Below are 144,179 nucleotides of genomic sequence, written 5' to 3'. Positions count from 1 at the left end.
TCCCACTTCTTGAGAGATCCCTTATAACAAAAAAAAAATTAAGAAAAACATATAATACAAAGTCCTCAGAGTGTATGCTATATTCCATATCTGTAGCACATTCCCCTCTTCTGAAATTGTTTCCGAAAAAATAACAGAAATCGATTTTTTTCTTCCTCTAATTATTTATCTTATAGAAAAAGTAAAATAAAAAAAATCCTTTGTAACAAATATGCATAATCAAGAAAACACATTCCTTCATTGGCCACACACACACACACACACACAAAGAGAAGCAGGTAGATGGTCACAGTACTAGGCTTGGAGTCAAGAAGACTTATTTTCCTGGGTTCAGATGGTCTCAGACGTTTACTAGCTGTGTGACCCTACACAAGTCATTTAACCCTGTTTGCCTCAATTTCTTTATCCATAAAATGAACTGGAGAAGGGAATGGCAAACTGCTCTAAGTATCTTTGCCAAGAAAATCCCAAATAGGGTCATGAAGAGTTGGATGTGACTGAAACAACTGAATAACTATATATTTACATACATGCATACATACATACACACATATATTATATATGTCTTATCACTGTCAATTTATACTTCATTATCATTTCTTAAGATTCTTTATTTTACAAATATTGATGTTAGAGTATAAATTTTTTTAAACCCTTACCTTCCATCTTGGAGTCAAAGGCAGAAGAGTGGTAAGGGCTAGGCAATGGGGGTCAAGTGACTTGCCCAGGGTCACACAGCTGGGAAGTGTCTGAGGCCAGATTTGAACCTAGGACCTCCCATCTCTAGGCCTGGCTCTCAATCCACTGAGCTACCCAGGTGCCCCCATTGTTGCCCTGTCTCTGCTCACTTCTTGTCATGTCTCTTTCATATTATGATGATCCTATGTCCTTTTCCAATACCACCATGTATTCTCCTCATTCCCCTAACAAGTCTCTTTTTTCAATAAACAAATTTCTTTTTTGGAGTATACTTTATATCAACTGCAGTGCTTTCTGCTAAGTGTACAAAGATCAAAATGAAATAGTTCCTTTCCTCAAGGAGCTTACATTCTTTTCTTTTCTGGGTCCAATACACCCAATATTTGAAATCTCAGTATTTAAAGCTGGAAGGAACCATAATGGTTATCTATTTGAATTGTAACATTTTATAGAAGAAGAGCCTGAAGCACTGAATGGGGAAGTGTCTTACTCAAAGTCCCACAGCTAGTATAGCCCTCGGGTTGGGGCACCCTCAACTTGAAGAATATGATTTTTCAATGAATGATTGGCTCAGAATTAAGATGCTTTTTAGATCTACATCCCTTAATGTCATAGCTCATAAGTCCCTACCAATGTATTTACCTTTAATAGTTGACCAGAAGACACAGCTGAAAGCAAAGTTATTAAAAGAAATAAAAGTGAGAAAAATGTCTAGAAAACATTTACCCCATAAATATGGCAAATACTTTCTCAAATATCCATGACCTCAGAGGGAATAGTGTATACTAATGGGGAACACATGCGAAGAACACATGTGACTGGTGTATACATGGAGAAACACACATGTAGGGAACATGTGTGAAAAGGGTACATATATGGAGGAGCAGAGAGGTCAAACTCACACAGTCCATGGCTGATGTCTTCTAGTGGAATCATGTTGTTCTTGCTGGGCCTTCGGCCACCTGTTCTTATAATCTCTGCTAAACTCCATCAGATAAATTCTGATCTACTAGACTTATACACTCCAACCAGATGCTGCCCAGCTAGATGCTGTCATCTCTGAACGACTGTTCAATCACCGTCTTCAGTGGATGCTATTGCTTGCTCAACTAAAATCTTTAACTCTCTCTTCATTCAGAAATATCTGATGCTGTCATATGCGATAATTTCCCCACATTATTTCTCTCCCCTCACATTCCCTGCCACCCTCTCACATGCTTATTTAGAGAAAGCAGAAACTTTTGTCTGAGAACCAGTAAAAAGCCACCTTTCAGGTTCTCCTATCTTACTCCTTCAGAATTTTGGCTACTAAAGCCTCTTATCTTCCTAGCAGAAGTTTCTCAGTCCTAGGTGTCAAACTCTTTTTCTTTCTTTTTTTATTCTTTGTTACAAGGAATTGCTCACTGGGTAGAGGGAGGTGATGGATTTATTCAGAAATGAATGTGACAGAGAAAACCAAAGAAATACATTTTAAAACAAAAAAGAACAAAGAGCAACCCCCCCCCCCCCAAACAACAACAACAACAACAACAAATACCTGGCTAATTTCCTCAGTCTTAGACATTTTTTTTTCCTTCTCTGATTTTGCATCCTGGTCCAGGGTTTTGAGAGACCTCAGACTGTCAGAGACCTCATCTTAGTTTATTTTAAACATTTTATATATCTCCCAATTTTGAGTCTCTGCAGGATACATTATGAATGAGGCAAATTATATTATTTCCTACTAAATATTGTTGGGACTTAAGGTTCCCCAGTTTAAACCCTAATTCTCTTCCAGTCTTCCATGACAAGTGGGCAGAAAAAAGAAAAGACACAAGCTAAGGTCAATGCTTCTGTTTTATTCCTGTTCCACTTATATTCCTGCCTTTTTCACATGTAGAGAAAGCCAGCCTAGAGCTGAGGGGATTTGGGGTGTTCTCTAATATGAATGTATTAATTTATAGACAATTATAAGGGAAATGAATCTTTAGAGATGACTTATGCTAACATTCTCATTTTAAAGATGAGAAAATTAGGAACTAGAGAAAGTAAACAAGTTTCTCAAAGTCACATGGTCAACTGACACAACTGTATCAAAGTTGTGGACCTAGAATTTTGAACATACATCCCTCAACTCCAAGCTACCCTATTCCTAGCAAGATATAGTGCATCTTAAAATACTTAAAAAATATGGCTCTCAAACTCAGTATCTTCTAACCTGCTTCTGAACCTAAATTCACTCTTCTCCACATCATGTTGCCTCTCAAGAGAAAGAATAATATCTGCAACTAACCTTGTTTCCATTCCACTGTGACCACAGCTGGTCTACATGACCTCAAAAATTTCATTGTATTTTCTGTTTCCTTTAATTGGGCAATATCCAGGCAGAGGGTAAGATAAAGTCTCCCAAGTCTATTTACCAATCTCCATTTCCCCTTTCTGTAGATTGTATCTGATTCAGTTCCCTCTTTGTCATTATTTTTCAGGTCAGTAGACAGTTGAACTGGGAGAAGAAAGGAGTCTGGGGAAAAAGATGAACATTGAGAAAGGTTATAGAACTATATAGATATTGAATTGAAGAGGTTGAGTTGTCCTTATTATTCTTTTGTTTTCCATCTCTCCTCCATTGTTCCTTCTTGTCCATCCATCTGCTCTAGTATTCCTGCTGAAAGTAGCAAAAGCAGTTTCTACTTTCTCAAATTTGATGTTTCCTGTGTTAGATATATTTATAATTTTTCATGAGACTCATGAGTTGGATAGATTTCAGGGGTTGCAGTTCAAGGTAATAATAGCTACAATTTCCATATAATTCTAAGACTTACAAGGAACTATTTTCACAAGAGTGCTAAATAGTACAAAATTCAAAGATCTTTGTTCTACATAACAAATGAGGAAAGTGATACTCAATGAGGGCAAGTGTCTTGTCAATGGTCATATTTCTAGTCGAGCTCTCCATTACTGTTCAAGAATTTTCTCCTCAGTATCTCCCTCCTCAAAGTTTAAACACTTCAAACAATGGGAAATTTATTACTTCCTAGTCAGCCATTTTTCCTTTGGTCAATTCATTTGCTATACTGTCATGTACTCTGCTGAACTAGCCTCTTTTTATCCAGAATAATTTTTAGTTTAATTTTTTATAAGTAAAACAAGCTTAATCAAGCATATACAAAGGAAAAAGAGATTGTACATAAATGAAATTACAAATCTCTTATATGTTTAATTTATTTTTCTTCATGTCAGTATAATAAATATCATCTACAAGTGCCCCTACCCTCCCTGCTTCACAGAAAGTATCATCCAGGAGACTGACATGTTCATACAAATGAAATATTTCATGTTTTTGCCTTTCAGTTCACTCTCTGGTGGTACATTCATAATCTATTCTTCCAGTGCTAATTCTATAGCTGGGTATAATGTTCTCTTTGTTCTAATAATTTTACTGTTCATTATCCTATGTAGTGCATTCCATGTTTTTTTTTAATTAGCCTGCTCATTACTTCTTTTTTTTTAAATTTTTAATTTTATTTGGTCAATTTCAAACATTATTCCTTGGTTACAAAAATAATATTCTTTCCCTCCCTCCCTTTCCCCCACCCCTCCCATAGCCAATGCAAAATTCCACTGGGTATTACATGTGTCCTTGATCAGAAACCACTTCCATGCTGTTGGTGTTTGCATTAGGATGTTCATTTAGGGTCTACATATCCAGCCATATCCCCTTGACCCATGTATTCAAGGGATTGTTTTCTTCTCTGTTTCTTCTACTACCATCGTTTTTCCTCTGAATGTGGATAGTGTTCTTTCTCATAGATCTCTCCAAGATGTTCAGGAACACTGCATTGCCACTAATGGATAAATCCATTACATTTGATTGTACACAGTGTATCAGTCTCTATGTACAATGTTCTCCTAGTTCTGCTCCTTTCACTCTGCATCACTTCCTGGAGGTTGTTCCAGTTCCCATGGAATTCATCCACTTTATTATTCCTTTTAGCACAGTAGTATTCCATCACCAACATATACCACAATTTGTTCAGCCATTCCCCAATTGAAGGACATCCCCTCATTTTCCAATTTTTTTGCCACCACAAAGAGCATAGCTATCAATATTCTTATACATGTATTTTCTTTATTATCTCTTTGGGGAACAAACCAAGGAGAGCTATGGCTGGATCAAAGGGCAGACAGTCTTTTAGTGCCTTTTGGGCAAAGTTCCAAATTGCCCTCCAGAATGGTTGGATCAATTCACAACTCCACCAACAATGCATTAATGTCCCAACTTTGCCATATTCCCTCCAGCATTCATTACTTTCTGTTGCTGTCATGTTAGCCAATCTGCCAGATGTGAGGTGATATCTCAGAGTTGTTTTGATTTGCAACTCTCTGATTATCAGAGATTTAGAACACTTATTCATGAGCTTATTAATGGTTTTGATTTCTTTGACTGAAAATTGCCTATTCATGTCCCTTGTCCATTCATCAATTGGAGAATGGCTTGATTTTTTGTACAATTGATTTAGCTCTTTGTAAATTTGAGTAATTAGCCCTTTGTCAGAGGTTTTTGTTATGAAGATTGTTTCCCAATTTGTTGCTTCCCTTCTCATTTTGGTTGCATTTGTTTTGTTTGTACAGAAACTTTTTAATTTGATGTAGTCAAAATTATTGATTTTACATTTTGTGACTCTTTCTAAGTCTTGCTTGGTTTTAAAATCCTTCCTTTTCCAAAGGTCTGAAATGTATACTATTCTGTGTTCATCTAATTTACTTATGGTTTCCTTCTTTATATTTAAGTCAATTATCCATTCTGAGTTTATCCTCATGTAGGGTGTGAGGTGTTGATCCAAACCTAATTGCTCTGACATTGTCTTTCAATTTTCCCAGCATTTTTTGTCAAATCATGGATTTTTGTCCCCAAAGCTGGGATGTTTGGGCTTGTCATAGACTGTCTTGCTGAGGTCACTTGCTCCAAGTCTATTCCACTGATCCTCCTTTCTGTCTCTTAGCCAGTACCATACTGTTTTGATGACCACTGCTTTATAGTATAGTTTGAGATCTTGTACTGCAAGACCTCCTTCCTTTGCATTTTTTTTTTTCATTATTTCCCTGGATATCCTTGATCTTTTGTTTTTCCAAATGAACCTTGTTGTGATTTTTTCTAATTCAGTAAAAAAATAAGTTTTTTGGTAGTTCAATGGCACTAAATAAGTAAATAAGTTTGGATAGGATGGCCATTTTTATTATGTTAACTCATCCTACCCATCAGCAATAAATGTTTTTCCAACTGTTTAGATCTAGTTTTAATTGTGTTGAGAGCATTTTGTAGTTGTCTTCATATAGTTCCTGTGTTTGTCTTGGCAGATAGATTCCCAAGTATTTTATATTGTCTAGGGTGATTTTAAATGGAATTTCTCTTTTTAATTCTTGTTGTTGAGATGTGTTGGAGATATATAGAAATACTGATAGCTTATGTGGGTTTATTTTGTATCCTACAACTTTGCTAAAGTTGATGATTATTTACACAAGCTTTTTAGTTGATTCTCTAGGATTCTTTAAGTAGACCATCATATCATTCCCAAAGAGTGATAGCTTGGTCTCTTCAATGCCAATTTTAATACCTTCAATTTCTTTTTCTTCTCTAATTCCTACTACTAGTGTTTCTAGTAGAATGTTAAATAATAGCGGTGATAACGGGCATCCTTGTTTCACTCCTGATCTTATTATCCCCGTTGCAGATGATGTTGGCTGATGATTTTAGATAAATGTTGTTTATTATTTTTAGGAAAGGCCCTTCTATTCCTATACTTTCTAGTGTTTTCAATAGGAATGTGTGTTGTATTTTCTCAAAGGCTTTTTCTGCATCTATTGAGATACTCATGTGATTTTCGTTGGTTTGCTTGTTGATATGGTCAATTATGTGCATGGTTTTCCTAACATTGAACCATACTTGCATTCCTGGTATAAATTCTACCTGATCATAGTGAATAATACTCATGAAGGCTTGCTGGAGTCTTTTTGCAAGTTCCCTATTTAAGATTTTTGCATCTATGTTCATTAAGGAAATGGTCTGTAGTTTTCTTTCTCGATTTTTGACCTGCATGGCTTTGGTATCAGTACCATATTTGTGTCATAAAAGGAATTTGGTAGAACTACCTCTTTGCTTATTATATTAAATAGTTTGTAGAGTATTGAGTTTAGCTGTTCTTTGAATGTTTGATAGAATTCACTTCATCTATGATACTGTTAATTTGGTTTTCTTCTTTCCTTTTTTTTTATTAGATTGATCAGTATTTTGTCTATTTTGTTTGTTTTTTCAAAATACCAGCTTCTATTCTTATATATTAGTTCAATAGTTCTTTCACTTTCAATTTTATTAATTTCTCCCTTAATTTTTAGGGTCTCTAATTTAATTTTCTTCTGGGGAGTTTTAATTTGTTTGCTTTGAAATTTTTTGATTTGCATGTCCAATTCATTGACCTCTGCCCACCCTAATTTGTTAATATATGAATTCAAGGCTATAAATATTCCCTTGTGTACTGCTTTGGCGGCATCCCATAGATTTTGAAAGGATGTTACATCATTTTCATTTTCTTCAATGAATTATTAATTGTTTCTATGATTTGCTCTCTAACAGATTTTGGAGAATCATATTATTTAATTTCCAATTAATTTTTGATTTGGCTCTCCATGTACCCTCACTAATCATTATTTTTATTGTGTTATGATCTGAAAAGTTTGCATTTAGTATTTCTGCTTTTCTGCCTTTGTTTGCCATGTTTTATGACCTAGTACATGGTCAATTTTTGTGAATGTGCCATGTGCTATTGAAGAGGTGTATTACTTTTTGTCCCTATTTATTTTTCTCCATATTTTCTATTAACTCTAATTTTTCTAAAATTTCATTCACACCTCTTTTTCTTATTTATTTTTTTATTTGATTTATCTAAATTTGATAGTGGTTGGTTCAAGTCTCCCACTAATATGGTTTTACTATCTACTTCCTCCTTCAATTCTCCTAGTTTCTCCATTATAAATTTGGGTGCTATGCCATTTGGTGCATACATATTGATAAGTGATATTTCCTCATTGTCTACATTCCCTTTTATCAGGATGTATTTACCTTCTCTATCCCTTTTAATCAGATCGATTTTTACTTTGGCTTTGTCAGATATCATGGTTACAACTCCTGCCTTCTTTCTGTCAGTTGAGGCCCAATTGGTTTTTTCTAACCTTTAATTCTAAATGTGTGAGTATCTACCTGCCCCAGGTGTGTTTTTTGTAGACAACATATGGTAGGATTTTGGATTCTAATCCATTCTCTTATTTTTTTATGGGTCTGTTCATCCCATTTACAATCAAAGTTATGATGGTCACTTGTGTATTCCCTAGCATTTTTATATCCTCTCCTAGTTCTGTCCTTTCTTCTTTTGCTATATCCTTTTAAACCAGTGGTTTGCTTTTAATCAGTTCCCCCAATCCCCTCCCTTAATATTCTTTCCTTTATGGCCCCTCCCTTTTTGTTTTTTAGGGTCTATTAAGTTCCTTCCCTCCCCCTCTTTCCCTCCTTTTTTGTACTCCCTCCCCCCTCCCCCCATTACTTTTCCCTTCTCACTTACCCTGTAGGATAAGATAGAATTCAAGACTCCAATGGATCTGGATGCTCTTCCCTCTCAGAATTGATTTCACTGAGAGTAAGGTTTAAATACTATCTCTTAACACTCTCTTCCTCTCCTTCTTCTAAGATTATTCTACCCCTCCCCTTCCCATGTGTATCTTTGTGTGATAAAGATCATTCTATTTATTTTATTTCTTAAAGTATCTCTTGGTGCCATCTTTTATTCCTCCTCTCCTTTTTCTTTTTTTGCATATCATCTTATAGCCCTTAATGCCCCAATCTCTTCCTGTGAATGATTCTTTTAATTACTATAAAAATGATTACAATTTTTGAGAGTTACAAATAACATTTCACACACACACACATACATATATATATATATAATTTGATTTAGTTGTAGCTCTTAAAGAAGAGATTTTGAATAAAAAACATTTTTCACCTTTTCTCTCTTGTTCTTATTTACCTTTTCATGTTTCTCTTCATCTTTGTGTTTGGATATCAAACTTTCCACTTAGTCTTGGTCTTTTCTTTACTTGGAAAACTTCTATTTTGTTGAATGCCTATACTTTTGCCTGTAAGTATATTGTCAGTTTTGATGGATAGGTGATTCTTGGTTGAAGATCCAGTTCTTTTGCCTTTCTGAATATCATGTTCCAGGCCTTGTGGTCCTTTATTGTGGAAGCTTCCAGGTCTTGTGTGATACTGATTGGTGCTCCTTGGTATCTGAATTGTCTTTTTTTGGTTCTTATAGAATTTTCTCCTCACCATGAAAGCTCTGGAATTTGGCAATTACATTCCTGGGAGTTGTCTTTTGGGGATTTAGTGTAGAGGGTGTTTTATGAATTCTTTCAATGTATATTTTGCCCCCTTGTCCAACAACATCAGGGCGGTTTTCTTGGATGATTTCTTATAGTATGATGTCAAGATTTTTGTTTATTTCTGGCTTTTCAGGTATACCAATGATTCTCAAATTATCTTGTCATGATCTGTTTCTTGATCTGTCATCTTGTCAGTGAGATATTTTCTGTTTTTTTTTCTATTTTGTCAGTCTTTTGACTTTGCTTTATTGCAAGCTGTTTTGCAAGATCATTGGTTTCCAGTTGCTCAAATCTGGTCCTTAAATCCTGGTTTTCTGTTATAATCTTTTAGTTTTCTGCTTTAATCTTTTGATTTTCTGCTCTAATCTTTTGAATTTACTTTTTGGTTTGGTCTATCCTGCTTTTCATGGCTTCCAGCTGTTTCTCCAACTGGGAGTTCTTGTCCCTCAAACTGCTATTTTTTTTAACTATTTCTAATTTTTCTTGACAGAAGGCTTCCATCTTTTTGATAAGCTCCAATTTAAATTCTTCAAGAGCTTGTGGACAATTTCCAATTTTTTGAAGGTTTTGTCTTTGTCTCAATTTCCTCCTCTATTTCTTTTGTAGCCTGGGTTTTTCCTCCATAAAAATTTTTGAGGGTCAGTGCCTTTTTTTGTTTTTGTTTTTGTTTTTGCCTTTTTTTTTGGTGGTGGAGGGAGGTTGTGGTTCTTGGGCACAATTTGTCATCGCTGTGGAGGTTTTTCCTTCCCTTTTTAGTCAGAGATTTGAGTGAGATGGACAGGCTCTCTGTATATGGATTTAAGGAGCAAGGATTTTGCCTGAGGCAAGTTCTGGAATCTCCGCAGCTTCTGTTGTTTGCTGCCCTTCTCTGCACCTCCTTCCTGAGAGTGCCCATGGTCTGAGCTCCCCAGCCTGCCAGGGTTTCATGTGCAGCTTCTGTTGTTCACTGCCCTTCTCTGCGCCTCCTTCCCTAGAGTGCCCATGGTTTGCACTCCCCAACTCACTGGGGTTTCAGGTGTAGCTGCTCTCAGAGGTAGGTCCCCAGTGGTCTTAGTCAGCTCCCAAGGACCTAGAGGTGCCCCTCGCTCACTCGCTGATTCTGGTGCACACTGACTCTGATTCTGGCTCCATAGGTGGGGTGGAGTAGGGTAGATCATCTCACTTTTGGTTGGGAGCTTTTTCACCCCTTTATAGTGTTGAAATGTCCAAATGCCATGTACCTTCAATGCTGTGCCCTACTGTCGAGTCCCTTTGTTCTTATGAATTTGTTTTTTTTTTTTTTTGGTCTTTTGAGGTAGTCTATATCAATGGGTGCTGAAGAGAGGAAGAATTCTGCATCTAGACTGTTGCCATGCTTACTTGAAAGTCCCCTGCTCATTACTTGTTATGGTTCAATAGTATTCAATCAAAATTATATGCTACAATTTGTTTAGCCATTCCCCAATCGATGAGCATTGCCTCAATTTCCAAATCTTTGCCATCACAAAGAGATTGGCTATTAATATTTTGAATCATTTTTTTTCCTTTTCCCTTAATCTCTTTAGAAAACAAATCCTGAAATGATATTGCTCGGTCTGAAGGTAAATAAAGTTTTATTCTCTCTGGTTGTTATTCCAAATTGCTCTCCAAAATAGTTATATCAGTTCATAGCTCCACCAGCAATTTATTAGTGTCCCCATTTTCCCACACTCCCTCCAAAATTTTTCACTTTATACTTTTGCCAATTAAGACAGTCTGATGATTGAGATGACATCTCAGAATTGTTTTGATTTGGATGTTTCTAATCAGTAATGATTTAGAGCATTTTTTTAAATTTGTCTGTATATGACTGACTTTATTTAAAAATGATCTGTTGATATATTTGGCCCATTTATCAATTGAGGGATGACTTTTATTCTTATAAATTTGACAAAGTTCTCCATATTTTAGATATAAGACCTCTATCTTAGGGATTATTCATAATTTTTTCCACATTAATGTCTCAATATCCCCATTATTCCTTGTTTAACCCTCTGGGACAAAGGAAAATAACTTTAATCTTTCTTCCTCATGATAGCTCTTTAACTAATTACAGACAGGTAGTTAATATATATGTCTTTTGTGTATATATATGCATGCATGCATGTATGAATATTTTGCATGTAAATAAGAAGGGCCATATTTTCATTTTTCCTCTCTAACCAAAGTTAAATCCCTTGGTGACTTGCAAATGTTCCCTTATGTGGATGATAGAGCATCTCAGCAAAGAGCAGTGCTAACCCTGAGAAAATTGAAACATTCCTCACCTTGACATATTAGAAGAATTATTAAGAGATGAAAATTGTACTCAGTTTCAGTGACTAATGTTAGAAATCTTTGAGGTGCTATGGCATAAGTGAAAAGCTTTCTTTTCATCACTTGTGAGTCATCATTTGTGAATATCACTTGTGAGTATATGATTCAGAAGAACCAAAAGCAAAACAGAATGAGGTCTCTTGTTCTGACCCCTCTGATATTAACTGAATATCTATCCACAAATTAGAATTCTTAGTCTTGTAATGGACTGTTCTGAATCATTTTCTGAGATTATATGAGTGGAGTTTCATTCTAATGAATGGTAAACAGCCCCCTTATTGTGTCAAGTGCCTCCGCAGATGCTTCCTGCCAGAGATGAGTCACAACACCATCTATGAGTTTAGCATGCCTGCCTAGATGTAAAAGTCCAAGAGGTAAGTGATTATCTCATCCCACCAGTTTTGTGCTTCAGAAACTATGATGGTAAACTCAGAGAAATTGAAAGGGATATATGACAAGAAGGAAGCCAGGGTGCTTATACCAGACAGAGAATCTGGGATTTACTTATAAGGATGTGCCATTTACAGATGTAAATGTTGAAATAAGAAACATGAGATATGACATTCAAAGGAAAATGCTTCCGACTTGAACTATATATCTCTGGGGAGCATAAACACCAGCAAATTTGGGGAGCTGTTGTTCATAGACTCCTGATCTCTGGAAGGTCATAGGATCAAAAATATATTCCTGAAAAATATCTCAAAAGTTTTCTCATCTAACTCAGTTATTTTACAAATGAGAAAACTGAAGCCCAGTGAAGTTATGACTTTTCCACAATCATGGACTTAGTGAGTGATGGAGTCAGGAATTGAACTCATGTCCCATAACTCCAAGTACTCAGTGCTCTTTCTATTGCATTCCACAGCCTCAGAAATGTCCTTGGATAAACAGACAGCTTGACCAGGTCTACATAGGAAAACCCAATTTGGGAATCAGAAAACTTTCATGGTAGCCAAAATGATGCCATTGAGAAAGTAAGGAAGTACTTCTTTCTGTGTGGCTTCCCTGTTAGCCTCCATTGAGAATGAGCTAGTCAAGAAGGTAATAACCTTGGAAGGAATGAAAAAAATTAGAACTCTACCTTTTATCATCTAATAATGCTGTTTTTGGGTAAATTGATCTCCTAGTTTTGCTCATTTCACTTTACATCAATTCATAAAAGTCTTTCCAAGTCATCTGAAACCATCACCTTCGTTGTTTCTTAAAGCACAATAATGTTACATTAAATTCATATACCATAACTTGTTCAGTCATTCCCTAATTAATGAGTATTCCCTCAGTTTTCAATTCTGTCAACATACACAAAAGGTGATATATATATATATATATATATATATATATATATATATACACATAATATGCATATGTGTTATATGCATATAGACCTTTTGCTTTTTTCTTTTTATCTCTTTGGTGTATAGATACAGTAGTAGTATTTATAGGCAAAGGATATACTTTTGGGGGAAGAATTCCAAATTGCTTTTCAGAATGATTGGACTGGTTCACTCAGCTTCACTGGGATTTTATTATACCGATATTTCCACATTTCCTCTAGCACTTGCCATTACTGTCATTCTTGCCAATCTTTGGTACCTCGGAGTTATTTTAAATTGCCTTTCTCTACTTATTAGGGATTTTTAATATCACTAATGATATCTTCCCCTGAAAACTACCTGTTCATGTAATCTGACTATTTAGCAATGGAGAATTATTCTTTTTCTTATCCATTTGGCTTAATTTTCTATATGTTTATGAAATAAGATCTTTATCTGAGAAACTTGGTACAAACATTTCCTCCATTTTCCTGCTTTTTTAAAAAATTCAGCTTCATTGGTTTTCTTTATGAAAAAAAAAACACCTTTTCAGCTTTAAGCAAAATTATTCATTTATCTCCTATGAACCTTTCTATTTATTGTTTGGTCATGAATTCTTTCCCTATCCATATATCTAATAGACAGTAGCATTCACTAATTTGCTTATGATATGATATCACACTTGATGTCTAAATCATGTACTCATTTTGAGCTGATCTAGGTTTAGGCATGATGGACTATGCTGAATTTCTACCAGACTTCTTTCCAGTTTTCCCAGTAATGAGTTCTTGTCCAAATAGCTGGGAGATCTGTATCTTTTGAAGTCTTTCTCTTTCCTACCTGGAGTATCCTCTCTGTTCATTTCTCTCCCCAAACTATGTCTAATATCATCTCATTAGGTTCCTTATAAGACTATTAAGCATTAAGCTCAACATTGGATCTGAAAACCAGGAGCCATGCACTATTTCCTACCTCATTTGAGTGGGGATCAGGCTATGTTACAGACAGAAGCCAAGAGAAAGTAACTTGATGAGTAGTTACAAAAATAGTGAAGGCATATGACGGATTTGAAGTCAAGTTTGCTAGCTAAATCCAGGACTCTAACCACTATATCACATTGTCAAAGACAGTTGTATTTGAATTGGGCCAGAAGCCCAAGATTGGAACTGTAGGCCAGTGTATCTGTGTATACCAAGAGGGAAGGATTGATATTGAGTTGTTATAGAAGTTCCAGAACAATTTGATCATTATTTAGACTGGCAAATGCTGCTCCAGGTATAGGGGAAGTAATTGTGTGCATAACCAGATATTTCTAGATCTTTCTATCTATCTATCTATCTATCTATCTATCTATCTATCTATCTATCTATCTATCTATAATGTATACTTTGTAAGTAACCAAAGTATGTGCAGTTATGTATTACATATGATTTTTGCAATTTTGCAACATGATTGATTTTGACTGTATTGCCTATATAAGGTCTACATATTTGTCTTTTATTTTTTAAAGGCTATTCTGAATACCATTAACATAGATGATACCTTGGTGAAGTAACTACTATCAATGTAAGTGGATTTCTGATCTTCAATTTATAGCCTTAGAGAGAGAACCTGGTGTAAATTATAGGTTAGTGTCTCACCCATGGCTACAACCAATACTATATGCCAGGGACAGGATTTAAACGCAATTTTGAGTTCCCTGACTGAGGCTGGATACTACATACTACATACTACATCATGCTGCTGGTGAGGAGATCTTACATTGAATGGAGGATCAGATTAGGTATTCAAGTTGATTTCAGCTCCTATGGACAAATCACCTCTATGATGATGAGTCTCAAATGCACTTGTCCTGCTTATACATGGCTCTTTCCATGTATAACAAAATTGTTCTTTGATAGCCAGGGTATAATAATGACTAATTCAAATGACAGGGTTTATAACTAACAATAAGTTGGGAATCTGACCATTCCATTTCCTTTTTCCTTACTTTTCTAGTACTTAACATCAAGGATACACCTTTAAACATTTGGACAATAGAGTTACTATTGCTACTTTCCTCTATTATGATCTTCCTGACTCAATTAATGAGGTATAGGCAATAAAGGGGTAGGGACTGGATAATGTGGAATTCTTAAAACTCCTTGCTGAAACTCCATCCTCAAATTATACTCCTTGAGAATTCCTGGTCTAGCTTAAAACTTTGTTTTTATACATAAGGGAACTGGGACCCAGAGAAGGGACATAATGTGTCCGGCATCATATAGATATTGAGTGGAACCTATCAATCAATCAATCAGAAACCATTAAGTGACGACTTTGTTTCAGAAACATTTAGGTTTGTGAATTTCAAAACTACTCCACCCTAATCAGACCATTCTTTAGAAGATCTGATTTAGATATTTCCTGATCAATAACAATAGAGATAATTGGAATAACAGAATCAGGTCTTGGAAACTACATTTCTCCTCCCTTCTTAGTTTAACAAGATTAGGAAGGTCTGCATTACATTCAAGATTTAATTATCTGAGGAGATGGCCTTCAACAGACATGTGCAAAAAAGGAAAGACCTCTGGGTGGTCCTAAGTCAAGCTTGAGACACCATTGGCACATGTGAGATGCAGGAATTGAGGTAGAGAATAGCCTCTGGAGTTCTCATGATGTCCTGTGGAGAGGGCTAGAGTTCAGTTCAATCCTGGAGCTTGAGCTTGGAGGAGCCCTGCAGACAACTTTCTTTCAGACTGGTCATGTGAGTGATAAGGACTGACCCCTTTCTTTGCCTTGGCTTTCCAAGGCCTTAATGCCTGCTTTGGCTCAGCCTGAGCCAGAGTGGTTCTGAGTTAAACTCCTTTCCTTTTCTCCCTCTTTCCTTCTCTCCCTCCCTCTCTCTCTCCTTCTAATATTTTCTTCATCTTGTTGTAATTAAATCACCATAAAAATTTGCAGCTGACTTGGTTATTTTATTATTTGGGATTTCCCTTGGCAACCATTTAAATTTAGAATTTTTCAGTCTCAACCATAATATTCACCCTTTACAGTTTGGCTGACCATAACTTTCCTAAACTTTTTTCTACTGTGACTATTTTTAATAGCTTATTTTGATCAGCTATACAGGTAAGTAAATTTGGATTTTTTTCTTTTCTCCCTCTCTCCTTAAATTAGATAGAACACAGCTATTTTAAATCTTAGCAACAGGGCCCTAAGGTCCTGGCTGGGAGAGCTGTTTCTAAATCTCCTTCCCCTTAGGGAACAACTGCCTAGATTAGGAGTGTAAAAAACCTATAGAAAATTTTGGCTTTGTCCTGCTCCCCATGTGTTTTGTGAAGACCACTAGAAAAATAATTTATATACACACACACACACACACACACACACACACACACACACACACACACACACATATATATATATATATATATATGAATACTACATTCTTTGACATTTATATGTCAATTGAAGAATTAGGGACATTGAGGAATACAGCATACTTCCAATTTTTTATATTAATAGGTAATAGTCATTTTTGTACTCCTCAATACTGTGTTTATAGATGCTAAAATAAAAAAAATTAAAGATAAAATGCAAGCCCAATTAGAAGATCTAAAATGTTTCTTACAGGATCAATTGGCAAACATCCACTCTACCAGAAACAGATCTGTTTCTGAACCTTTGAATGAGGAAATTTCCTTCCCCGAAATAGAGATGGAAAACACTTTCCCTATAGCTCAGCTAACAGACTGGCTCTCTCATGGTCAGCAACTCTTGCCTGAATTTAATACCCCAAACCCTTTCCCTGCAATCCCAGTTTCTCCTGTTCCTTCTCCTACACAAAACCAAATTCCAGCCCAAAGAAGATCTTGTCCTCCTAGAGAAGCTCGTCCTACTTGAACTGACCCACAGGTACAAAATTCAATTAGAGGCCTGTTTCCTCTAAAAGAAGTACTTGAAATAGGATGGAACGGGAATGTGGTGACTTAAAGACACAGGATACCATTTACTCCCCAAGAAATAAATGAATTTATATGAAATATTCCCACATATGAACAAGATCCCTTTCTAGTAACAAAAAAGATGACAGACATATTTTTTCAATATAACCAGTCTTACAAGGACATTGAAAACTTGCTACAGGCTTTTTTAACTGAACATGAGAAAAATAAAATAATTTCTCATGTCAACAAAACCCAGGGGTTTAATGCACCACATTGGCCATCTCAGGATCCTGAATGGGACTATAACAACCCTGAGGATTATCTACAACTAAACCATTGTAGAGAGGCCATCATTACAGCAATGAGGGAATGTGCAGACAGTATAGATAAGTGGAAGGAACTTGAAAAAATTAAGCAAAATGAGGAAGAAACACCCTCCAGATTCATGGATAGAATAATCAAGTTTGAGGACAGAGACCTAGATTTTGACCTATCTAAAGAAAATACCTTAAGACAAATTAGAAGGATCTTTGTCAAGAACTCTTTCAAAGTGATTAAGGATTATTTTAGAACACATTGTCCAAGATGGCCAGAGATGGACCTTGAAGAATTGCAAAAAACAGCTATATATGTTTTACAGGGAAACAAAAAAAGGAGGAAGAAAATAATGATGCCATAGAGGAAATGAAGAAAGAAATGAGATGTTTAAAAGATAAGATAGCTAAAATAGAAAGTGGACATGATAATGAACCAATGGCAGATGCCCCTCTCCAGAAATCTAATTATCAATCCATTACCTGCCATTTCTGTGGAAAGAAGGGCCACAGAATGGTAGAGTGTAGAGCTTTCCTCAAGATAATCAGAAGGAATATGCAGTTTAATAACAACTACAGAAGTGACAATTATATAAATAACTATGACAATGGAAACCACAACTTTAGGAATGATGACTATAGGAATAGATATTGGGAAAATGATAACTCAAATCAAATGACTTCACAACAATATAACTTAAGTTCTTCTTGTCCAAAAAATACTCGAGGTTCTAATGCCCCTCAGGGGGTGCCCTTCAGGGGGGTGCCCAAGGAACTTCCCAAACATAATGAAGGTGTCCTGCAGGCTGGGGCACAGGAATAAGAGGATACAAACTTTGATTTTTCTGGACCCTGATGTCCTACTACCTGTTGTCCCTATCCACTACCCCCCCATATTCCCATACTAATGAACCCCATGCTACTTTAAAGGTGGGTAACACGTATTATGATTGTCTTTTAGACACTGGAGCTTCCTGGTCTGTATTAAAGAGAATACCTGATTTACATTGTTATTCTGTTGGCTCAGAGAATGTAATGGAAATATCAGGAATACCCCAAAGAGTTAAAAACTTCCCCCTAAAATGGTGTCTGTAGGACCCCTAGAGGTGCCACATTTCTTCCTTTTGATGCCTGACTCCCCTTTAAATTTGCTGGGGAGGGACCATCTATGCAAACTCAGATCCACAATAACTTGCTCCTCAGATGGTTTGTTATTATTGGAAGTACTTGAAGAATCTATAAATTTACTCCCTGTAATTCTCTCAGAGAGCCAGGAGGGAAAAGAGCCTCCCACCTTTGAAGTACCTGAAGATATACTGGAGTCTCTTTGGGGCACATCTTCTTCCAATGTAGGCTTACTTAAATTGGTTGTTCCTGTGCAGATAAAAATTAAATATAGCCCACCTCCTTCCATTCTTCAGTATCCCCTCTAAAAAGGGGCAATTGAGGGAATTACCCCAGTAGTTAATTCATTAATTGCACAGGGAATAATAATCCCTTGTAAATCTGAATACAACATGCCCATCCTGCCTGTTAAAAAATCAAAATGAGGGCCCGATGGCAAACACCTCTATAGATTTGTACAGGATTTGAGGGCTGTGAACAATCATGTTATAAAGAGACACTCTGACTTCCGGTCAAGATGGCAGCTTATAGAAAGCTAAAGTTCAGAGCTCCAGAAACCCTTCCTTACCGATCTCAAACTGAATGCTCCTAGGGCACCAAAATTCAAAACAAACAACAGAATAGACCCCGGGAACACTCCGCCTGGACCTGGATCAAAAGGTATGGCCCCCCAAAAGTCAGAACCCGAGATCACTTGGATCTAAGGGGTAGGCAAATAGGAAGGTCCCAGGACCCATCCCCCCCAACCCAGAGCACTGAATCTGAGGCAGCATCAGGAACCTCAGGGCAGGCAAAAGGGCCTCGGGAGCCGGCTATTCTGAAGGCCCCACCCTGAAAACAACCTGAGCTAGTCATGGGGGCACCCAGACAGCAGGGAAACAGAGAGATACAGGGGGAGCCTGTAGCCCCCTGACCAGATCCTTCCATCTGAATCTCAACAAAGGTCCCTGCTTCAGGGCATACTCAGTCTGAGGTTAATCCTATCACCAGCCCTCAGAGCTCTGGGAATCCATGGCCCCTCCCCCTCAGAGTGCATGCTCATATATCTGAGAGTGTCAAGCCAGGTGCAGAGCATAGAAGTAAGGCAACAGAGAAGCATCTGGAGGGAACCGAGGAGGGTAGTAACACTGAAACACTGAAACACCAGCAATTCCGGGCTTCGTAGGGAAGACAGACAATTTGCAGGGGGCTAAAGCCACTGAACACCAGACAGATAACAGAAGAGCCAGCCCCCCTCACTCAGATAGAGATGGCAAACAGCACAGAAGCAATAAAGCATCAAAACAAGAAGAAAAACAAGAAGGGGAAACTTTGGACACATTTTATGGAGCAAAAATACAAAATACAGAGGAGATAGAAGAGGAAACACAAGCAAATGCTCCAAAACCTTCCAAAGGAAATGGAAACTCTCCACAAACTTTTGAAGAATTTGAATCAAAAATGATCAAAAAAATTGAAGCCTTCTGGCTGGAAAAATGGGAATTAATGCAAAAGAATTTCACGCAACTACAAAACCATTTTGACCAAACTGAAAAGGAAAACCAGGCTTTAAAGGTCAGAATTAGGCAACTGGAAGACAAGGAGCATGTAAAAGAGCAAGAATCAATAAAGCAAAGCCAAAAAACCAAGAAACTAGAAGAGAACATAAAATATCTCACTGACAAGGTGACAGACTTGGAAAATAGAGGAAGAAGAGATAATTTAAGAATAATTGGACTACCAGAAAATCCAGAAATAAACAGCAAACTCGGCATTGTAATACAAGATATAATCAATGAAAATTGCCCAGAGATTCTAGAGTAAGGGGGCAATACAGCCACTGAAAGAGCTCACAGAACACCCTCTACACTAAATCCCCAAAAGACAACTCCCAGGAATGTAATTACCAAATTCCAAAGCTTTCAAGCAAAAGAAAAAAAATCCTACAAGAAGCCAGAAAAAGACAATTTAGATATAAAGGAATGCCAATCAGGGTCACACAAGACCTTGCAATTTCTACTCTGAATGATCATAAGGCATGGAACATGATCTTCAGAAAGGCAAGAGAGCTAGGTCTTCAACCAAGAATCAGCTATCCAGCAAAACTGACTATATACTTCCAAGGGAAAGTATGGGCATTCAACAAAATAGAAGATTTCCAAGTTTTTGCAAAGAAAAGACCAGAGCTCTGTGGAAAGTTCGACACTGAAAAACAAAGAGCATATAATACCTGAAAAGGTAAATATGAAGGAAAGGGAAAAGAAGAAAAATGTTATCTTCTTCTTTTACTCAAACTCTCTTCTATAAGGACTACAGTTATATCAATCTATGTATACTAAAATGTGGGGAAAATGTAATGTGTAAATAGGGGGAAAAGAAAGACCAAATAGAATAATTGTTCTCACACAAAGATTCACATGGGAAGGGGAGGGGAAGGAAACTCCTTTAAGAAGGAGAGGAAGAGAATTTTTACTTAAACCTTAATCTCAGGGAAATCAACTCTGAGAGGGAAAAACACCCAGATCCATTGGGATCTTGAATTCTATCTTACCCAACAAGGGTAGGGAGAAGGGAAAACCAAGGGGGGGGGGCGGGGAGGAGGGAAAACAAAAGGGGAGGGAAAGAGAGGGAGAAGGGGGAGGGAACAAAAAAGGAGGGACCAAAAAAGGAAACATAACAAAGGAAGGGACAAGGGGGACTGATTTAAAGTAAATCACTGGACTAAAAGGTAGAGATGAAAAAGAAAAGGTTAGAATTAGGGAAGGATATCATAATGCCAGGGAATCCACAAATGACAGTCATAACTTTGAACGTGAATGGGATGAACTCACCCATAAAATGTAGACGAATAGCAGAATGGATTAGAATCCCAAATCCTACCATATGTTGTCTTCAAGAAACACACATGAGGTGGGTTGATACCCACAAGGTCGGAATTAAAGAATGGAGTAAGACCTTCTGGGCCTCAACTGACAGAAAGAAGGCAGGAGTGGTAATCATGATATCTGATAAAGCCAAAGCAAAAATAGACCTGATCAAAAGGGATAGGGAAGGTAATTATATTTTGTTAAAAGGGACTTTAGATAATGAGGAAATATCACTAATCAACATGTATGCACTAAATAATATAGCACCCAAATTTCTAATGGAGAAACTAGGAGAATTGAAGGAAAGGAAGAAATAGACAGTAAAACCATATTAGTGGGAGACTTAAACCAACCATTATCAAATTTAGATAAATCAAATAAAAAAATAAATAAGAAAAAGGTAAAAGAAGTGAATGAAATCTTAGAAAAATTAGAATTAATAGGCATATGGAGAAAAATAAATAGGGATAAAAAGAAATACACCTTCTCAGCACCACATGGCACATTCACAAAGATTGACCATACATTAGTTCACAGAAATATGGCAAAAAAATGCAGAAAAGCAGAAATAATAAATGCAGCCTTTTCAGATCACAAGGCAATAAAAATAATGTTCAGTAATGGTACCTGGAAAACAAAATAAAAAACTAATTGGAAATTAAACAATATGATACTCCAAAATCATTTAGTTAGAGAAGAAATCATAGAAACAATTAACAATTTCATCAAGGAAAATGACAATGGCGAGACATCCTTTCAAACGTTTTGGGATGCAGCCAAAGAGGTAATCAGAGGTAAATTCATATCCCTGAGTGCATATATCAACAAACACAATAAAAACAAGTCAAAAATGATCAAATTGAAAACCCCCAGCAGAAAACCAAACTAGAAATCCTAAAAATTAAGGGAGAAATTAATAAAATTGAAAGTGATAGAACTATTGATTTAATAAAAAAGACCAGAAGCTGGTACTTTGAAAAAAAAAACAAAATGTACAAAGTACTGGTCAATCTAATTAAAAAAAGGAAGGAAGAAAAGCAAATTAACAGCATCAAGGATGAAAAGGGAGACATCACCTCTGATGAAGAGGAAATTAAGGCAATCATTAAAAATTATTTTGCCCAATTATATGGCAAAAAATACACCAATTTAGGTGATATGGATGAATATATACAAAAATACAAACTGCCTAGACTAACAGAAGAAGAAATAGAATTCTTAAATAATCCCCTTTCAGAAAATGAAATCCAACAGGCCATCAAAGAACTCCCAAAGAAAAAATCCCCAGGGCCTGACTGATTCACAAGTGAATTCTATAAAACATTCAGAGAACAGTTAATCCCAATACTATACAAACTATTTGACATAATAAGCAAAGAGGTAACTCCTTTTATGACACAAACATAATACTGATTCCAAAACCAGGCAGGTAAAAAACAGAGAAAGAAAATTATAGACCAATCTCCCTAATGAATATAGATGCAAAAATCTTAAATAGGATACTAGCAAAAAGACTCCAGCAAGTGATCAGAAGGGTCATCCACCATGATCAAGTAGGATTTCTACCAGGGATACAGGGCTGGTTCAATATTAGAAAAAACACTCACATAATTGACCACATCAACAAGCAAACCAACAAAAACCACATGATTATCTCAATAGATGCAGAAAAAGCTTTTGATAAAATACAACCCCCATTCATATTAAAAACACTAGAAAGCATAGGAATAAAAGGGTCGTTCCTAAAAATAATAAACAGTATATATCTAAAACCATCAGCTAATATCATCTACAATGGGGATAAACTAGATGCATTCCCAATAAGATCAGGAGTGAAACAAGGATGCCCATTATCACCTCTATTATTTGACATTGTATTAGAAACACTAGCAGTAGCAATTAGAGAAGAAAAAGAAATTGAAGGCATCAAAATAGGCAAGGAGGAGACCAAGTTATCACTCTTTGCACATGACATGATGGTCTACTTAAAGAATGCTAGAGATTCAACCAAAAAGCTAATTGAAATAATCAACAACTTTAGCAAAGTTGCAGGATACAAAATGAACCCACATAAGTCATCAGCTTTTCTATATATCTCTAACACAGCTCAGAAGCAAAAACTAGAAAGAGAAATCCCATTCCAAATTAAATAAAATATTTAGGAATCTATCTCCTGAGACAAACACAGGAAGTATATGAACACAACTACAAAACACTCTCCACACAACTAAAACTAGACTTGAGCAATTGGAAAAACATTAACTGCTCATGGGTAGGAAGAGCCAATATAGTAAAAACGACCATCCTACCCAAAATTATTCATCTATTTAGTGCCATACCAATTGAACTTCCAAAATATTTCTTTACTGATTTAGAAAAAAATATAACAAAGTTCATTTGGAATAACAAAGGATCAACGATATCCAGGGAAATAATGGAAAAAAAAACACAAATGATGGGGGCCTTGCAGTCTCAGATCTCAAACTATATTACAAAGCAGCAGTCATCAAACAATTTGGTACTGGCTAAGAGACAAAAAGGAGGATCAGTGGAATAGACTTGGGGCAAATGACCTCAGCAAGACAATATATGATAAACCCAAAGAACCCAGCTTTTGGGTCAAAAATCCACTATTTGATAAAAACTGCTGGGAAAACTGGAAGACAGGGTGGGAGAGATTAGGATTAGATCAACACCTCACACCCTACAAGATAAATTCAAAATGGGTGACTGACATGAACAAAAGAAGGAAACTATAAGTAAATTAGGTAAACACAGAATAGTATACATGTCAGACCTTTGGGAAGGGAAAGACTTTAAAACCAAGCAAGACATAGGAAGAGTCACAAAATGTAAAATAAATAATTTTGACTACATCAAATTAAAAAGCTTCTGTACAAACAAAACCAATATAACTAAAACCAGAAGGAAAGCAACAAAATGGGAAGAAATCTTCATAAAAACCTCTGATAAAGGTTTAATTACTCAAATTTACAAAGAGCTAAATCAATTGTACAAAAAAATCAAGCCATTCTCCAATTGATAAATGGGCAAGGGACATGAACAGGCAGTTCTCAGTCAAAGAAATCAAAACTATTAATAAGCACATGAAAAAGTACTCTACATCTCTGATAATCAGAGAGATGCAAATGAAAACAACTCTGAGGTATCACCTCACACCTAGCAGATTGGCTAACATGACAGCTAGGGAAAGTAATGAATATTGGAGGGGACGAGGCAAAGTAGGGACATTAATTCATTGCTTGTGGAGTAGTGAACTGATCCAACCATTCTGGAGGGTAATTTGGAACTATGCCCAAAGGGTGATAAAAGCCTGTCTGCCCTTTGATCCAGCCATAGCTCTCCTTGGTTTGTTCCCCAAAGAGATAATAAGGAAAAAGACTTGTACAAGAATATTCATAGCTGCACTCTTTGTGGTAGCCAAAAATTGGAAAATGAGGGGATGCCCTTCAATTGGGGAATGGCTGAACAAATTGTGGTATATGTTGGTGATGGAATACTATTGTGCTAAAAGGAATAATAAAGTAGAGGAATTCCATGGAGACTGGAACAACCTCTAGGAAGTGATACAGAGTGACAGGAGCAGAACCAGGAAAACATTGTACACAGAGACTGATACACTGTGGTACAATCGAAGGTAATGGACTCCTCCACTAGGGACAATGCAATGTCCCTGAATAATCTGCAGGGATCTAAAAAATACTATCCCAAAGCAGAGGATAAAATGTGGGAGTAAAAACACCGATGAAAAGCAACTGTTTGACTACAGGGGCTGAGAGGAAATGACTGAGGAGAGACTCTTAATGAACACTCTAGTGTAAATACCAACAATATGGAAATGGGTTAGAACCAAGAACACATGTGAAACCCAGTGGAATTGTGCGCCTGCTATGGGAGAAGTGGTGGGAGGGGGCGGGGGGAGGAAAAGATAATGATCATTGTTTCCAATGAATAATGTTTGTAAATAATGAAATAAAATAATGTTTAAAAATTAAAAAAAAAAAAGAAGAGACACTCCGTAGTTTCCAACATCAATACTATTATTTCCTCTATTCCTAGCACAGCTACATACTTTACAGTAGTAGACTTGTGCTCAGCCTTCTTTTCCATACCATACATGAGAACTCCAGGCATATTTTTGCTTTCCCTGGTAGGGCCATGAGTACACCTGGATTCTTCTGCCACAAGGTTTCGTAGGCAGCCCGGGCTTATTTGCACAAATTTTGAGCCAAGAGACGGTTAATATAAAATTTAAAAACAACAAATTAATCAAATACATAGATGATCTATTATTGGCTTGAACAGATGCAGAAGAATGTCAGGAAATAGTAAACACCTTCTTTTGGAATTGCACAAAAGAGAGCATAAGATCTCGAAGGATAAGGCTCAGTGGTGCCTCCCTAAAGTAGAATATTTGGGATTCAACCAGACTGTGGGTTCCCACTTTATTTCTCCCAAACAAATTTAGAGTATTCAAAATTTAAGGGCTCCTACAACTAAGAAATAGTTGAGAGCAATTTTAGGAGCAACAGGGTGTTGTAGACAATGGATTCCTTTCTATGGGGAAATGACTAAACTCCTTATATCACTAACAAGGGATTCTGTCCCTGAGCCCTTAAAATTAGAGTCAGAACACCTGTCAGCTCTATCAGATCTAAAAAAGGCTATCCTGTCTGCCCCTGCTCTAGGCATCACAGATTACAACAAGCCATTTACTTTGTATGTACATGAATGTAGAGGGGTAGCTTCAGGTGTTTTAACTCAGAATTTGGGGCCTTCATAGCACCCAATTGCTTATTATTCTGCCCAACTTGACCCAGTAGCATCAGGAGCACCACCATGTCTTAGAGGAATAGCTGCTACATTCTTACTAGTGACAAAAACTATTGATCTAGTATTGGGATGCCCATTAACAATTATGTGCCCATATGAGGTAGAAGCATTATTGCTAAGACATAGAACACAGGCTTTTTCTGATCAGTGAATTACAAGGTATGAAATAACCTTGTTAAGCAATGAAAACATTACATTGAAACACTGTTCAACCCTTAACCCTGCCACCTTGCTTCCAGATTTACCAACTTCAGGAGAACCATTACATAGTTGTGAAACACTAGTGTCCATGGCAGAAAAGCCTTGAGATGATCTCTTGGACACTCTCTTAAACAACTCAGATCTGGTCTTATTTACTGATGGTTTTTCTTCTTTCATGAGGGGTGGCATATGCTACAGTGGAGCTGCTGTAGTCACAGAATTTGCCACTGAGTGGTCAGCTTCACTGCCCTCTTAACATTAGCGCTCAATGGGCAGAACTCATAGCTCTGATATAATTGCCAAGGGTAAAAAGGCAACAATTCATACGGATTCTAGATATGCTTTTGGCGTTTGTCACTTAGTCGGGATGCTATGGCTCCAGAGAGGATTTTTAACCTCAGCTGGAAAAATCCATAGCTAATGCAGAAATCATTAATGAAGTTCTTTCTGCTCTCAAACTGCCTGAAACCCTAGCTATAGTTTATTTCTCTGCCCATACAGGTGGCTCCAATTCTGTCTCTAGGGGAAAAGACCAAGGAGATACTACTGCAAAGCTAGCAGCCACAGAAGGGCCTGAATTAATTTTACTATTAACAACCACTGATAATTTGAATTTATCACTTTCCTATAATGAAAAGGAAGTGAAAACATGGAAAGAAAAATTCAAACCAAAACAGATTAATGGAGTATGGGTGTCATCTGAAAGAAAACCCCTGCTCCCTAGAAGTTTCTATTACCAAATTTGCCAATCTGTTCATAACAATGGTCACTTTGGTACCCAGGGCATTGTGGAATCTGTAAAGAGATTATGGATAGCTCCCAGTATAACTACCATAGCCTCTAAAGTGTGTTCAGCCTGCTCTACCTGCCAGGCATATAACCAACACACCTTTTATGGCAAAGCTTTTGATGGGCATCCTCTGGCTTACACACCTTTTGAGTACTTACAGATAGATTTCATAACAATGCCAAAGGCCAGACATTCTAAATTTTGTCTAGTCATAGCAGATCAACTAACCAGCTGGCCGGAAGCATTTCCTGCAACCCGAGCCACAGTGGCTTTTGTTGCTAAGGTGCTTTTAAAAGACATTATTCCTCGTTTTGGACTGCCAGCACATATTGATTCATATAGGGGAAGTCATTTTACTGATTCTGTCCTAAATCAGATATATTCTTGCTTGGGGATAACTTCCAAATTCCATGTTCCATATCATCCACAGAGCTTAGGCCAAGTTGAAAGGATGAACAAAGAACTTAAAACTATGATTGGAAAATTATGCACTGAGACCCATTTAAAATGGCCTGAAATTCTCCCTTTGGCCCTATTTTATCTTAGAAGCAGGCCTAGAGGAGACCTACACATTTCACCATTTGAGATGCTTTTTGGACAAATGCCTATACAGACTAAGCCTTTATCCTCAGCATATACATCACTATCAAGGGGAGATACTACTATTGCTTCTTATATACAGCAATTACAGCATGAACTGCATGAACTCCATGAATTCGGATCTGCAGTACAAGCCGGACCACTAGACTTTTCACGTCACAACCTGAACCCAGGAGACAAGGTGTATATTAAGAATTTCCAGCGTACTGGATCAACTTGGCCTTCCTGGGAGGGACCATTCCAAATATTGTTAATTACTCCAGCATCTATAAAGGTTGGAGAGAAGGACTCTTGGATTCATTGCTCACATGTAAAGAGAGTATATTCTGTTGAGACTGGTTGACTCTTTCCTATCACATGCATTGAAGATAATAATCCATTGACAAGTGGATGCTGTTTTTCAAGAACACATTGAATTCCTGATTCTTTCCCCCTTATTTTTTATTATTGCTTTTCTTTTGATTTGAATATTTGATTTCCCCCCGTTTCCTCATTTCTTGTACTAAAGGTACATACAATTAAATATTTTCCTCCCTCTGCAGTAATATAAGTTATACACACACACACACACACACACACACACACACACACACACACACACATATATATATATACTTGCTATAATATCAGTACCTACCCCAAAGCTTTAAATTGTGGGAACCTGCCATTTATTGATAAAATGTTATGGGACTATGATTAATGGTTGTGTCTGATTCCAGGAAATGGGATTAAAACAAAGAGCACAGACTTAACCTGAATAGTGCCAAAAGAGCACACAGGAAATACTAATGTGGACTCGAGGTTGAGAAGCTTGACATATGTTAAGTCATAGGACTTCCTTGTATCTACACTCTTTATGAAGTACTCATACAAGTACCAAAATTTGACTATCATGCTGGCTCCCTGTATCCCTGAGAATGACTAAAAATCAGACCAGGGAATGACACTTCCCTATCAAAATAGAATTCTTGTTCCTTTCATTCTTATAGTATGGCAACTTCCTGTAGTCTTGGCTGCAAATGGGTAAGTGAAATATCACTGCATTCTGTCCTGCAGACTTGTGGGGTAGAAACTACTTTAAATTGGACCTGTACAAGGGCCTCTTATGAATTTATTCTTGTTTACTCAACATTTTATATACATAGATTTTGGTATTTTGATTCTGATTTTTAATTTTTCTCCCCTTTCTTCCAAAGTTTTTTGTTTGTTTTGTTTTTATTGTTTTTGAATTCTTTTAATAACTGACTCATATACCCCCATAACTCAACAATACATCCTGAACTGAACTGGATGTTTTTTTTAACACCCACTTTGGGGGGGATTATATTTTAATAAAATCCAAGATTTTGAAAATTTTTTTGTTCAAGAAAGATCCTCAAGGAAGAAGCTTGCTAACTCCTAAATCCAGGGAATGAACTGTTATGAATGATGCCATAAAACCTACATTACATCAACATCAAGAATGAACCTTGGGGTGTGATTGATTGAACTGAAGGCTGATTGAATTTATTTTGAATGTACACTCTTCTTCCAAAGGGGACTTCCCCCTATTTGGCTTTGGTCAATGTTCCCAGCAAAACATTGGTTTTGTTGTCTCTCTCTCTCTCTCTCTCTCTCTCTCTCTCTCTCTCTCTCTCTCTCTCTCTCTCTCTCTCTCTCTCTCTCTCTCTCTCTCTCTCTCTCTCCTATTTTCCCCTTATCTCTAACTATTGTAATTTCATAGTTGGTATGTTTACAAGATCCATTTGAGAGACTAATCTTCCTTGGGCCTCAGGGGGATTTGTAAATTTCAAAACTATCCCACCCTAATCAAAACCATTCTTTAGAAGATCTGATTTAGCTATTTCCTGATCAATAACAATAGAGATAATTGGAATAACAGAATCAGGTCTTGGAAACTACATTTCTCCTCCCTTCTTAGTTTAACAAGATTAGGAAGGTCTGCATTAAACTCAAGATTTAATTATCTGAGGAGATGGCCTTCAACAGACATGTGCAAAAAAGAAAAGACCTCTGGGTGGTCCTAAGTCAAGCTTGAGACACCATTGGCACATGTGAGATGCAGGAATTGAGGTAGAGAACAGCCTCTGGAGTTCTCGTGATGTCCTGTGGAGAGGGCTAGAGTTCAGTTCGATCCTGGAGCTTGAGCTTGGAGGAGCCCCGCAGACAATTTTCTTTCAGACTGGTCACGTGAGTGATAAGGACTGACCCCTTTCTTTGCCTTGGCTTTCCAAGGCCTTAATGCCTGCTTTGGCTCAGCCTGAGCCAGAGTGGTTCTGAGTTAAACTACTTTCCTTTTCTCCCCTTTTCCTTCTCTCCCTCTTTCCTTCTTCCCTCCCTCTCTCTCTCCCTCTAATATTTTCTTCCTCTTGTTGTAATTAAATCATCATAAAAATTTGCAGCTGACCTGATTATTTTATTATTTGGGATTTCCCTTGGTGACCATTTAAATTTAGATTGTTTCAATCTTAACAATAATATTCACCCTTTAGAGATGTGGGTGATAAAAGTACAAGAATGAAGCACTCTTTACTCTCAAGTAACTTACCTTCTATTGGAAAGCACTAACATTCGATGGCAAAAAATAGGGATTCACATTAAGGATTCATGATTCAAAATCCAATATGTATTTCACTATAACCATTGTTCAGGCTATTGTCCAGGACATGTCAGGATGTTAGAACTGGAATTAAATTAATATAAGAAACTGGGAAAGATTTCCCAGAATTATAGAGTAAAAAATTCTTTCTAGCAAATTTTGTTGAGCAGAATAAGTCTATAAGTAAAAATCTTCATTTTCCTCATCATTGAAAATGCACTGTCAATTAGAAAACAGTATGGGAAAAATTACGTTTAGATTAACATCTTATACCCTATACAAAGATAAATTCAAAATGGGTAAATGACTTAAATATAGTGAAATCATAAATTAAGTGAACATATAGAATAGTATATCTGTCAGATCTTTGGGAAAGGAAGTAATTTAAGACCAAGAAAGAGATAGAGAATATTACAAAATGTAAAATGAACAAATTTGATTATGTTAAATTAAAAAGTTTTTGTAAAAACAAAATCAAATGCAACCAAAATCAGAAGGAAAGCAATAAACTGGGGGAAAATTTTGTTATAAAACTCTCTGACAAAGGTTTAATTTCCCAAATATATAAGGAACTAAGTCAAATTCATAAAAAATCAAGCCATTTGCCAACTGTCAAATGGTCAAGGGACATGAACAGGCAATTTTCACTTGAAGAAATCAAAATTATAAATAAGCACATGAAAAGTGTTCTAAATTCCTCCTGATTAGAGAAATGTAAATCAAAACAACTCTGAGGTACCACTTCTCACCTAGCAGACTGACCAATATGGCAGCAAAAGAAAGTGATATATGTTGGAGTGAATGTGGCAAAATTGGGACACTAATACACTACTGGTGGAGTTGTGAATTGGTTTGACCATTCTGGAGGGCAATTTGGAAATATGTGCAAAGGGTTTGTACCCCAAAGAGATAATAAGGAAAAATATTTGTACAAAAATATTTATAGCTGTGCTCTTTGTGGTGACAAAAAATAGAAAATGAGGGTGTGTCCATCAATTGTGGAATGGCTGAATAAATTGTGGCATCTGTTGGTGATGGAATACTATTGTTCTGAAAGGAATGATGAACTGGAGGATTTTTATATGAACTGGAATGACTTCCAGGAATTGATGCAGAGCAAAAGGAGCAGAGCCAGGAGAACACTGTACACAGAGACTGATACATTGTGGCACAATTGAATGTAATGGACTTCTCTACTAGCTGCAATGCAATGATCCAGGACAATCCAGAGGAACTTATGAGAAAGAACACTATCCACATCTAGAGAACGAACTGTGGAAGCAGAAATTCAGTAGAAAAACATATGATCAATCATGTGTTTTGGTGGGGATATGATTAGGTTTTTGATGGTGAAAGATCACTCTATTGAAAATATGAATATTATGGAAATGGGTTTTGAACAATGATATATGTATAACACAGTGGAATTGCTTGTCAGCTCTGGGAAGTGAGAAAAATCATGATTCATGTAAACATGGAAAAAATCTAAATAAAATTTAAAAAATATAGGCAAGTTATTCAAATTTATAAGAATAGTAACTTACCTCAAATTATAAATCATCTAAGAAAATTAACAAGCAATTTTAAGAAGAAATCCAAGCTTTCAATAGACATATGCAAAAATCTCTAATTCATTAAGTAGAGAAATTTAAATTAAAGAAACTCTGAGAACTGAGTTAAAATTTATTTCATTTCCAAAGTTGAGAAAAAAAGGAAAAAAAACTCATTAGGGTATGTGAAATCATGTGAATTAATTGAAGGCTGGTACAGTTGTGAATACTTTGAAGCATTCTGAAAATAATTTGACACTATGCTCCTAAATTTACCATGCATACCTTTTGACCCATTTCTAGTTCTGCTAAGTCTAAACATTAACAAGATCAAAGAAAAAATAAACACTGATGTTACAAAGTTATTGTTGAAGCACTTTGGGGGTCAATAAAAACTTGGAAATTGAGAGCATTAATCAATCGAGGAAATGTTGAATGAATTATAATATCCAAAGGAAAAAAGAAAATGCCCTTTCAGAAAACTGGTCAACTACGGTATGGGGGGGGGAGGGTCATACGATTATAAAATATAGAATTGTGGTGAGATCTTACATTGAATAGAGAATTAGATTAGATGATCTAGTCAGAGAGAACCCAAGAGAATAAAATAAAGGTCAGATTTGGAGGGCACTTTATGAAATAGAACATAGACTATTTGAACTAGAAGAGCTTTAGAATGATATAGAATGTCAGAGCTGGAATAATCTTTAGAAGATGAAATCAAGAACAGATTTAGAAGGGAATTAAAGGGTAAACTATCACTTCAATATAGTTTGATTATTGAAAATATCTTAAAAGTAGCAGCAGGAAAATAATCTTTGTTATATTGTATAGCACCCTAGGAGGGGAGAGGAGAATTTTGGGAGATATTTAGGCTATATAAAGCAGAGGATATCAGTAAAAACATTTATAGTTCCAGTGTAGCAATCATCAACATTATAATTTCAAACAAGTTATCTTTTATAGCTCCCATCAAATAATCTATGAATAATATTCACTCACCACTCCCAATTATTGTGTTAAAATAAAAGTTTTGTCATAAAACTTTCATCCATGTTCCTCTTTTTTCCCAGCTGTTTTCTTACATAACCATGACTACTTATAATCACAATACACCACAAGTCTTTACCCAGTCCTTTGCAAAGTCTTGGAGCTAAAAACCTTCAGCAGGGAGTGTTTTCACCTCAGAAAACAGACATGGCATGGAACGAAAGTAGTCAAAGGATACTTGCTTCCTGGGGCCTGGAGACCCAGACATACACGGTAAGGCAAGAACGATGAGGCATTTTATAGATGGAAGGTATGGGGGGAGAACTTCAGAAGTAGAGAACAGTGTCTGGTGCATGTGGGGTCTAAGAAGAAAGCATTAGATAATAGAGAGAGGAAGGCAAAAGGTTTCTGGAAGGATAGTCCTATTTTTTTTAACATTCAGCTAATCACATCTAGAAACCTGTGGGAAATTCATGTCCCATCACCTTTCATCATTTTCATTTTTACCACTATCCTTATTATCCTCATGATCTGTAAACATTTATTGCATGTATATTCAGTTCTACCAAGCAACCAAAGCAGTATAAGAAAAGGTTCTTCCTATGAGAGACTCGCAGTCGAGTTGGGGAGGACATAGGATGAAGGCAAATGATTACACTGGATAAGGGGGATTTTTTTGCTAGGAAATAAAGGGAAGACATGAGACAAATCTGGGTCCTGGCAATCCTACACCCTTGTGTAGTCTATTTCTATAGTTTTCTTTCTCTTTCTTGAAAAAATAGTACTAAATCTTCTGTTTTCATATATACTGACTTCCCAATATACTGTTCCTCCTTACTCCCATCTCTAGCTTCTTTTCTTTAGCATAACAAATCATAGATTTTAGAAAGGAAAGAATCCCTCCATAGCCTATCTAATCTAACCCATTCATGAAAAAAGGATCTTTTCAACAACATATTTGACAAATAGTTCTCCAGTCTTTGCTTAGAGAATTCAAGGGAGGAGAGATAACATGAAAAAGTTATTTTTTAAATAAAAAATCTACCCATTTTCTTCTCATCTTTCCCAACCTCCATTGAGAAAGGAAAAAAAAACCTCACAGACACTATTATGAATATGTATAGTCAAGTAAAATAAAATTTCACATTGACCATGACCAAATGATATTTTTCAATCAGCAATATGAGTCTATCTCTTTTAGGAGGTGGGTAGTATGTTTCATTACAAGACTTCTGAAATCAGGATTGGTTATTGTATTGATCAGAATTTTCAGTCTTTCAAAGATGCTTGTCTTCACAATATTGTTATTGTAGAAATTATTCTCTTGATTCTGTTCACTTCAGTCTGTATTAATTCACACAAATTTTCTGGTGTTTCTCCAAAATTATGCTCTTCATTCTATCATTCAGCACTTTAGAATTCCATCATATGCATATAACATAACTATTCAGCCATTTCTTAATTAATGGTCATCTATCCAGTTTTCAATTCTTTTCCACCATGAAAAGAGTGACTATAAATATTTTTTACAAATGAGTCATTTTCCTCTTTGATTTCTTTGCACATAGACTTAGTTTTGTTGGATCAAAGTGACCCCCATTTCTGCAAAGAAAGGAGGAAAGTCCATTCTCATAGCCCTTTTTCAGAGTCAAGCTTGATCATTATAATTACATAACATTCAGAATTATTATTGTCATTGTCCTTTCCATTTACATTATTATAATACTTTTACATATTGTTTTCCTATTTCTATTTGTTTTACCTGACATCAGTTCATATCTCTTCTCTTGCCTCTCTTTATTCTTCATATACGTTATTTCTTATGGGGCAGAGATATTCCAATACATTTCTGTATCAAAATTTATTTACCTATACTCTACTTAAGCTCTATTTGCTTCTTTTTCTTAATGTTCACCAACCATGCCAGTAATAATAATAGTAACTAATTTATATGGCATTTACTTCACACCAGTTACTGTGCTAAGCATTCTCCAGTTATTATCTCATTTGATCCTCATAAAAACCTTGGGAGCAAGATGCTACTATCCTTTTACAGATGAGGAAACTGAAGCAAACAAGTTGTGACTTACCCAGGGTGACACAGCTAGTAAGTATCCAAGTTCGGATTTGAATTCAGATTTTCCTTACTCCAGATCTGGCACTCTATTCACTTTTTCACCTACTTGCCATGAAATAATAGATTCCAGAATTTTTCCAGGAATTGACATTAAACTTGCTAGCCTAGAATTTGCAGTTAATATTCCTTATCTTTCTTTTTAATAGAAATCTGGATGACATTCACTGCTCTCTGATTCTGCAGTACTTCTCCCATTTACCAAAATATTGTAAAGGCCCCTCATGGGGACTTGGCAATTGTATTAGCCATGTTTAGTGTTGTTTTTTTTTTCTGGATAAGCTGACAATTTTTCTACAAGATAGTTAATCCCCTTTAGTATTTTCTTATGTATCTTGAGTATCAACTCTATTATTCATTTCTATTCTGTTGGCACAGAAAACAGAAGCAAAAAGAAATTCAGCAGCTGTGCCTTCTTTCCATCATTAGTTATTGGCACCTCATCTTGCTTCTTAGATCCTCCTTCCCCCCAAACTAGATAAACCTTTTCCTTTTGTTATTCCTTAGCTTTTCTTACCAGCTCAATCTGAAGTGCATCATTTGTGGTAGTAATCTTAGGAATACTATTGTCTTTCTAGTCCTTGAGAGCAAGAACTATTGTGTTTTTTTCTATTTATATCCCTAATGTTTAGTATAATGTTTGGTACACAACAAATGCTATTTCATTCATTAATTCATCCATTTATTCACTCTAACATATTTATCTGTTCTAACACTCTAAATTTTATTAAATATTTTTTCTAGCTCTAAAATTAATTTATGTTAGAGAGGTCTTCCAACTATAACATTCTTTATTTGATAATATCTTCTTACGTCTTATCCATTTTGGACATTCTATTTTTTGAAGTTTTAGGCTTCCATTTATCGCTAACACAGTACATTTAATTTTATTTTCTACCTCAAACATACATTTTCTAAGGCCTTTTTCTGCCTGAACATTTACAATTTTGGTTCCTTTCAGGTCTTAAATTCTCTTTTTTTACATTACAAAGTTCCTTCCAGTCCTAAAATTCTATGGCTTATGTTCTGAGGTTCTTCGTATTTCTACAGCTCTATGTTCTAAGTTTTCAAGAACTTTCCATCGATGCCATTCTATATTCCATGCTGTAAGTTTCCTTCAAGACTCTAAAATTCCATATTTATTCTCTGAAGATCCTTATAACTCTGCCCTTCCTACAAATCCCTTCTAGTCCTAAGGCCCACATCACATTTTACAGACTTTCTATCTGTAACTTTATATGTGCTGTGTTTATTAGGCCTGCTTTGTATTCAAATTTTATCATCCATGTTTTTAGGCTTTTTTTTCTAGTTCTAGCAATGTAATCTATGTGTGTCTTAAGATCTCTTCTACCTTTAATCTTTGTGCTTTAATGTACCTTCTAACTGACATTCTGTTTTCTGTGTTCTGGTTTCTAAGGTCCCTTCAAGCTATATCATTTATGTGCTCTAATTTCTCTATGAGTCTTTAAGGAAGTTATTTTCATCCCTGACTTCTGAGCACCTCAGATATTTTCTCTATTGCTCTTAGGAGAATGGTCACTTTGATACCTTACATATATGACATATTTTATTGCTACAAAGCTTATTTCCCTGTTACCTTATGTAGTTCTGACACTAGCTCTTTGAATTAAGTAGGTCATATATGAAGTAACAGATTAAGAGAATCAAAATGTCTGCCATAAAGTTAGTCAATGACCAATCAGTGGCTGAGTTAAATCAGCTTTGCAACAAAATTTGCTCTTTCTTTTCAGTCATGGCCATTTTAAGTTATTAAGTTATTAAGAGTTAAGCTATTCTTTTCCTTGCATCACTTGAAGGATGAGAAATAGAAAAACACTCCAGGTCCGTATTTGAGGGAAAAGACAGCGATTAGCACTGGGAGGAAAGCTGATTTGTTATTGTGTAAACAGGAATGAGTTGTATCTGTTACAGATCCTTCCCATGGAGAACGTGTCAATATTGCTCCAGGAAAGCTCCCTGGCACCATCAGAGAAAGCTGTTGACTCCCCTCATCCAGTCTGGGCTGCTCTTGATATCCTGTGCATAGTCATCTTTGGAGTGACATTCATCCTAGGCACGGTTGGCAATGCACTTGTCATCTGGGTAGCTGGTTTCCATATGCCTTGTACCGTCAACAGTGTCTGGTTCATCAATCTTGCTATTGCTGACTTTGCTTTCTGCCTCTCCCTGCCCCTCAACATGACCTTTGTAATTCTACAGAGACATTGGCCTTTTGGTCGGGTTCTCTGCAAACTCCATGGTGCCATGACCAACCTTAACCTTTTTGCCAGTGTCTTCCTAGTTTCCCTGTTTTCTGTGGATCGTTGTGTCATTGTCCTTTGGCCTCTTTGGGCCAGGAAACACCGAAGGCCATCCCTTGCAGCCTTGGGAGCTTTGGGGGTCTGGCTCATGGCCCTTGCCTTCTTTGGCATTTCGCTGATGATCAAGGACACAATTACATACCATGGTATCACCTACTGCTATAATAACTATGATATCTGGAATGAAACCCATGGAAACTATGAGTTGTGGCAGCAGATTGTTATCCCTCGCTACCATGCCCTTATCATCATCCGTTCATTATGTGGCTTTGTGGGGCCAATGGCTATCATTGGGATCTGCTATAGCCTGGTAAGTGCCAAGCTTTGGCAGAATCAGTTTACATTGTCTAGCCGGCCCTTTCGGGTCCTCATAGCTGTGGTCATTGCTTTCTTCCTCTGCTGGCTGCCCTTTAATATACTCCAGTGGGTAGAATTCATTTCCTCTTTGAAGAACCATCAGGTCCTCCATACCATTGTTCAACGCCTGGGTCCAATAGTCTCCTCTCTCGCCTTTGTGAACAGTTGTCTCAACCCAGTGCTGTATGTTTTCATTGGACGTGATTTTCGTGAGCAGTTGCTCCGCTCTCTGCCAGTTATCCTGGAACGAGCCTTGGCTGAGGAGCCACAGAGCAAGGGACATTCGTCTAGCAAGTCACAAGATGTAAACTTATCTACACCCCATCTTTATTCATAGTTATGTCTACAATGGTATAAGATCACAATAAAAAATTATTTGTAGCATGTGACTCCTGACTTTCAAGACTCATTTGACACTGATCAAAGCACTCTGTAGCCTGGAGCAGGTTGCTCCTCCTTTTGTAGCTTTAGATTTCCTCATCCAAGAAATTAGAGAGTTGGACTAGTTTATGAAGTTTCATTCAGTTCTATACTCTATGATGCAATGACATATTGTGAAAAAGACTGAGGTCAGTACAGAGAGAGCTGAATGACATATGATATTTGCTTTAAAGAAGTCCTCAGTATGTTAAGGGGAAGATAATATAAAAAATGTGCAGTTGTAAGGGGTTCCACTTATCTTCTAGTCCAAAGATGCTTAACTTTAGATCCGTGGACCTCCCAAATGTCCTATGAATAGATTTGATTGTTCATGAATTTGGATGGGGAAAAAACCCTATTTCTTTATTTCAACATAACTGGCTTATTTTGTAATGCTGTGCATCTTATTTTATGCTGTTAAGGACATTATCCTATGAAAAGGTCCACAGGCTTCACCAGAATGCTAAAAGGATTAATGATACCAAAAAAGTTGAGAACCCTTGATCAAGCCCTTCATTTTACAGTTGATGAAGTTCAATGAAAGAGAAGTTGTTATTTATCAATTTAAATTAAGTGACTTGCCACTTAAGTAAGTGTCTTAGGTCATTCAAATGGAAGTGACATAAACTGGTTTCAAAATCAGGTCTCTAGATTCTGAAACCCCTGCTTTTTCCATTATGTCAAACTTAGCAAGGAACAAATATGATATCAACAGGCAGTGCAAGTTCAATGGTACAAAGTGATAGAAATGTCAGATGTGGGTAGGACTGTGTGAATTTTAAAACTACTTCACCCTACTCAGATGGTACTTTAGAAAATTTGATTTAGCTATTTCCTGATTGTAACAATGGAGATACTTGATCAGGAATGTCTTGGGAACTTTACATTGCTCCATCCTACTTAGTCTAACAAGGTAATGAATGTCTGTACCCATACTTAAGGATTAAGTATCTAGGAGGATGGCCTTCAACAGATATGTGCAGAAACAGCTGACAGACCCCTGGGCTGTCCTAAGTCAAGCTAAGCTACTATTGGTACAGATAAGATGCAGGAAAGTGATGTAAAACTGTCTATATAGGGCACATCACTTCCTCTCTTCATGCTCTTTCCCCGGAGAGGTGGATCTGGCTAATCACTTCCTGTGAGCAGCCTGGGTGCCAGTTCGATCCTGGAACTCAGCCTGGAGGGGCTCCCTCAGACAGCTTCCTTGAAAAGGTCATGTGGTGAGTGATAAGACTGACTTCCCTTTTCCTTTGACTCTCAGGGGAGTCCCACTTGGCCAAGGCCTTTAACTCCTGTATGGCTCAGCCCGAGGCGGAGAAGTTTAAATTAACTCTTTCCTCTCCCTCTCTCTTCTCCTTAATTCCTTCTCTCTATATTAATTAAAATCACCATAATTTCCAGCTAACTTGGCTACCTTATTATTTGGGATATATGGCAACCAATTAAATATAGTTTAGGTCACAATGCTAAAATTATCCTTTACAACTGCTATGTGCTAATGGTTGAGGGGAGACTTGATTTGGTCTTGGAGAATGAATGGGATCTGGAGATATAAAGGATGGAGGAGAGAACAATCGAAAGGACATTTTGATGAAATGTTTCAATAGAGGCACAGATGACATAAAAAATTTGTAGAAAGCTCAAAGGTGAGGCTGGATATCAAACATATTAGGTGACAAAATTAGGATTAAAAAATACTTCTGTAGAGATATCTAATAAATTGTAAAAAGAGGCTTGGATAGATAGTAGTCCCTTTAGGAAAATATGGAGTTTTTAATTTGAAAATTATCATTTAATTAATTAATTTATAATATTTTTCTATGGTTACATGATTCATGTGTGTTCCATCCCCTTCTCCCACCCCTTCCCATAGCCAACGAGCAACTCCACTGGGTTTTACATGTGTCATTGATCAAGACCTATTTTGAAAATATGAAATTTTTAATGGACTACAAACTTAAGATGGTCCAACTAGGCAATATGGCAGGTAAAAATGCTACTGTGAGGTGGTTTATGAGGGAGAGAAAATAATTGCTTATTAACTGTAAAAAAAAAATGAAATAAAATTATCTTTAAAAAGTGAGTGCAGGGGACTTCCGGGTAATCATGGCTGCAATCTAGACACCACACGCTTCCTCTCCCCGGCACCAAATGAAATAGACTACATCAAAGGAGCATAAAAATCACCTTTGGAGGAACAGGACTCCCCAGTATCCCACAGAGGTGAAGGTATGTGGGGCTTGAACATTTCCACACTATAATAAGAAGGAGAAAAAGCTTGCACAGAAAAGTGAACTGAGCCACCCTTCCCCCACCCCACCTCCCCCACCAAACCAGAGTGAGCTACCTGAACGCTCACCAGGACAGCCAGTGAGTGGGGAACGTCTCTGTCGGGGGGGGGGGCACTCCAGGGTCCTTGGGATCTGGGGACTGCCAGGAAAAAATGTCTCAGGGCGGTTTCACTGGAGAATCCGGCACTGATTACGGGGGTCAGAGTAGCTGTACTTGGGGCGGTTGCACTGAACATCTCCGCGGAGCTAAACACCAGGGGCGGACCATGCGCTGATTATCTTGGCGGAGCTGAACACCTGGGCAGTGTGGCTGTGATCAGGGACCCAGTGCTCTAAGAAACCTCGGAGGCTGGGAAGAATTAGTCTGAAGCAACCTAAATTCACAGAAAAACCGCCCATATAACTCAGACCCCAGACCAAAAAGGAAAGGGGAATAAATCCACCAAAGGGATGGCTCCCATGGCCCAAAATCAAGCCTCCAGGAAGAAAGGGAAAAAAGTGACTATTGAAAACTTTTATGGTGGAAGTACCCAAGGAAAAGAGGAGAATGAGGAGGAAATCCAAAAAAAATCAGATCATGCCACCCAAAATGGAAACTATCAAAAAGCTCTGGAAGATCTCAAACTGGAACTTATCCAAAAGATGGAAACCTGGAAAGAAAAATGGGAGAAAGAGATCACCAGTCTGACAGATAAGACTGCTCAATTGGAAAAAGAGCTCGAAGCATCCAATAGAAGGGCAGACAAAGCTGAAAAGCAAAACCAATCCCTAACGACCAGAATTAAGCAACTCGAAGAAAGCGAGATGATAAAACAGCAAGAATCAATAAAGCAAACCCCAAAAATTAATGAATTAGAAGAAAACATAAAATATCTCACTGAGAAGGTCACAGATCTCGAAAACAGAGGAAGAAGAGAAAACCTCCGAATTATTGGTCTCCCAGAAAAACCAGAGATAAACAATAAACTCAATATTATTCTACAGGAGATTATAAAAGAAAATTGCCCCCACGTTCTGGAGCAAGGGGGCAAAATAGAAATAGAAAGGATTCATAGATCACCCTCTATACTAAATCCCCAAAAGACAACCCCTAGGAATGTAATTGCCAAATTCAAGAGCTTCCAAGAAAAGGAGAAAATTCTACAAGAAGCCAAGAAGAGGAGCTTCAGATATAAGGGGGCTCCCATAAGGATCACACACAACTTAGCGGCTAACACACTAAGAGACCGCAAAGCATGGAACACAATATTTAGAAAGGCAAGAGAGCTGGGTCTCCAACCAAGAATCAGCTACCCAGCAAAACTGACTATATACTTCCAGGGGAAAGTATGGGCATTCAACAAAATAGAAGATTTCCAAGCATTTGCTAAGAAAAGACCAGAGCTCTGTGGAAAGTTCGATATCCAAGCACAGAAAGCAAGAGAAACATGAAAAGGTAAATATGAAAGAAAGGGAAAAGGAGAGAAATCTTATCTTTTTCTTTAAGTCAAACTCTCTTCTATAAGGAATACATTTACATCAAATTATGTATATTAATATGTGGGGAAAATGTTTTGTGTAACTCTCATAAATTGTAGCATCATAAGAGTAGTTAGAAGAAACATGCATAGGGAAAGATTGGGGCATTAAGAAGATTTGGGAAAAGTGGGGGCAAAGAAAGGAAAAGGGAGGGGGGAACCATTGATAATACTAAGATTAACTTCAAGAAATAGGGGGGGACTCAATAGAATAATCTTTCCCATATAAAGATACACATGGGAAGGGGAGGGGAAGAACTCTCATATGAGAAGGAGAGGAAGAGAGCGTGAAGTGGAAATACTAAAACCTTACTCTCTGAAAGCAAATCTGAGAGGGAAGAACATCTAGATCCAGTGGGATCCTGAATTCTCTCTTATCCATTAGGGCAAGAAAGAAAGGAAAATTAAGGAGGGGGAGGGGGGAGGGAATATAAAAAGGGAGAGGTTAGAACGGGAAGCATCTCAAGGGAGGGGACTAGGGGGACTGACCTAAAGTAAATCACTGGTTCAAAAGGAGAAAGCTAAAGAAGAAAGGTCAGAACTAGGGGAAGATATCAAAATGCCAGCAAATCCACAAATGACAATCATAACTTTGAACGTGAATGGGATGAACTCACCCATAAAAGGTAGACAAATAGAAGATTGGATTAGAACCCAAAACCCTACCATATGTTGTCTTCAAGAAACACATATGAGACGGGTTGACACTCACAAGGTTAGAATTAAAGGTTGGAGTAAGACCTTTTGGGCCTCAACTGATAGAAAGAAGGCAGGAGTTGCAATCATGATATCTGACAAAGCCAAAGCACAAATAGACCTGATCAAAAGGGATAGGGAAGGTAAATATATTCTGCTAAAAGGGAGTATAGACAATGAGGAAATATCACTAATCAACATGTATGCACCAAATGGTATAGCATCCAAATATTTAATAGAGAAACTAGGAGAATTGAAGGAGGAAATAGACAGTAAAACCATATTAGTGGGAGACTTGAACCAACCACTATCAAATTAAGATAAATCAAACCAAAAAATAAACAAGAGGTAAAAGAAGTGAATGAAATCTTAGAAAAATTAGAGTTAATAGACATATGGAGAAAAATAAATAGGGAAAAAAAGGAATACACCTTCTTTTCAGCACCACATGGCACATTCACAAAAATAGATCATACACTAGGTCATAGAAACATGGCACTCAAATGCAGAAAAGCAGAAATAATAAATGCAGCCTTTTCAGATCATAAGGCAATAAAAATATTGATTGGCAAGGGTACATGGAGAGCCAAATCAAAAATTAATTGGAAATTAAATAATATGATACTCCAAAATTGGTTAGTTAGAGAAGAAATCATAGAAACAATTAATAATTTCGTTGAAGAAAATGACAATGGCGAAACATCCTTTCAAACCTTATGGGATGCAGCCAAGGCAGTACTTAGAGGAAAATTCATATCCCTGAGTGCATATATTAACAAATTAGGGAGGATAGAGATCAAGGAATTGGAAATGTAAATCAAAAAACTTGAGAACGAACAAATTAAAAACCCCCAGAGAAAACCATACTAGAGATCCTAAAAATTAAGGGAGAAATTAATAAAATCGAAAGTGACAGAATTATTGAGCTAATAAACAAGACTAGAAGCTGGTACTTTGAAAAAACAGACAAAATAGACAAAGTACTGGTTAATCTAATTAAAAAAAGGAAAAAAGAAAGGCAAATTAACAGCATCAAGGATGAAAAGGGGGATCTCACCTCCAATGAAGAGGAAATTAAGGCAATCATTAAAAAATACTTTGCCCAACTATATGGCAATAAATATACCAACCTAGGTGATATGGATGAATATTTACAAAAATATAAATTGCCTAGACTAACAGAAGAAGAAATAGTTTTCTTAAATAATCCCATATCAGAAAAAGAAATCCAACAGACCATCAAAGAACTTCCTAAGAAAAAATCCCCAGGGCCTGATGGATTCACCAGTGAATTCTATCAAACATTCAGAGAACAGTTAATCCCAATACTATACAAACTATTTGACATAATAAGCAAAGAGGGAGTTCTACCAAACTCCTTTTATGACACAAACATGGTACTAATTCCAAAGCCAGGCAGGCCAAAAACAGAGAAAGAAAATTATAGACCAATCTCCCTAATGAATATAGATGCAAAAATCTTAAATAGGATACTAGCAAAAAGATTCCAGCAAGTGATCAGAAGGGTCATCCACCATAATCAAGTAGGATTTATACCAGGGATGCAGGGCTGGTTCAATATTAGGAAAACTATCCACATAATTGACCACATCAACAAGCAAACCAACAAGAACCACATGATTATCTCAGTAGATGCAGAAAAAGCCTTTGATAAAATACAACACCCATTCCTACTAAAAACACTAGAAAGCATAGGAATAGAAGGGTCGTTCCTAAAAATAATAAACAGTATATATCTAAAACCATCAACTAATATCATCTGCAATGGGGATAAACTAGATACATTCCCATTAAGATCAGGAGTGAAACAAGGATGCCCATTATCACCTCTATTTTTTGACATTGTATTAGAAACACTAGCAGTAGCAATTAGAGAAGAAAAAGAAATTGAAGGCATTAAAATAGGCAAGGAGGAGACCAAATTATCGTTCTTTGCAGATGACATGATGGTCTACTTAACGAATCCTAGAGATTCAACCATAAAGCTAATCGAAATAATCAACAACTTTAGCAAAGTTGCAGTATACAAAATAAACCCACATGTCATCAGCATTTCTATATAATTCCAACACAGCTCAGCAGCAAGAACTAGAAAGAGAAATCCCATTCAAAATTACCTTAGACAAAATAAAATACTTAGGAATCTATCTCCCGAGGCAAACACAGGATCTATATGAACACAACTACAAAACACTTTCCACACAACTAAAACTAGACTTGAACAATTGGAAGAACATTAACTGCTCATGGGTAGGACGAGCCAATATAATAAAAATGACCATCCTACCCAAACTCATCTATCTATTTAGTGCCATACCCATGGAACTTCCAAAAATTTTTTAACTGATTTAGAAAAAAAACATAACAAAGTTCATTTGGAAGAACAAAAGATCAAGGATATCCAGGGAAATAATGAAAAAAAATACAAAGGAAGGGGGTCTTGCAGTCCCAGATCTCAGACTATATTACAAAGCAGCAGTCATCAAAACAATTTGGTACTGGCTAAGAGAAAGAAAGGAGGATCAGTGGAATAGACTGGGGGCAAGCAACCTCAGCAAGACAATATATGACAAACCCAAAGATCCCAGCTTTTGGGACAAAAATCCACTATTTCATAAAAACTGCTGGGAAAATTGGAGGACAGTGTGGGAAAGATTAGGCTTAGATCAACACCTCACACCCTACACCAAGATAAATTCAAAATGGGTGAATGACTTGAACATAAAGAAGGAAACTATAAGAAAATTAGGCGAACACAGAATAGTTTACATGTCAGACCTTTGGGAAGGGAAAGACTTCAAAACCAAGCAATAATTAGAAAGAGTTACAAAATGCAAAATAAATAATCTGGATTACATCAAATTAAAAAGTTTTTGTACAAACAAAACCAATGTAACCAAAATCAGAAGGGTAGCAACAAATTGGGAAACAATCTTCATAAAAACCTCTGACAAAGGTTTAATTACTCAAATTTATAAAGAACTAAATCAATTGTACAAAAATACAAGCCATTTTCCAATTGACAAATGGGCAAGGGACATGAACAGGCAGTTCGCAGCCAAAGAAATCAAAACTATTAATAAGCACATGAAAAAGTGCTCTACATCTCTTATAATCAGAGAGATGCAAATGAAAACAACTCTGAGGTATCACCTCACACCTAGCAGTTTGGCTAACATGACAGCAAAGGAAAGTAATGAATGCTGGAGGGGATGTGGCAAAATAGGGACATTAATTCATTTCTGGTGGAGTTGTGAATTGATCCAACCATTCTGGAGGGCAATTTGGAACCATGCCCAAAGGGTGATAAAAGACTGTCTGCCCTTTGATCCAGCTATAGCACTGCTGGGTTTGTACCTTACAGAGATAATAAGGAAAAAGACTTGTACAAGAATATTCATAGCTGCACTCTTTGTGGTGGCCAAAAATTGGAAAACGAAGGGATGCCCTTTAATTGGAGAATGGCTGAACAAATTGTGGTATATGTTGGTGATGGAATACTATTGTGCTAAAAGGAATAATAAAGTGGAGGAATTCCATGGAGACTGGAACAACCTCCAGGAAGTGTTGCAGAGCGAAAGGAGCAGAACCAGGAAAACATTGAACATAGAGACTGATACATTGTGGTACAGTCTAAGGTGATGGACTTCTCCATTAGTATCAATGCAATGTCCCTGAACAATCTGCAGGGATCTAAAAAATACTAGCCATAAGCAGAGGATAAACTGTGGGAGTAAAAACACCGATGAAAAGCAACTGCTTGACTACAGGGGCTGAGAGGAAATGACTGAGGAGAGACTCTAAATGAACACTATAATGCAACTTCCAACAACAGGAAAATGGGTTCGAGTCAAGAACACATGTGATAACCAGTGGAATCGTGCATGGGCTATGGGAGAGGAAAAGGTGGTGGGAGGGGGGAGGGGAGGAAAAGAAAATGATCTTTGTTTCCAGTGAATAATGTATGGAAATGACCAAATAAAATAATGTTTAAAATTTAAAAAAAAAAAAGAATGTTCATGGCTGGGCTATATTAAGGAAGGAAAGAACCTTAAAAAAAAAAGTGAGTGCAATTTTAGTTTACATTAAAGGAAATATAGATAGTACCCAGAATAAGGGAGATAGAAGCCCTACTATATTCTACTTTGGTATGGATGATATCAGTTGTTGTTGACTTCACTGATTACTTATATGATACAGTATTCTCATTTCTTGAGCTTTGCTTCCCCCTGCTTCTCAGTGAGAAGATTCCACTAGCTCCTGTCTCTACTTTCCTTCACAATGATAAAAGTTCAGCATAATATAACCCAGTTCCTCTACTCTGAAGATAATGTGCACACATATTTGTAAACTGGCTTTTGCTGTTCTGCCCTAGATATGGAAATACTCATATTATTTGATGTTTATTAATCTCAAAAATAAAAAAATGCAACTAGGGATATACTTTATTAGTTTATCTCAAGAGACAGAAGACATATTTTGGCTGGGAGCAGAGATATTGGCAGTCATGCTTAGCTAACCTGTATTTTGAATGATAGCTAACATAATATGTATATATGTATGTATGTTTATATACAGATATATGTATGATTATGTAAAAAATGTTCTTTGAATTAAATCACTTTCTCTTCTAATTTCTAAGCCCTTGGTATGGGGACTCTTCTGTAACTTCAGACAAGACCCTGACTGACACAACCTTCTTGGAACATCTTGACCATGAAGGTAGAAGGAAATGAAACATAAGGACCAAACACTGATAGAGATACATAGCATATTCCTGACTCACTATGTCTCTGTGCCACACTGAAAAGATTTAGTTAAAAGAAATGACAGGCATCATCTTGTCCAACCTCCTCACTTTATGAGTCAAACTGCTTATTTAGGTCCAGAGAGGAGACATTACTTGGCTTAGGTTACTTGGGAATGAAAAGTATAACCAGGATTCAAACGCAAGAATTCTGTCACCCGGTTCAAAATCCTTCCACCACACCATATTGCCATCTTGATCTACATAGAAGAAAGTTTCAAGCCAGGTCTGGGATTAAAAAATGGCAAAGTCTCTACTCTCAAGGAGTATAAAATCTACTATACATATTTATATACATATTACATGTATCTAAAATGCATATAATATGTTCTCACCAAAATCAGCATATTAAATAGAGTAGGATCTTAGGAAATAATGGTTGAACTGAATATCAAAGAGATCTCATTTTTGGAGTGGGATCTGTTTTTAATGTTGGCCTATGTTCGTGCTAATATAGTATTCTTTCACTATCATATACCACAATCTGTTCAGCCATTCCCCATTTGAGAGACACCCACTAATTTTCCATTTTTTTGTCATCACAAAGAATGCAGCTATGAATATTTTTGTATAACCCTTTTTTATTATCTCTTTGGGGTAGAAACCTAGTAGTGGTATTGCTGAATCAAAGGGCAAGGCATTCTTTTAAAACCCTTTGGGCATAATCCCAAATTGCCTTCCAAATAAAAGGTTGGATCAATTCACAACTCTGCCAGCAATGCATTAATGTCCCAATTTTGCCTTATCCCCTCCAACATTTATTATTGTCCTTTACTGTCATATTGGTCAATCTGCTAGGTGTTAGGTGGTCCCTCAAAGTTGATTAGATTTTCATTTCTCTAATCAGAAGGGATTTAGAACACTTTTTCATGTGCTTATTGATAATTTTGATTTCTTCATCTGAAAACTGTTTATTTGTGTCTCTTGACTCTTTGTCAATTGGGGAATGGCCTGATTTCTTGTACATTTGACTTAATTCCTTATGAATTTGAGAAATTAGACCTTTGTCCCAGATTTATGTTATAATTTTTCCCCAGTTTGTTGCTTCCATTCTAATTTTGGTTGTATTGGTTTTGTTTGTACAAAAAACCCTTTTAGATTTAATATAATCAAAATTATTCATTTTATATTTTGTAATATTCCTCTGTCTCTTGCTTGGTCTTAAATTCTTTCCTTTCCCATAGGTCTGACAGGTATATTATTCTGTTTACCCAATTTTCTTATAATATACCCATTTGGTATAGAGTGAGAAATGTTAATCTAATCCTTATTTTTCAATATTTTTCAATGTTATAAGCAGTTTTTGTCAAATAGTGGGTTCTTTTCCCCAAAACTGGGATCTTTGGGTTTATCAAACACTAGCTTGTTGAGGTCATTTACTGCAGCTTGGAATTTTTAAGGAGAAAGCAGCCTACTAGTAGCAAAGAATGCCTAGTCAGACTAATGTTTACATGCATAAAATCTAATATAGGATTCTAAAGGAATCACATTATATGGCAATTATCAAAATATTTTTAAAAGGTCATGGACCCCAAATTAATAAACTCGCTTCTAAAGTCAATGGGGTGATCCACCATAGCTATATGATCCTTAGGCTGAGGATCATAACTCATACCTTTGTATCCAGATACTCTTTGTACATACTTACCTTTCCCCTCTTGTCCTAGATCTTTGCCTAAACATTAGCTAATCTTCAAGGCTGAACTGAAAAGCCATCTGCTTTTGAAAAACTTGTCTGATCAGCTTCCAATCAAAACTCTGATTGTTGACTCTAATCTAGTAAAAAATCTATTCCTAAAGTCACAAAAATTCCAGGTTCTGATTAAATGTATTTGTTAACGTTTCCTGACATAGCTACACTCATATGAAACATCTATTCTGTTTAGTTTGGGTCTAAATTTAAACAAAGAAGCACTTTTATTTGCAGTATCTTGATGAATTCACAATATTGAAATTCCTTGGTAGTCTGAGTTTAAAAGTTCCCAATCCCTATGCAAAGGCATGGTAAAGCACAGGACCTGATTCACTTGCTATCCTTGCATAAAAAACCCCTCAATTTTGTCAAGTAAGTATCAGAAGCCTGATTTGAACTCAGGTTTTCCTGTCTCCAGGTCCAGTGTTTTATCTACTATTCCATCTAGGTGCATTGATATATTCTATTCCCCTCTGAATCCCTTCCCCTCCATACATAAGCAGTGGATACTTCAGAGTAATGTAGCAATGCGATTCTATCTATCCTATTCTGGCTTCTAATAAGTCTATTAGAATTCCAAGATCACAGAATGTCAGTGCTATAAGGGACATAAGATTATAGATCAGAGATTAGAATGGCCATTAGAAAATATATAGAGAGTGGCAGCTAGGTGGCTCAATAGATAGAGAACCAGGTGTGGAGACAGGAGGTCCTACGTTCAAATCTGGCCTTAGATAATTCTTAATTGTATGATCCTGGGCAAGTCACTTAACTCCAACGGCCTAGCCTTTACTCCTCTTCTGCCTTGGAAGCAATACTGAGTGGAAATGGGAGGTAAAGGCTTTTTTGAAAAAAGGAAAAGAAAATATAATAAGAGTTTGATGGGTCCTCAGAGGTTATTTAGTCTAATACCCCCTTTTTATTGATGGAGACACTGAGGCTCATGGAGTTTAGGTAACTTGTCCAAGTTCACCTACAGGTAGTAAGTATCAGAGGCCAGGCCTGGACCAAAGAGCCTGTCTTCAGAGTCAGTGTTATTTCTACATGAATATAAGATACAGAAGAAACCATAGAACATCAGAGCTAGAAAAGATATTACCAATATCATCTCAGAGAAGATAAACGAATGTCACAATGTGACAAAGGGCATAGGGCTCAGCCCAGCTATTCCAGGTTCTGGATTCAGACCCATACCTCCTGATCACATTCCTGTCCCTTTCATATTTACCCAATAGACTACAGTAGTGGTTCTTAAAGAATTCTTGTTGAGTTCTGCTAGGTGTGCTTCAGAATGTTGCTTAGATAAAAATTTATAGATACTTTTGTTCATTATACATTTTGCTTACTCTGCTTATATATTGTGATGAGTATAATATTCACAAATAAAACTTATCTATTTTAGAATCTGCCAGGCTCAAAACATATTAGACCCTCAAAAATAAAGCAACAAAGAATTAAACAAAAATAGCTGCTCTTATTGAAGTGAAACTGCATAAACACATGTTTGTGGTGCTGACAATTCAAATATTCAGGGTGCTCTGATTCATCGTGCCAACGAATTCTGTGCCATAAGAAAAAAGAAGGTAAACAACCAACTTACAGTCTACTTTGGCTCCAATCCAATCTAATCTAATCTGTTCCAACAAATGTGCATTAAGTACGTACTGTGTGTCTTTAAAGTAATTTATTAGGTACTCAAACTACAAAGAAAAAAATAATTGACAAATAATCCCTAATGTTTTGCTGGGACATGGATGGGGGTGGGGATATAATAAGAAAACAGATAAAGCAACACATGACAATTGGATGAGAGAGAGAGAGAGAGAGCGAGTACCAACACTGGGAATCAGGAAGAGTTTCCATAGGATAAGGCTCTTAAGCTGAGACTTGACTGAAGTTAAGAGATTCTAAGAAGTAGATGTGGGAAAATAGCACAATGACAAGGGAGAAACTGAGTAAAGGCACAGATATAAGAGAAATAATTGGAGAAACCTGGGAAACAGAAAACAGGCTAATTTGGCTAGAATGTTTAGTGTGCAAAAGTGAATATGAAATAAGTCTAGGAAGGGAAGATGGAGCCAGATCCAATGGGCAACTAGGATAGAGCACCAGATCTGGAGTCAGGAGGACCTGACACTTACTAGTTCTATGACCCTAGGCAAGTCATTTAACCCTGTTTACCTTAGTTTCTTCATCTATAAAATAATCTGAAGAAGGAAATAGCAAACCACTCTAGTATCTTTACCAAGAAAATGCCAAATAGGGCCACAAAGAGTTGGATATGACTGAAAATACTTGAACATTACATAGATATAAAGCTGAAAATTTTGTATTATATTTTTGTCAATATGTAATTACTGAAAATTTTTTGGTCAGAAGGGCAATATGATCATACTTGTGCTTTAGATACTCCTGAACACAATTTGACTTAGAGAAGGGAGAGCCTAGAAACTGGATTTTATTTCAGAAGCGACTGAAATTGTGCAAGGAAGATATGATGATGTCTGAATTAGATGAGTAGAAAGGAGAGATAGATGAGATATTTGGTGGCAGTAGAGTGAACAAGAGTGGGTGATTGCTGTTTTCCATGGCTAGGGAGATAGGCTACTTATGAATTTTAGATTTACTCCACCCTGCTTAGTCTTTAGAATTCTAGCAACCAGGAATGTATACACCCCCACTTAAGGAATAACTGTAGGGGAGGACGGTCTGTGACCTACGTGTGCTAGCAAGTGACAAATCAGAAACAACTAAGTAACCCCCTGGGCTGTCCTAAGCCAAGTTTAAGCCACCATTGTTACACGTAAGACACAGGAACTTACATAATGAAAGGCCTTTATATTTCACGTGACTTCCTGTGAGAGGGACTGCTTTTGTGGCTTTTGTGGACTTTGGAGGTTTTTTGCGGTGGTTCTTGACTTGGAGGGCTGGAGAGTGGAGGTCTGAGACTGTTTCCCTTATTCAACTATGTGGTGAGTGTTAAGGCTGAATCCTCTTTCCCTGGCTTTCTGAAGGTACCAGCCTCCAAGGAGGCCCCTCATCTTGGAGGAGGCCTAGAGGCTGGAAGCCAAGCTAGATTTAATATTCTGGGAAGGCCCCTTGGCTGAGGTCTCTGAACTCCCCCTGACTCAGGTCAGGCTGAAGCAGATCTTCTCCCCCTTTCCCTCTTTCTCCTTCATTCTTAATTTCTTCCTTCAATTTTAAATAAACCACTATAAAATGCTATTCTGACTTGAGTATTTCATTGGGATTTAGAATTTAACCCTGGCAACCCTGGCAAATTAAATAATATATTCAGTCTCAACTCTAAATTTTACCTTTAACATACTTAAATCAATGTTTTGCAAAGGAAAAATTCATTTGAAGGACCTCATTTTTAATTTCTTTATTTTTATAAATACTATCAACATACTAGATCTACTGCTCAATAGTAGCCTACCTAACTACAGAGATATAGCATCATTAGGTTGGGTAATTGATTATGAATCTTTTGATTGATGATTGATGAATCTATGAAAAAAATAAAGAATGAGTCTCAGTCTTAAACTTACTCTTTTTTACTTCTGCAGTGACTGAGACAAAGGATTCTAAGAGCCCATTTTTAAATGATAAATAAACAATTTATTAACTATTTTATATGGGAGATTCTTAGACCAGTGAATGGACCATCTGGAAGAAATGAGCCATAAGCCTCCAACCACGGCCACTATGTCCTCCACCCCATCCTGTGGAGGCCACCTACAAAGAACTCTGGAAGAGCAATACTCCCCAAACCAGTTACCCTGCATTTAGCCCTTCCCATAAAAACATCATCCAGGGAAGCAACTCTTGGGAACATAACCTATCAACTGCTTTTGCAGGTGCTATAGCTCTCTTTTCAGCAACTACAACTAATAAAAACCATAAAAGGAAGTTGTCACTTGTCCTTGGCACTATCAAATGGCCCAACATCAGAAATGGACTTAATTTCACTAGTAGATATAGTACTAAAGAATGTGTATTACCATCTGCCTTGCCAAGCACCTGAAGGACTATGGGGCCTTTTCGTCTGAGTATAGTTGAAACCTCCTTTATGTGTTGTCCCTCCTTATTAGAATGTGAGCTCTTTGAGATCAGGGACAATTATACATTCTATTTGCATTCCTAGAGTTTATTTAGCATAGTGCTTTAGACACTGGGAGTCCCTAATAAATTAATTCTCATTCATTAATTTATCCACTCATTCATTCATCTATGTATTCATTTATTCTTTGAACCTGACATCTATTTAGGCAAAATCAGAAGTCTAAAGGATGTTGGAGCTAAATGGAAGGACAGTTCATGTATTCTCCTTGGATCACCAGCTAATGGATTTCTAGGAGATGGTTTTATATTGTGTTGAAGGCAGCAAAAGGCACCAAATCATAGGACATTTGGTTATACCACATTGCAGAGTTCATAATGGACATTTGAAGAAAAGACAGTGTGGGATTTCATGCTAGGATTCTCTTGGTTTCCTCACAACCTCTTCATTAGTTTAGGTAGTTCAAATAGTTTAGAAAGTTGTCCTAACTGTAGCAAACTCCTAACCCCTTTGCTCTTGGCTCAAGTCTATATAGGCTAAGTATTGAGTTTAAAAAGATATAAAATAATTTGCACATAATGTTTAACAAATTTATCCAAAATCTTACCTATTTGGTGCCCATTTATTTCTCCAGGCAAATCTCCCAAAATATAATCTATTCCTCATTTTCCACCAAGACTTCCCCACCACCTTCCCCACTTTGGATGGCCACCAAAAGGCAACATACTCATAGTATAGTTTAAATCACCTTCACTTCAAAAAATGAAATTTAAAAGGCAGAGATATAAAACTCCAATTGTCCAACTGGCTGCTCAAGTAAATATTGATTTTGCAGTTTTACATTTTGAACAACAACAACAACAACAAAAAAACTCCACCAAAGTATTATGCATTGAATTGCTCTCTCCCCACTCCCATATACTCAAAATTTATCATCAGGCCAATCCAGTGCTTTTATTAGAAAAATGCTCCCTGTTACCCACAGACAAAGCTACTATTCCCCTCCTCACTGCCCCCTTCAGGATCCATTGAATGTCTACCATAGGCACAATATCTTTGCTGTATCTTGGGTGGGTAGCTCTGTGAGTCCTGTCCCAGAATCCTCAGGAAAATATGAGGAGAGAAAGAAGGAGAAAGTACATATTATTTGAGGGTCAATTTTCAGTCCCAAACTTAACTCTGCCAATATTATCAATGACTGAGACTCAGTTTCCTTCTCTATAAAGGAAAGAATATGGGAATAGACTAGCTCATAGAGCTAGAAATTATTTTAGAGACAATCTAGTCCAGATTCCTCATTTTATAGATAGGAAAACTGAAGCCCAGGGAAGGTAAATGATTTGGCTAAGGCCAAAAGCCACACAGGTAATAAGTATAACAAGAGGCATTTGAACCCAGGAACTCTAGCTTTAAATCCAAAATGCTTCCCATTTTCATGCTCCTGCAGAAGGTGGGATTTGAGTTCAGTCATAAAGGAAGCCAGGGAAACCAGGGATCAGAGGTTAGGGGACAGGGAATTTCACAACAAGTGACAAGCATAGTCAGGAAATATTCATGGGAGAAGAATAGTAAGTAAGTTAGCTTGGCCAGAGCATAGAATATATGAAGGAGAGAAGAATGTAAGAAGACTGTAAAAGAAGGTAGGAAAAATCTAGGTTGTGAACACCCTTAAATGCTCCAAAGGGAATTTTATTCTTATTTAATTCTCTTATTTATTCTAAAGAGAAGTTTATCTGTATTCCTCAGTGTAATAGAGCATTAAAGTCAGATATGTACTTGAGGAAGATCATTGTGGCACTTGAGGAGAGAATGGAGGCAGGAAAATCTCTTAGAAGGCTATTGTTACTGCCCAAGTGAAAGGTTAGGGATTATAAAAGGGTCAATGGCTGTGTGAGGGGAAAGAAGGTAACATTTATGGTAGACATTAGAAATTAGAAAAAATAACATTTGTCAAAACATTGGATGTGTGTGGTGTATTTGAATAAGGAGTTGAAGATGACATTGAGCTCAGAAGTGTAGTTAAGTGGGAAAAATGTCATGCCTTGGCAGTGATACGATAGTAGACAAATAGATAATAGCTTCTATATTGAGCTTGAAGTGTATATAGAATATCTAATCTAAGAGATACAAATTATTTTTTTTTTTGATTCAGGAGCGAACTTCAAGGAAACTAGAAATGGATATATAATTCTGGGAATGACTTGCATAGAGATGGTTATTGGATCCATAGGAGTTCATAGGATCATCAAATGATTCATTATAGGAGGAGGAGAAAAGAACAGAATCTTAAGGAAGAGTTAGTTTTAGTGAGCTTGACCTTGGTCAGTATCTAGAAAAGGAGATTAAAAAGCAGTTGCCAGGCAAGTAGAAAGAGAATCAGCAGAAAACAGTCTTATGGAAACTTGTAAAGGAGAATATCCAGGAGAAGATAGTGATCAGCAACTGCAGAAAGGCCAAGAAGAATGAGTACTGAGAAGAAAGTGTTTATTTGACAATTAAAAAATCATTACCACATAGTACGTGCTTAATAGTTTTTTTCTGAATTGAGTTGAATTTAATTCCCTCATGCAATTAATTTTTGGTAGTATGCTACAATCCAATTAGATCCATTTTGTGTCTCTCCAGATTTTAAAATGAAATGGCTATGGAATCGAATAGATAGAATACAAAGGATTTGCTGTATTAAGACAATGTGCAATGTTTCCAAAGACTCCACACTTCTAGGAAATAGAGATGTTTATCTCAAAGGAGAAAAAACTCAATGTACATTATAACTATTTTTAAGTATTTGAAATGCTAGAATGGAGAGAGAAATACACTTGTATTTTGTGATTCCAAGAGGGAGGGGTAGGAGCAATAGTTGGAAGCCATATTCAGCCTTGATATTCTGGGTCAAAAGGAGGGTGTGATGACTCTACTTTAATTGTGCATATGAGTTGTCTGGGTTCTTAACCCTTAGTATAATTGAAATATTATAAATAAGCAAATGAAATGGAGGGAAGGAACCACTTCCCTGTGAGATCTAGGTCAAGTTGAGATGACTCATTGGCTGAAATTGCAGAAATGAGTAGAGCTAATTATCTGGGTTTTCCAAAAAGGTTTTATCAGATACTTACTGTCTAGCTATTGGTACTTTTTCATGGGAAATGACAGTTGAACTTAGCTATTCTTATTCATACTAGAACTGTTAAAAGTATTTTTCCTAGCTAAATATTGAACTTCCATGAAAGAAGATATGTTTCTTATTGAAACCTAATGATCACTTCCAGGCTAAGATGGCCACAGAGTAGAGATATCAAGGAAGACCTGTCAGGATTACACAGGATCTAGCAACTTCCACACTAAATAGCTGCAAGACCTGGAATATGTTATTCAGAAAAGCAAGAGAATTGGGTCTACAATGAAGGATCACATACCCATCAAAACTGATTATATAGTTCCAGAGGAATGTATGGGCATTTAAAAAAATAGAAGATTTCCAAATATTTGTATAGAAAAGACCATAACTAAATGGAAATTTTAATGTCCAAATACAAAACTCAAGAGAAACAAGAAAAAGATAATTATTTTTAGGGGCTTAGTAAGGTAAAATTATTTATATTGCTATATAGAAAAATAATATTTGTAATTCTCAAAAACTGTATTCACTGCCATAGTAATTAGAAGAATTATTCATAGGTAGAAGTTGGGGTACTAAGTGATTTAAGATGATATGTGAAAAAGAAAAGAAAAGAAATGCAGGGGAAATAGAAGATGGCACCAAGAGAAACTAAGAAGGAATAAAAAAATAGGATAATTTATACCACATAAAGAGGCACATGGGGGGGGAGAATATAAATTTAAGGAGAGAAAGAGAGTGCTAATAGGTAATAATTAAGCCTTACTCTCAGTGGAAACGATTCTGAGATGGAAGAGTATCTATATCCATTGGGGAATTCTATTTTACCCTATAGGGAAACTGAGAGGGAAAAATAAAGGGTAGGGGGAAAGTGGGATGGGAACCAAAAGGAGTATGAAAATGGAGGGAAAGAGAGGAGGGAGGGAATTGAATAGACCATAAAGGAAAATAAAAGGGTAATAAGAAGGGAGGGGATAGGAAGGGAAGTAAAATAAGGGCGAGGATTAGGGGAACTAATTAAAAGCAAAACAGGGTATGGAAGGAAATAGTGAAAGAAGGAAGGGCAAGACTAGGAGAGAAAATAAAAATGATAGGGAATACATAGGTGGTAAGTATTACCTATTAGCACTCTCCTCCTCTACTTCTTATAATAGTATTCTTCCCCTCCCTTCCCCATGTGCCTTTGTGTGATATAGATTGTCCTATTTATCTTATTCCTTCAAGTTTCTCTAGGTGCCATCTTCTATTCCCCCCTTTTTCTTTTTTTACATAATATCTTATACCACTTATTACTTCAATCCCTAACTGTGAATGATTCTTCTAATTACTATAATAGTAAATGTAATTTTTGAGAGTTAAAAATAACATTTTCCCATATATTAATATAAATAATTTGATCTTATTGAAGCCCTTAAAGAAGAAAATTTAAACAAACAAAAAAAAAACCATTTTCCCCCTTTCACCTCTTTCTTATTTATCTTTTCATGTTTCTCTTGATCTTTGTGTTTGGATATCAAATTTTCCATTTAGTTCAGGTCTTTTCTTTACAAATATTTGGAATTCTTTCATTTTGTTGAATGTCCAAACTTTCCCCTGAAAGTATATAGTCAGTTTTGATAGGTAGGTGATCATTGGTTGAAGATCCAATTCTCTTGCCTTTCTGAATATCATATTGCAAGCCTTGTGGGCCTTTAGTGTGGAAGCTGCCAGATCTTGTGTAATCCTGATTGGTGCTCCTTGATATATGAATTGTCTCTTTTTGGCTTCTTGTAAAATTTTCTCCTTAGCTTGGAAGCTCTTGAATTTGGAAATTATATTCCTGGGGGTTGTCTTTTGAGGACTTAGTGTAGAGTGTGTTCTATGAACTCTTTCGATGTCTATTTTTCCCCCTTATTCAAGAACACCAGGGCAGTTTTCTTGAATAATTTCTTGTATTATGATGTCAAGATTCAGGCCCAGTCACTTCTGAAGGTTAGAACTGTTCTTAGTTGCTTTCTTTCTACTGCTAAGATTCTAAAAAGACAAAACTGGACTGATCGGGAGTGGGAGAACCCTCCGCCAGCCTCTGGGGCCTGGCCTCAGATCTGAAGCTGAGAAAAACTCCAATCCCAACTGGTTATTAAACTTTATATTATTTGAATTCGCAGTCAGATAAGTGGACTATCTTTTCTGGTTATAGAGGGAGCTGAACTTCAGTTCAGTCATTCTACAACAAACAATCTTTATCGGACCCCTGTTGTTTCCTCTCATTAGGGGGCATCTCCCTCCTCTGCTTCATCAAGAAATATACCCTCTCTCCCCTCTCTCCGCCATACCCTGCTACAAACCTCCCATTATCCCCATTTTTCCAATCCTATTTCCTTTCCCAATAAATATTACAAGAGATAATAGTGGTTTTGCTGGGTCAAAGAATATATATGTACAGTTGAATAGCTTTTGGGTATACCTTGAAATTGCTTTCCAGAATGCCTGGATTTGTTCACAGCTACACCAACAGTGCATTTAATATATTTGTTTTCTCATAGCCCTTAAGCATTTTTCATTTTCCTTTTTTGTCTGCTTAGCTAATCTGATGAGTGAGAGTTGTCACATAAGAATTGTTTTAATTTCAGTCTAATTATTAGCAGTTTAGAGCATTACTAAAATTGATTATTGATAACATGGATTTCTTCCCCTGAAAACTTCTTGTTTGTGTCCTTTTATCTGGGAAATGACTATTATTCACAAAAACATGTCAGTTGTGTATGTTTTAGAAATGAAACTTTTATCAGAGAAACTTGCCACCCAAATGTTTTCTTACATTTATTTGCTTCTCTTCTAATTTTAATTGCGTTGTTATCACTTGTGCAATACCCATTAAGGTTTATGTATTCAAAATTGTACATTTTATTTTCTGTGATCCTCTCTATCCTTTGCTTGGTCAGGGACCATTTCCCTGTGCAGATAACTTCTTCCTTGTTTCTCTAATTTGTTTGTTATGTTAAAGTCATGTACCAATTCAGGGATTATGGGGGTATCCTATGAGACTTTGATTCATATCTAGTTTCTCCCAGTTTCTTTTTCAATTCTCCCAATAGTTTTCAATGTGTAGTAAGTCCTTGCCTCAGTAACTAGTTTCAGGAGAAAATTTCTCTCTCTCCAGTGTTGTTTTTAATTTTTTATGTTAACTTCTAGTGACCTGGAGTTTATAGATTTTTAAATTAATATCCAATACTCCAAGTATTATATTTATGAGATTTATTAATAATAAACTTGGAGCAAGGGAATAAAAAACCTCAGTAATGAAAACCCACTTTCCCAGCCTTACACAGGATAAAAAGAGAGAGGGAAGAGCCACAAAAATTTATATACAAACATGAACATGCAACATGGTGGAGAAGGGAAAGGGATGCTGGGAGATGAAAAAGAATTCTGGGAGATGGAATCCAAAGGTACAAAATTTCTAATTATACATTTCTCCCTGTGATACTTTGGAAGACCAGTCTCCCCAAGGAATCATTTAAAAAATTTAACTTAAAACTCTAAATATTTTTAACTAATGGTATATACAATATTGCAGTTTCTAAAGGGAAATTACAATAATTTGGGGGAAAAGGGAAAGAAAAAAGAAAAAGAATGAAACCAATATTAGCTGCATTGACAAAAAGCCAACTGGGGGCAGTCCCCTTTGGCATGAGAGTGTAGATTCAAAAGAAATGCATTCAACCCCCCATAATTCAAATCACCACATCCCAAAATTCACTGTGGATCTTCTAGTCCACTGTGTGGTCTCTGAAGGTATCTTCGTGGTGTCTTCTCCAAAAAGTTTGCCTTCTGGATTCTGGGAGGTAGTCTCTTGTTGTAAATTAGGTTCATTTTCAAATCAAAGTTCACAACAATAACATAGTTCCCCCTGAGGAAGATAATAACACAAGGTCAAACACCACTGAGTAAATTCAGGTATAGACAAGTCTCAGAAGAGGAAGTTAAAGAACAAAGGAACCAACTAGATAAAAAACTGATTCCATAGGAACTGCCCCCCCTATGTGTGGCCCAGGGAAATTAAGAAACTATTATTGGTTCCCAAGATGTGACATGTGAGAGTTAGTGAGTGGAGAAAAAAGCTTCTAAGTTCAGACTGGCAGGAAGTTGAGGTCTTTGGCATGCACATGGAGAAGCAGAGTGGACCCTTGTCAGAGTTTAGCTAGAGGACCACAATGGTGTCTGCAGATTAGAAAGCTAAGCATCTCTCTACTTCTCTCCTACTTTTCCCTCTCTTTATTACTACTACTACTTTTGATTTAATAAAGTTATTAAGCTACAAACAGCCTCATAATTTTAAATATTATACTGGGATATTTGGGTTTATCAAACATTAGTTACAAATATGTTTCTCTATATTGTGTACCTATGTTGTGCACTAATCAATATAACCTCTTTATTCTTAACCAATAACAAATAGATTTGGTGATTGATACTACTTTGTAGTATAGTTTGAAATCTGGTACAATTAGGCTCCCATAATAATCACTTTTTTTCATTAATCACCTTGAGATTCTAGGTTTTTTAAGAGTCCCTGATCACTCTCAGGAAGATAGCTGATGTTTAGGGTTGGCTCACTGAGAGGAGAGGGGATTTGAAGATTTTCCCCCTTCTGCCTTCCCTCCTTAGCTATAGCTGCACTCCCAGATTTGCTCTTAACCCTCTTTTCACCCCTCTATTACTTGAGACCAAAGGGTCTCCCCTTTATCTGTTCACTCACACATGGCTTGGGGAAAAGAAAACTATTTTAATGTCAACTCAATCAAGGTAATTCAAAGGAATAACTAGCAGGGAAAGAATGAGAGAGGAAAGTGGGAAAATGGGGTCCCTGTCTCTATCTAAAACCCTTTTCCCTCCCTCCTCGAGTTTGGGGGTAACTCAGGCCTTGGCAGCCTGAGCCCCCTGAGAGAGTCAGGTTGACTCACCCTGGGTTTGGCCCCTTGGCCTCAGTTCAGACTCAGGGCAATAGGAGGTGAAGTAAATTCGGAAAGAGATTGAAAATGTCTTTCTCAGGTTTCCTCTTCAATAGTCTTTTCAATTGGGAAATGTTGGGGGAAAGAATTTCTAGTCACAAGCAGGAAAAAGTGGGTAACTCTCAAGAGAAAGTTTTTTTCAAATTTCTTTCTTGGCTTCTCCTAAGAGAACCTCACTGCTCTACCAACCAGAATCTTCTCCTCCTCAAGATTCCAAACTCCTGGGGCCCCTCTGCCATTGAGGTGATCAGTTCCACACACTCTTCAGCCTGGCACTTTTCTTATGTGTCAGCCTCTGTCACATCAGCCATGTATCTGGAGGTGCTTCATGTGTTGGTCAACACCCTCCTCAGGTGGGGATTGTATTGTTGTTATAAAATTCTAGGCTAATAAAAAAATTTTTTTCTTGTTTGAGATTAATTTTAGGTTAAGAAACTTGCTACCTCCCCAAATCAAGAAAGTGAACTGTTTGGAGGTGTCATGAAGATTCATGCAGAAACCACACACTGCACCAAGAGATCCAGAATGAACTTTGGGATGTAGTGAATTGAAATTTGGGAGGTTGAACACATATATTTTGAGTGTGAACTCTTATGCCAAAGGAGACTGCACCCTAATTATCTTTTTGTCAATGGGCCTAGCAATCACTGGTCTTGTTCCCTCGTTTATTTCCCTCATCCCTAAATTATAGTAATTTCCCCCTTAGAAAGTGCAATGTTGTATATACCTCTAGTTAAAGATCTTTAGAAATATAAGTTGGTTATGTGTACTCATTCGTTGGGGAAACTAGGCATGTAAATCTGGGAGATTTCTACATGCTCATTTCCCAATGGAATCACAGGGGGATTGTGAAATTAGAATTTGCTCTCCAGGACTCTCTTTCCCAGCATCTCATCTGCGTATTTACCCTAACGTACTAATTTAAGGAAGATAAAAGTTTTGTGTAGCTCCTCCCTCTCTCTTTTTTCCTTGGAAGGAAGTTGTGGAGGTTGGGTGAGAGCCAGGCAGGAAAGTTTACTCACATGGTCATACTTAAGCTTTGTATTTCTATTTTTTATATCTTCTACTTCAAGTGATTGCTAATAAATCTTATAAAATATAATACTTGAAGTTATTGATATTAAATTAAATTTTACACTATCTTTGGGTAAATAATATTTTGTAGGAGTGTTTATATAATTCCTTTTTGTGTACCTAATGAAGTAGACTGAAATGTTTTATGCTTTCTACAGTTATTTTAAATAGACTTTATCTTTCTATATTTTCCTGGTTGTTCATATTATATAAAAATGATGTTGATTTTTGTGGGTTTATTTTATACCCTGCAATTTTGCTGAAGTTTCAGTTGGTACAATTGGTTTTTTTAATTAACTGTCCAAGATTCTCTGAACAAACCAACATATCATCCAGAACTGTGGTAATTTTTTTTCTGGTTTACCCATGCAAATTCCCTCAGTTTCTTTTTATTGTCTTATGGATGTGACTAGCAGTTCAAACAATACTTTTAGTATTGCTACATAATGGTTATCTTTTGCTTCTATTTTCATTGGAAATGTTTCCAGTTTGTTACCATTACATATAATGCTGAATCTTACATTTAGATAGGCATGATGACATTTTAAGGAAATATTAATTTTTTCCTATAATTTTATTTAGGAATGGGTTTAACTCTGTGCCTTTACATTTATTGTACCCTATATCTTTAATATTCTCTCTCTTCATCTCTACCTCCTTACTTCTCTGGTTACCTTCAATTCTCAATTAAAATCTTAGCTTCTTCAAGGAGCCCTTTTTAATATTCCATAGTGCTAGTTCTTCCTTTTGAAATTGTCTCATATGCCTTGTTTGTATACAATTGTTTGCATTTTGTCACCTTCATTAGACTGTGAACTCCTTGAAGTCAGGGACTATTTGTGTCTTACTTGATATCTCAAGGACTTAGCATTATGCTTGACACAATGTGGGCAATAACAAATACTTGTTGACATTACTATATCAATTTTGTGTATGTAAACATAAAATTATTGAGTTTTACTTTATGATACATTTTCATTTTTGGTTGTTTAGCTCTTTCACTTATGTTGCACTCTTTGTGACCCCAGTTAGGGTTTTCTTGGAAAACATACTAGAGTGGTTTTTCCAGGGTCACATGATGAGTAATATCTGAGGCCATATTTTAATTCATAAAGATGGAATCTTCCTGGCTACAGACCAGGCACTCTATGTGCTTCACCATCTAGCTGCTCCATATAAGGTAGAGAGAAGTTCATTATATCCATGTTCATGATTGATTGTTAGGGCTCCCCCCCCTTCTTTTCTATTATATCTTACATTTTCTCTCTTTTTACCACCCCGTGAAAAGAGTTAGATATTTTCCTGTCTTTAATATATCTTGGGAATCAATCCATCAGTGTTCTAAAATTTGTGCTTACTCTGTTATAGCTGTATTCTGTGTCAGATTAGTTAATGTTTAGAGGCAGTAAAAATATGATTTGTAATTGTGAACCAGGAATCTTGAGTTTTAGCTTTTCTTATTATGTGAACTTGAATGAGTAACTTTACCTTTCAGAGTTTCAATTATGTTATCAGCAGTATCCCTCTCAGCATTGACATTCTAGGGTAATTTCCATTTCTAACATCATTCTCTGTTCTAAGGGAATTTGAAATTTGACATTTTTTGTTCAATATTCAAAGCTCCCTTCCATCTCAAAAATTTTTTGTTCTGCACATTAAGGTTCCTTCTAGCAATATGATTTTAATGATTTTTCCAACTTGTAATAATGCACTGTTATGGAAGCTAGATGCATCAAGCACTGAACTTGGAATCAAGAAGACTTCCTGAGTTCAAATCTGACATCATATATTTATTGACTGTAAAATATAAACTTCCTTAGCTTTGTTTCTATTTCTTGTTTTTTTTTTCAGTCATATCGGATACTTTGTGATATCATTTATAATTTTCTTGGCAAAAATACTGGAGAGGTTTTCCATTTTCTTCTCCAACTCATTTTTAAGATGAGAGAATTGAGGCAAACAGTGTTTTGAGACAAGTTGCAAACAAAAGCGACTGACCCAGGGTCATGAAACTATTTGAGGTGAGATTTGAACTCAGGAAAATGAGGTTTCCAGATCTGGCACTCCTTCCATTGTACCATGTAGGTACATGTAGTGTTTTTAAAAAAGATAAGAGATAGGGAAGGGAATGGAAGGGATGTACCCTGGAGGGAGGCTTGTACCCTGAGGTATATATAGAGAGAAAGAGAGGAGAAACCTCTCTTTCACAAAGTGGGGTACAGGGGAGTCAGCAGATGTAATGGGTTGTCTCAGAGAGAGGAGAGGGGGTTTGAAGATTTTCCCCCTTCTGCCTTCCCTCGTTAGCTAACTATGCAGAAAAGATTATATTCTTGCAAGGAAAAGTATGGCCATTTAATAAAATAGAAAACTACCAAGCATTCATAAGGAAAAGACCTGATTTAAACAGAAAATTTGATCCCCAAACACAGAACTCAAGAGAATCACCAAAAGGTAATTAAGAAAGGGAAAACAAAAACAAAAACAAAAAACTTTTTTAAGGGACACAATAAGTTAAAAAGATTTGTATTCCTATAAGAAAAAAATGATATAGGTAGCTCTTAAAAATTGTTATTGCCATCAGGGTAGCTAGAAGGAGTATACTTAGAGGGAAGAGTGACAAACTATATAGGAAGAAATGTCAAAAAAAAAATAGTGCTTTGATATGAACTCAGTTCTTTTTACTAATTTTAATTTTTAAATTTTTCCAGTTACATGATTCATGTTGTTTTCCTCACCACTCCAGGGCTGACAAGAAATTCCACTGGGTTATACATATGTTATCACTAATAACCTATTTCCATATTATTCATGTCTATAATTGAGTAGACTTTTAACCCAAACCCCAAATTATATACCCATATAAACAAGTGACAAATCATATGTTTTCTTCTTGATTTCTACTCTCACACTTATTTCTCTTGATGTGGATAGAATTCTTTCTCATAAGTCCCTTAGAATTGTCCTGGAACATTATATTGCTTTTAGTAGTACAGTCAGTTAAATTTGATCTTCCCACAAAGTTTCAGTTACTATGTATAATATTCTTCTGGTTCTGCTTATTTCTCTCTACAGAAATCAAGCAGTTCATCATTCCTTATAGCACAATAGTATTCTTTCACCATCATATAACACAATTTGATCAGTCATTCCCCAACTGAGGGATACCACCTCATTTCCAATTTTTTTTGACACAACAAAAAATACAACTATAAATATTTTTGGTACAAACAGAACCTTTACATTTTTTAAAATCTCTTTGGGATACAAACCCAGTAGTGATATTGCTGGATCAAAGGACATGCATTCTTTTAAAGTTTTTTTGACATAATTCCAAATTGCCTTCCAGAATGGTTGGATCAATTCACAACTCCCATCAGCAGTGTTTTAGTGTCCCAATTTTGCCACATCCCCTCCAGCATTCATAATTTTCCTTTACTATCATATTGGCCACTCTGCTAAGTGTAAGGTGGTACCCCAGATTTGTTTTGATTTGCATTTCTCTGATCAGGAGGGATTTAGAACATTTTTTCATATAGTTATTGATAGTTTTGATTTCTTCATCTGAAAACTACCTATTCATATCTCTTGACCATTTGTAAATTAGGGAATGGTTTGATTTCTTATGAATTTGATGTAGTTCTTTGTGTATTTGAGAAATTAGACCTTTGTCAGAGAATTATTTTTTGTCAGAGAATTTTTTTAATAAAATTTTTTTACAAGTTTGTTGCTTCCCTTCTAATTTTAGTTGTATTGGTTTTGTTTGTACAAAACATTTTTAATTTAATAGAATCAAAATTATTCATTTTACATCTTGTAATGTTCTCTATCTCTTGCTTGGTCTTAGCTTCTTTATTTTCCCATAGATCTGACATGTATATTATTCCATGATCACCTAGTTTACTCATAATGTCAATTTTTATGTTTAAATCATATAACCATTTTGGATTTATTTTGATATTGGGTCTGAGATATTGATCTAAACCATTTTTTTGCCATACCATTTTCCAATTTTCCCAGAATTTTTTGTTAAATAGTGGATTCTTGTCTCCAGAGCCAAGATCTTTGGGTTTATCAAATGCAAGATTGTTTAGATCATTTACCCCTATTCTATTCCATTGATCCACACTTCCATCTCTTAGCCAGCACCATATTATTTTGATGATTATTGCTTTATAATACAGTTTAATATCTGGTATTATTAGGCCACTATCCTTCACATTTTTTAAATTAGTTCTTTCAATATTCTTGATCTTTTGTTCTTCAAGATGAACTTTGTTATTATTTTTTCTATTGCTCTAACATAGTTTTTTGGTAGTTTGATAAGTATGGCACTGAATAAGTAAGTCAATTTAGGTAGGATTGTAATTTTTATTATATTAACTCATTCTACCCATGATCAATAAATGTTTTTCCAATTGTTTAGAGTTTTATTTGTGTGGAAAGTGTTTTGTGATTGTGTTCACATAATTCCCATATTTTTTCTGGGCAGATAGATTCCCAAATATTTCATGTTATCTAAAGCGATTTTATTTTATTTTTGTTATTAATTAATTTAGAATATTTTTCCATGCTTACGTTATTAATGTTTAAGAGTGATTTTAAAAGGAGTTTCTTTTTATAACCCTCTCTTTTTAAAAAAAAACCCTTACCTTCTGTCTTGGAATCAATGCCATATATTGGTTCCAAGGCAGAAGAGTGGTAAGGGCTAGGCAATGGGGGTTAAGTGACTTGCCCAGGTTCACACAGCTAGGAAGTATCTGAGGCCAGATTTGAACCCAGGACCTCCCTTCTCTGAGTCTGACTCTCAATCCACTGAGTTACCCAGCTGCTCCCCCTCTTTCTAACTCTTGCTGCTGATTTTTGTTGGAAATATATAGAAATGTTGATGATTTATGTGGGTTTATTTTACATCCTGCAACTTTGCTAAAGTTATTATTTTCACTAGCTTTTTCATTAATTTTCTAGGATTCTCTAAGTATACCATAGTATCATCTGCAAAGATAGATGGTTTAATTTCCTCTTTGTCTACTTTAGTCCCTTCAGTTTCTTATTCTTCTCTAATTGCTACCACTAGTACTTTTAGTATAATATTAAATTATAGTGGTGATAATGGGCATCCATGTTTCACTCCTGATGTTATTGGGAAGGCATCTCATTTCTTCCCATTGCAGATGATACTTACTGATGATTTTAATAAATACTGTTTATTATTTTGAGGAAAGGCTCTTTTATTCCTGTATTTTCTAGTGTTTTCAGTGGGAGTGGTTGTTATATTTTGTCAAAGGCTTTTTCTGCATCTATTGAGAAAATAATGTGATTTCTGTTAGTTTGGTTGTTGATATGGTCAATTATGTGGATCATTTCCCCAATATTAAACCAGCCTTGCATTTCTGGTATAAATCTCACCTGATCATAGCAAAAAATCCTTGTGATCACTTTGCTAATATTTTATTTGAGATTTTTGTATCTATGTTCATTAAGGAGGTTGGTCTATAGTTTTCTTTCTCTGTTTTTGGGCTTCCTGTCTTAGGAATCAGTACTATATTTGTGCCATAAAAAGAATTCAGTAGAACTCCTTCTTTGTTTATTTTGTCAAATAGTTTGTACAATGTTGGGATAAGTTGTTCTTTAAAAGTTTGATAGAATTCACTTGTGAATCCATCTGTCCCAGAGGATTATTTCCTGGGGACTTTATTGATGACATATTCAACTTCTTCTTCTGAAATGGATTATTTAAGTATTCTATTTCTTCTTTTGTTAATATAGGCAATTTATATTTCTGTAAATATTCATCCATTTCACCTACATTCTCAAATTTATCACCATATAATATGGCAAATAGCTCCTAATAATTGCCTTAATTTTCTTATTAGAGGTCAAATTCACCTTATTTCTTTCATACTGGTAATTTGATTCTCTTTCTATTTTTAAAATAGATTAGATTAGAAATTAAATTAGATTTTAATTGTTTTTTTTAAAGAACCAATTCTTAGTTTTATTTATTAGTTTATTTATTTTAAATTTAAATTAATTTATTTAGTCAATTTATAACATTATTTCTTGGTTACAAGAATCATATTTTTTCCATCCCTCTCCTAACCCCACCCTTTCCATAGCTGATGCGCAATTTCACTGGGTGTTACATGTGTCCTTGATCAAAACCTTTATCCATGTTGTTGGTGTTTACATTAGGATGTTCATTTAGAGTCTACATTCCCAACCATATCCCCTTGACCCATATATTCAAGTAGTTGTTTTTTCTTCTGTGTTTCTGCTCCCACAGTTCTTCCTCTGAGTGTGGATAGTGGATAGTGTGAATAGATTTTTTCTCATAGATCCCTACAAATTGTTCAGGATCACTGCATTGCCACTAATGGTGAAGTTCATTACATTTGATTGTACCAGTGTATCAGTTTCTATGTACAATGTTCTCCTGGTTCTGCTCCTTTCACTCTACATCAATTCCTGGAGGCCATTCCAGTTCACTTGGAATTCCTCCAGTTTATTATTTCTTTGAGCACAATAGTATTCCATCACCAACATATACCACAATTTGTTCAGCCATTCCCCAATTGAAGGGCATTCCCTCATTTTCCAATTTTATTTTTTTGCCACAACAAAGAGTGCAGCTATGAATATTGTTGTACAAGTCTTTTTCCTTATTATTTCTTTGGGGTACAAACCCAGCAGTGCTATGGCTGGACCAAAGGGCAGACAGTTTTTTAATGCTCTTTGGGCATAATTCCTAATTGCCCTCCAGAATGGTTGGATTAATTCACAACTCCACCAACAATGCATTAATGTCCCAACTTTGCCACATCCCCTCCAGTATTCATTACTTTCCATTGCTGTCATGTTAACTAATCTGGTAGGTGTGAGGTGATATCTCAGAGTGGTTTTGATTTGTATCTCTCTGATTATATGAGATTTAGAACACTTTTTTATGTGTTTATTAGTAGTTTTGATTTCTTTAACTGAAATATTTATTAGTTTAATAGTATTACTTTCAATTTTTGTTAATTTCTCCTTTGATTTTTAGGATTTCAAATTTAGTCTTCATCTGGGGATTTTTAATTTGTTCTTTTTCTAGGTTTTTTTTTTAGTTGCTTGTTCAATTCATTGATCTTCTCTTTCTCTATTTTGTTGATCAAAGCACTCAGGGATATGAATTTTCTCTAAGTACTGCTATGTCTGTATCTCACAAATTTTGATATGTTTTGTCCTCATTGTCATTCTCTTCAATAAAATCAGCAATTGTTTCTGTTATTTGTTTTCTAATTCCAATTAATTCTAAATTTGTTTCTCAATGAAGCCTTACTAATTATAAGTTTATTGCATTATGACCTGAAAAAGTTGCATTTATTATTTATATTCTTTTGCATTTGTTTATGATATTTTTATGTCCTAGTACATGGCTAATCTTTGTATATACACCATATCCTGTCAAAAAGAAAGTATATTCCTCTTTATCCCAATTCCCTTTTCTTCATATATCAATTAATTCTAATTTTTCTAACATCTCATTCACTTCCCTTACTTATTTCTTATTTATTTTTGGTTTGGTTTATCTAGATCTGATATGGGAAGGTTGAGTTCTCCCACTGGTATAGTTTTACTATCTATTTCCTCATTAAGCTCCTTTAGTTTCTCCCTTAAAAATTTGGATGTTATACTATTTGGTGCACATAGGTTAAATACTGATATTTCTTCACGAATCCTGCCTTTCATCAGAATGTAATTACCTTTCTTATCTCTTTTAATCAAATCTCTTTTGTCTTTAGCTTTTTCTGAGATCATGATTGCTACTCTTGCCTTCTTTTTCTCAGATGATGCCCAATAATTTCTGCTCTAGCCTCTTACCTTTACTCTGCATGTGCCTACCTGTTTCAAATGTGTTTCTTTTAACAATATATGATAGGATTTGGGTTTTTAATCCATTCTGCTATCCACTTCCATTTTATGGGTGCATTCATTCAATTCATATTCACAATTATGATTGTCTGTTTATTCCTCTCCATTTTGATTTCCTTCTTTAATCCCATCCTTTGTCATGTAAAAAAGGGAATTATTTCATTTCTTTTATTTAAGGGGGTACCTGGAGGTCCTCTTACCATAGATATGTGTAGAGATTAACTAGCCCACAATGACAGGAAATAGGAACCTGAGAGTCCCCTGCTGGGTCAGCATCAGTTGTAGGCTATCAGTTGCTGACAGTTAGGACTGGCATTTTCAGGGAAGTTGATTGCTGGGTGTAGGTTGTTCATTGGTGGTTGGTGACTGGTAGTGTGGGTCGGCATTTAGTTGCTGAAATAAAAAGGTGTGTCTCAGCTTACTGAGAGCACTTATAGCTTAAGGCTTTAAAGGCTTTTTTTTTTGCTGCTGGGATCTCTAGAGAGCAGGAGGTCTGTCTCATAGGCAAGGATCTACTGTCAGTTGGCTACTGACAGTTGGGTTGCTATAGAAACTGATTGAAGGAGTAAGTTAGTGGTGGCTATCCATTATTTTAGGAAGTTAATGAGTTAGTGAATAATTTATAGATAGTTTAGGTTAGATAGGTCTGATATTTGCCAGGCAAGAAGAAAATGTCCTCAGAAGACAGTTAGAGGTAGTTATTAGGAATTTTAGGTAGTATTAGGAATTTTAGGTATATTTATAGGGTATAAAATTAATAATCTATCTTTCCTATTTTTTTATCTTTCCCTCCTTTACTATATACTTTTACTATCTCTATTTAATTAAACTAAATTATTAATTGTTAACAGCTGCTAGAAGTTTTCTTTTCTCTGGCTTAAAGGGATAATATTAATTTACAACTCTACTATATTCTCATTAAAATTTAAATTATTAAAAGATGCTTTCTTATTTTGTCAAAACCTCCTTTTTTTAACCCTTACACTCCTTTCATTCTTTCCCTCCATACCAGTGTTTTGCTTTTAATTGCTCCCCTCTTCCCGACACCTTATTTTAATCCCCTTTCTACTACCTCCCTTCTTATTTCCCTCCTACTTTTCTTTAGGGTCTTTTAATCACACTGCCCCCTTACATACACACCTCTCCCTTCCTTATATTACTCCCCTCCCCACAACCCCCTTCCTTATCCCTGTTTGACTTCTCTATAAGGTAAGATACAATTCTTCACCACAATGAATCTGGCTGTTCTTTCCTCTCTGAACCAATTTCAATGAGAATAAAGTTTAAATGTTACCTGTCACCACCCTCATTCTCCCCTCCTTGTAATAATGTTCTCTCCATTACTGCACAAAACTCTTTATGTGGCATAATTTACCCTAATTTACTTCATCCTTTCTCTTAGTACAATCCTCTTTCTATTTTTCCAACTTGTTTCTTTCTACATATCCTCCTAAAAAGTTTAATACCACACCCTCTGCCTATGCTTTCTTCTAACTACTATGATAATGATAACAATTTTAAGAGTTAAATATATCATATTTCCATATAGAAATATAAACAATTTGACCTTGTTGAAGTTCCTTAAATTTATTCTTTTTCTTATATACCTTTTTATGTTTCTCTTCAATTTCATATTTGGATATCAGATTATCTGTATAAATCTGGTCTTTTCTTCAGGAATGCTTGGATATCTTCTATTTTATTGAATGTCCATACTTTCCCCTGAAAGTATATAGTCAGTTTTGCTTGGTAATTTACTCTTGGTTGTAGACCCAATTCTCTTGCCTTCCTGAATATCATATTCTAAGCCTTGTGATCCTTCAATGTGGAAGCTACAAGATTCTGTGTTATTCTGACTTGGGCTCCATGATATTTGAATTGTTTCTTTTTGGCTGTTGGTAGTATTTTCTCTTGGCCTGAAAGCTCTTGAACTTGGCTATAATATTCCTTGGAGTTGTCATTTGGGGATATATTTTAGAAGGTGATCTGTGGGTTCTTTCAATGTCTATTTTACCTTCTTTTTAAGAATATACTTTTTTGGATAATTTCTTATAATATAATGTCTAGGCTTTTTGTTTTTTGGTTGTGGCTTTCAGGTAGTTCAATAATTCTCAAATTGTTTCTCCTGGATTTGTTTTCTAGAAAATTTGCTTTTTCAGTGAGATATTTCACATTTTCTTTTATTTTTTTTTCTATTGATATTGTTTTATTGTTTCTTGGTGCCTAGTGAAATCATTAGCTTCTACTTGTCTAATTCCATTTTTAAAGACTGCATTTCTTCCATGGCTTTCTGATCCTCCTTTTCCAATTGGTCCACTTTACTTTTCATGGCACTTTTTTCTTCATTGGACTTTTTTTGCCTGTTCTTCCAGTAGGTCAATTCAGGTTTTTAGTCTGCTTATTTATTAATTTAATTTTTATATCTCTTTTCCCATTTGACCAATTATGCTTTTTTTATGAGAATTTAGCATGTGTTTCCCTGTTTTTTTCATTCTTATTGCTTCTGTTTTTGTGCTCTTTTTCTGTGTAAAATTTTTTGAGGATCAAGAGGTTTTTTTTTTTTTGCTGCTGTTTGTTCATTTTCTGCCTGGTTGAATGGGAGATCTGCAAGTTGCTGTCCAGTTTTTTTCTTAGCTTCTGACTCACAGTGTTTTGCCCTGGGTCTATCTTCACTGCTGCCCACTATTGTAGAGGGTTAAGTGTGCCCAGGGCTACAGAACTCTGAATCTCACTGCAAAGACCCAGAACTTCCAGGGGTAGGTCTAAAGTGCTATTTTTTTTTGTGTGTTGTTGTTGTAGCCCACATCTCAGGATCCCTAGGTTGCCTAGGTCCTGGTTCAGTATCTGGTATGGTAGGTGACCAGGGTGGTTCACCTATGCTTTTTCTTGTGCAATTTTGCCTCTGCTTGGTTCCCTTTTATATCATGGAAATCCACTTGCTGGGGGACATCAGTCCATGATGCCTTGACAGAGTCATGCATGGTAGCCGGGGAGACCACAGAGTGGTCCTTGGCGAGATGTGACTTCCCACTTTATCCCCCTTGCATGACTTCTCTCATCAATGCCCCTTACCTATGAATTGACATGATTATTATTCCCCCTAGTCTCAAAAGAAATGATGCAAGAGCAAAACATTTGAACCCTAATTCTCCAAAACATCACCAAAAGACCAGAACCTTAAACCCAATCCCAAAAAGACTATCATGGGTTAACTTTTATTTAGGTGCATAATTCCCAGTGAAACTGAAGCTACAGACCAAGCCCAAAACTTTCTCATGAAGCCAGCACACAAATCAATCATAGAGGCCTATATGTTACTTACAGGTACAGTACAGTTACACTAAGCTTCAATATGCCTCCATGACTCAATTACATAAATCAGTAATTCAAAATCCCTAATAAGCCACCTTTGACAGAAATAATTTATCTTGTGTGCAGACTTTATTCTGTCTGTAATCACAATACAAGAATATAGAATGTTAATCAAGTGATTTGTTAAAAGTTGATGTATCACTTTTCCAATTATCTCTCTTTGATTTTGTGTATATGCATGCCAAGAGAATAGGTATAAAAATAAAGATAAGACATCGGGAAAGTGGAGCAGCTGTCACATGCAAAGCAATCCCATGGCTGTTATGATTAAGCTGTCTTCCATTTGTTATTTTTGTTGACTGATTGTTCGCCACCAGTTGGGATACCCTGGAGTCCCGGGCAAGGGTGGACTTTGCCTGTGACATCCCACTCTCTTTGGCTACCTTTCACATTGTGTTTAGTATGAAAGTCCCCTCACTTGTCCTGTTTTGACTCACCCTTTTGAGGCACCTTTTAAAGATTGGTTTGGGAGGATATTCAGAACAGTTTCAGGATTTTGTTGTTACTATGCTATGATCTTGGTTCCACCTCTTGAACTCAGTTCTTCTGATGAAAAATCCAAAACTTTAACTGGTAAACAGACTTATCTTAATAGGGAAATCATTGAATTTGTAGTTGGAATCGAAGACTCTATTCTAAATCCATATAATGACACCTAGTTCAATTCTGCTTTGGGCCTCACTTTCCACATCTTTAAAATGGTAGTGGATGTTCAATGTTAGACTAAACTATTCCCAAATTCCATCTTAGATCTTATGATATGAAAGTTGTGTTATTCTTATTAGGTAGGGGCTACCAATCTCAGGCAACATAATTTTTCAACATGGCATAGACCTATATAGGAAGCCATCACTAAATGTTTGTTAACATGAGATTCTTTAAGCTGCTTTGACTTCTCAGTGCCAAGATGGTAGATTCCAATGCTAGAAGGTTCATTTCACACTATGTTCAGGACAGTATCCTATTTACTCTTCTTTATTCTGAAAGAAAATATATCTTTAATTAAAAAAACTAAGAATTAGGGAGATACCTTTTACATTTACATTAAAAACTATTTATAATTTACAAAATACTTTTTCTTAAAAAAAACCCTCATCTTTTATCTTAGAATCAATTCTTGTATTGGTTCCAAAACAGAGGAGCAGTAAGGGCTAGGCAATGGGAGAGAGGGATTAGATTTGTTCTGTTTGGGAGGTAACATTATGTAATTAATGAAGACCCTATTTGGTAAATAGGAATACCTGTTACTGTAGGGGGCACTCTGGCTGGAATAGGCAGTGTGGGACAGTGAAGAACACTGGACACGGGAGAATACTAGATGTGAATCAGAAAACCTGGGCTGAAATCTTTGCTCAGCGATTGACTAACTCTATGACCCTTTCTGCTAAAAGGGTCAGTTTCACAGGATCTTTGGTAAATCATAGAAACCCTTGAAGACTGCCTTTGTGCAATGGAAGAGTTGCAAATGTATTGTTGGAAGGGGGAACCATGTAAACCTTAAAATTTCTTAGACTTATAAATGTTGGAAATTTCACCATTGGGAAATTTCATACTTGGAAAATTTCTTACTGATAGTGTATTGGAATGTGAACCCCATTGGCATGGGAGGTTCCTTCTCCTCCCTTCTTAAGATTACTTTAGGACAGAAACCTTTTGCTGAACAATGGAAAGGGCTTTGACCTATGCTTAAGCACAGAACAGGAATTTCTTTGAGTCATGATTGATTTTAGAATTGATACAATAGAGATACTTGGAATGACAGAATCAGGTCTTGGGAAATACAATTTCCATCCCACTCAGTCCTAACAGGATTTAGGAAGGGCTGCAGCATAGGTCAAAATTTAATTATTTGAGAATATGACCTCCAACAGACATGTGCAAAGCCACAGACCTCTGGGCGGTCCTGGGTTAAGCTAGAGCCACCATTGGCACAGGAAAGACATGGACAGTGATTGGTAGATGTGAGAACTGAGGGGAGGGAACTTGGATGGTTTCCTTAAAGATAGGGGGGTCTGAGGACTGAGGGGGTGGTGGGAGAGTTTTGGCTCTGAGTGGTTGGAGAGGTGCTCTAAGAAGCTTGCTCTGAAGGAAGCTGAAGGTGGGGGCCTCTGAGACTGTTTCTCCATTTTGGTCACGTGAGTAATAGGGACTGATCTCTTTTCTTTGCCCCAGCTATCTAAGGGCTTGGGCCTTTTGGCCCAGCCTAAACAGAAGGGGTATTTAAGCCCTATTCCCTTCTCTCCCCTTTCTCTCTCTCTCTCTCTCTCTCTCTCTCTCTCTCTCTCTCTCTCTCTCTCTCTCTCTCTAATTCCTTTCTTCCTCCTGTCTGTAATTAAACTCTATAAAAGGTTGACGGCTGACTTGAGTTTTCATTTAGGAATTACATAGCTGAATTCCTTGGCGACCTTAAATTAATATATATCAGTCTTTTAAAAGTGATTTCCTTGTCACAACCAACCAGTGAGATGACAAATCACTAAAGTAATGGTGTATAACGCTAGCACTCCTTTTAAAGACTTTACATTTTGTTTTGGGGAGACATGTATGGAGAGTGATCATCAGAAAAAGGAGTTTGGGTCTAAGGAGTCCAGAGGTTATACACAAAACCATAGGACAATGAATGATCACGTTCTTTACTGTAGCCAAAGTACAATAGAAAAAAATCAGATGCCATTGAAATCGATGAATGAAAAAGCATTTTTTAAAGATCTTTCAGTTCTCTCTTAGAATCAGTGCTAAGTATAGGCTCTAAGACATAAAAGCAGTGAGGGCAAGGCAAGTGTGCTTAAGTGACTTCCCCAGAGCCACAGAGCTAGGAAGTATCTGAGACTAGCTTTGAACACAGGACCTCCCACGTCTGAATCTGGTCCTCTAGCCACTGAAGCAACTATCTACCCCTGAAAAAAGCATTTCTGAAGAGCTTACAATATGCCAGAAACTGCTCGGCTCTGGTGATATAAACACAAAAGAAAGGCACTCTGTCTTTAAAGACTTTACATTTTGTTTTGGGGAGACATGTATGGAGAGTGATCATCAGAAAAAGGAGTTTGGGTCTAAGGAATCCAGAGGTTATACACAAAACCATAGGACAATGAATGATCACGTTCTTTACTGTAGCCAAAGTAATATTCAATTATTTATTCCTGAGCAAGATCTGGTAGATGCATTGTAGTAGGGTAAATTAAGAATTTGGGATTTAGTAGGATAAGGGCTGAGTGAAGGAACTGTCAGCTCACTTTTAAGCCCAGCTTAGAATCTTGGACCAAAGTTTCTGCAAGGAATTCTGACGAACTTGAGGGGTTGAGCTTCTGACTGTCAAAGGGGCTCTTGGAGAAACCCTTGGTCCTGAGATGGTGGTTGCTGCTTGCTCTCTGGAATTTTCTTTGGAAACTTGGAAAACTGGTGTGGCAGTTTGGAGAGGAGAGAAAGTGGCAGTTTGGGTGTGGCTGGAGTAAGAAGACCAGAAGAAAAAAAAACAAAGAAAAATCTGTTTATTTTATCTTTGGGTGACTGTAGAGTTGAGTAGGTCAGAGTCTGATGAGGCCAAGAAAACCCTGACTAGGCCATAAGGTTACTAGGCCCAAAGGTTTTGACAGTAGGAGGAGTAAGCAGGAGACATAAATTGTAGGGATATTAACAATTAGAGCAGCTTATTTAGTATAGAATTTGTGGGTTTTTAATTATAGATTAAGAAGGGTTTAAGGAGGCCAGGGATAACCCTGTGTGAGAAGCAGGTCTGCAAGGACTAGTGGGAAAGGGCCAAGTTTAGAACCATCTTAGATTAGCGATCATAACCTAAACCTTTTACCTATCCTTACCTTTTCTTTACACTTTAAATTCTTAATAGGTAAATGACTTAAAGAAAAAGAAGGAAATTAAAAGTAAATTAGGGGAACTTAGGATAGTATGCCTATCAGATCTATGGGAAAGGAAAGAATTTAATACCAAGCAAGAGATAGAGAATATTAAAAATGTAAGATGAATGATTTTTTTTTACTTTTTTTTTTAATATATTTTATTTGATCATTTCCAAGCATTATTCGTTAAAGACATAGATCATTTTCTTTTCCTCTCCCCCACCCCCCATAGCCGACGCGTAAGTCCCCTGGGCATTAGATGTTTTCTTGATTTGAACCCATTGCTTTGTTGATAGTATTTGCATTAGAGTGTTCATTTAGCGTCTATCCTCTGTCATGTCCCCTCAACCTCTGTATTCAGGCAGTTGCTTTTTCTCGGTGTTTCCACTCCCATAGTTTATCCTTTGCTTATGAATGGTGTTTTTTTCTCCTGGATCCCTGCAAGTTGTTCAGGGACATTACACCGCCACTAATGGAGAAGTCCATTACGTTCGATTATACCACAGTGTATTAGTCTCTGTGTACAATGTTCTCCTGGTTCTGCTCCTCTCGCTCTGCATCACTTCCTGGAGGTTGTTCCAGTCTCCATGGAACTTCTCCACTTTATTATTCCTTTTAGCACAATAGTACTCCATCACCAACATATACCACAGTTTGTTCAGCCATTCCCCAATTGATGGGCATCCCCTCGTTTTCCAGTTTTGGGCCACCACAAAGAGCGCAGCTATGAATATTTTAAGATGAATGATTTTATTACATTAAATTAAAATATTTTTGTACAAATAAACCAATGCAACCAAAATTAGAAGAGAAGCAAAGAATTGGAAAAAATCTTTATAACAAAAACTTCTTACAAAGATCTAATTTCTAAAATATATATGAGGAGCTAAGTCAAATGTGCAAGAAATCAAGCCATTCTCTAATTGACAAATGGTCAAAGGGTATGAATATGCAGTTTTTAAATGCAGAAATCAAAACTCTCCACAGTCACATGAAAAAGTGTCTGAAATACCTTCTGATTAAAGAAAGGGAAATCAAACCAACTCTGAGGTACCACCTCATGCCTAGAAAATTGGACAATGTGACAGTAAAGGAAAATAATAAATGTGGGAGGGAATGTTGCAAAATTAAGACAATATTGTTGATGAAGTTATGAATTGGCCCAACCATTCTGGATTGGAATTATGTCCAAAGAACTTTAAAAGAATGCATGCCCTTGGTCTAGCAATTGTACTTCTAGTTTTGTACAACAGAGTGATAAAAAAAATGGGGATGGATCTGTTTGTACAAAAATATTTATAGCCACACTTTGTGATGGCAAAAAGTTGGAAAATGTGGGGATGTCACCTTGACTGGGGAATAGCTGAACAAATTATATTATATGATGATGAAGGAATGTTCTTGTGCTATAAAGAATGATGAACTGCTTGATTTCTATAAGAACTGGATGCATGAACTAATGCAGGGTCAAACAAGCAGAACCAAGACAATATTGTACACACTAAGTGAAACACTATGGGATGATCAAATGTAATAGAGTTTGCTACTAATAGTGATGCAATGATCCAGAACAACTTGGAAGGACTCATGAGAAAAATTGCTATCCACATAGAAAAGTAGAACTATGGGAGTAGAAACACAGAAGAAAAACATATTATTTATCACTAGTTTATATGAGTATAGGACTTAGGGTTTTGCTTTAAAAAGATTATAGAAAATCAAATTAATAGTGTCAAAGATAAAAGGGGCAATCTCATCTCCAAGGAAGAGGAAATTAAGGCATTTATTAAGAACTACTTTGCGGACTTCCGGTTAAGATGGCGGCTTAGAGAAAGCTGAAGTTCAGATCTCCGGAAAACCCTTCCCGACCGATCTCAAACTAGAAGCTCCTAAGGCGCCGAAATTCAAAACGATCAACAGCACAGACCCTGGGAACCCTCCTCCTGGGCCTGGACCCGGTTCAAAAGGTACGGCTCCCCTTAAAAGCCAGAACCCGAGATCCCTCGGACCTCAGGGGTAGGAGCGCAGAGTCCAAGGCTCCCGGAAGCGGCAGCCGCACCGGGCTCAGAGAGCAGGGTCTGAGGAACAACAACCCTCAGGGTCTTCTACCCAAGTCCCAGTCCGGGTGAAAGTTACTGCCTGGGGCTTCCGCTGCAAAGAGCCGGTCGGTCCGGGTGAAAGTTACTGCCTGGGGCCTCCGCTGCAGAGAGCTGGTCTAAACAACAGCAACCCTCAGGGCGGGCAAGACAGCCTCACGGGCTGGATCCTGCTATCCAAGTCTCAGTGAAAGTCTGTGCTCTCGGAGCTTGGGGAAGCGGCAGCCCATCCCCCCGCAGGCCGAGGAAACAGCCTCACGGCCAGGGATTCTGAAGGCAACTTCCGGAAATCGAGCCAGGGGGAGAGTGTGGCCTCGTGGTCCGACCCTTCCATTCCAGTTCCAGTGAGGCATATTCAGTTTAACCCAGGGAAAGTCATAGAACCAACATCTGCCCAGGACTAAAGCCTCTGATCACCAGACAAAGACAAGAAAAGCCAATCCTCCACGTTCAGAGATGACAAACTCCACAGAAGCACAGAAGCCCCAAAATACCAAGAAAAATAAGAAGAAAGGGGCGACTCTGGACACATTCTATGGAGCCAAAATACAAAATACAGAGCAGATAGAAGAAGATATACAAGAAAATTCTCCAAAATCTTCCAAAGGAAATAGAAACTCTCCACAAACCCATGAAGAATTTGAATCAGAAAGGACCAAAAAGATGGAAGCCCTCTGGGAGGAAAAGTGGGAAATGATGCAAAAGAAATTCACGCATCTACAAAACCAGTTTGACCAAACTGTAAAAGAAAACCAGGCTTTAAAGCAAGAACTAATAAAGCAAAGCCAAAACACCAAGAAATTAGAAGAGAACATAAAATATCTCACCGACAAGGTGATAGATCTGGAAAACAGGGGGAGAAGAGAAAATTTAAGAATAATTGGACTCCCAGAAAAGCCAGAAATAAACACCAAACTGGACATGGTGATACAAGATATAATCAAAGAAAATTGCCCAGAGATTCTAGAACAAGGGAGCAATACAGCCACTGACAGAGCTCACAGAACACCTTCTACACTAAACCCCCAAAAGACAACTCCCAGGAATGTAATTGCCAAATTCCAAAGCTATCAAACAAAAGAAAAAATCCTACAGGAAGCCAGAAAAAGACAATTTAGATATAAAGGAATGCCAATCAGGGTCACACAAGACCTTGCAAGTTCTACGCTGAATGATCGTAAGGCATGGAACATGATCTTCAGAAAGGCAAGAGAGCTGGGTCTCCAACCAAGAATCAGCTACCCAGCAAAACTGACTATATACTTCCAAGGGAAAGTATGGGCATTCAACAAAATAGAAGACTTCCAACTTTTTGCAAAGAAAAGACCAGAGCTCTGTGGAAAGTTTGATACCGAAAATCAAAGAGCAAGGAATACCTGAAAAGGTAAATATTAAGGAAAGGGGAAAAATGTTATCTTCTTTTACTCAAACTCTCTTCTATAAGGACTACATTTATATCAACCTATGTATACTAATATGTGGGGAAAATGTAATGTATAAATAGGGGGTAAAGAAAGACCAAATAGAATAATGGTTCTCACACAAAGATTCACAGGGGAAGGGGAGGGGAAGAAAACTCCTATAAGAAGGAGAGGAAGAGAGGGGGGGGGTTTACTTAAACCTCAATCTCAGGGAAATCAACTCTGAGAGGGAAAAACATCCAGATCCATTGGGATCTTGAATTCTATCTTACCCAACAAGGGTAAGGAGAAGGGAAAACCAAGGGGGAGGGGGAGAGGGAGAACAAAAAGGGAGGGAAAGAGAGGGGGGAGGGGGAGGGAACAAAAAGGGAGGGACTAAAAAGGGAAACATCAAGGGAGGGGACAAGGGGGACTGATTCAAAGTAAATCACTGGACTAAAAGGTAGAGCCGAAGAAGAAAAGGTTAGAATTAGGGAAGGCAATCAAAATGCCAGGGAGTCCACAAATGACAATCATAACTTTGAACGTGAATGGGATGAACTCACCCATAAAACGTAGACGAATAGCTGAATGGATTAGAATCCAAAACCCTACCATATGTTGTCTTCAAGAAACACACATGAGGCGGGTTGACACCCACAAGGTCAGAATTAAAGGATGGAGTAAGACCTTCTGGGCCTCAACTGATAGAAAGAAGGCAGGAGTGGTAATCATGATATCTGATAAAGCCAATGCAAAAATAGACCTGATCAAAAGGGATAGGGAAGGTAATTATATTTTGTTAAAAGGGACTCTAGACAATGAGGAAATATCATTAATCAACATGTATGCACCAAATAACATAGCACCCAAATTTCTAATGGAGAAACTAGGAGAATTGAAGGAAGAAATAGACAATAAAACCATACTAGTGGGAGACTTAAACCAACCATTATCAAATTTAGATAAATCAAATCAAAAAATAAATAAGAAAGAGGTAAAAGAAGTGAATGAAATCTTAGAAAAATTAGAATTAATAGACATATGGAGAAAAATAAATAGGGATAAAAAGGAATACACCTTCTTCTCAGCACCACATGGCACATTCACAAAAATTGACCATACATTAGGTCACAGAAACATAGCACACAAATGCAAAAAAGCAGAAATAATGAATGCAGCCTTCTCAGATCACAAGGCAATAAAAATAATGATTAGTAATGGTACATGGAAAACCAAATCTAAAACCAATTGGAAATTAAACAATATGATACTCCAAAACCGTTTAGCTAAAGAAGAAATCATAGAAACAATTAATAATTTCATCAAGGAAAATGACAATGGCGAAACCTCCTTTCAAACCTTTTGGGATGCAGCCAAAGCGGTAATCAGAGGCAAATTCATATCCCTGAAAGCTCATATTAACAAACAAGGGAGAGCAGAGATCAATCAATTGGAAATGCAATTGAAAAAACTCGAAAGCGATCAAATTAAAAACCCCCAGCAGAAAACCAAATTAGAAATCCTAAAAATTAAGGGAGAAATTAATAAAATCGAAAGTGATAGAACTATTGATTTAATAAATAAGACAAGAAGCTGGTACTTTGAAAAAACAAACAAAATAGACAAAGTACTGGTCAATCTAATTAAAAAAAGGAAGGAAGAAAAGCAAATTCACAGCATTAAAGATGAAAAGGGGGACAGCACCTCCAATGAGGAGGAAATTAAGGCAATCATTAGAAATTACTTTGCCCAATTATATGGCAATAAATACACCAATTTAGGAGAAATGGATGAATATATACAAAAATACAAACTGCCTAGACTAACAGAAGAGGAAATAGAATTCTTAAATAATCCCATATCAGAAATTGAAATCCATCAAGCCATCAAAGAACTTCCTAAGAAAAAATCCCCAGGGCCTGATGGATTCACCTGTGAATTCTATCAAACATTCAGAGAACAGTTAACCCCAATACTATACAAACTATTTGACATAATAAGCAAAGAGGGAGTTCTACCAAACTCCTTTTACGACACAAACATGGTACTGATTCCAAAACCAGGCAGGTCAAAAACAGAGAAAGAAAACTATAGACCAATCTCCCTAATGAATATAGATGCAAAAATTTTAAATAGGATACTAGCAAAAAGACTCCAGCAAGTGATCAGAAGGATCATTCACCATGATCAAGTAGGATTCATACCAGGGATGCAGGGCTGGTTCAACATTAGGAAAACCATCCACATAATTGACCACATCAACAAGCAAACTAGCAAGAACCACATGATTATCTCAATAGATGCAGAAAAAGCCTTTGATAAAATACAACACCCATTCCTATTAAAAACACTAGAAAGCATAGGAATAGAAGGGTCATTCCTAAAAATAATAAACAGTATATATCTAAAACCAACAGCTAATATCATCTGCAATGGGGATAAACTAGATGCATTCCCAATAAGATCAGGAGTGAAACAAGGATGCCCATTATCACCTCTACTATTTGACATTGTACTAGAAACACTATCAGTAGCAATTAGAGAAGATAAAAAAATTGAAGGCATCAGAATAGGCAAGGAGGAGACCAAGTTATCACTCTTTGCGGATGACATGATGGTCTACTTAAAGAATCCTAGAGATTCAACCAAAAAGCTAATTGAAATAATCAACAACTTTAGCAAAGTTGCAGGATACAAAATAAACCCACATAAATCATCAGCTTTTCTATATATCTCCAACACAGCTCAGCAGCAAGAACTAGAAAGAGAAATCCCATTCAAAATCACCTTAGACAAAATAAAATACCTAGGAATCTATCTCCCAAGACAAACACAGGAACTATATGAACACAACTACAAAACACTCGCCACACAACTAAAACTAGACTTGAACAATTGGAAAAACATTAACTGCTCATGGATAGGACGAGCCAATATAATAAAAATGACCATCCTACCCAAACTTATTTATCTATTTAGTGCCATACCCATTGAACTACCAAAATACTTCTTCACTGATTTAGAAAAAACCATAACAAAGTTCATTTGGAAGAACAAAAGATCAAGGATATCCAGGGAAATAATGAAAAAAAACACATATGATGGGGGCCTTGCAGTCCCAGACCTCAAACTATATTACAAAGCAGCAGTCATCAAAACAATTTGGTACTGGCTAAGAAACAGAAAGGAAGATCAGTGGAATAGACTGGGGGAAAACGACCTCAGCAAGACAGTATACTATAAACCCAAAGATCCCAGCTTTTGGGACAAAAATCCACTATTCGATAAAAACTGCTGGGAAAATTGGAAGACAGTATGGGAGAGACTAGGAATAGATCAACACCTCACACCCTACACCAAGATAAATTCAAAATGGGTGAGTGACTTAAACATAAAGAAGGAAACCATAAGTAAATTGGGTAAACACAGAATAGTATACATGTCAGACCTTTGGGAGGGGAAAGGCTTTAAAACCAAGCAAGATATAGAAAGAATCACAAAATGTAAAATAAATAATTTTGACTACATCAAACTAAAAAGCTTTTGTACAAACAAAACCAATATAACTAAAATCAGAAGGAAAACAACAAATTGGGAAAAAATCTTCATAGAAACCTCTGACAAAGGTTTAATTACTCATATTTATAATGAGCTAAATCAATTGTACAAAAAATCAAGCCATTCTCCAATTGACAAATGGGCAAGGGAAATGGATAGGCAGTTCTCAGATAAAGAAATCAAAACTATTAACAAGCACATGAAGAAGTGTTCTACATCTCTTATAATCAGAGAGATGCAAATCAAAACAACTCTGAGGTATCACCTCACACCTAGCAGATTGGCTAACATAACAGCAAAGGAAAGTAATGAATGCTGGAGGGGATGTGGCAAAGTAGGGACATTAATTCATTGCTGGTGGAGCTGTGAACTGATCCAACCATTCTGGAGGGCAATTTGGAACTATGCCCAAAGGGCAACAAAAGAATATCTACCCTTTGACCCAGCCATAGCACTGCTGGGTCTGTACCCCAAAGAGATAATGGACACAAAGACTTGTACAAAAATATTCATAGCTGCGCTCTTTGTGGTGGCCCAAAACTGGAAAACGAGGGGATGCCCATCAATTGGGGAATGGCTGAACAAACTGTGGTATATGTTGGTGATGGAATACTATTGTGCTCAAAGGAATAATAAAGTGGAGAAGTTCCATGGAGACTGGAACAACCTCCAGGAAGTGATGCAGAGCGAGAGGAGCAGAACCAGGAGAACATTGTATACAGAGACTAATACACTGTGGTATAATCGAACGTAATGGACTTCTACATTAGGGGTGGTGTAATGTCCCTGAACAACTTTCAGGGATCCAGGAGAAAAAAAAAACACCATTCATAAGCAAAGGATAAACTATGGGAGTGGAAACACCGAGAAAAAGCAACTGCCTGAATACAGAGGTTGAGGGGACATGACAGAGGATAGACTTTAAATGAACACTCTAATGCAAATACTAACAACAAAGCAATGGGTTCAAATCAAGAAAACATCTAATGCCCAGTGGACTTACGCGTCGGCTATGGGGGGTGGGGGGAGGAAAAGAAAATGATCTATGTCTTTAACGAATAATGCTTGGAAATGATCAAATAAAATATATTAAAAAAAAAAAAAAGAAGCCACCTTAAAAAAAAAAGAACTACTTTGCTCAATTATGTGGCAATAAACATCTCGGAGAAAGGAATGAATACTTGCAAAAATAAAAATTGCCTAGATTAATAAAAGAAGAAATAGAATTTTTAAATTTTATTTTTTAAAATTTTATTTAATTAATTAATTTAGAGTGGCAGCAATCAGCAACAGCGGTTGGGGTCAGGGTCTGGTCTGAGACTGATTTAGGAGTGGAGTTGGAGAACAGGAGGAGGATTGCTAGGGGCCTGTGGCTGGGGCCGGGACTGGATCATGAGCAAGAAGTAGACCGCTGGCATTTAGTAGCCTGAGTGAACAAAATCAGGAGCAGTAGTCAGAGTGGAGGCAACTAGGAACTGAAAAACATGGACTCAAGCAGATGGGTGAGAGAAGTGGTTTATCTCTTCTTCACCAAGAGTCCCTTGCCTAAAAATAGCCTGGCCATTAGGGAGAGTGACTGGGCAAAAGGAGGGAAAGAAAAAGGCAGCAGCTCCGGTATAGAGTTTTGAGTTCTCTCAGAGTTTGTGAGGGTGGGTGGGTGAAAAGTCTTGGCAGGAGAAATGTAGCTCAAAAAAAATTATCTAGGCTATATTAAAAAAAATCAGAGTATTTCCTCATCCTTTCTAGTTGCCAACTGTAAAAAGTAAAATTAAATATTAAATAATAAAAATATTATATTTTAGGAGGTTTATTAAATGATCATTAGAAATCAAAGAACAAAGAGGACACAAAATAAAAACCACGTGTCCATGCCTGGTTACCCATTTTCAAAATCCCCACTCAGCACCAATACCACTGACTGCATGCCAAAAAGAAAGGCAAGACTGTCCACTGGATATTTATTCACTGTCTATAGGAAGAACATAATGACAGGAAGTCAGTGGGTTCCCAGGAAATGTAGTATTTTTTAGGGTAACAGATTTTCAATTATACAGTTGGATGTGCTAATATAATAAAAATGATAATCCTACCCAAATTAATACTTATTCAAAGCCATACCCATACCTATCAAACTACCAATAAACTTCTCTATAGAATTAGAAAAAAATATAACAAAGTTCATCTGGAAGAACAAAAGATCAAGAATATCAAGGGAAATAATGAAAAAAAAAAGTGAAGGATGGAGGCCTAGCAGTACCATATCTTAAACTGTACTATAAAGCAGTGTTCATCAAAACACTATGATACTGGCTAAGAGACAGAAAGGTGGATTAATGGAATAGACTAGAGGTAAATTACTTCAGTAAGCTAGTGTTCGATAAACCCAAAGATCCAAGATTTTGGGATAACAACTCACTATTTGACAAAGACTTCTGGGAAAATTAGAAAACAGTATGGGGAAAATTAGGTTTAGATCAACATCTTATACCTCATACCAAGTTAAATTCGAAATGGGTAAATGACTTAAATATAAAGAGTGAGATCATAAATAAATTTGGTGAATATAGATTATTATACCTGTCAGATCTCTGGGAAAGGAAGGAATTTAAGACCAAGCAAGAAATAGAGAATGTTGCAAAATGTAAAATGAATCACTTTGATTATGCCAAATGAATTTTTTTTTGTGGAAACAAAACCAATGCAACCAAAATTAGAAGGAAAGCAACAAGCTGGGAGCACATTTTTATAACAAAACTCTCTGACAAAAGTTTAATTTCACAAATATATAAGGAACTAAATCAAAGTTAGAAAAAAAAAGCAAGCCATCCCTCAATAGACAAATGGTCAAGGGACATGAATAGGCTGTTTTCACATGATAAAATCAAAACTATCAATAAGCACATGAAAAAGTGTTCTAAATCTCTTCTAATTAAAGAAATACTAATAAAAAAAACTCTGAGGTACCATCTCACATCTAGCAGATTGGCCAATATAGAAGCAAAGGAAAATGATAAATGTTGCAGGAGATCTGGCAAAATTGGGATATTAATAAACTGCTGGTAGAGTTGTGAATTGGTCCAACCATTCTGGAGGGCAAAGTGGGATTATGTCCAAAGGGTTTGAAAGGAATACCTAACCTTTGACCTAGTCATACTATTGTTGAGTTGGTACCCCAAAGAGATAATAAGGAAAAAAAAGTTTCTGCAAAAATATTTATAGCCATGCTCTTTGTGGTGGCAAAAATTTTGAAAATGAGGGGTATCCATTAATTGTAGAATGGCTGAATAAATGGTGTTATCTAAATTTGATGGAATATTATTGTGTTGAAAGGAATAATGAACTTGAGGAATTCCCGAACTGGAAAGACTTCCAGGAATTGATGCAGAGTGAAAGGAGCAGAAGCAGAACATTGTGTAAAAATGGAGATTTGAACCCCAGACTTCAATTTCCAGAAGTCCTTGGTAGTTCCCAGAATTCCCTAAAATCTCACCTGAGTGCTCACCTGGGCTGAGAACAAAATGGATATTTAAACTGACTGTATTGACCACTTGCTCTCTCTGCTTCTGTGTCTAAGCACACACATTTCTCAAGATGTAGTAAATGAAATTGAATGGGCTTATCATAAGCCCTAGAAATGTGGCTTATTGATTTGTGTCTTTGATTTCTAATAATATTTAATAAACCTCTAAAAATATAACTCTTTTAGTAGAGAAACTAAATTTAATTTTTACAGTTTGGAGAACAAAGGAGACAAAAACTCTCAATTTAAAAAAAAAGATAGCCTAGATAATGATTTCCAAGCCATGTTTCTCCAAGGCTTTTTAGCAAGCCTCTGGACTCATTTAACTCCTACCTGCTTGCCCCTCACCTGGTCCCAGCCCCACCTGCCCGGCTGCTGCCTGCAATCTGGACCAAGATCATTCTCCCGGTCCCAAACCTCCTGGCCCAGCAACTCTGGCCTCCAAGCAGATTGCTCATTGCCCCAGACCTAGGCTGCTGGTAGCAGACCCAATTTCTTCAGGATCAAAAACAAGCAAGTAAAAAATGGGGGTGATTTTTCCTTAGGCTACTATTAGCCTCCACATGGACTGGGGGCAGGGAATCACAGGTGGGGAGAAAGAGGAGAAGGACGAGACTTTTCCAAAGAGGAACTTACAAGCATGGGGTATTTAAAAGAATATCTTTTGAGTGCATTGATCCTTTTATTTATTTCACCTGAGGGACAGGGGAAAAATTCAAACTCCTGCAATTCTTTGGCAAACTTTGAGATTCCAAAAATCCACCCTCACTATGGGGAGGAAGCTCAGTGGCTCAGTGAATTGAGAACCAGGCCTAGAGAGGGGAGGTCCTTGGTTGAAATCTGGCCTCAGATACTTCCTGGCAGTGTGGCCCTGGACAGGTTATTTAGTCCCCATTGCCTACCCCTTACCAATCTTCTGCCTTCTGACAATAGGCATCTAAATGGATAAAAAACCAAGGAACTTTAAAGAGTCTGGAGGTTATATTTTTAAGGCATTTCAGACTCCAATGTTTTATAAAAATCTCTGTATTCTATTGCATTTACTGATTGTTTTGTTTAAGATTTAACCTTGTGATTTTAAGTTCATATATTACTGCATTCAATACTACTCTGTTACACTGAATCATTTTAATGTACTGGGTTTTAACTACTGTTATATTTTGTTGCTTTCCCCCATAACCACACTGAACAAACATTATTGAGTATGCCCATATAAAAATATTTTTGACTTTGTAAATCGTCACATAGAGGCTAGAAGGACTCCATCAGAAAAATGGCTACAATTATATATCAACCTTTGGAAATTTTAATGAGTAAATATCTCAATTTGATTTTAAGGGTTCTTTAGACATGGTTTTTAGAATTTTTATCAACTATCTCTGGTCATTTTGCCTGCCCCTAACATGAGGTAAGGCCCATTTTAGTAGCTGAAGTGAAATACAATTATAATCCCAACTCTCGCATTTATAAAAATGTGAATGGAAGCTGGGAAGTTAATCCCAGGGCATATAGTACCCATCGATGGCCCCCCAAAAGAGGAGCATTTCTCATTTATAACTTCAGCTCACTTTACCCAACATCAACAGTACAGAGGTTTGGGTTTTTCCTAGACTCCTCTGCTACATTTTTTGTAATGATACCTAGATTTCTTCATGATCTTCAAAACCCAAAATAAGTTTTATTTTGTTTAAAAATATGTTTACCAATGTTGAAAGATTTGCTATGTTTCTAAAAATTGTGACAAATATCCATCAGCTCATAGTCTTTAAAAATGCCATACAGCAACTTATGTGAAATATTATAGTGGGTTTGTTTGCTATTGTAATACATGGAGTATTGAGAATTTTGGGGATATTGATACCTACATATTTATACTACTGTTCTTTATAAAAAAAAACTGTTACATTGTAAAATTAATTTGCTTGTACTCACAGTGGATCATGGCCAGAGAGGAAGAATAAATGGATCTCATTTTTGGTGAGAAAGCCTTGTATTCTATATTTTCTTAGCTGACACAGAGTGTCAATGATTATAACTTACATTTTTATTTTTAAAACTCTTTTATTATATTTTTCTTGCATGTGCAAAATACTATTTCAGTTTTTTTCTCTCTCTCTGTTTTATATTTGAAGCTCATGTCACTGGTATTAAGATTTTCTTTAACTTTTTTTTTTATTTTGCAGTAATATAAGTTTAACATACATTTGCTAATGCATGCCCCCAAAGCTTGAGACTATAAAAATGATTCCACTAATTGTTTAAACAAAAATTATGGGTCTCTGCTTAATGATTCTGTTTGATTCCAGGACAAGATATAAAAAAGAGCCATTGCACAGGGCCAAAGAGAAACCAATCCAGGAAGGATTGATGTATTTCTAAGCCAATACAATGGACTTGAACCTAGTGTGAAGACTCAAGGTTGCAACACTTAACATATGTTAAGACGTAGGCCTTCCTTGTATCCACACTCTTTGTGAAATACTTACAGACAAGTATCCCTAACTTGGCTCCTACTTGGCTTCTATAATCTAGTACTTTTTTCTGTCTTTCATAGTGTGGCAAACTTTCTGTAGTCCTGGCTACTGACTGGGTAAATGCTTACTTGCTTATATCATTTTAATTGGGCCCTGATTCAAGGACTTGTTAGATTTATTTTTCCTTTACTTAGAATTTTTACACATAAGACTTTGATAGTCTATATTTCATCCAGAAATTATCTTTTTTATTTGGATTTTTCTGATGTCTTTTAAATTTCTCTTGCCAATTGATTCATATACCTCATAACTCAACCATGCATCCCTAAATGCTCCCTGTGTTTTACAATCACCCTCTTCATGGGGGAATGTAAAAACATTATTATTTTAAATTGCAAAGTTTAAATTCCTGTTAAGAAGAGTTTTAGGTTAAGAAACATGCTGCCTCTCCGAATCCATAAACTGAACTCTTTGAAGAAGACACCATGAAGGTGCCGCCTGTGAACCTTAAAAATTCTCAGACCCTACTTCATAAGGTTGGATTGTAAACCTTAAAAATTCCCAATTATTAAATATATATCCAAGTCAACTGGGTTTTATAGAGAATTTTAATTAATACAAATGGGGAATTAAAGAAAAGGAGAGAAAGAGAGAAAAAAAGGGAATAATGAGAAAAGGATAGGCTGGCCCAGGACAGCCCTGGCCAACCCAGGCCTAAGCCTTAAGAGAAAGATCAGTCAGTCCTTAATAACTCACCACAAGATCTGTCTAAGCAAGGATTCTAGTGACACCAGGCCAGCTTCATCTCAGCTGACTCCACCAGCTCAATCCTGAATCTCAATCTGAATCTGAATGTCCCTTCAGCTCTATCTGAGCTCCTTTTTAAAGGGAATTTTCTCCTATGTCACTTCCCCTAAGTTCTTCCATCTACCAATCACAGTAGACATTTTTCAAAGGACAGACCATTATTAGTTCACACCTAAGGCTTAAATTTTTGATTAATTTCACACCTGAAAAACCTCTTTGCCTTTTGCAAGTTCACAAGTTGCCTGACCTTTATAGGTATTTAGCTGGATTTTGTATTAGTTCTAAAAATAGGCACAGCTTAAGAACTTTTGTCTTACTATAAGTATGGGTTTAAGTACTTTTCATTGTTCAGCAAAGAGTTTACAACTTTATCTTCCCCTAAAATATGCTTAAGTAGGGGTGGAGTAGAAGTCTTCACATTCCTGATCTAAGTTCCTTCATTGTTTAAAGTGACGAATGGTCTTAACCCAACCTTATGAATTAGGGTCTGAGAATTTTTAAGGTTCACAACTGATGATCATTGGGAGACTAGTCTCCCCATTGATCATTTAACATAATCATCTTGCAGTCCTAAATACACTTCTAACTATAGATATACACAATATTCAATTTTCTAAGAGGAAATTAGAGTATTGATGGAGGAATAGAAAAGAAAGTAAGCAAAACCAACATTTTGCTAGGCACATTGACAGAAAGCCAAATTAGGGGAGTCCCTTTTGGCAAAAATTTGTACATTTATAATAAATGTTCAAACAAAGTTCAGTTCAATCAACCATATCCAAAGTTCATTCTTGATCTTCTTGATGTAGGTTTTCCAGCATCTTTCTGTAATAGTTCATTCTTTGGATTTAGGAGTTATCAAGCTTCTTCCTTGAAGATCTTTTCTCAAACAAAAGTCAAAATCTTGGACTTTTATAAAAATAAAATCTCAAACAAAAAAATCAAAAATTCTTAGATTTTAAATTAAAATACAACCCCCCCCCCGAAATATGTGTTAAAAAACATCCAGTTCAACTCAGAATGCAATGTTGAGTTATGGGGGTGTATGAGTCAATTATCAAAAGAAGAGAAAAAACAACCAAAAACATAAGGAAAAAAATTCAAAATAGGCCCTTGTATAGGTCCAATTTAAAGTAATTTCTATCCCACAAGTCTGTAGGCCAGAATGCAGTAATACTTCAGTTAGCCATTTGCAGCCAAGACTAGAGGAAGTTGCCATAATATAAGAAGAAAAGAATTAGAATTCTATTTTGATAGGGAAGCATCATTCCATCATCTGATTTTTGTCATTCTCAGGGATATAGGGAGCCAGCATGATAGTCAAATTTTGTACTTGTATGAGTATTCACAAAAAGTGTAGATACAAGGAAGTTCTACGACTTAACAAATGTCAAGTGTCACAACCTCGAGTCTTACATTAGTATTTCAAGTGTGCTCCTTTTGGCACTATTAAGGTTAAGTCTGTGCTCCTTGTTTTTTATCCCTTTTTCCTCTAATCATACATTAACATTAATCACAGTCCTATAATATAATATTTTATCAATAAATGGCAGGTTCCCATAGTTTAAAGCTTTTGGGGGTATGCATTGACATTATAGCAAGAATACATTTATTAACTTATATTACCACAGAAAAAATATTAATATTAATTATGTGTACCTTTAGTATAAGAAATGAGAAAAAATCAAATATTCTCATCAAAATAAAGAAAAGCAATAATAAAAATAAGGAAAAAATCAGTAATTCAATGTGTTTTTTGAAAAAAAAAGTATCCACTTGTCAATGGATTATAATCTACAATTCATATGATAGGGTACAGTCAATCAGTCTCAACAGACGATGCTTTCTTCACATGTGAGAAATGAATGCAAGAGTCCTTTTCTCCAATCTTTATAGATGTTGGAGTAGTTAGCAATATTTGGAATGGTCCTTCCCACGAAGGCTGAGTTGCTCCAGTATGCTTGAAATTCTTAATATACACTTTGTCTCCTGGGTTCAGGTCATGAAGAGAAAAATCTAGTGGTACGGCTTGTACTGCAGCTCCAGATTCATGAAGTTGATGCAGTATGTGCTATATCTCCTGTATATAGGAACCAATAGTAGTATCTCCCCCTAATAGTGATGTATATGCAGGGGAAAATGGTTTAGCCTGTATAGGCGGATGTCCAAAAAGCATCTCAAATGGTGAGATGTGTAAGTCTCCTCTAGGCCTGCTTCTGAGATAAAATAGGGCCAGAGGGAGAATTTCAGGCCATTTTAAATGTGTCTCAGTGCATAATTTTCCAATCATAGTTTTAAGTTCTTTGTTCATTCTTTCCTACTACTTGGAGTGGAAACAAAATTGAAAAAGGTTAATTAATATCAACAAAATCAATAGAGTCTAAGAAGAATCACCTTCATTGTGTTTGGGAAATTCCTTGGGCACCCTCCTGAAGGGCACCCCTCTGAGGGTCATTAGCACCTTGAGTATTTTTTGGATGAGCACCATTTCTTATATATTGTTGTTGGGTATTTTCATTTTCTTCATTTTGAGCATTGTCTATATTTTCTCAATTCTTATTTATATAATTTTGGTTTCTAAAATTCTTATTTCTATATTCATTATAGTTATTTCCATAATCATTATTATAATTTCTAAAATTTCTAAAATTCTGGTTTCTATGACCATTATCATCATTTCTATAGTTATTATTTCTAAAGTTGTTATTAAACTGTGTATTTCTTCCAATCATCTTAAGAAAGGTTCCACATTCCATCATTTTGTGGCCCTTCTTCAGACAGAAGAAGCAGGTTACTGATTTATTTGTGAATTCCCACAAAGGGGCTATAGTCTCTCCCTTATTTTTCAATTGTCTCTTTAACATTTCAATATCTTTCTTTAAATCTTCCACTGATGTATTGTATTCCTCAGGTCTTTTTACATGACTTTTATAAACATAGGTTGCTACTCTCCTCAATTCTTCAAGGTCCATAGAGTCCCAATTAGGACAGCTAGTTTTAAAGTAGTCTTTCACCACTGAACAACAATTCTCAATGAATTGCCTATGTATTTGCCTATTGTCTCTTTCTCTGGATAAATCAAGGTCCATATATGTATTCCCTATGTCAATAAGTCTGTCCATAAACTGGGAGGGTGTTTCATCAATATCTTGTTGGGTTCTTTCAAATTTTGACCATTTTTCAGGTCTATCAGAGCAAGCTCTCATGGCTGTCAATAATGCTTCTCTGGCTTGGTTTAGTTTTGTGTGATCTAGTTCAACATTGGGGTTCCAATGTGGATCTTCAGTTGGCCAATAATGTCCTTTTTTACCTCGTTTTTGATTAGCCAGAGAGACAATATTATTTTTCTCTCTCTTTGTCAATAATGCTTCTAATAAATTCTCAACATCCAACCAAGTGGGGTCAAAAGTTCTGAATATGTTCTCTAATTTTTTTATAATCAGTATTGGTTCTTCCTCAACTGATGGCATATCTTCCTTCAATTTATTTAAATCCTCAGGGATAAAAGGTGTATGATATCTCACAGATACCAAGTTTCCATCTTTATTAAAAGTGGGTATTTCCTTTAAAGGAAATAACCTATCTGAATTATTTGGTACTCTTGTTTCTAGGCTTCTAGTTCCATTCTCATTGGGGTAAGTATGAGAAATAGAAGAGTTGGGCACACTAAGGGAGAGGGTTTGTTGTTATCCCATAGTGCCAGAAAGATCTGAGGTAGGAAAGATCTGAGAATTGAATTGAGCAGGGTGGGAAGGAGGAGCCAATGAAGAAGTGTGAAAGGATACAGAGGTATTAGGATTGGAGGAATCAGTAAGGTGTGAAGTGGAGGCATTAGGATCAGAAGTATGGGTAGGGTGTGAACTTAGAGTTGAGGATGTAGGATCAGAAGCATGAGTAGGGTTTTCTGAGGCTGATGGGGCAGGGGGAGGGGTGTGTTGGTTAAGAGCCGGGGTTTCTAAGGCCGAGTTGGCAGGAAGAGCAGTGGGTTGGCTAGGAGGGTTATTGTTTTTCATAAAAGCTATGAGCTCCCCCAAACTTTCCTCCATAAGTTCAAGCCAAGTATTTAGTTCTGCATTTTGTTGAATATTAGAGGGAGCAATTGGTTGTTTTGACTCAGAAATGAGTTCTTTAAGGAGATCCAATATCATAATTACAACAATAAAAAACTCAGGGGAAAGTAGTATGTCAATTAGATTTTGCCATAAGTTCCATGGGATGAGCCCTTTCAGAGAGACAAGGAATTCTGTATTTATAAGATTAGTCATGGAGCTTATGAGCCAGCTGTTAAGTAAGTTGTAGACCAATTCTTGTACTAAGAAAAGAACAAAGTATTTACTGAAACACCAGTTGTTAACTAAGTTCTGAACTGGCTGTAACTCCATATTTCTAAAGTAAACACGTGGGAAGCAGGACAAGGCCAAAAGCTTTCCCAGGTTTTTCTAGTCCTAATTTAGGCAGTTGCTAGCCAAGACCTTAGGGCCCTGTTGCTAAGATCTAAAACAGTTTAATTTAAGGAGAATCAAAATGTTTTTTACTCACCTGTTCTTGCAGCTGTATTTTTGAAGCCAAGTTAAAAAAAGAAAACAAAGCTGACTGATAGAGCAAGTAATAAAGCAAAGAAATGAAAGAGATTTCACAGAAACTTTTTAAGGATTTACTCACCAACCTCGTGGTCAGCCATAAACTATTATAATTAAAATAGTTGAAGCCATAAACTGTAGTGATTAAAATAGTGGAAGACTTAAATTGTAGTAGATATAAGAGTGGATGGCTTAAATTGCACGAGAAGATCAAGAATGAACTTTGGGTGTGGTTGATCAAACATTTATTTGTATGTATACTTTCATACCAAGGGGGACTGCCCCCTCACTGGCTTTTTGTCAATGCATCTAGCAATTCTTGGTTTTGTTCTTTTTTCCTCTTATCTTCAAATTATTGTCATCTTTAAGTTGATTATGTTTCCATGATCCTTTTGGGGAAACTCTTCCCATTAGAATCAAATGGGGGCATGTAAGAATGGAGATTTGAACCCCAGACTTCAATCTCCAGAAGTCCTTGGTAGTTCCCAGAATTCCCTAAAATCTCACCTGAGTGTTCACCTGGGCTGAGAACAAAATGGATATTTAAACTGACTGTACCACCTACTTGCTCTCTCTGCTCCTGCGTCTAAGCACACACGTCTCTCAAGATCTAGTAAGTGAAATAGAATGGGCTTATCATAAGCCCTAGAAACATGGCTTATTGATTTGTGTCTTTGATTTCTAAGAATCTTTAATAAACCTCTAAAAATATAACTCTTTTAGTAGAGAAACTAAATTTAATTTTTACAATTGTACACAGAGACTGATACACTGTGGCACAATCAAATACAAGACTTTTCTAGCAGCAATAATACAATGACCCAGGAAAATCCAGAGGAACTTGTGAGAAAGAACACTATCCACATTCAGAGAAAGAACTATGGAATCAATAATGTATTAGAAACATACACGTGAGATAATGTAGTGCAGTAGGGATGTGCTTAGGGTTTTGATGTTAAAGGATCAGTGTACTGCAAATATGAATAACATAGAAATATGTTTTGAACAATAATACATGTACAATCCAGTGGAAGTGCTTGTCAGCTTTAGGAGGGGGGAGGAGCGAGTATAGGAGGAGGGATTATGAATCATATAACAATGAAAAATGTTCTAAATAAAAATAAAAGATTACTTCACTTCAAAATGAATGATATGCAAATAGATATTGAGTTATAAATAAATATGTATAAACCAATGAAATTGTTGTCAGCTCCAAAATGGGGGAGGGAAGAGGGGAGAAAACATAAATCATGTAACCTTGGAAAAATACTTTAAAATAAATAATTTTAAAAGCCCTTTAAAACTTAAAAAATATATATAATGTATAAATATTATATATTGTAAGGGGTAAAATTAAAAGTTGGACTAAATGTAGAAAAATGTGGTCATAAAGATATATTACTCAAGTCAGAATGACTTTTTTTGGCAGTTTGTTTACAAAAAGAGAAAGAGTAGAGGTAAGGTTAATGAGAGAGAGTAGAGTAGATAATTACTTTGGCCCAGTTCAAACCAGGCAGGGCTTCAGAGGCCCCAGCAAAGGGGGGCCCAAAGGTAAACTAAGCAAGGGTTCCAGCCACAAGACCTTCTCTAAAACAGGGGCCTCTCTGGAGGCTTGTCTCTCCAAAAAGTCAGGAAAGAAGTCATCCTTTTCACTCACCCATGTGGTAAGTGAAAGGGAGAGATTCAAGAACAGCCTCACCAAACTTCAGTCTCAGGTCCATGAAGCAGATTCTTCACCAGCCTTGAACTCAAGCTCTGAAATCTGAAGAACTCCCTCTCATAGGAAGTTGCAACTGCTTTTAAAAGCACTTCTTTGTGTCACTTCCTGTACATTCCTTCCACTTTATGTAGACCAATTGGAGCTTTAGCTTTGCTTAGGAGTGCCCAGGGGGTAGTCAGTTGTTTCTGATTTGTCACCCACCTTAGCCATGTGGGTCACAGACCTCCCCCATTAAGGATAAAATGGGGTATATATACACTTTTGGTGATTAAATCTAAAAATAGGCAAGGGAGTGTTAATCCCATCTTTACAATATGCATACACATATGTATATGTCTATTTGTGCATATTTACATATATACATATGTATGTTTGAAAATATCTTTATGTATATTGTACATATTTAAACCCTTACTTTCTGTTCTAGGAAAAACTCTAATAACAGAAAGGCAAGGGCTAAGCAATCAAGGTTAATTGACCTGTGTAAGAAATTAAACAATCTTTGGGCCATCATTCTGTGCTAAAGATCCAAAATTTAATTTTAGAAATTAAAGCTAGAGGTCTCACCCCATCCAGCCTGAGGTGAAGACCTCATTTATATGTCTGACAATCTGTTTTATAGATTTTTGACAATCAATTAACAAAAGTGATGAATAAGACCAAATGTATAGACTATGTTACTAAAGTTTACAAAATATTTGCTGAGAGTAAATAAAATTCTAATAGAGGTTTAAGACAGACAGTCCCCATTTGCTCCTGTCCTGATTAACACCAATTGAGACTTCTTGTTTGGACATCAGAAGGATTTACACAGATCAGGGTAAGTGTCACAATATCTAGAAAAATGTGGTTGGTTCAAGACATGTCACAAGCACTGTTCATCATTGCAGTTTGAAAGTAACAACTGTTGAAAGGATATAGGATTAGCTCTTTGCTGCAAAGCAGGAGAAGGAAGTCCTACTACAAGGCAGGGCAGAAGAGACAATTCCCGTACTCTAAGAGGACACAGGCAGTTTCTGCCCAGACCGTTTCTTTTCAGGAGGAGACAGGGTAGTTTGTGGAATTAGTCTCTGGAAGAGGACTGTGTGATCTTCCTTCAAGCAAGTTCTTTCTGCAAAAAGCCTAGTTATGAACATCTGTGAGCTTAGTTAGCCTGGTACTTGGATGATAGTATATAGGCTATCATTGGGCATATATCCAAAGTCTTTCCTTTTGGTAGTGTGGAAGAGAAGCAGCTAGAACTCACTTTCTCATGGCATAGCCATAGAGAACCCAGGACTATTTCCATATCATAATTAGACCTCAAAGTTAGGTGTTAGTCAAAGAAGAGTATAAAAATTTCACATTTATATAGCACTTAGACTTATAAGGCACAGATAAGTTCAGAAAAGCTTGTCACCAGGAAGTTGAGGATAGATGGCTAATGTTTTTGGCCAGTAAAACTCACAGAGTCTAGTGAAAAATAAAAGGATCATAATGTGCTGGTAGTAGATATATCTAAACAGATTAAACCAGGATATTGAACATACTGTAATGTTTACAAGGAATGAACAATTCTATTCCTCTCAGCTTGGCATCTTTGGACAAGCTAATATTTGATGTACAACACATGCTTTTGGCTCATCCTTTAGCCAGAAGAGTATCAAAAGGAGCAATGTAAAGTGTACAGTTTCTACATATCAAAGTGGAAGAACTTCAGTAATTATGGGACCTGGGCTGCCTTGTCAAATTCATTCTCATCCACCAGTTATGCTTTGTTATCTATCCAGTTGGTAAAGAGAGATTATTTGTATTTACTTAACTGGCTCCTTCTAACTTTAAACCTTTTGTTTTTTGTTTTGCTTTCAGATGGAGAAAAAAACCAAGTCAATATTTCTTCAATGTAATTTTAAGATAATTTAAGATAATTTAATGAATTTTAAGATAATTGGAGATAATGACGAAGTTATTTTTTTAATCTTTTCTTCATCAGACTTAAGATCCCTAGTTCCTTACTGTCCCATTTCACACAGAGGACTTAGTCTTTCAGTACCTATCCAATTCATTCAATAATTATTTGTGAAAAGTTCTGTGAAAATATTTGCACTTGGCATTATGAGGGTGGGAGAGAGAAATGAATAAGTCCTAGTCTCTTTCTTTGAGAATTGATGGTCTAGCAGACTCTTGAAATCTATTAAGAATAATAGTGTCTGTTTATTGTCATAGAAAGCAGCTAGAATGATTGATTCATGGATCAGTGCAACCCTACCTCCAGTGAAAGAATGGAACACAATGTAAACATGCTCTAAATTTCCCAGAATATGGGGGTTTCTAAAAGAGTGGGCAGGAGATAATTTTTTGTGTGCGTTGTCATGAAAAGAGCATTCAAGAACCAGAAATCTTGGTTTGAGTTCTTGTTTGGTCACTAGACTGTAGTAGAACTTTGGGTAAGTAATTTCCTCTGCCCTGCCCTCTAGTTTCCTAGTCTTTGAAATGGGGATAATAACACTTGTACCTAATAGAGTTGTTAAAAGGATCAAAGGTGATAGTGGTCACCAAGCTATTGATAAGCTATAATTTTATATAGCAAAAATTGACCAATAGGGAGCAGCTGTTTAGCTTGGTAGATTGAGAGCCATGAGAGGTCCTAGATTCAAATCTGGCTTCAGACATTTCCTAACTATATGATCCTGCAGGTCATTTATCCCCCATTGCCTAGTGACTTGCTTAGGTCATACAGTTAGTATCTGAGGTTGGATTTGAACTCAGTTTTTCCTGATTCTGGGATGAGTGCTCTAACCATTGCACAATCTAGATGCCCTTTTGTGTTTATATCACCTTTATTTCCAAAACATATCTCTCCCAACTCTCTGAAACAGAGGACTGTCCTTTGTCCATAACCATAGTCCTCTATGTAAATAAACATTCTCAGTGCACAGAAATGAGGTATGAGTCAAGGGAAAAAAGAAATTAAATAGCCCATATGCCTAAGGCCCTCTTTTCTACCTCAGGTCAACTGGGGGAGAAGAACAGAAGAATGTGAACTGAGGCAGACCAGAATTTAGAAGCAAATCAGGCTTCTTTATTAGGGACTTACACATGTGGGGCCAATCCAACTCTGGAGCATTAAAATTACTCAATGCCTCTTGTAGCATAGGAATCTTTTATAATAGAAAACTAGAAAAGGATAGAGGAAGGAATAAAAAATGACATGTATGGAAATTTGGTAATGGAGATATAATCATGGGAATTTGGGTACAAGATAATGTCCAAGACTTTGGACAGTAAATAGGTCCAAAGGAAGAGGGGAGGGATGTGAGAATCTTTTACTCAGGAAAGGTAAACAAATTCTAACCCAAGGAGCAGGTCTCCTCTAGATAATGCTGATCTGTGGAAACTCCAGGATTGTAGCTATAAGACTTCTGGCTCAGGTCAAAAGACAAAGGCATCTGGGAGGGAACAGTACTTCCTGAGACTGTTAAGATTAAAATTCTCTAGACACTGAATATTAATTCTTAATCAGTTATTAGATAGTAAAAATGGATTGGAGAGCTTAAAGGTACATAATCACATGGCCTAGCTAATCTGAATTTTCTTGCTCACTTCATGTCTCCATTTCACTCCACTGCTTCCTAGCCAAGAGATTTGATCCATCACTTATAAGCCCAGTGAAGCCACATTTTCTGGGTCTCCTTGGTTAGACTGGGTCAGAGAACATGCTTCTTCACACCAGGAGTCACATGGAAAAAGAGATGAGCATCGTCCAAGACACCAGGGAACCAGGAGACCTCTGACTTCCTCACATAGTATGTATGCACACCTAAATGGTGGGGATGAGACAGAAATGGATTCTCAAAACTTTCTTTTCCAAAAGGAAAGAGGAGTACAAATTTATGTTAAATGTCCATGAGATCTATTTGGTTTCAGTTTCAAAAAAAGGCAGGAAAATGTGAATTGACCAGGATCTATCAAATATCCACAAGAGACTCTTGCAAAGTTCGCAGAATCTCATAACTTATATATGGAACCAGACACAATATTTCAGCTATTGTCTGATAAGGGAAATGGAAATTGATTATTTCTAACATGGCATTCCTATTAGACAAGTATGATTCTGTCACATTAAAGAACATACAGGGGTTCTAGGTGGTACAACTGGATAGAGTGCTGGCCCTACAGTCAGGTAGACTCATTAGTTCAAATCTGGCCTCAGACGCTTAGTACTATGTGACCCTGGGCAAACAATCAACTCTAGGTGCCAAAATAAAACAAACATATTTTTCTGTATTTGGAGAGTTGGTTGATGGTGACCCTCTCTACAAGTGGGCCTGAAACCATTATCTCACTTGGGTTTCAAATGTTTCCATTGTCAGATTTATCATCATACATTAGACAAGGAATGTATAAGAAAGGTAGTTTAGGGAGAGATTCTTGCTTCTTATCTTCTCTCTCTATTCCCCAGAATGATGGCTTACTGGACAAAGAGTCAAGAGGCCAGGACTTTTAGTTCTGACTGAGCTGCTCACACCTCCTTGACCTTGGGGATTTCATTTCAGTTCTCTAGGCCTTACCTTCTCACCTGTAAAATGGAAAGAATACCTCCAGTCTTATTCCCCTCATGGCTGCTATATAGATAAGATGAGAGAAAGGAAGGGTTCCATACTTTCAGAAGAGAAAAAATTCTTCTCCAAATAGGAGTATAGGAGGGCACATGGAATCATATGGCTAGAGTTGTGTGGGGAATAAAAAGTGTTAATTTGTTCTTTTCAGAGTGGACATTCATCCAACACCACCCATCAGAAATGAAAACCTGTTTAGGCTTACAGAATAAGACCTCAAGACCTTTTCATTATTGCCACAGGCCTCTTATCTCATGTCAAAGGTGAAAACTATTAGTCTATCCCACCTCCTTATCTCCTCACACCTTTAGGTGCCTAAGGAGTCATTCCTGAGGACTTGGCTACCTCTCCATAATCATACCCTCCCAGATGCAAGCTCCTAATGAGCTCACACTAACAATCTTGATATTTTCTTATTAGGACAGACTTTCACATCTAGATTGGGATATAGGGACAGACAAAAGGATATAGGTCAGAGAGGGCAGGCAGTCTTTTGCCAGGAATCTATAAAATGTTTGTATCTGCACGTATGCATTGGCATTTGCCAGTAGGGCATTTTCTCCTTCCTTATGAGAAAAAAATAAAGGCTTGCTTCTTCCATGCCCCCTCTCTGACTTCAGGTTTGTAATTGTAAATTGGGTGGGTGGTCATATTCATCCCACTCAGCTGGAAGATATTTCAAAGCTTTTCTAGTCTTCTATTCCATCTCCCAATTTACTGATTAGGAAACTAAGGTTTGGGTAGGCTAAATAACTTACTCCAGCTCACATAGAAAATAGGAACAGCAGAGGTAGGATCTGAACCCAAGTTCTCTCAGGTCAAACATCATCTCATGTGGCTTCAATACCCTAAAAAGTCAGATCTATATGGAAACTATAGAGATATGTAGTTCAATTCAACTTGTTGATAGAATTAATATAACTCTGATTCCCTCAATACAAAAGTGGTAACTTGGAAATAAATACAGAACTTCTAAGTAGTTAGAAAACCTACTCTTTAATCAGCCATAAGGGATAGGCATCATCATTTTGTCATTACACAAAGTCAAAAGTTAAATACCATAAAAACCAAAGACTCTGAGACTCTGGGAGAAGACACAGCTAGATATCAACTGCATTCTGCGAGAACATCTTGCTAAATGCCCACTCCTCCCTGGGAGAGAAGAGTGTACCAAGTACCCACTCCAAAGAGATACTGGACCTGACAGTCTCTTTATACCTTTTGGAAAGCCTTCAAAGACTAACCACAAACAGGTGTGTAAACCTCCTAACATCCAATAGCTATGGCATTAGGGAATGGTCAGCTGTAACAAATTGAAGTCAAAGGTCAAACTAAGAAACTGGGCTTCATGAGAGGAAAACTTTCACCAATAGAGAAGCCTCCAAAACAAAAAGGTGCTTAATATTTAAATCAAAATAGGTGTGCTTAGTACTGAGAGATCAAAAGTAAGGGTAAACTAATTCATCAAAAATCCATGTTGACAAAAGGCTGGGGGAAAGAAAGAAGGAAATAAGCATTCATTAAATTAAGTTTCTACTATATTCCAGACCAAGTTAAAAGTGCTTTAGGAATCTCTCATTTAATATATTCATCATAACCCTGGGATATAGGTGCTTTTCTTATTCTCATTTTACAGTTGAGGAAACTGAGGCATACAGAATTAGAGTGGTTTTCCCAGGGTCACATAGTAATGTCTGGAGGCAAATTTGAATTCAGATCTTCTTGACTCCAGGCTCAGTTCTCTATTTACTTTTCCAACAATATAGAGGGACACAGGGAGAGAGGGATATACAGGGCAGGGGAAGCTTGGGGACTAAGGATGGGAACATAAACAAATCTCCTTCCTAGATCCCCCAGGTAGGCAGGAAGAAGTAAGTCACACACAATCCTAGATATTCAGAGAGGGAACAGAAGTTGGGGTTGAGTGGGGGCAGGGCAGTGAAATTGCTTGGCCATGGACAATGTCTGTCTTAAGGCAAGTCAGATAAGAGGGTGGAGATCTGGTTAGGGCTGGCCTATGGCAGTGGGTGACCTGAGGGTATGATGTAAGTCAGCAGGTGGAGCCCATGGGCCCAGTGGGGACTATATATGGTGGCCTCCCAAGCTCCTCTGTACTCAGGACATCTACTCTCTGTTGAAATCTTTCAGTTTCAGTTAGATCTAAAGAAGGCTGATCATGAGGCTCCTCAGGATATTCTTGCTGCTCTCTGTGACTCTGTGCTGCTTCTTGGGTAAGTTTCCCCTTGGGTACACTGCCTATGCTTTGGAGCTAGTAGCCCCCAGATGACACTTAAGCCAGAGACTAGTTTGACTTTGGTTGCACCCTATTGGGAGTTTTTTAAAGCTTAATGTCCTGGGCCTAAATGCTGGTGAATGGGCTACATAAAGACAGCTCCTGAGGCTGGAAGCTTTCCCCACAGCTCTGCTGTGTGAGAGGGAACAAGGGGAGTTTGATTAGTGCTGCTACACTTAGGGGAAAACAGAGACCAGAGAGGAGAATTAGCCCACCAGCTAGTAAGGGAGAGCATCCATCTTTGAACCCAGGTGCCAGCTGTACCTCTGAGAACCTGGATTTGGGATATGTGGAAAAGACACCGATATTATAATCATAGACAGGATTATCGCACTAAGTCGAAGTATGGATGAGAATTTTAACTTAAAAGAAAAAGTGAGACAGTGAGAGGCAGGCAGACCAATAGACAGACACATAGAGACTGGGAAAGACAAGTGATAGTATTGGAGTTCGGAAGACTTAAGTTCAAATATTGCCTGAGACATTCACTAGCTCTGTTATCTTATGCTAGTCTGAAGTAGTCTGAGTGAGGGAAGATAATAAAAAGGAAGTAGATAAGGTAGATTAATCCCTTCCTGCATTTTTAGGAAACAGACCTAGTTCTTCCCAGGAGGTCAAACAGCTTTATGCAGGCAGCAGACTAGAATCTAATTAGCCTAAGGATGAGAATTAGGAAGGTCAAGATACAAAGGAACATCAGGAATATCAAAGAAGTCAGGATGAAATGCAAGATAAAACTTAGCTAACTAGGGATAAATCATTAAGTACATGAGAAAGTTAACAACCCCTGACTACACATACCTGTGTTTGTGATGAGGTTTGTTTGATCATTAAATAAGAACCTGTAGATAAAAGGAAATAACTTTGTATCTTGTAACCTATATAAACTATTCTGTAATGTCAGTCTGATGCAGCTTCCACTAGGGAAGTCTGTCCCAGCTGATAGATCCTTTATTAATTAATAAGTAACTGTTCCAGTAATTGAATTTCTGGATGTCTGGACTTGCTTTATGAAGTGCCCCACATCAGATGGAGGCCCCCAGATAGATCTTGGTCCCTGGGACTAGGAGGTAAGGACTTTCAGAGAGGGATGCTGTGAATGTGTACTTGTGTGTGTGCTTGAGTGGGGGAGAATAGCATAGGCTGATAGCATATGGCTAAACAACTGGGATTGTAAACCAAATCATATGTGGGCAGCTTTTGCTAAGCCAGAGCCTGTGAAGGAATCTCAAACCCTTATCCCCTTCAGAGGTGTTTTTGAGTGAGGATTTGGAGAGTATGAAGTTTCCAACTCCCATGAGGGATTGGATCAGAAATCCAAGGAAACAAATGGTGCCTTCTCTGGAGTCTGCCCTTGGTCCTGGTGTTTGACATCTCAGACACAATTTAAGCTGGTTTTGGAACCATTTGCTCTGTTCTGTAAGTTAGTTCTGTTTCTCTAGAGTCCTGTTTTGTTTTTCCCCAGGGCCTGTTTTACTCTAGGAGTCTGTTTGCTTGAAGGTTCTGCCTTGAAGTTCTGTTTGGGCCCTAGAGTCGTGTTTTTTGCTCTGGTGTACTGTTTGGCTCTGGTGTTCTGTTCTGTAAATCCAGATTTAGTAGAGGCTGTTAGATTGCAGGACTTGGTTTTAGTCCCACAGCCAGTTCACTAAAGAGATATCTTTCAGTGACTTCTGAGGGAACCTTTGGGTTCAAAGGTGTATGAATGTGTAAGAGAGTTTAAGATGCAGTTTCACAAAGGGGAATTTCTTTTGTGGTGACTGTTCCCCACTCCATCTACCTACATTCCAAACCTCCCAAACTCCAACACTATGAGGGAGAGGCTGTGACTGCTCCAGTAGCAAGTTTCCAAGCAGGAGAGAGAATCTGAATAGGAGGGGATTCAAAAGTTCCTTCCTTGAGAAACCCAGTCAGCCTCATGAACAGCTCACCTCCAACCCCAATTGGGAGCAGATAGTAGTGGTTTTGTCCAGATACTACAAGAGCATTTTGTTAGAAATCACAGACAAAAAGAGAGGCAGTTTAGATAGATGAGCATGTAGGGTGCAGGGAAAGTTGGGGAACAAGAAAGTCTGCCCAGCCAATCAGATGGCTAATCACAGTAGTTTAGCTCAGCATAGCTTCCTCAGCTAAAGGGGTAGTACGCAGAAACTATTTTAATGAATTTTCTCCCTGCAAATATTTCTTTTTAAGAATGAATCCTAAAACACTGATTCTTTTTCAAAGCATGCTTGTCACAATGTTGTATGTTTCTATTTATCATTGTTTTTGTCACAGTCCCATCTCTGTGTATTCTTAAATTGGACACTCACAAAAAGAAAAATGGGGGAGTTGGAAGATTGAACAGTCAAAAATCCTCAGCAAAGGACAAAATCAAAAATCTGTTCAATGATTTTTCCTTTTTCTTACTTTGGATGGGCCCCCAAAGGAGAGAAAAAGAGAAAAATTCAGAGCAGAAAGGGAAATTTTTACTGCACAGTTAGAGGCACTTTTCACTTAAGATTAATGCTAAGGGTTGATGTATGCAACTTGGGAGGATTGCTAATGATTTTAATATAGTACAAATGTAATTTCATTTATTGTGGTAACTGTCAGTTAAATGTGAAATGTTAGATTTTGTTGAGCACAAAAACTCATGGTTAGAAGTTTGTTTTGTTAGACATTGCAATGAATAATGGTTCCTGCGAATTTGAGAATTGTCTAAATGTGACTAATAAGCAGCCTGGCAGAGAGGAAATGTTTTATTCTATAAGGACAGAAATTGTACTGGCTACTTTATAGATGTAAAAGTCATTCAGAAAAAGTTGTTATGTTGTTGAGAAGAATTTATTCTAGAATTTAAATTTCAGATTTTTCAAATCATATGTTATTTTGATATATGTGCTATCAGAACTAATAACAAGTAATCATATGACACACAAGAAATTTTGAAGTGGTCAATTTGTGCATATGATTTAATAATACAAGTACTAAGAATTTGATATTTTGCAAAAGAGGGAATTTCTAAACAGTGTTGTCTTTGACTAAGGTTATATGAATTGTTTTAAAAAATGTGCACAGTGTATAAGAAGAAATTTATGATCTAAAGATTAACATGTATTCAGACACAAATTTCTAGAAAGTAATGCTGAGTGAATACAAAATAATGTGCATTTTTTCTATAAAGAGAATTAAGTTTTCCAACTAAATAGATTAAGTATATGATATGCAAACTGTATATCCTTAACAAGAAACATTCGACCAGCCCTGAAATCAAGAAGGGCTTATCATGAGGATTAAATGCAATTCAGTAGAGTACTTTTCTCTACTTACAATAATGATAAAGCAAAGCTGGAAGAAATAAGAATAATGGATAGAGATACTAGTTGATACTATGAATTCTAGTGTGAAGGAGATACAACAAATTATAAATTAGAATAATGTTGATGTAATATAATCAGGTATGTAGCAATGTTTTGAGGGAAAAGGAAACTAAACTGGAGGCTCTATTATACTTTAAAAAGAGGTTTGAGAGGAGTACAGGTAAATGCTTTGAACTTCATTTTGGTTACACACTGAAAGATTGCTAAAGGACTTAATCAAAGTTATTTGGAAGTTGTAAAGTTCAAACTAAAATCCACTGAGAGTAAATTATTATGAAGGGTTTGATACATTTAAAATTTTAAATTGTAGTTAGCTCTTTTGTTAAAGAAGGATGGAACAAGGTTGTTAATTAATAAAACCTAAATCAAGCCAAGCAGCCTTAGGATAAATTGCTCACAAGCTATTAACCCCTTCCTTGCATACAGGAAGGAGAAAGAATGCTTATAATTGTTCCACACTAATACTTAGGGACTGAAATAAGGACCTCAAAAAGTTGACAACCACTGTTGATAGAACTTCAAAATGAGTATATTTTAATTGTATACTTTGGAGGTCTGACCAAATGGCTTGTTTGAAGCTGTGGAATCTTAATGTAAACATTCCATGTCCAGAATGATAAAATTATTTGAGCGATAAGTAATTAACATTACCTCACAAGAATTTTGGGAACATGTTGGTTGATATTTTGATCACATTTTGATCTGTATAAAGATATATGTTGCAAACAGTAGCCAAGGAGTAGGCAGGATACTAAAACTGGCATATATATGAAAAATGCTTGCTCAGAATTTTATGACTTATGTGACTTGCTGACAAAATGATCTAAAACTTATAATTGATGAGTACTATGCTAAAGGTACAGTGTCTCAATTCTTGGGAGTTATTGATTAGCACTTTCAGGGATACCAAATGATATTTTTATCTTTATGATGGTAAAAGAAAGTGTAAAGGTATGTTGTGTTTGAATACAGAAGAAAGAGAGACAGCTTTGGCCTGTACGTGAAACCCTCACTATGAGGAAATGTTTTCCCTGACTGTCTTCTCTTTTGTGACAAATTTCCATAAAACAGCACATAATGCAAATTATAAAATTAAAGTTTCCATTTCCCCAAGCAACCTATTAGGTTAACAATTAAGATTATCAGATTCTTAACATACTTTGAGAACTAGGTAGAGTTATTAATGCCCAAATTGAAGTTTGGATCTTAAATTCAGAAATAACTCGAAGGTTTCTGAAGTTCCTTCAGGATCTGGTGTAAAGAAATTAATCTTTGAAATATTGTTATTCAGGTGGTTATAGCTGCTCTGCAAATGTGGGTTTTACAAAAGGATATTTTTTAACAGAAATATCAGATACCAACTCTGCAAACAACTTAGGAATCAAAATTCCTAAAAAGGATCCATTCCTGTCAGAGGTTGTTTTCTTCAGATGAAGTCTGCTGGCTAAGATACCCAAATGTTAATGTTTAATATAAGTTTCTCTTATACTAATTTTCTCTGTTTCTATCTGGTGTTCTAGTTTTTTGCTCCAGTCCTAATTTTTATAATTCTCCTCCCCCTCATGAGCAGTCTGCCGGTCAAGGGAGGTCTCCAAGCCTTCAGGACTTAAGCACTTGCTTTGGACATGCCCCTGAAGACCCTGTGCACACTTCCCCTCCCTCCTCCTCCCAGGGATTCTACGCCTCTTATCAGTTATGAAGAAGCTACAGAAGACTGAGACCATTGCCCATTTCCCCTTAGATATTTGGAGGGGGGATGGGAGAGCATGGAAAATTGTACCTCCAAAGGGTAGAAGTTTTTCAGGCAAACTAAGGCAGGTGTAGCCTCTTGCCAGCGAAAAGCCACAAGATAAGAAAGAGAGAGAAAGGATAGTAGTTTAGATTTCCGCGAGGGGCGTAACGGAGCCAAGTTCGAGATGTCAGAAATGAGTCAGAAACCAGGCCATATTGATTCCAATGGAGCCACAGCCATACTCCAACCACTGAACCTCTAAAAAGGCTAAAACCGTCCAGCGATCCAGATTTAACACTACACTGGTCAGAGGATGATATAGCTTAGCTGAGAGAATAAATAGAGTATAATAGGATGAATTAGAGAGTGCTAGGTATTAGCATTGGAAAAGAGAAACCTGTCCGAAGGTGAGAGATAGAGAGGATAGAGATAGAGAGGAGAGAAAAAGAGAAGAGATAGGGTTAGGCAATCCTGTGAGATCTCTGAGATAGCTGTGAGCTCTTCTTTTAATCTCTTTGATACTCAAATGTACCCAATATATATTGATGAGTTACATAGTGTATTGTCATTGGTTAATTGCAAATCATGACAAGGTAAAGGTGGGGTTTTATCCCAGGTGGGTAAGACAAAGGGAAGTAAGTTTTCACGCCCTAACCTTAGCCATGAGCAGGAATAGCCATGTGCCCACACATAATCCTTGCCTCTTAATTATACATGTGGCCTGGACTGCTACAGCAGGAAAATTCCTTTGCTCCCACTATATACCCTTACCTGACACTGAGTTACAGGTTTGACTCTATTACTAGTAGAGGGGGAATTGAGATGGGACAATGAATCCTCCTAGGAATGGGCTGGAGGCATCCTACCAGTTCTTATGGATTCAGGGTTGGGAGCACAAATGAGAAATTGATGTTGGTTGAAGTTCATTTATATGCTTGTCTATTTTCAGGGTGAATTTCACTGTGTCAGCATTGTCACTGCACCTACCTCTTATAAAAATTAAATTTATATCTCTAATAATAAAAATATTATATTTAAGAGGTTTATTAAAGATCATGAGAAATCAAGGAATAAAGAAGATACAAAATGTAAAACCATGTGCCCATGGCTGATTAGCCATTTTCATAATCCCCACTCACCACCATCACTACTGATTCTACATCAGAGAAGAGGAGCCTCAAAGCCCCCTCCCTTTATCCTCTGTCTATAGGAAATATGTAATGACAGGAAGTCAGTGGGATCTTGGGATATGTAGTTCTTTTTTAAGGTAACAGATTTTCAATTATATATTCCCTCTGATAGCTGAGGAAGACTAGTCTCTCTGATGGGTCTTTTAAACATACCAACTTAGAAATTACAATAATTTGAGGGTAAGAGGAAAAGAGAACAAACCCAACATTGCTAGATGCATTGACAAAGAGTCAGTTAGGTGGCAGTCCCCTTCAGCATAAGCATATACATATAAAACAAATGCATTCACCCCACGCAATTCACATCACCACATCCCAAATTTCACCCTGAATCTCCTGGTGCAGCTTGTGGTCTGTGGAGGTATCTTCATGGTGCCTTTTCTGAAGAGTTCATTTTCTGGATTTGGAGAGGTATCATGTTTCTTAACCTAAAATTACCCTCAAAAATAATTTAAACTTTTTAATTTAAAATAATAATAATTATATATACCCCCCAAAGAGGGTGATTGAAAAACACAGGGATCATTTAGAGATGCATTGCTGAGTTATGAGGTATATGAATCAATTGACAAGAGAAATAAAAAATATTTTAAAAATCCAAACAAAAAAGCAACTTCTGAATGAAATATAGACTATCAAAGTCTTTTGTGTAAAAATTCTAAGTAAAGGAAAAACAAATCTATAACAGGTCCTTGAATCAGGGCCCAATTAAAATGATTTTAAGTAACTATGCATTTATCAATCAGTAGCCAGAACTATAGAAAGTTTGCCACACCATGAAAGACAGAAAAGGGACTAGATTATAGGAGCCAGGTAGGAGCCAAATTTGAGATACTTGGTAGAATGTGGGACAATGAAGAACTGTCTTTAACACATGTTAAATACCCTCAACCTTGAACCCCAAACAAATTCAAGTCCTCTTGTCTTGGCTCAAAATTTTCACCAATCCCATTGTGATTGGTTGGTGTCTTTGACTTCGTTCTCGGTTGGCACTATACAGTTTAGCTTTGTCCTTCTTTGGTACTATGCAATGGCTCTTTTTGTATTTGCTTGTCCTGGAATCAGACAGAATCATTAAGCAAAGTCCTATAATTTTTTTAAACAATCAATGGCATTATTTTTTTATAGTCTAAAGCTTTGGGGTATACACTAATATTAGAACAAATGCATTTTAAATTCATAGGGAGGGGTAGTATCTCTGGTATGGAGGGCTTGCCATGCCCTCTTAGGGCAGCTCTCCAGCCTCAGACCCTCACCTGACACCCAGCTCTCAGTTGTAGCTCCCTGTAGCTGTTAGCATGCGGCAGCGGCCACACCCCGGACAACGGCTTTGACAAGCCGGCTAAACCTTGTGAGGGTAGCCATCAGGTCGTCGACCCCTGGTGAACCAGGGCTTTGCTCACTCAGCATGTGAAGACTGCTTCGGTGGAACTGGCGGAAGAAACCAATAAGAAGGTTCAACAGCTGAGATGGCGACGCAGCAAAGCACTGTGGAGTGCTTAGGGCGTGTTGGAGCACAAAAGACAACACGGCCATCCAATGCAGCTGAGGAAGTCTCCAGGTGTAACAACTTTTTGTACCACTGGACCCAGGCTTCCAAAGCCAAGAGAGTGGGACTGTCTCTATGCATCGGCTTTTCCACTTAAATCTCCTTCACGCACTAGTATCTTTGTGCACACTCATCTATCTTAACCCCGACCACCCTCTTCAAGACCTGCGGTGATGGGGGAGTGGCGACGTAACAGGTGGAGGTGACCACTGGCAGTTGTAGTCACGATCCTGCATGTAGGTGGCCCACGGACCAGTGGTCGCTCGGCCTTGTGGGCAGCAGGGACGTTCGGCAGCATCCTGGGTGACTGAGCAGCCCTCTCTAGGACAGCACTGCTCACCCTTATCAAGGGAGGGGACTAGAAAAGGTGTCCCAAACATTGCCTTCCCTACAAACACCTGGTCAGCACACTGTGGCTGGCGGGTCATCCCTTCAAAGAAACTCCTACTAGGAGTATGGAACATCAGAACATTACTTGATAGAGAGAATACCCCAAGAACTGAGAGAAGAACAGCTCTAATCGGTAAAGAACTGACGCGATATAACATCGACATCACAGCGTTAAGCGAAACACGCTTACCAGAAGAGGGATCACTCAGCGAACCCACCACTGGATACACCTTCTTCCGGAAAGGTAGAGCCTCAAATGAAGACAGAATCCACGGTGTTGGCCTGGCCATCAAGACCAGTTTGCTCAAACAGCTGCCAGACTTGCCTGTGGGCATCAGCGAGAGGCTCATGAAGATCCGTTTGCCTCTCAGCAAAGACCGGTATGCCACAATCATCAGCGCATATGCCCCTACACTGACCAGCACAGAGGAGACCATCGAGCAGTTCTACTCTGACCTAAGTGCTGTCCTGCACTCAGTGCCCACAAATGACAAGCTGATACTACTGGGAGACTTCAACACTCGCATTGGACAGGACCATGAAAGATGGAAAGGAGTGCTCGGTAAACACGGCATGGGCAAAATGAACAACAATGGCCTACTGCTACTCGGCAAATACTCAGAGTTCGAACTCACCATCATGAACACTGTGTTCAGAATGGCGAACAAATATAAAACAACATGGATGCACCCACGATCAAAACAGTGGCATCTCATTGACGACATCATTGTATGCCGGCAAGACATCCAGGATGTAAAGATCACCAGAGCCATGTGAGGAGCTGAATGCTGGACAGACCACTGATTGGTTAGAGCAACTCTTCAAATGCGCATTGCTCCTCGCCATCCAAAACGCGCCCAGACAGTTCGCGCATTTTACAATGTGAGTCGTCTTAGAGACCCATCTTATTTGCAAACGTTCCAGTCCTGCCTGGACGACAAGCTGTCTGCCAAGGGACCACTAACTGGGAAGGAAACATCAAAGGCAGTCCTAGGCCCCAAACAACGCAACCACTAGGACTGGTTCGACGAGAACAACACTGCTATTGAAGACCTATTGAGCAAAAAGAACAAAGCCTTTATGGAGTGGCAAAATAACCCAAAATCTGCTCCTAAAAAGGACAGATTCAAGTCTCTCCAAGCCACGGCGCAGCGTGAGATCAGGAAGATGCAAGACCGATGGTGGGGTAAAAAGGCAGAAGAAATCCAGTGCTTTGCTGATACCAAAAACTACAAACAATTTTTCAGTGCCCTCAAGACTGTCTATGGGCCATTAAAACCCACCACCACTCCCTTGCTATCCTCTGATGGCGACACTCTCATAAAAGATAAAAAAGGCATCAGCAACAGGTGGAAAGAACACTTCAGTCAGCTTCTCAACCGACCCTCTTCAGTCGACCGAAGCGCCCTTGACCAGATCCCCCAAAACTGCACTATTGAACAACTTGACGTCCCTCCTTCAATAGAGGAAGTCCAAAAAGCCATTAAACAAATGAGTGCAGGCAAGGCACCCGGTAAAGACGGGATCCCAACCGAGGTGTACAAGGCCTTAAATAGAAAGGCTCTCCAGGCATTCCACATAGTGCTGACCGGCATATGGGAAGAGGAAGACATGCCCCCAGAACTCAGAGATGCCCTATACAAGAACAAAGGCTCACGAGCAGCCTGTGACAACTACAGAGGCATCTCACTACTATCCACTGCTGGAAAGATCCTCGCCCGTGTTATACTCAACAGACTCCTGTCATCTGTTTCAGAGCAGAACCTGCCTGAGTCACAATGTGGTTTCCGACCAGATTGTAGTACCATCGACACGGTATTCATGGTGAGACAAATGCAGGAAAAATGCCTTGAGCAGAACCTGAGTCTCTACATTGTCTTCATAGACCTGACAAAGGCCTTTGACACAGTGAACAGGGACGCATTGTGGGTGATCCTTAGCAAGTTCGGTTGCCCAGCAAAATTCGTCAAACTGATCCAGCTCTTTCATGTCGACATGACAGGGGAAGTCCTATCTGATGGAGAGACTTCCGATCGCTTCAATATCTTCAATGGCGTGAAACAAGGCTGTGTCCTCGCTCCAATATTATTCAACCTATTTTTCACCCAAGTATTACGACATGCTGTGATGGATCTAGACCTGGGTGTTTACATCAAATACTGACTGAATGGGTCACTATTCAACCTTTGCCACCTGACTGCAAAAACAAAGACAACAGAGAGACTCATCCTGGAAGCTCTCTTCGCAGATGACTGTGCTCTCATGGCCCATCAAGAAAATCATCTCCAAACCATTGTGGACAGGTTCTCTACAGCAACAAAACTGTTTGGCCTGACTATCAGCCTCAGCAAAACAGAGGTGCTGTTCCAACCTGCACCAGGGAGGCCAATGAACCAGCCGTGCATTACAATCGACAGCACGCAGCTTTCTAATGTCAACACTTTCAAGTACCTGGGCAGCACCATCAGGTCCCTGGACCACGAGATCAATGCCAGGATCCAAAAAGACAGCCAGGCACTCGGGCGGCTGCACTCCAAAGTCCTCCAACACAGAGGTGTAAGCACTGCGACGAAGCTCAAAGTGTACAACGCAGTGGTCCTCAGCTCGCTCCTGTACGGTTGTGAGACATGGACACTGTACCGGAAGCACATGAAACAGCTGGAGCAATTCCACCAACACTCTCTCCGGTCAATCATGAGGATCCGATGGCAGGACCAAATCACCAACCAGGAAGTCCTCGACAGAGCCAACTCCACCAGCATCCAAGTAATGGTCCTCAAAACCCAGCTACGATGGTCTGGACACATTATCCGCATGGACCCACAGCGAATACCAAGACAGGTATTCTATGGTGAACTGTCAGCTGGACTCAGGAAACAAGGCCGACCAAAGAAAAGGTACAAGGATCAGCTAAAGTCAAACTTGAAGTGGGCTGGCATTACACCAAAGCAACTAGAACTTGCTGCCTCTGACAGAAGCAGTTGGCGAACCCACATTAACCATGCCACCGCCACCTTTGAAGATGAACGACGTCGACGTCTTGCCGCTGCGTCTGAATGCCGACACCAGGCCACAACCGCACCTCCCATAACAACTGGCATTCCATGCCCCATGTGCCACAAACTCTGTGCCTCAGTCTTTGGACTACAAAGCCACATGAGGGTACATCAGTAGATGAAAATGCACAAAGATAATTGTCATTCTCAGTCACCGAGAGACTACCACTATAACTGCAAAATTAAAAAAAATTAAAGAAAAATCTCAATACTGTTGACATGTGCTTCAAATTAAAAAAAGGAGAGAAAAAACTCAGATACTATATTGCACATGAATAATAAACAAGTTTTAAAAATAAAAAAAGTTTATATTATAAACATTGACACACTGTGTCAGCTAAGGAAATGTAGAATACAAAAGTTTCTCACCAAAAAATGAGATCCATTTCTTCTTCAAACCTGGATATGATCCACTGTGAGTACAAGCAAATGCTTTACACAAATTAACAGTTTTTTAGAAAGAAAAATAGTACAGCATGCAATGCACATTCAAAAGTATCAGAATCCCCAAAGTTACAATAGCCTATTTAATGACAATAGCAAACATACCCTGTATCATATTTTACATGAACCTGATGTATGACATTTAAAGAAAAAACCTTAGAAGCTGATGGATACTTGTCACAAGTTTTCAGGTGTAGCAATGTTTCAACCTTGGCCGAGATATTAAAAAAAATTTTTTTTAATTTAAAAATTCTATTACTGCCATCATTACAAAAATGTGACAGAAAAATCAAAACCTCTATACTGTTTATGTTGGGTATAAAAATGTCACCAAGAATCTAGAAATCATTTTGATGAAAGGGTAGAGTGAGCTGAGTTACAAATGAGAGATGTCCTTCTTTTGAGAGCCATACACGGTTACCATGCTTTGGGATCAACTTCCCAGCTCCTTTGCTATGACACTGAACTTTTCCATTGGGAGGTGGGGATTATAATTGTACTTCACTTTAGCTACTAAAATGGAGCTTACCTCCTGTTAGAGGCAGGCAAAATGATCAGAGTTGTTGAAAAAAATCTAAAATTCATGTCTAAAAACCCCTTAAAATTAATTTGAGATATTTAGCTCATTAAATTTCCCAAAAGTTGTTATACAATTATAATGAGTTTTGATGAAATCCATCCATCCTCTCTGTGACAATTTACAAAGCCAAAATAGAAAAAAGGCTGTTTTTATTTGGGCTTATTCAATAATATTTGTTCAGTATAGTTATAGGGGAAAAGCAACAGAATATAACAGTAATTAAAACCCAGTACATTAAAATGATTCAGTGAAACAGAATAGTATTGAATACATTAATATATGAACTTAAGCCCACAAAATTAAATTTTAAACAAAACAATCAGCAAAATAAAATAAAAAAATACGGAGGCTTTTATAAAACATTGGAGTCTGAAAAGTCTTAAAAATAAGTCTCTTTAAAGTCTCCAGTCTATTTAAAATTCATTTTTAAAATACCTTGAGATTCCTTTTGTCAATACTGTGGGCTCTCCCATAGGGAGGGAGAACATGGGTTTTAGGAATCTCAAACTGGGCAGGCCCAAATGGCAAAGAGTTGCAGGGAGATGAATTTCTCCCCTGAATCTCAGGTAAGTTAAGTAAAAGAGTCATTGCACTCATGAAAAAAACATCATAAAGCTGGAAGCTGTTTGAAATAGGCAATGCACTACTCTCTCATAGAATACACCATTTTTGTAATCAACTTTCTGTTTGGAAGAGTCTCTTCTTCTCCTCATCCCCAGTCCCTCCTCTTCCCCCCCACCCCCCGCCCTGTGTATCACCCACCATGTGGAGGCTAATTGTTGTTTAAGGAAAGAACACTCCAGTTTTTACCAGTTAGTTTGTGATTCCAAAGACACAATGGCAGCTACCAGCAGCATGGGTCCTGGACCTGGGGTTGGATGAGTGATCTGGGTCAGAGGTGGGAGATCAGGAGTAGAGTTTCTGGCGCCTGAGGCTGGGGCCAGATGAACAATCTGGATCAAGAAGGTCAGGAGTTGATAGCTGGAGGCAGGAGTAGGCAGCAGTAGCAAGAGTAGAAGCAAGCCACTGGGATTTAGCAGCAGGAGCCAGGGGCATCAGGATAAGTGACTTTGAGAGGGTGGGTGGGTTGGGTAGGCGAAAAGGCTTGGCAGAAGAAATGTTGTTTAAAAAAATTATTTAAGCTATCTTAAAAAAAATTGAGAAGTTCTCATCTGACTCATTGTTGCCAAAACTGTAAAAATTAAATTTATATCTCTAATAATAAAAATATTATATTTTAGAGGTTTATTAAAGATCATGAGAAATCAAGGAATAAAGAGGATACAAAATATAAAACCACATGCCACCCCATTCACCATCATCACTGCTGATTCTGCATCAGAGAGGAGGAGCCTTAAAGCCCACTCCCTTTATCCTCTGTCTATAGGAAGTATGTAATGATAGGAAGTCAGTGGGATCTTGGGGTATGTAGTTCTTTTTTTTTTTTCACTTCAATGATGTAGTCTTTTATTTTCCAATTCATCTGAGAATATAACCTGGAATTTTCCCCAACAACTTCAGCATTCTGTCAGATTACAATCACAATTCACAACCAGACTGAAGGAAAAGTAATAGAAATAAAAGGAAATAAATATTTATATAGCACCTACTATGTGCCAGACATTGTGCAGAACCCTTTACAAATATTTCATTTGACCATCATAACAACTCTTGAGGGGCTGGTGCATTGTTAACCCCACTTTCAGTTGCAGAAACTGAGGCAAACAGTGGTTAAGTGACTTGTCCAGGGTCATACAGTCAGTCTAATAGTTCTTTTTTTAAGGTAACAGATTTTCAATTATACATTCCCCCTGAGAGCTGAGGAAGACTAGTCTTTTTGGTGGGTCTTTTAAACATACCAACTTAGAAATTACAATAATTTGAGGGTAAGAGGAAAAGAGAACAAACCCAACATTGCTAGATGCATTGACAAAGAGTAAATTAGGGGGAAGTCCTCTTCAGCATAAGCATATACATACAAAACAAATGCATTCAACCCCACACAGTTCACATCACCATATCCCAAATTTCACCCTGAATCTCCTGGTGCAGCTTGTGGTCTGTGGAGGCATCATCATGGTACCTTTTCTGAAGAGTTCATTTTCTGGATTTGGAGAGGTATCATGTTTCTTAACCTAAAATTACCCTCAAAAATAATTTAAACTTTTTAATTTAAAATAATAATAATTATACATACCCCCCCCAAAGAGAGTGATTGAAAAACACAGGGATCACTTAGAGATGAATGGCTGAGTTATGAGGTATATGAATCAATTGACAAGAGAAATAAATATTTAAAAAAAAACAAAAAAAGTAACTTCTGAATGAAATATAGACTATCAAAGTCTTTTGTGTAAAAATTCTAAGTAAAGGAAAAACAAATCTATAACGGGGCCTTGAATATTTAGTTCTTTTTTTTAAGGAAACAGACTTTCAATTATAGACTTTGGCCCCTGTGAGATTTGGTACTGGAAAGCCCCTCCTGGTACATGATTTGCCTGTACTACAGGCCTCACGCCTTGTCCTGGTTCATATTATTCCTCAGGTTTACTATTATTCAGGGGAGGGAGGTAGAGAACATTTTGAAGGGATGCTGTCTGATGAACACCTGGCAGACCTTGGCTGACATTGCAGAGTGCCTATTCTCATTCCAATTTTGGCAAGACTGGGTACAGGAGAAACTGCAGCTTTAAGCACTGTAGCACTGATTCAGGGAAGCCAAAATTTCCAGTCCCTCTCTCACTAGATTGATTTGGACCTTAGTGAATTAGAAACCTCTGTTAATTTCTTGGAAAAATCACTGTCCTCTCTGGTAGAGATGGTTCTTCAAAATTGGCAGGGACTGGACTTTATTTTTCTTTAAGTAGGGTGGACTCTGTGCGGCATTGGGTGAAACCTGCTGTTTTTATGCCAACCCATTCTGGGGTTGTGAAGGATACAAGAGAGAGAACAAACCAATACTCAGTCCACCAACTGGTATTCTATTAATTTCTCTTAGTCTCCGTGGCTGACCAACCTCATCACTGTCCTCGCAGGACCACTCATATTGGTAATAGTAGGCCTTTTAATAGAACCATGTCTCGTCAGCTGTCTCATGACCTATATCTGGAAGCATCTTCAAGCTGTTAAGCTTTTGGTCCTGAGGTCCTGTAATGTCAGTCTGATGCAGCTTCCACTAGGGAAGTCTGTCCCAGCTGGTAAGTTCTTTATTAATCAATAAATACCTGTCCCCATAATTGAATTTCTGGGTGTCTGGACTTGCTTTATGAGTGCCCCACTTCAGTCACTTACTATATTTCAACCAATTTCCTCATCTACAAAATGGGGATAATTTATTGTTGTTCATTCATTTCAGTTGTGTTTGACTTTTCATGACTCCATTTGGTGTTTTCTTGGCAAAGATCCTAGCATGATTTGCCATTTCTCCAGTTCATTTTACACATGAATAGTTCAGACAAGTAAGGTTCAGTGACTTACCCTGGGTCACAAAGCTTGGTCATGACTGAGGCCAAATTAGAAATTTGGAAGATGAAACTTCCTGAGACCAAGCCTGACGCTATCCATTCTGCCACCTAGATGCCCCAAATGTGGATATTAATAACTCCCAAGTCACAAAGATACTATGAAGATAGAATGAAATAGACTTTAGGGCAAACATGGTGGCAGTCTAGATGCAGGACACATCCTCTCCTCAGCACCTACCTATATAGACTACCTTAAAAGACCAAAAAACACAAATTCATTTGAACGAAAGGACTCTACAGTAGGGTGCAGCATTGAAGGTACATGGGATATTGGCTTACCACAGAGTAAGGGGGAGAAACAGCTTCCATCAAAACATGAGCTGATCTAGCCTCCCAAACCCAACCTATGGAGCAAGAGTCAGAGGCAGTGCATGGCACAATCAGTAAGTGAGCAAGGGGCACCTCAAAAGTGAGTAAGGGACACATCTAGGTCCTTGGCAGCTGACTAAGACCACCAAAGACCTTCCCCAGAGAGCAGCTACACCTAAAACCCCAGCAGGTTGAAGAGCAGAGACTGTGAGAGCTCACGGTAAGATAGCACAGAGATGGGCAGCAAAAAGCAGAAGCAATGGAGATTTGAGAGCTTGCCTAAGGCAAAATCCTTCCTCCTTAACTCCATACACAGAGAGCCTGCCCATCTCACTCAGATTTCTGACCAAAAAGGGAAGGAAAAACCTTCACAGGGATGGCAAATAGTGCCCAGGAACAACAACCTCCCTCCAGCAAGAAAAACAAGAAGGAACTAACCCTGGAAATTTTTTCCAGAGGAAAAACCCAGGCTACAGAGGAAATAGAAGAGTAAAATCAAATAAATGCACCAAAACCTTCCAAAAAATGGAAATTGACCACAAGCTCTTGAAGAATTTAAATTGGAGCTTATCAAAAAGATGGAAGCCTTCTGGCAAGAAAAGTGGGAAATAGTTCAAAGAGAAAATAACAGTTTAAAGGACAAGAACTCCCAATTGGAGAAACAGTTGGAAGCCATGAAAATCAGGATAGACAAAACCGAAAAGGAAATTCAAAAGATTACAGCAGAAAAATCAAAAGATTAAAGCAGAAAACCAAAAGATTATAACAGAAAAACAGGCCTTAAGGCCCAGAATTGGGCAATTGGAAACCATTGATCTTATAAAATGGCAAGAATTAATAAATCAAAATCAAAAGACAGACAAAAAAGAAGAAAACATAAAATATCTCACTGAAAAGATGACAGATTAGGAAAATAGAGCACGTAGAGACAATTTGAGAATCATTGGTCTACCTCAAAACCCAGAAATAAACAAACATCTTGACATCATACTACAATAAATTATCCAAGAAAACTGCCATGATGTTCTAGAACAAGGGGGAAATAGACATTGAAAGAGTTCATAGAACATCCTCTACATTAAATCCTCAAAAGACAACCCCCAGGAATGTAATTTCCAAATTTAAGAGCTTCCAAGCTAAGGAGAAAATTTAAAAAGAAGCCAAAAAGACAATTCAGATATCAAGGAACACCAATCAGGATTACACAAGATCTGGCAGCTTCCACACTAAAGGCCTGCAAGGCTTGGAATATGATATTCAGAAAGGCAAGAGAATTGGGTCTTCAACCAAGGATCATCTACCAATCAAAAATGACTATCTACTTCCAAGGGAAAGTATGTGCATTCAACAAAATAGAAGATTTCCAAGTATTTGTAAAGAAAAGACCAGAACTAAGTGGAAAGTTTGGTATCCAAATACAAAGATCAAGAGAAACATGAAAAGGTGAATAAAAAAGAGAGGGAAAGGGGGAAACATTTTATTTATTCAAAATTTCTTCTTTAAGGGCTACAATTATATCAAATTTTATATGTTAATATATGAGAAAACGTTACTTGTAACTCTCAAAAATTACATTTACTATTATAGTAATTAGAAGAATCATTCACAGGAAGAGATTGGGATAATATGTGCTATAAGATGATATGCAAAAAAAAAGGGAGGAGAGAGTCAAAGATGGCACCAAGAGATACTTGAAGAACTGAAATAAATAGTATAATCTTTATCAATGGGAAGGGGAGTGGAAGAATATTCTTATAAGAAGGAGAGGAAGAGAGTGTTAATAGGTAATACTTAAACTTTACTCTCAGTGAAATGAATTCTGAGAGGGGAGAGCATCTAGATCCATTGGGGTCTTGAATTCTATCCTATTCTACAGCAAAAGTGAGAAAGGGAAGCTAAGGGAGTTAGGGGAAAGGGCTACAAAAAGGTAGGGAAAGAGAGGGGGGAGGAAACATAACAGACCCCCCAAAATAAGAAGGAAACAAAAAGGGAGGGGGCATAAAGGGAAGCATATTAAGGGAGGAGCTTAGGTGGATTGATTAAAAGCATACCACTGGTTTAAAATAATATAGAAAATGAAGGAAGGATAGAACTAGGAGAGGATATGAAAATGCTAAGGAATACACAAGTGACTATCATAACTTTGAACGTGAATGGTATGAACTCACCAATAAAATGAAAACAAATAAGACAATGGATTAGAATCCAAAATCCTACCATATGTTGTCTACAAGAAACACACCTGAGGTGGGTAGACACTCAAAAGGTTAGAATTAAAGGTTGGAGCAAAACCTATTGGGCCTCAACTTATCGAAAGAAGACAGGAGTTGTAATCATGATAACTGATAAATCCAAAGTAAAAAAAGATCTGATTAAAAGGGATAGGGAAGGTAAATGCATCCTGTTAAAAGAGAGTATAAACAATGAGGAAATATCAGTACTCTACATGTATGCACCAAATGGTATAGCATCCAAATTTCTAAAGGAGAAACCAGTGGAATTGAAGGAGGAAATATATAGTAAAACTATACTAGTGGGAGATTTGAACCTACCAATGTCAAAATTTAGATAAATCAAATAAAAAATAAGTAAAAAAGAGGTAAGGGATGTGAATGAAATCTTAGAAAGATTAGAATTAATAGATATATGGAGAAAAATATATAGGGACAAAACAGAATACACATTTTTTCAGCAGCACGTGGTACATTCACAAAGATTGACCATGTACTAGGTCATAAAATATGGGAAACAAATGCAGAAAAGCAGAAATAATAAATGTAACCTTTTCAGATCATAATGCAATAAAAATAATAATCAGTAAGGGTACATGGAGAGCCAAATAAAAACTTAATGGAATTAAATAATATGATTCTCCAAAATTGGCTAGTTAAAGAACAAATCATAGAAATAATTAATAATTCAATTGAAGAAAATGACAATGATGAGACATCCTTTCAAAATCTATGGGATGCAACAATGAATTGGACATGCAAATCAAAAAATTTGAAAATGAAGAAATTAAAAATTCCCAGAAGAAAACTAAATTTTAGATCCTAAAAATTAAGGGAGAAAGTAATAAATTTGAAAGCAAAAGAACTATTTAATAAATAAGACAAGAAGCTGGCATTTAAAAAAAAACAAACAAAATAGACAAAGGACTAATCAATCTCATAAAAAAGGAAGGAAGAAAACCAAATTTACAGAATCATAGATGAAAAGGGAGGCCTCACCTCCAATGAAGAGGAAATTAAGGCAATCATTAAAAACTACTTTGCCCAACTATATGGCAATAAGTATGGCAATCTAGGTGATATGGACGAATATTTACAAAATATAAATTGCCTAGATTAACAGAAGAAGAAATGGAATTCTTAAATTATCCCATATCAGAAAAAAGAAATTGAACCAACCATCAAAGAACACCCTATGAAAAAAATCTCCAGGGACTAATGGATTCACAAGTGAATTCTATCAAACATTCAAAGAAGCGCTAATCCCAATACTCTACAAACTATTTGACATAATAAGTAAAGAGCAAGTTCTATCAAATTCCTTTTATGACACAAATATGGTATTGATTCCAAAGCCAGGCAGGTCAAAAACAGAAAGAAAACTATAGACCAATCTCCTTAATGAACATAGATGCAAAAATCTTAAATAGGAAACTTGCAAAAAGACTCCAGCAAGTCATCACAAGGGTTATTCACTATGATCAGGTGGAATTTATATCAGGAATGCAAGGATGGTTTAATATAAGGAAAACCATCCACATAATTGACTATATCAACAAGTAAAGCAACAAAAATCACATGATTATCTCAATAGATGGAGAAAAGGCCTTTGACAAAATATAACACTCTTTCCTATTGAAAATACTAGAAAAACAAAGAGGATCTTAGAAATCAATGATGTCCAGATGTCTTCATTGGTAAGGGTCACATAGGTAGGAAGTATCTATGGTGGGGTTTGTACTCAGATTTTCTTGATTATTAGAATATAAAATCATTCTCTAGCACTATAAGTTTCTGAAATGATAAACCCCTACATGAATTGAGGGGGTATCCTTAATGAGATCTCCCTACATGGATGAAATTTCAAGCCTAAATGCTAATCCCTAGAAAAATTTCATAGAAGCATAAGTAACTAAATAAGACTTCAGAGATCATTGAGTCCATTTTCACTCCTAGTTTAGGAATACTTTCTATTGATAACCCTGAGAGAGAATCATTGAATCTCTACTAGAAGAATGCCTATGATAAGAAGCTCATTCCTTCCCAGTGATTTATTTTGATACATTTCCTTAATAGATATTTCTTATACTCAGCCCAAACTGTTAGCCTCTACCTCTCCCTCCATCCCCAATCTGTTCCCTGGGGCCAAAGCAAATAAATCTAATCTTGCTCTCACTTTTTAAAAAACCCTTACCTTCTGTCTTAGAATCAATACGGTGTATTGGTTCCATGCAGAAGAGCAGGAAGAGGAAGGAAATGTGGATTAAGTGACTTGCCCAGGGTCATACAGCTAGGAAGTGTGCCAGATTAGAACCTAGGATCTCCTGTATTTAGGCCTGGCATTCAATTCACTGAAGTACCTACCAGCCCAAGTCTAATCTCATTTAGATGTGGCAAAACATGATCATGGAGAGCCAGCATAGCTTCCTCAAAAAGAAGTCATGACAAACAGACTTCATCTCCTTTTTTAAAAAGGTCTCATTAGTTTCGAGAATGCTATGAATATACACTGCCTTTGAATAATCATTTGACAACATATAACAAAGGATTTCATGCTACTCTCATAATCAAGTCTGGGAGTTTCAAGCCAACCAAGAGTATGATGAGGAGGCTTCAAAACTCTTTTGTTTTGGATAAAGTCAAAGAAAAATCACAGGGTAATGGCTTTAAAAGCTATAAGAAACCTCATAGGATATCAATCCAACTCCTTAGTTTTACAAATGAAAAGAGGGAAGAGTCCAAGCCTGAAGGGTCTACATGACTTATCACCCATCCCAAAAGAACTAAATGGCAGTTTGTAGGTCCTTGGTGATAGCTCCTTGGAATCCAGATCCATCAGACTCCCAGTACATCATAATACACTAATCGTCCTTGCTTGTATATTGATTAACTTGGAATGAGGTGTCTTGTGGAAAGCTCCAGGGAACTGTGCTTCATCTTGTGCTGCTTGATCATTTTATCAATGACTTGGAAAAAGACTGAGATGGCATGCTCATCAAATTTGCAGATGACAAAAAGCTATGAGGGGGAGCAATCCCACTGGGAAATAGTCAGATTTCCAAAAAATATTGACAGGCTAGGACCTCAGGCCAAATAAAATGAGATCAAAAGTTAACAAATGTGAAAAGAAAATATTATACTGAATTAAAAAAAATCAACCTAACAATTACAAGATCAGGGTGTGATTAGGCTCTACAACTCATCTTTTAAAGACATAAGAGTATTAGTGAACTAGCTCAATGTGAGTTGATGGTCCAGTATGGTAGCCTAAAACAAGCTAATGCTTCCTTAGGCTATATTCACAGAAGAACATATTCAAGTCTAGGGAGGTTACAATTCCATTGTCCTTTGTCCTGGACAGACAGCATAAGAAACTACTACATTCAATTCTTGATGCCACATTTAGGGAAGAACATTGATAAGTTGGGGGAAGTACAGAAAATATAGACTAAGTTAGTGAAGAGCCTTGGTATCATGACATATGAGGATTTTTGAAATGAAATGTTTAATCTGGAGATGAGAAGACTTAGAAAACACATGATAGTTGTCTTCAAGTATTTGAAAGGCTATCAAGTGCAAGAATGATTAGACATTTTTTTCTGTTTTGTCCAAGAGAGTAGGATTAGGAACTATAGGTATAGGTCACAAAGAGGCAATGCTTGACATCAGGGGAAATTACCTAAAGTTTACTGATCTAACTGTGGAACAAGCTGTTCCTGGAAGTCGCTCTGCTTCCATTGATTGACATATCTAATTCATCATGCCCAAAGAAATGAAATTATGTTTTTCCCCAAAACACATCTTTTTCCCCAAATACCTCTATTATTGTTAAGATATCTCTATACAGTTACTTAAGTTTTCAACCTTGTTGTCATATTAAATTCTTCAGTCTCATTAACCTCACATATTCATTTCTTCTCATTTCTACTTCCTTAGTGTCTCTTGAATTTACCTGCACTAATGTAGTCATCACCCTTATTTAGTCTCTTCTCTGCTTTCACTTTCACTATTAAAAAAACAACAACACTCTACCTTCTATCATAGAATCCATACCAAGTAAGTAGCCTAAACTTGACTATTTCAATAGATCAGAAAATGATGACCTAAAAAGTATTACCAGCTTGAATGGACTTGTCAAAACTCGTCTTGTAACATAGCCTTTAAAAATTTCATTATGTCAGACCTCAATGAGTTAACAAAAGAAGGTCTTAGTGAAGAAAGCTAAGAGTATATAATTTGATATAGACAAGAGAACTGGGATTAGAATCTTCCCTTTATTACAAGTTGTGATAGAGACATGAAGAAAGAAAAGTTTTGCAGGACTTGTGGACCAAGATGCAAGAAGCAGGGTTCCAAGGGAATGTCCCCAGTTGGTGGCAATTTGAGCTGACAGGTGGGAGGGGCTTTTGGACTTTGTCTCTGATTGGGAGACACACTCTCTCTCCCTGGAGGTTTGAACCTGGCTGAAAGACCTTTGTGAAGCTGATTTGGGGGTTTTGGGGTTTCTCTGGTTCTGAGCAGTTGAAGTTGACACTGAAGAAGAGATTTTCTTTTTGAAGAAGAAAGAAGATTCAAACAGTTGTCCTCCATCTCCCTAACTGTCTCAGAGTCACAGTTGGTGACTGGAATACTTCCTCAAACCTTTCTAAAATTATCCCTGTAGTCTAGGGAAATCCTCATTCCTCTTACCTCAGTTTCCCATCCTGTTTTCCCAATAAACCCCCTGACTGAGAAAGCAACTGGAGTATCTTTATAGTTCACTCAGGAGGGAGGGAAGAAGCAAAGGCTTCAAGAAGATTTGGGAGGTGAGGGAGGCAAAAGGGAAAGGTTGGTTAAGGGAGGGAGTTAGGGAGGAACGGGTTAGGAAATAGATTGAAGAATCAGCCATCAGTAGGGATCAATATGCAGAAACCCCAGAGCAAATCCCAGAGCACTGTCCCCTGTGAACCAGAATCTCTGTGTGGTAGCATCCCTAAACATTTCTCTGTTCTACCTCCATTACCAATAAGCAGCCTCCGGTTCCTGTTGGCAGCCCTCTCTAGTCAGAGCCAGCTAGAGAACAACAGTCATTGTGAAGAAACAGGTTCCCCTCAGTTTACCTTTCTCTATCTCAGTAAGAAATAGTTTCTCTCAGTTTACTCTTTTATTACAAAGCGTAACCTTGTGCCTCAGTTTTCTCTTTTATCAAATCAGTAGTTTGGAATAGATGATTGAATTCCTTTCCAGACTCATACTTATACTCCTAGGAAGGAATGTTTTTTTTTTCCAAAGCATTTTATTTACAACAGTCTTATAAGGAAGGGAGCATGTGTCATTATTAATAGTATACAAATAAGGAAACTTGAGTGTCAGAGAGGGGAAATGACTTTTCCTATCTTCCACAAAAGAGTGACTAAGCAGATCTAAGACTGAAACCCAATTCTTTGGGCTGCAAATCCAGGGATTTTCCCAATCCTAAAATCCCTTCTAACTCTCAAATCTATGGGTAGGAGGCCACAAATGAGAGTACATAAGGAGTCAGATTAAGATTTAACTCATTTTACAAGTCATCTAGAAAAGAGGAGAAAAAACAACTTCTCAGAATTATTTTATTCACTTGGAAATAGACTTATAGAATGTCAGAAAGAATTGGGCCCTTGAGATGAAATACGCTTTACATTACAAAGAGCTGATGTATTTAGGATATGTAATAAGATATATATTCTTGTGGTCAGTCATTAAGGGAATTTATTTTGCTTGAATATGCTTTTATATTAAAAGAAATTTTTCCTTTTTTTCCTTTGAGTGCATGATAAAAAAATGGATTGCTTTTTAATATGTTTTAATTAGAGAAGTGGGAGGATGTGACATGTTGCCTACACTTTCAGATGAAGTCATTATATTAATAAAACTGAAAGTACCTCCCAAAAAGTAAAAGGCAATGTAAAAGGGAATCTTTATCTAGTTCACATTTTTTTGTTTGGGATAGATTTGCTGAAGTCAAACTCCCCCAGAGTATTATTTCTGGCTTAATTATGACTATTTAAGACCACACAAAGAATTTAGACTAAGAATGTAGGTCAGATTAGTGATTTAGAAAATAAAAGAAAGTCCAGGAGGCTCATAGGTTGTAAATCTACATGCTAGGAGGTATGGTGGTACCTTTGATAGAAATAGGGACAGCTGGAAACCAGGTAGGTTTGGAGGAGAAGGAGATTAATTAGCTTTTGTTTTGGATATGTTGAGATTGCTGATGGCTGAGGGACATTTAGGATGAAATGTCCACTGGACAGTCTATGGTGTATATGAATGTTTAGGAACAATATGAAGGGTGCATATGTTGCTCTCTGTGACATCTTCATACAGATGGCATTTAAACAAAGGAAACAAATCAAATGGCTAAGAGAGAAAAGAGAAGAGAACCCACAAGAAAACCTTGGTGTATGCCCATGAAAAGAATTCAGGACATGGAAGACAAAACAACAAAGTAGATTGTGGCAGAGCGGACAAACAGGAAGGAGGAAAGCTAGGTGAGAGCAGTGCTTTGGAAACCAAGAGAAGAGAGATATTGGAATAGTCATTTTGACAGTTTCAGAAAGAATTCAAGGTAGATGAGAAATGAGAAAAAAAATCCATTGAATTTATCAGTTTGGGTGATTTTTAGTAACATTTGGGAGAGTAGTGATTACTCAAATACAACAACCATCTTCTATTCTATTACTCTTTTCTATTACTGATACTATTCTATTACTGTTAAGTTTCTTTTGCTTGAAATGGCCTGCCTCCCTGTCTCAATCTGTCAAAATACCAGTTTCAAAACCACATTCCTCTAAGAAATCTTGGCCTTTTCCATAGTACTTTTCAGATTTTGCATTGCATTCTATTTATATGGTATTGTTTTTTTTTCCTAGAGAGGTATTTTATCTTATTTTTTTATCCTACCCTAGCTTCTCCAACATTATGGTATCTCAATAAACCTTGATAAAGTTCAAAGAATATTGAACAATGAACATAGGATGTAAAACAAAGACCATATATTGTAGCACAAACAACAAAGAACATGTAATTTTAGAACTAAAAGTGACCTTAGAAGATGAAACATCAAATGGCAGAGTGGAAGGGAATCTTTGATGATCTAGTCCAACCCACCCATTTTGAAGGAAAGTTAAATAAAATGACAGAAAGAGACTTGTCTGAGGTCACACAGTGATTTCATAGGGCCGTTAAGACAAAGTCCCAGGTATCATGACTCCCAGATTCAAGGATTTGAAATAATGATTAGAAAAATACCTGTGCCTTTGTTTAGTCAGCTGAATTATTTTTTTCACATTAAATATTATTTTACTTGGTCATTTCCAAATATTATTCATTGGAAACAAAGAACATTTTCTTTTCCTCCCCCCCCCCCTTCCCACCACCTCTCCCATAGCTGAAGCACGATTCCACTGGGTATCACATGTGTTCTTGGTTTGAACCCATTTCCATGTTGTTGGTATTTGCATTAGAGTGTTCATTTAGAGTCTCTCCTCAGTCGTATCCCCTCCCCCCTGTAGTCAAGCAGTTGGGTTTCCTCGGTGTTTTTACTCCTATAGTTTATGCCCTGCTTGTGGATAGTGTTTTTTATATCCCTGCAGATTGTTCAGGGACATTGCATTGACACTAATGGAGTAGTCCATTACCTTCGATTGTACCACAGTGTATCAGTCTCTGTGTATAATGTTTTCCTGGTTCTACTCCATTCGCTCTGCATCACTTCCTGAAGGTTGTTCCAGTCTCCATGGAATTCCTCCACTTTATTATTCCTTTTAGCACAATAGTATTCCATCACCAACATATGCCACAATTTGTTCATCCATTCCCCAATTGAAGGGAATCCCCTCATTTTCCAATTTTTGGCCACCACAAAGAGTGCATCTATGAATATTCTTGTACAAGTCTTTTTACTTATTGTCTCTTTGGGGTACAAACCCAGCAGTGCTATAGCTGGATCAAAGGGCAGACAGTCTTTCATCACCCTTTGGGCATAGTTCCAAATTGCCCTCCAGAATGGTTGGATCAATTCACAACTCCACCAGCAATGAATTAATGTCCCTACTTTGCCACATCCCCTCCACCATTCATTACTTTCCTTTGCTGTCATGTTAGCCAATCTTCTAGGTGTGAGGTGATACCTCAGGGTTGTTTTGATTTGCATCTCTCAGATTATAAGAGATGTAGAACACTTTTTCATGTGCTTATTAATAGTTTTGATTTCTTTGGCTGAGAACTGCCTGTTCATGTCCCTTGCCCATTTATCATTTGGAGAATGGCTTGATTTTTTGTACAATTGCTGTAGCTCTTTGTAAATTTGAGTAATTAAACCTTTGTCACAGGTTTTTATGAAGATTGTTTCCCAATGTGTTGCTTCCCTTCTGATTTTAGTTACATTGATTTTGTTTGTACAAAAAACTTTTGAATTTGATGTATTCCAGATTATTTATTTTACATTTTGTGACTCTTTCTAAGTCTTGCTTGGCTTTAAAGCCTCTCCCTTCCCAAAGGTCTGACATGTATACTATTTTGTATTCACCTAATTTTCTTATAGTTTCCTTCTTTATGTTCAAGTCATTCATCCATTTTGAATTTATCTTGGTGTAGGGTGTGAGGTGTTGATCTAAACCTAATCTTTCCCACACTGTCCTCTAATTTTCCCAGCAGTTTTTATGAAATAGTGGATTTTTGTCCCAAAAGCTGGGATCTTTGGGTTTGTCATATACTATCTTGCTGAGGTCACTTACCCCGAGTCTATTCCACTGATCCTCCTTTCTATCTCTTAGCCAGTACCAAATTGTTTTGATGACCACTGCTTTATAATATAGTCTGAGATCTCGGACTGAAAGGCCCCCTTCCTTTGTATTTTTTTCATTATTTTCCTGGATATCCTTGATTCTTTGTTCTTCCAAATGAACTTTGTTATGGTTTTTTCTAGATCAGTAAAAAATTTTTTTGGAAGTTCCATGGGTATGGCACTAAATAGATAGATGAGTTTGGGTAGGATGGTCATTTTTATTATATTGGCTCGTCCTACCCATGAGCAGTTAATGTTTTTCCAATTATTCAAGTATAGTTTTAGTTGTGTGGAGAGTGTTTTGTAGTTGTGTTCATAAAGTTCCTGTGTTTGTCTCAGGAGATAGATTCCTAAGTATTTTATTTTGTCTTGGGTAATTTTGAATGGGATTTCTCTTTCTAGTTCTTGCTGCTGAGCTGTGTTGGAATTATATAGAAATGCTGATGACTTCTGTGGGTTTATTTTGTATCCTGCAACTTTGCTAAAGTTGTTGATTATTTTGATTAGCTTTTTGGTTGAATCTCTAGGATTCTTTAAGTAGACCATCATGTCATCCACAAAGAGTGATAACTTGGTCTCCTCATTGCCAATTTTAATGCCTTCAATTTCTTTTTCTTTTCTAATTGCTACTGCTAGTGTTTCTAGTACAATGTCAAATAATAGAGGTGATCTTTGGGCATCCTTGTTTCACTTCTGATCTTAATGGGAATGTATCTAGTTTATCCCCATTGCGTATGATATTAGTTGATGGTTTTAGATATATACTGTTTATTATTTTTAGGAATGACCCTTCTATTCCTATGCTTTCTAGTGTTTTTAATAGGAATGGGTGTTGTATTTTATCAAAGGCTTTTTCTGCATCTATTGAAATAATCATGTGATTTTTGTTGTTTTGTTTGTTGATGTGGTCAATTATGTGGATGGTTTTCCTAATATTGAACCAGCCCTGCATCCCTGGTATAAATCCTACTTGATCATGGTGAATGACTCTTATGATCACTTGCTGGAGTCTTTGTGCTAGCATCCTATTTAAGATTTTTGCATCTATATTCATTAGGGAGATTGGTCTATAATTTTCTTTCTCTGTTTTTCATCTGCCTGGCTTTGGAATTAGTACCATGTTTGTGTCATAAAAGGAATTTGGTAGAACCCCCTCTTTGCTTATTATGTCAAATAGTTTGTATAGTATTGGGATTAACTGTTCTCTGAATGTTTGATAGAATTCACTGGTGAATCCATCAGGCCCTGGGGATTTTTTCTTAGGAAGTTCTTTGATGGACTGTTGGATTTCTGTTTCTGATATGGGGTTATTTAAGAAATCTATTTCTTCTTCTGTTAGTCTAGGCAATTTATATTTTTGTAAATATTCATCCATATCATCTAGATTGGTATATTTATTGCCATATAGTTGGGCAAAGTAGTTTTTCATGATTGCCTTAATTTCCTCTTCTTTGGAGGTGAGGTCCCCCTTTTCATCCTTGATGCTGTTAATTTGCCTTTCTTCTTTCCTTTTTTTAATTAGATTGATCAGTACTTTGTCTATATTGTCTGTTTTTTCAAAGTACCAGCTTCTAGTCTTGTTTATTAGCTGAATAGTTCTATTACTTTTGATTTTATTAATTTCTCCCTTAATTTTTAGGATCTTTAGTTTGGTTTTCTTCTGGGGGGGTTTAATTTGTTCACTTTCAAGTTTTTTTATTTGCATTTCCAATTCATTGATTTCTGCCCTCCCCAGTTTGTTAATATATGCACTCAGGGATAGGAATTTTCCTCTGATTACTGCTTTGGCTTCATCCCATAAGGTTTGAAAGGATGGCTCATCATTGTCATTTTCCTCAATGAAATTTTTAATTGTTTCTATGATTTCTTCTCTAACCAATTTTGGAGTATCATATTATTTAATTTCTAATTAATTTTTGATTTGGCTCTCCATGTACCCTTTCTGATCAATATTTTTATTGCTTTATTAACTGAAAAGGTTGTATTTATTATTTCTGCTTTTCTGCATTTGAGTGCCATGTTTCTGTGACCTAGCGTATGATCTATTTTTGTGAATGTGCCATGTGGCGCTGAGAAGGTGTATTCCTTTTTGCCCCTATTTATTTTTCTCCATATGTCTATTAATTCTAATTTTTCTAAGATTTCATTCACTTATTTTACCTCTTTCTTATTTATTTTTTGGTTTGATTTATCTAAATTTGATAGTGGTTGGTTCAAGTCTCCCACTAATATGGTTTTACTGTCTATTTCCTCCTTCAATTCTCCTAGTTTCTCCATTAAAAATTTGGATGCTATACCATTTGGTGCATACATGTTGATTAGTGATATTTCCTCATTGTCTATACTCCCTTTTAACAGAATATATTTACCTTCCCTATCCCTTTTGATCAGGTCTATTTTTGCTTTTGTTTTGTCAGAGAGCATGATTGCAACTCCTGCCTTCTTTCTATCAGTTGAGGCCCAAAAGGTCTTACTCCAACCTTTAATTCTAACCTTGTGAGTATCGACCCGCCTGATATGTGTTTCTTGAAAACAACAAATGGTAGGGTTTTGGGTTCTAATCCAATCTGCTATTTGTCTATGTTTTATGAGTAAGTTCATCCCATTCACGTTCAAAGTTATGATTGTCACTTGTGGATTCACTGGCATTTTGATATCTTTCCCTAGTTCTGACCTTTCTTCTTTAGCTATATCCTTTTGAACCAGTGATTTACTTTAGGTCAGTTCCCCTAGTCCCCTCCCTTGATATGCTTCCCTTTCTAGCCCCTCCATTTTTATGCTCCCTTCCCCTTCCCCCTCTCCTTCTCTTACTTTTTATACTTCTCCCCCCCCCCTCCTTGATTTTCCTTTCTTTCTTACCCTGTTGGATAAGATAGAATTCAGGATCCCATTGGATCTAGATGTTCTTCCCTCTCAGATTTGATTTCACTGAGAGTAAGGTTTAAGTAATTCCACTTCACGCTCTCTTCCTCTCCTTCTTATATGAGAGTTCTTCCCCTCCCCTTCCCATGTGTATCTTTGTATCGGAAAGATTATTCTATTTAGCCCCCCCTATTTCTTATTGTCGATGATTTCCCCCCTCCCTTTTTCTTTCTTTGCCCCCCCTTTCACCAAATCTTCTTGATGCCCCAATCTTTCCCTATGCATGATTCTTCTAACTACTCTTATGATGCATACAATTTTTGAGAGTTACACAATACATTTCCCCCACATATTAATATATATATATATATAATTTGATATAAATGTAGTCCTTATAGAAGAGAGTTTGACTTAAAGAAAAAAGATAAGAATTATCTCCTTTTCCCTTTCTTTCATATTTACCTTTTCATGTTTTTCTTGCTTTCTGTGATTTGATATCAAATTTTCCACTAAGTTCTGGTCTTTTCTTAGCAAATGCTTGGAAATCTTCTATTTTGTTGAATGCCCATACTTTCCCCTGGAAGTATATAGGTAATTTTGCTGGGTAGTTGATTCTTGGTTGGAGACTCAGCTCTCTTGCCTTTCTATCGTGTTCCTTGCTTTGCGGTCTCTTAGTGTGTTAGCTGCTAAGTTCTGTGTGATCCTTATGGGAGCCCCCCTATATCTGAAGCTCCTCTTCTTGGTTTCTTATAGGATTTTCTCCTTTTCTTGGAAGCTCTTGAATTTGGCGATTACATTCCTCAGGGGTTGTCTTTTGGGGATTTAGTATAGAGGGTGTTCTATGAACCCTTTCTATTTCTATTTTGCCCCCTTGCTCCAGAACATGTGGGCAATTTTCTTCTACAATCTCCTGTGGAATAGCATCAAGGTTTTTGTTTATCTCTGGTTTTTCTGGGAGACTGATAATTCGGAGGTTTTCTCTTCTCCCTCTGTTTTCCAGATCGGTGACCTTCTCAGTGAGATATTTTATGTTTTCTTCTAATTCATTAAGTTTTTGGCTTTGCTTTATTGATTCTTGCTGTTTTATAATCTCGCTGTCTTCCATTTGCTTAATTCTGGTTGTTAGGGACTGGTTTTGCTTTTCAGCTTTGTCTGCCCTTCTATTGGATGCTTCCAGCTCTTTCTCCAATTGTGAAGTCTTCTCTATCAGACTGCTGATCTCTTTCTCCCATTTTTCCTTCCAAAAGGATTCCATCTTTTGGGCATGCTCACTTATTTCCAGTTGCTTAATTCTGGTTGTTAGGGACTGGTTTTGCTTTTCAGCTTTGTCTGCCCTTCTATTGGATGCTTCCAGCTCTTTCTCCAATTGTGAAGTCTTCTCTATCAGACTGCTGATCTCTTTCTCCCATTTTTCCTTCCAAAAGGATTCCATCTTTTGGGCATGCTCACTTATTTCCAGTTGCTTAATTCTGGTTGTTAGGGACTAGTTTTGCTTTTCAGCTTTGTCTGTCCTTCTATTAGATACTTCTGGCTCCTTCTCCAATTGTGAAGTCTTGTCTATCAGACTGCTGATCTCTTTCTCCCATTTTTCCCCCAAAAGGTTTCCATCTTTTGGGTAAGCTCCAGTTTGAGATCTTCCAGAGCTTGTGGATAGTTTCCATTTTGGGAGGCATGTTCTGATTTTGTTTGGATTTCATCCTCATTCTCTTCTTTTCCTTGGGTACTCCCTCCATAAAAGTTTTCAATAGTCACTCCCCCCCTTTCTTCTTGGAGGCTTGATTTTGGGCCATGTGAGCCATCCCTTTGGTGGTTTTATTCCACTTTCTTTTTTGGTCTGGGTGATATGGGTGGGTTTTCTGTAAATTTAGGTTGCCTTAGACTAGTTCTTCCCAGCCTCTGAGGTTTCTTAGAGTGCGGGCCCCTGTGTTCAGCCCAACTGGCCAAGCTTTCAGTGTGGTCTGCCCAGGTGTTCAGCTCTGCCCAGGTGCTCAGCACAACCGCCCCGGAGTTCAGCTCCGCAGCCCCCTGTGCTCAGCACAGGATTCTCCCGTGAAACCGCCCTGAGAGGTCATTTCCTTGCAGTCTTTAGATCCCAAGGACCCTGGTGTGCCCACCCCCCCAGACAGAGACGTTCCTCACCCACTCACTGTCCCAGTGAGCTCTCTGATAGCTTGCTTTGGTTTGGTGGGGGTGGTGGTGGAGGGGAGGGGTGGCTCAGTTCATGTTTTTGTGTGAGACTTTCCTCCTCCTTATAGTGTGGAAATGTTCAAACCCCACATACCTTCATTTCTGTGGGATACTGGAGAATCCCTCCATTCTTCCAAAGGTGATTTTATGCTCTTTTGAGGTAGTCTATTTTGTTCGGTGCCAGGGAGGGGAAGCGAGTCATGTCTAGATTGCAGCCATGTTACCCGGAATTCTGTCAGCTGAACTTTTATCTCATTTTGTCACATTTTGGGGGCTTCAGGTTTGGGGAAAGACCAGTGCAGGGGCAAAGCGGTGGGTAGAAATAGTAGAGATGTAGTCTGGACTTCTCTGTCTCCCTTACTTTCCCTCTCCCACCCACTACCTATCATACAGACTAGATAATCCTAACCTTTTAAATTTTTTGTTTCCTAGATACTATTCAAGCTCAAGAATTCCCCCGAGTGGTAAGGAAAGTTTCTGTTTTGTCATTTAACATTTCTTACATGCTATGGAGAAGGGGACAATTGATTCACACAGTCCATTCAGCATTCAGCACCGGATACTGAGGCATCCCAATTCCACCATTCTTTGACCTAAGATCATAAGTGTATTCCTGAACCTTAGACAAGTCACTCCCTTTCTCTGGACTTCAGTTTCCTTTTGTCTTAAATGAACAAAAGGGACAAAAATAATCTCTGAATTCTGACATACTGTGTACTCTATATTCTCTGGTCCCTTCCATGCCTAACATTTTGTATATTCTGATGGAGCCTCTGGCTCTAACATTTTGGAAATGTGTATCTATATATTGAGATCTCTTCCAGCATTGATCTTTTGTATTCTGTGCTCTGAAAATCCTTTCTAGCCATGTGTTCCACATTATTTGTTCTAAGATCTTTCATGGCTCTACTGTTGTAAGAGAATGACATTTTGTGTAATGAAACTAACTTCAGAGATTGTTTTCTTCCTATTGGAAAAAGGAAAGAACATTTCAGTGTCTTTTGTGATTGGGCAAATATGCTTTTTGATAAAAACAAAACAAAAGAAAAAGAAACAGAAGAAGGCAAGAAAGATTCTTGGAAGGGGAAAGGCATCTCCCCTCCACCCTTCCCCCCCAGGTCTATCAGACCAAAACTATTTCCAGAGGGTATTTCCCATATATGGTTTGTACATAATTGGTTTTATGTTATCTTTCCCATTAGATAATAGTCTTCCTATAAACAGGGTGTCTTGTCTCCCCACTCCTTGATGGCAAGAACTATCTTTTACCTTTCTTTGTATCTTCATTGCTGAGTACAATGAGTGGCACCTAGTAGGTACTTCATAAATGTTCATGACCTGACTGCCTGAAAAGGTTGGTATAGATCCCTCTAGGCTCTGAAGTTATGAGCATATGAGTTTCTGTGATTTATACTCATTTTGCTTTGTGACTATTTTAGGCTATATGCCATTATAAAATTCCTGGATGCACAAGACACTATAGACCTATCTGTGGCACTGATGGTCGTACCTATGCCAATCACTGCGTTCTGTGTCAAGAAAATGAGTAAGTACCAAGATAAATTTTTTAGAGTTGACATTTCAAAACCTGATATAAACTAGGAACACGAGGGGTCCTTAGAGGTCATTTAGTTCAGAAATTCTTGATCTGCGGTCCATAGACCCCCTACCAGTGGGTCAGTGGGAACATTTCATGTGATCCATGAACTTGGATGAGGAAAAAATTAACATCTTTATTTTCACTAACCTCAAACTGAAATTTTTTTCCCTTTAATTATGAAAGGTAGCAAATGTTATTTTGAAATGGGATCTATGGGCTTCACCAGTCTGTTAAAGTGGGGTACTGATTTGCCCAAGATCTCCCAGGAATAAAATGATACACATGGGATTCAAAACTACCTCTGCTAGATTTTAATACAGGGTTCTTTCCACTATATGTTTCCTTCAATTATGTCTGCCTAGATTCTAAAAAGTCTTACACAATTAGCTAGACTAAATGGACAGTGAGAAAGTGATGGGGATGATGGAAATTAGGCTACCACTACAATGTTGTCAAGGAAAAGTGAGGAATCTCTGAAAGAGTTCCCTTGAGAACATTTTATACCATGGATGAGAGAGGGAAGAAGAGTCAGGAAACTTGTTATCTAGTCTTGATTGTTAAGCAAGTCACTCCCTCTTTGAGCCCTTGATTTGTCTTTGGTAAAATAAGGCTAGATGATCTTGAATGTCCCTTCCCTGAGTAGCTCTTTTGGGCTCCTATCCTCCTATCAGTAGTTCAATGAGTAATAACCTGAGTGGATACTTATGCACAAAGGTTAAGGGTACAAAGACAAGGTTAGGGCATGACTTCTTAAATTCCATAGATTTCTCCTTTGACTCCCCTCTGCCACGATTTGATTTATCCCTTTTCCTCAGGGCTTCTCAACACTTTTTGCTGGAAATACCACAAACATATACTTGAAATAATAGAAGAAATAATAAAAGAATCAGGAGAGCTAAATAACATTATGGGTACTCATAGGTTCATAGTTAATCTCCTGTTTAATCTAAATTCCAGCGAAATTATTTATTTGCTGTTCTCTGTATGTGACATCCCATCTTCTCCCTTTATGTCTTTGCTAGGAAGCACCCTATGCCTGAAATGTCCTTCCTTCCCATTTCTACCTCTTGGACTCCCTAGCTCCATTGAGATTCTTTTCAATTATTGCTCACTGCACAAAATAGGTGATTTTCCCAAATCTTCCCTCTACTTGAGTCATTTTCTCCATTTTCCCCAACCAATTACTTTGCACTTACTGAGTGTACATTTCTTATTTCCCTCAAATAGATTAAGTTCCTTTAGGACAAAGATTATTGTAGTTTTGTTTTTTTTATCCCCAGTGCCTAGCAAACAGCAGGTGCATAATAAATGCTTGCAAAATTAAATTAGATCCAATCAGAAAGACTGCCCAGAATAGAATAGAGAATATCATATTTGGGGGTAGGGGTTCTAATAGAATATGCAGGTCAGAAGTAGATAGATCATTCAGTGGATTGAGACTCAGGCCTAGAGATAGGAGATCCGGGATTCAAATCTAAACTCAATCACATCATTGTTGTGGGACTCTGGGCAAATCACCTAACCTCCATTGCCAAGCCCTTACTGCTCTTTTGCCTTGGAACTAATACTTACCATTGATTACCAGTTATTATAAAAGAGTCAAAAATTATATGTGGCCAGTTATTTAATTTTAAAGAGGAAGAAACAGGATAATTTACTTGTCCCAGGTCACACAAATCATTTGCAAAAGAGCCATAATGGAAATCAGATCTATAGTTTCCTTTTTATCTTAAGAGTTCAAAGGAGAAAGAGTCTGTGAGCTGTGGAGAAACAAGGGAGGTGGAGGAGATAAGACTTGAAGGATCAATATATTTTGGACCAAAAGAAAGGAAGGAGCAGGACCTTCCTTTAAGACCATAGTAAAGGAACACTTTGATGAAGTCACCAAGGGAGGGCTGTGCCTATTGATGATGTGGCATCATCAGCTAAATTGGAGAATGAGGATTAAGATTTAAAGTTCTTCTCTGCGTAGGACCCATTTCCAAATTATCCTGTATCTCTTCCCTAGTTTTGTCCCTCATTAGAGCCCCTTGTTGGGGACTGGCAGAGTTGGTAAGTACCTAAGCCTGCTATACCACCTTGGTACTACATTTATGCCCCACAATAATGTATTATGAATAATTACCACTTCCTAGGCCTGACTGGGTATCTTGAGACCTCCCAGAAGACTGATGATTTCTATCCCTTTATAATCCTTGCTAAAGTGAAATTGAAATCATTTGGCAATTCTCCAATGGTCTAGCTAAATGATTGACATGAACTTTAACACATCTTCAACTCTGTTTAGAGGGAACAAACAAAAATAAATAAACTTAATTTTTACAAATCTACCAGGTCTCAGGGTAAAATCATAACTTCATAGAACACAAAATGTCAGGGTAAGAAAGGGCCTTAGAACCCAGAGCATAAAATGTACCTGTACCTTTAACATATATGTTTTTACTGACTAGAAACCCTAAGGATGATCTGTGTAAAAGTTTAGATAAAGAATTCATGAACTTCTTTGACATTAAACTGAAAGGGACCTGAAAACTAGCATTCAATAGATTTAGTTCCTGTGGGAACTAGGATTTCCAGGGGAAGAGAGGACTGGAAGAATGGAGAAATGCTGAGTTAACATTTATATAGCATTTAAAGGCAGCTAGATGTCACAATAGATAAAGCACTGGGTCTGGAGTCAGGAAGACCTAAGTTCAAAGTTGGCTCCCAATGTCTGTGTGACCCTGGGGAAGTCACTTAGCCCAGTGTACATCAGTTTCCCTATCTGGAAAATGAATTGGAGAAGGAAATGTCAAATCATTCCAATGTTTTTGACAAGGAAATCGCAAATAGGGTCCCAAAGAGTTGGACAAGGCTGAAACAACTGAACAACATAAAGCATTTACAATGTTCCAGGTACTGTGCTAAGAACTTTATAATTATTACCTCATTTTATTTTCACAACAACCCTGGGATGCAGGTACTACTATTATTCCCCTTTTGCAGATGAGGAAACTGTGACAAATAGCAATTAAGTGACTTGCCTAAGGTCCTATAGCTATTGAGTTTCTGAGGCTGGATTTGAACTTAGGTTTTCCTGAGTTTCCAAGGCTCCCAATCTCTATCTACTATGCCACCTAGCTATACTTAAACTCATCCAGAGGAAAGAAATCAACCAATAAAGATGTTGTTTGCAGGGCCCAGAAATGTTTAATCCAGGGAACAGAAAACTGAAAGAGAGGAGGAAATTAATCACTGCTTTCAATATCAGAAGGGCTCTGGAGGTATAGAAGATGCTCCTTGTTCTGCTTGGCCCCAAAAGGCAGAAAAAGAACCAATGAGCAAAAGTTGCCAAGAGGTTGATTTTTGTTCCAAACAAGAAGTTTCTGACTGAAAACATCTGACCATCCACTAAATAGCTGAATTTTCAGATGTTCTTTGGTCTAAGTTACCTTCCAAACTTCATTCTGCATTTTAAGATTCCTTCCTACTCTAATGTTCTATGTTGTTCTCCTTCCGCTGTTTATTTTCTAGACAGAGTTTTTTATTTCCCTGTCATGTTCTGGATATGTTTTTAATGAGGTGATTCACAGTTCTCTCCTTTTTCATCTCTCTTCCAGTAAAAGAGAAGTTCAGGTCCTCATTCAAAAACATGGAGAATGCTGAGGAAGCAAGATATCCGGGAACCCCCACTAGGGTTGTTCCATTGCTGGCGTACTTTCATTTTTAATAAATACATGATATTGATTGCTGCTCTTCATGTGATTTATTGTGAAAAAATATGTTGGAAAAAGACAGAAGAGCCTTGTGGCTAGAATACTGAGCTCTGGATCAGTTCAAGTCCTTCCCTTGATCCCAACTGCTCCTGTGACATATAGTCTGACAGTCCTCTAGAAAACTCTCTAAGATTATAAATTGCAGAGACAGAGTGACATCACTTGCCCAGAGTCATACAATCAATTAGTCACATTCAATATTAGAATACACCTCTCTTGATTTCCTGTCCATTGCTATTTACATTGTATCATACTGACTTTCTTTAAAAAACAACAAAAAGCACCTTACTTTATGTTTTAGTAACAACTCTAAGAGAGAAGAATAAAGAGTTGGGCAAACAAGGTTAAGTGACTTGCTTAGCTAGAAATTGTCTGAGGCCAGATTTAAACCAAGGCATCCAAATTCCAGGCCTGGCACTCTAACCTGCATTTTCTTTCTTTTCCTTCCTTCCTTCCTTCCTTCCTTCCTTCCTTCCTTCCTTCCTTCCTTCCTTCCTTCCTTCCTTCCTTCCTTCCTTCCTTCCTTCCTTCCTTCCTTCCTTCCTTCCTTCCTTCCTTCCTTCCTTCCTTCCTTCTTCCTTCCTTCCTTCCTTCCTTCCTTCCTTCCTTCCTTCCTTCCTTCCTTCCTTCCTTCCTTCCTTCCTTCCTTCCTTCCTTCCTTCCTTCCTTCCTTCCTTCCTTCCTTCCTTCCTTCCTTCCTTCCTTCCTTCCTCCCTCCCTTCCTTCTTTCCTTTCTCCCCCCCTCCCTTCCTTCTTTCCTTTCTCTCTCCCTCCCTTCCTTCTTTCCTTTCTCTCTCCCTCCCTTCCTTCCCCTTACCTTCCATCTTAGAAATAATACTGTGTTTTGGTTCCAAGGAAGAAGATGGGTGAGGCCTAGGCAATAGGGATTAAGTGAATTGTCCAGAGTGACACAACTAGGAAATGTTGGAGTCCAGATTTGATCCAAGACCTCCTGTCTCTAGGCCTCTTTCTCAGTCCACTGAGCCACCTAGCTGCCCCACCTGCCTTGTTTTGTAAGGTCATTACCTTCATAGGGGTGAAATTATAGGATCTCAATAGTTTAGAATTGGAAGGACCAAAACCCTCATTTTATATAAATATATTATTTTATAAATAAAAGAACAGAGGAATTTGGTGATTTGTTAGAGATGACAGAGCAAGTACAAGAGATGAGATTCAATCTGGTTATGGGTCCCAATTCATTGATATGTCAATTATAATACCCTGTAACACTAAAATGAGAGGAAATGTGGTTTCACCTCCCTGCCTCCAATAAAAGCTGCCTTTTATGAAAAAAAATAATAGAGGAAATCCAAGATAGGAAGGAGAAAAACATCATTGACAGCCTTCAGTTGGGGATAAATGAAGGGAAAAAAGAGAAAAAAAACATGAGATTTTTGTCATGGATGAAAAAGAGAGACCACAGAACCAGAAGACAAAAGACTGTAAACACTTCAGGAAATAAAACCCCAATAAGGCAGGGAAGTATACTTTAATTGCAAATAAAGATTTCATTGGAGGAAGAGGAATCTTATGTTTTCAAACTATTGAATAATGAGCTTAACTTTAAATCCTGGCCAGAATTCTAAAACACACACACACACACACACACACACACACACACACACACACACACACACACGCACCACACTGAGGGTATAAGTAGACTACAAGCTTAATATCTCCAATATGACATGACATCTAGATAGCTAATATATATCAGTAGCTATGTGCCTCAGTGGATGTAGAGCTAGGTCTAGAGCCTGGATTCAAATCTGGCCTCAGACATTTCTTAGGTATGTGACCCTGGGAAAGTCATTTAACTTCCATTGCCTAGTCCTTACCACTCTTTTACCTTAGAACTAATACTTAGTATTGATTCTAAGACCGAATTTAGCTGTTTTTTTAAGCTAATAGAGAAAACATTCAAGTTTCAAGCATTTTGATAAGAACTGAAGACATCCATTGGGTGGTGGGGTATAGCTGGAAGATTGGGAAAGGACCTCAGGAAGGGAACATTCTGAAGTTGAGGAGGTAGTTGCTGAAGAAGGGAGAGAGCAAAGAGTGAGTCAGGTAGTAAAAATCAAAAATGTGAAACAAAGAAACTACTAGTCCTGTTGCACTCTACTGTGGTCAGTCCACATCTAAGATATGATAGAAAAAGCTTGTGGTCAATTTTAGAATGAGATTAGTAATAAACAAAGGAGACAAGAAGCAAAATCAGAGCAATGAGAGCCTGAGAGCTCATGCCATTTCCATCAGTTGGAGGAAATGAGGATGTTTATTCTGAGTAAGAGAAAATTTGTATGGGGCATGATAGTGATCTCCAAGTATCTGGGAAACTGTCATGG

At 37.2% G+C, this 144,179-nt stretch overlaps 2 protein-coding genes and 1 long non-coding RNA gene across 4 annotated transcripts; all 3 read left to right on the top strand.

Annotated features, from left to right (window-relative positions):
• The first annotated feature begins 32,688 nt into the window (after positions 1–32,688).
• Positions 32,689–37,757, top strand: LOC100031667 (N-formyl peptide receptor 2-like). The gene is made up of 2 exons (XM_001380829.5): positions 32,689–32,829; positions 36,623–37,757. Exons 1-2 carry the CDS (start codon positions 32,764–32,766, stop codon positions 37,703–37,705), a joined length of 1,149 nt encoding a protein of 382 aa, XP_001380866.3. The 5' UTR covers positions 32,689–32,763; the 3' UTR covers positions 37,706–37,757.
• A 13,938-nt stretch (positions 37,758–51,695) lies between these two features.
• LOC130453647 (uncharacterized) lies at positions 51,696–52,728 on the top strand. The gene is made up of 2 exons (XR_008911104.1): positions 51,696–51,788; positions 52,386–52,728. It is a non-coding gene; the product is annotated as an uncharacterized LOC130453647 (long non-coding RNA).
• Positions 52,729–54,419: 1,691 nt separating this feature from the next.
• On the top strand, positions 54,420–141,799 carry LOC103091878 (serine protease inhibitor Kazal-type 1-like). 2 transcript variants are annotated; one of them, XM_007474096.3, is made up of 6 exons: positions 54,420–54,519; positions 100,979–101,148; positions 104,110–104,192; positions 136,906–136,937; positions 137,913–138,019; positions 141,673–141,799. In XM_007474096.3, the coding sequence occupies exons 3-6, from the start codon at positions 104,138–104,140 to the stop codon at positions 141,716–141,718; spliced, it is 240 nt and encodes a 79-aa protein (XP_007474158.1). In that variant the 5' UTR covers positions 54,420–54,519; positions 100,979–101,148; positions 104,110–104,137; the 3' UTR covers positions 141,719–141,799. The 2 variants fall into 2 exon arrangements, with proteins under 2 accessions (XP_007474158.1, XP_007474157.1); XM_007474095.3 differs by lacking the exons at positions 54,420–54,519; positions 100,979–101,148 and having other exon boundaries at positions 104,033–104,192.
• The last annotated feature ends 2,380 nt before the right edge of the window (positions 141,800–144,179 follow it).

This window comes from Monodelphis domestica, chromosome 1, assembly GCF_027887165.1.
Source record: "Monodelphis domestica isolate mMonDom1 chromosome 1, mMonDom1.pri, whole genome shotgun sequence".
Classification (NCBI taxonomy): Eukaryota; Metazoa; Chordata; class Mammalia; order Didelphimorphia; family Didelphidae; genus Monodelphis; species Monodelphis domestica.
Note: the sequence above shows the minus strand (reverse complement) of the source record. Positions and strands in the feature narration are given on the sequence as shown.

What these genes read in the sequence shown, in the direction of transcription:
- LOC103091878 (XM_007474096.3), top strand. Translation starts at nt 104,138, where the DNA reads ATGAGGCTCCTCAGGATATTCTTGCTGCTCTCTGTGACTCTGTGCTGC. An exon ending in GACTCTGTGCTGCTTCTTGG is followed by an intron (nt 104,193 to 136,905) that starts GTAAGTTTCCCC and finishes TTTGTTTCCTAG; the next exon opens with ATACTATTCAAGCTCAAGAA. An exon ending in GTTCTGTGTCAAGAAAATGA is followed by an intron (nt 138,020 to 141,672) that starts GTAAGTACCAAG and finishes TCTCTCTTCCAG; the next exon opens with TAAAAGAGAAGTTCAGGTCC.
- LOC100031667 (XM_001380829.5), top strand. Translation starts at nt 32,764, where the DNA reads ATGGCATGGAACGAAAGTAGTCAAAGGATACTTGCTTCCTGGGGCCTG. An exon ending in TGGAGACCCAGACATACACG is followed by an intron (nt 32,830 to 36,622) that starts GTAAGGCAAGAA and finishes TATCTGTTACAG; the next exon opens with ATCCTTCCCATGGAGAACGT.